We start from the raw sequence: 144,179 nt of genomic DNA, 5'->3' as shown, positions 1-144,179 counted from the left end.
GGTACCGAAGTTAAATCAGGAACAGATAAACCAGTTAAACAACCCCATAACTCCTAAGAAATAGAAGCAGTCATTAAAGGTCTCCCAACCAACAAGAGCCCAGGTCCAAACAGGTTTAGTGCAGAATTCTATCAAACCTTCATAGAAGACCTCATACCAATATTATCCAAACTATTCCACAAAATTGAAACAGATGGATCACTACCGAATACCTTCTACGAAGCCACAATTACACTTATACCTAAACCACACAAAGATCCAACAAAGAAAGAGAACTTCAGACCAATTTCCCTTATGAATATCGACGCAAAAATACTCAACAAAATTCTGGCAAACCGAATCCAAGAGCACATCAAAACAATCATCCACCATGACCAAGTAGGCTTCATCCCAGGCATGCAGGGATGGTTTAATATACGGAAAACCATCAACGTGATCCATTATATAAACAAACTGAAAGAACAAAACCACATGATCATTTCATTAGACGCTGAGAAAGCATTTGACAAAATTCAACACCCCTTCATGATAAAAGTCCTGGAAAGAATAGGAATTCAAGGCCCATACCTGAACATAGTAAAAGCCATATACAGCAAACCAGTTGCTAACATTAAACTAAATGGAGAGAAACTTGAAGCAATCCCACTAAAATCAGGGTCTAGACAAGGCTGCCCACTCTCTCCCTACTTATTCAATATAGTTCTTGAAGTTCTAGCCAGAGCAATCAGACAAAAAAAGGAGGTCAAGGGGATACAGACCGAAAAAGAAGAAGTCAAAATATCACTATTTGCAGATGATATGATAGTATATTTAAGTGATCCCAAAAGTTCCACCAGAGAACTACTAAAGCTGATAAACAACTTCAGCAAAGTGGCTGGGTATAAAATTAACTCAAATAAATCAGTTGCCTTCCTCTATACAAAAGAGAAACAAGCCGAGAAAGAAATTAGGGAAACGACACCCTTCATAATAGACCCAAATAATATAAAGTACCTCGGTGTGACTTTAACCAAGCAAGTAAAAGATCTGTACAATAAGAACTTCAAGACACTGAGGAAAGAAATTGAAGAAGACCTCAGAAGATGGAAAGATCTCCCATGCTCATGGATTGGCAGGATTAATATAGTAAAAATGGCCATTTTACCAAAAGCAATCTACAGATTCAATGCAATCCCCATCAAAATACCAATCCAATTCTTCAAAGAGTTAGACAGAACAATTTGCAAATTCATCTGGAATAACAAAAAACCCAGGATAGCTAAAGCTATCCTCAACAATAAGAGGACTTCAGGGGGAATCACTATCCCTGAACTCAAGCAGTATTACAGAGCAATAGTGATAAAAACTGCATGGTATTGGTACAGAGACAGACAGATAGACCAATGGAATAGAATTGAAGACCCAGAAATGAACCCACACACCTATGGTCACTTGATTTTTGACAAAGGAGCCAAAACCATCCAATGGAAAAAAGATAGCATTTTCAGCAAATGGTGCTGGTTCAACTGGAGGGCAACATGTAGAAGAATGCAGATCGATCCATGCTTATCACCCTGTACAAAGCTTAAGTCCAAGTGGATCAAGGACCTCCACATCAAACCAGACACACTCAAACTAATAGAAGAAAAACTAGGGAAGCATCTGGAACACATGGGCACTGGAAAAAATTTCCTGAACAAAACACCAATGGCTTATGCTCTAAGATCAAAAATCGACAAATGGGATCTCATAAAACTGCAAAGCTTCTGTAAGGCAAAGGACACTGTGGTTAGGACAAAACGACAACCAACAGATTGGGAAAAGATCTTTACCAATCCTATAACAGATAGAGGCCTTATATCCAAAATATACAAAGAACTCAAGAAGTTAGACCGCAGGGAAACAAATAACCATATTAAAAAATGGGGTTCAGAGCTGAACAAAGAATTCACAGCTGAGGAATGCCGAATGGCGGAGAAACACCTAAAGAAATGTTCAACATCTTTAGTCATAAGGGAAATGCAAATCAAAACAACCCTGAGATTTCACCTCACACCAGTGAGAATGGCTAAGATCAAAAACTCAGGTGACAGGAGATGCTGGCGAGGATGTGGAGAAAGAGGAACACTCCTCCATTGTTGGTGGGATTGCAGACTGGTAAAACCATTCTGGAAATCAGTCTGGAGGTTCCTCAGAAAATTGGACATTGAACTGCCTGAGGATCCAGCCATACCTCTCTTGGGCATATACCCAAAAGATGCCTCAACATATAAAAGAGACACGTGCTCCACTATGTTCATCGCAGCCTTATTTATAATAGCCAGAAACTGGAAAGAACCCAGATGCCCTTCAACAGAGGAATGGATACAGAAAATGTGGTACATCTACACAATGGAATATTACTCTGCTATCAAAAACAACGAGTTTATGAAATTCGTAGGCAAATGGTTGGAACTGGAAAATATCATCCTGAGTGAGCTAACCCACTCACAGAAAGACATACATGGTATGCACTCATTGATAAGTGGCTATTAGCCCAAATGCTTGAATTACCCTAGATCCCTAGAACAAAGGAAACTCAAGACGGATGATCAAAATGTGAATGCTTCACTCCTTCTTTAAATGAGGAAAAAGAATACCCTTGGCAGGGAAGGGAGAGGCAAAGATTAAAACAGAGACTGAAGGAACACCCATTCAGAGCCTGCCCCACAGGTGGCCCATACATATACAGCCACCCAATTAGACAAGATGGATAAAGCAAAGAAGTGCAGACCGACAGGAGCCGGATGTAGATCGCTCCTGAGAGACACAGCCAGAATACAGCAAATACAGAGGCGAATGCCAGCAGCAAACCACTGAACTGAGAATAGGTCCCCCGTTGAAGGAATCAGAGAAAGAACTGGAAGAGCTTGAAGGGGCTCGAGACCCCAAAAGTACAACAATGTCAAGCAACCAGAGCTTCCAGGGACTAAGCCACTACCTAAAGACTATACATGGACTGACCCTGGTCTCTGACCCCATAGGTAGCAATGAATATCCTAGTAAGAGCACCAGTGGAAGGGGAAGCCCTGGGTCCTGCTAAGACTGAACCCCCAGTGAACTAGACTATGGGGGGAGGGCGGCAATGGGGGGAGGGTTGGGAGGGGAACACCCATAAGGAAGGGGAGGGGGGAGGGTGATGTCTGTCCGGAAACCGGGAAAGGGAATAACACTTGAAATGTATATAAGAAATACTCAAGATAATAAAAAAAAAATAAAATAAAAAAATTAAAAAAAAAAAAAAGAACTTCAAGACACTGAGGAAAGAAATTGAAGAAGACCTCAGAAGATGGAAAGATCTCCCATGCTCATGGATTGGCAGGATTAATATAGTAAAAATGGCCATTTTACCAAAAGCAATCTACAGATTCAATGCAATCCCCATCAAAATACCAATCCAATTCTTCAAAGAGTTAGACAGAACAATTTGCAAATTCATCTGGAATAACAAAAAACCCAGGATAGCTAAAGCTATCCTCAACAATAAAAGGACTTCAGGGGGAATCACTATCCCGGATCTCAAGCAGTATTAAAGAGCAATAGTGATAAAAACTGCATGGTATTGGTACAGAGACAGACAGATAGACCAATGGAATAGAATTGAAGACCCAGAAATGAACCCACACACCTATGGTCACTTGATTTTTGACAAAGGAGCCAAAACCATCCAATGGAAAAAAGATAGCATTTTCAGCAAATGGTGCTGGTTCAACTGGAGGTCAACATATAGAAGAATGCAGATCGATCCATCCTTATCACCCTGTGCAAAGCTTAAGTCCAAGTGGATCAAGGACCTCCACATCAAACCAGACACACTCAAACTAATAGAAGAAAAACTAGGGAAGCATCTGGAACACATGGGCACTGGAAAAAATTTCCTGAACAAAACACCAATGGCTTATGCTCTAAGATCAAGAATCGACAAATGGGATCTCATAAAACTGCAAAGCTTCTGTAAGGCAAAGGACACTGTGATTAGGACAAAACGGCAACCAACAGATTGGGAAAAGATCTTTACCGATCCTACTACAGATAGAGGCCTTATATCCAAAATATACAAAGAACTCAAGAAGTTAGACCGCAGGGAAAAAAATAACCCTATTAAAAAATGGGGTTCAGAGCTAAACAAAGAATTCACAGCTGAGGAATGCCGAATGGCGGAGAAACACCTAAAGAAATGTTCAACATCTTTAGTCATAAGGGAAATGCAAATCAAAACAACCCTGAGATTTCACCTCACACCAGTGAGAATGGCTAAGATCAAAAACTCAGGGGACAGCAGATGCTGGCGAGGATGTGGAGAAAGAGGAACACTCCTCCATTGTTGGTGGGATTGCAGACTGGTAAAACCATTCTGGAAATCAGTCTGGAGGTTCCTCAGAAAATTGGACATTGAACTGCCTGAGGATCCAGCTATACCTCTTGTGGGCATATACCCAAAAGATGCCTCAACATATAAAAGAGACAGGTGCCGCACTATGTTCATCGCAGCCTTATTTATAATAGCCAGAAACTGGAAAGAACCCAGATGCCCTTCAACAGAGGAATGGATACAGAAAATGTGGTACATCTACACAATGGAATATTACTCAACTATCAAAAACAACGGCTTTATGAAATTCGTAGGCAAATGGTTGGAACTGGAAAATATCATCCTGAGTGAGCTAACCCAAACACAGAAAGACATACATGGTATGCACTCACTGATAAGTGGCTATTAGCCCAAATGCTTGAATTACCCTAGATGCCTAGAACAAATGAAACTCAAGACAGATGATCAAAATGTGAATGCTTCACTCCTTCTTTAAAAGGGGAACAAGAATACCCTTGGCAGGGAATAGAGAGGCAAAGATTAAAACAGACAGAGAAGGAACACCATTCAGAGCCTGCCCCACATGTGGCCCATACATATACAGCCATCCAATTAGACAAGATGAATGCAGCAAAGAAGTGCAGGCCGACAGGGCCGGATGTATATCGCTCCTGAGAGACACAGCCAGAATACAGCAAATACAGGGGCGAATGCCAGCAACAAACCACTGAACTGAGAACGGGACCCCTGTTAAAGGAATCAGAGAAAGAACTCGAAGAGCTTGAAGGAGCTCGATACCCCTTATGAACTACAATGCCAATCAACCAGAGCTTCCAGGGACTAAGCCACTACCTAAAGACTATACATGGACTGACCCTGGACTCTGACCTCATAGGTAGCAATGAATATTCTAGTAAGATCACCAGTGGAAGGGGAAGCCCTTGGTCCTGCTAAGACTGAACCCCCAGTGAACGTGAATGTTGGGGGGAGGGCAGTAATGGGGGGAGGGTGGGGAGGGGAACACCCATAAAGAAGGGGAGGGGGAGGGATTAAGGGGATGTTTGCCTGGAAACCGGGAAAGGGAATAACACTCGAAATGTAAATAAGAAACACTCAAGTTAATAAAAAAAAAAAAAGATAAGGAAGGACACTTCATATTCATCAAAGGAAAAATCCACCAAGATGAACTCTCAATCTTAAATATCTATGCCCCAAATACAAGGGCACCTACATACGTAAAAGAAACCTTACTAAAGCTCAAAACACACATTGCACCTCACACAATAATAGTGGGAGGTTTCAACACCCCACTCTCATCAATGGACAGATCATGGAAACAGAAATTAAACAGAGATATAGACAGACTAAGAGAAGTCATGAGCCAAATGGACTTAACGGATATTTATAGAACATTCTATCCTAAAGCAAAAGGATATACCTTCTTCTCAGCTCCTCATGGTACTTTCTCCAAAATTGACCATAGAATTGGTCAAAAAACGGGCCTCAACAGGTACAGAAAGATAGAAATAATCCCATGCGTGCTATCGGACCACCACAGCCTAAAACTGGTCTTCAATAACAATAAGGGAAGAATGCCCACATATACGTGGAAATTGAACAATGCTCTACTCAATGATAACCTGGTCAAGGAAGAAATAAAGAAAGAAATTAAAAACTTTTAAGAATTTAATGAAAATGAAGGTACAACATACCCAAACTTATGGGACACAATGAAAGCTGTGCTAAGAGGAAAACTCATAGGGCTGAGTGCCTGCAGAAAGAAACAGGAAAGAGCATATGTCAGCAGCTTGACAGCACACCTAAAAGCTCTAGAACAAAAAGAAGCAAATACACCCAGGAGGAGTAGAAGACAGGAAATAATCAAACTCAGAGCTGAAAACAACCAAGTAGAAACAAAAAGGACCATAGAAAGAATCAACAGAACCAAAAGTTGGTTCTTTGAGAAAATCAACAAGATAGATAAACCCTTAGCCAGACTAACGAGCAGACACAGAGAGTGCGTCCAAATAAACAAAATCAGAAATGAAAAGGGAGACATAACTACAGATTCAGAGGAAATTCAAAAAATCATCAGATCTTACTATAAAAACCTATATTCAACAAAACTTGAAAATCTTCAGGAAATGGACAATTTCCTAGACAGATACCAGGTACCGAAGTTAAATCAGGAACAGATAAACCAGTTAAATCACCCCATAACTCCTAAGGAAATAGAAGCAGTCATTAAAGGTCTCCGAACTAAAAAAAGCCCAGGTCCAGACGGGTTTAGTGCAGAAATCTATCAAACCTCCATAGAAGATCTCATACCAATATTATCCAAACTATTCCACAAAATTGAAACAGATGGATCACTACCGAATACCTTCTATGAAGCCACAATTGCTCTTATACATAAACCACACAAAGACACAACAAAGAAAGAGAACTTCAGACCAGTTTCCCTTATGAATATCGACGCAAAAATACTCAATAAAATTCTGGCAAACCGAATTCAAGAGCACATCAAAACAATCATCCACCATGATCAAGTAGGCTTCATCTCAGGCATGCAGGGATGGTTTAATATACGGAAAACCATCAACGTGATCCATTATATAAACAAACTGAAAGAACAGAACCACATGATCATTTCATTAGATGCTGAGAAAGCATTTGACAAAATTCAACAGCCGTTCATGATAAAAGTCCTGGAAAGAATAGGAATTCAAGGCCCATACCTAAACATAGTAAAAGCCATATACAGCAAACCAGTTGCTAACATTAAACTAAATGGAGAGAAACTTGAAGCAATCCCACTAAAATCAGGGACTAGACAAGGCTGCCCACTCTCTCCCTACCTACTCAATATAGTTCTTGAAGTTCTAGCCAGAGCAATCAGACAACAAAAGGAGATCAAGGGGATACACATCGGAAAAGAAGAGGTCAAAATATCACTATTTGCAGATGATATGATAGTATATTTAAGTGATCCCAAAAGTTCCACCAGAGAACTACTAAAGCTGATAAACAACTTCAGCAAAGTGGCTGGGTATAAAATTAACTCAAATAAATCAGTTGCCTTCCTCTATACAAAAGAGAAACAAGCCGAGAAAGAAATTAGGGAAACGACACCCTTCATAATAGACCCAAATAATATAAAGTACCTTGGTGTGACTTTAACCAAGCAAGTAAAAGATCTGTACAATAAGAACTTCAAGACACTGAGGAAAGAAGTTGAAGAAGACCTCAGAAGATGGAAAGATCTCCCATGCTCATGGATTGGCAGGATTAATATAGTAAAAATGGCCATTTTACCAAAAGCAATCTACAGATTCAATGCAATCCCCATCAAAATACCAATCCAATTCTTCAAAGAGTTAGACAGAACAATTTGCAAATTCATCTGGAATAACAAAAAACCCAGGATAGCTAAAGCTATCCTCAACAATAAAAGGACTTCAGGGGGAATCACTATCCCTGAACTCAAGCAGTATTACAGAGCAATTGTGATAAAAACTGCATGGTATTGGTACAGAGACAGACAGATAGACCAATGGAATAGAATTGAAGACCCAGAAATGAGCCCACACACCTATGGGGACTTGATTTTTGACAAAGGAGCCAAAACCATCCAATGGAAAAAAGATAGCATTTTCAGCAAATGGTGCTGGTTCAACTGGAGGTCAACATGTAGAAGAATGCAGATCGATCCATGCTTATCACCCTGTACAAAGCTTAAGTCCAAGTGGATCAAGGACCTCCACATCAAGCCAGACACACTCAAACTAATAGAAGAAAAACTAGGGAAGCATCTGGAACACATGGGCACTGGAAAAAATTTCCTGAACAAAACAACAATGGCTTATGCTCTAAGATCAAGAATCGACAAATGGGATCTCATAAAACTGCAAAGCTTCTGTAAGGCAAAGGACACTGTGGTTAGGACAAAACGGCAACCAACAGATTGGGAAAAGATCTTTACCCATCCTACTACAGATAGAGGCCTTATATCCAAAATATACAAAGAACTCAAGAAGTTAGACCGCAGGGAAAAAAATAACCCTATTAAAAAATGGGGTTCAGAGCTAAACAAAGAATTCACAGCTGAGGAATGCCGAATGGCGGAGAAACACCTAAAGAAATGTTCAACATCTTTAGTCATAAGGGAAATGCAAATCAAAACAACCCTGAGATTTCACCTCACACCAGTGAGAATGGCTAAGATCAAAAACTCAGGGGACAGCAGATGCTGGCGAGGATGTGGAGAAAGAGGAACACTCCTCCATTGTTGGTGGGATTGCAGACTGGTAAAACCATTCTGGAAATCAGTCTGGAGGTTCCTCAGAAAATTGGACATTGAACTGCCTGAGGATCCAGCTATACCTCTTGTGGGCATATACCCAAAAGATGCCTCAACATATAAAAGAGACAGGTGCCGCACTATGTTCATCGCAGCCTTATTTATAATAGCCAGAAACTGGAAAGAACCCAGATGCCCTTCAACAGAGGAATGGATACAGAAAATGTGGTACATCTACACAATGGAATATTACTCAACTATCAAAAACAACGACTTTATGAAATTCGTAGGCAAATGGTTGGAACTGGAAAATATCATCCTGAGTGAGCTAACCCAATCACAGAAAAACACACATGGTATGCATGCATTGATAAGTGGCTATTAGCCCAAATGCTTGAATTACCCTAGATCCCTAGAACCAACGAAACTCAAGACGGATGATCAAAATGTGAATGCTTCACTCCTTCTTTAAATGAGGAAAAAGAATACCCTTGGCAGGGAAGGGAGAGGCAAAGATTAAAACAGAGACTGAAGGAACACCCAATCAGAGCCTGCCCCACATGTGGCCCATACAGATACAGCCACCCAATTAGACAAGATGGATGAAGCAAAGAAGTGCAGACTGACAGGAGCTGGATGTAGATCGCTCCTGAGAGACACAGCCAGAATACAGCAAATACAGAGGCGAATGCCAGCAGCAAACCACTGAACTGAGAATAGGACCCCAGTTGAAGGAATCAGAGAAAGAACTGGAAGAGCTTGAAGGCGCTCGAGACCCCATATGTACAACAATGCCAAGCAACCAGAGCTTTCAGGGACTAAGCCACTACCTAAAGACTATACATGGGCTGACCCTGGACTCTGACCTCATAGGTAGCAATGAATATCCTAGTAAGAGCACCAGTGGAAGGGGAAGCCCTGGGTCCTGCTAAGACTGAACCCCCAGTGAACTGTGGGGGGGAGGGCGGCAATGGGGGAGGGTTGGGATGGGAACACCCATAAGGACGGGGAGGGGGGAGGGGGATGTTTGCCCGGAAACCGGGAAAGGGAATAACACTCGAAATGTACATAAGAAATACTCAAGTTAATAAAAAAAAAAGAAAGAAAGAACACACAACCCAATAACCTTTGATCCAATTGATAAGATATAATTGTCCACCTAAACATACAAGGCCCTGTACATGTCCATCCCTTAAGAACATTCATAACAACCTGTAAAGGTACAGCGTGGAATCTTAACATCAGCCTCCGTGTTCTCTCTCAGCAGTGGCTTCTCCCATCCCTTCTGTCTCTTTCTCCTTTCCGTTTCAGTCTCCTCCCTTTTCCTTAAACTTTTCTCCCTCCCTTCCTTCCTTCTTGTCTAATGATAGGCCTCATTCTACCTTGTACCTGCCTCAGCTGTGACATCATCCCACAGGGCAGACTGTGGGTTAAAGGTTTAATGGCTAGATTGGTTTCTGAGTACCTAATTCTGTAGCCTGCCGAGTATCTTTCTGCACCAAAGAGATTAGAATGTAGGCATAAGCCTCCATGCAAGTACCAGTTCAACTTCTCTAGGTTCAATTAGCTGTGTGGATATTGTCTTCATCAATGGGTCCTCATGCTGTCAGTGTTTGGAGAGCAACCCTATGTACTAGCATCAGCTTGGGTTGTTTGGGGTCTCCATGTGGCACAGTCGACTAATAAATTGACGAAATGCAACCCTGACCCTCCACTAGAAGCTTTGCCAGGTTACATTAAAAATGGCAAGTTTATATTCCATGTCTTCCATTACTAGGTATCCTCACTATCATCATCCTCATAGATTCCAGGAAATTTCCATTGCACTAAGCTTCCATGCCACCTCCTAAATGTCCCCCCAATTCCAGCTATCTCTCCTTGCACTTCATCACTCAATCCCTCCCCTCCACCTGATTCCTCTCACTGTCATTCCAATTTTCCCTCAGTTCAAGTGCAACATCTGTTCTATTTCCCCTTCTAAGAGAATTCCGTGTTTCTTCCAAAAGCCCCTCTTTATTAAACCTATCTGGGTCTGTAGACTGTAGATTGATTATGTTTTACTTAACAGCTAACATCACATAAAAGTGAATACATACATATTTGGCTTTCTATTCTAGGACACCTAACTCAGGATGGTTTTTCTTCTAGATGCATCCTTTTGCATGCAAATGTCATGATATCATGTTTTTACTGCTGAGTAATACGTCAATATGAAAAAGTACCACAATTATTTTATTCTCTGACTAGTTGTTTCCAGTTTCTGGCTTTTATGAATAAAGCCACAATGAAAATAGTGAGCAAATGTACTATAGTAAGATAGTGTCCTTTGGGTATAAGTCAAGGAGTTGTATAGCTGAGTCTTGAGGTAGATTATTTCTAAACTTTCGGAGGAACTACCATATTGGTTTTCACAGTGGCTATACATGATTGAACTCACCCAGAATGGAGGAAGGTACTTGCTCAATAGCCTCACCCGCATGCGCTGTAACTTGCATTATTGATCTGAGTCATTCTGACAGGTATAAAATGGAATCTCAGAGTTGTTTTGATTTGCATTTCCCTGATGACTAAGGATATTGAACATTCCTTTGTTTCTCGGACATATGATATTCCTCTGGCGAGAATTCTGTTTATATCTGTATCACATTTTTAATTGGATTATTTGGTTTGTTTCTGTCTAGGATCTTGAGTTCTTTATATGTTTTGGATATTAGTCCTTTATCAATGGAGGAATTGGTGAAACTATTTTTCTATTTTGTCCAATTGAGAGTGTCCTTTCTCTTGCAGAAACTTTCAAGTTTCATGAGGTCCCATTTATTAATGTTGGTATTACTACCTGTACTACCAGTGTTCTGTTCAGTAAGTTGTCTCCAGTGCCAATAAATTTAAAACTAGTCCTCAATTTCTAGTTTCTTAGGTTCAAAGTATCTGGTTTTATGTTGAGATCTTTGATCCAATTGAACTTGAGTTTTTACAGAGTGAGAGATGTGGATCTATTTGCATTCCTCTATCTGTAGACATCCAGTTTGACCAGCACCATTTCCATCAAATATTTATGATTAAAATTTTATTTATAGTTGAATGACATTCTACTTTGTACTGTAGAATGATAGGGTATTATCTATTCACTAGATGAAAATAAGTACTCAAATCTCTCTTTAGTAGGATATAGAGTCCTTTGAGTGTATACACTGTTGTGGTGTACTTTGGTCATATTGTAGTTCTGTTTTTAATTACTTTGAGAAACCTACACATTGGTTTTTATCGTGGCTTTAACAAACTATGCTTCCAAAAATAGTGTACAAAGATTTTCCTTTTCACATATTTATTATAGCATGTATTATTTTTCTTGCTATCCATTATGATTTGGGTAAGACAGGATCTCAACATAATTTTAAGTAACATTTTTCTGATAGTCAGTGATGTGGAATACCTTTAAGTGTACTAAGCACTTGTGTTTCTTCTTTTAATAGTTCCCAAAAGACAGCATATTCAACAAATGGTGATGGCTTAAATGGAGGTTGGCATGTAGACAATGCAAATTTATTTCATTGTACAAAGCTCAAGCCCAAGTGGATCTTGGACCTCCACATAAAACCAGATACACTGAATCTAATAGAAGGAAAAAGTGAGTAAGATCCTCAAACACATGGGTACAGGGGAAATTTTCCTGAACAAAACACCTATGCCTTATGCCCTAAGATCAATAATCGACGAATGGGACTTCATAAAATTGGACAGCTTCTGTAAGGCAAAGGACATGGTCAATAGGAAAAAACAGCAATCCAAAAGCCCAATCTTTACCAACTCTACATCTGATAGAGGGCTAATATGTAAAATATATAAAGAACTCAAGAAATTAGACTCCAGGAAACCAAATAACCCTATTGAAAAATGGGGTGCAGAGCTAAACAAAGCATTCTCAATTGAAGAATCTCCCAAGGCTGAGAAGCACTTAAAGAAATGTCCAACATTCTTAGTCATCAGGAAAATGCAAATTAAAACTACCCTGAGATTCCACCTCAAACCCAGAATGGTTAAGATCAAAACCTCAGGTGACAACAGATCCTGGTGAGGATGTGGAGAAAGAGGGACACTCATCTATTGTTGATGGGATTGCAAGCTGGTAAAATCACTCTGGAAATCACTCTAGCAGTTCTTCAGAAAATTGGACATCTCATTACCAAAGATGCTCCAATATATAACAAGGGCACATGTTCCTCTATGTTCATAACAGCCTTATTTATAATAGCCAAAAGCTGGAAAGATATCCCTCAACAGAGAAATGGATACAGAAAATGTGGTACATTTACACTATGGAGTTCTACTCAGCCACTAAAAGCAATGACTTCATGAAATTCACAGGCAAATGGATGAAACTAGAAAGTATTGTCCCATGTGAGGTAACACAGTCACAAAAGAGAACGCACATGGTGTGTCCTCACTGATAAGTGGATATTAGAAAAAAAGCTTGGAATACCCATGGTACAACTTACAGGTCATATGAAAGTCAAGAAAAAGGAAGTCCAAAGTGTGGAAGTCTCGGTCCTACTTAGAAGGCAGAACAAAATAATCATGGGAGGTAGAGGGTGGGAGGGTCTTGGAAGGAAGAGAGGGAAAAAAGGGGGCAGGATCAGGTGTGGGAGGAGAAGGGCAAGATGTACAGAGAGTCAGGAAATTGAACAGAGTTGTGTAGCAATGGGGATGGGAAACTGGGTGTAGCTGGCAGAAAGTCCCAGATACCAGGAAAGCAAGAGGCTTCCAGGACCCAATACAGAAGACATTAGCTAACAAAGCAGAGAGAGAACCTGTAGAGACTATATCCTGAGATTAGGCACAGTCCCTGATTGGAGGATGGGGTCACCTACCCTTCTCAAAATTTTAACCCAGAATTGTTCTTGTCTAAAGGAAATACAGAGACAAAGAGTAGAGCAGAGACTGGAGGAAAGACCATTCAGAAACTGCCTATGCAGTCACCAAACCCAGACACTATTGCTGATTCCAAGAAGTGCTTGCTGATAGGAGCCTCATAGGGATGTCTGCTGAGAGACTTGGCCAGAGCCTTACCAATACAGATTCGGATGCTTGCAGCCAACCATTGTACTGAGTAGGAGGAGCCCAATGGAGGAGTTAGGGGGAGGACTGAAGGAGCTGAAGGGGTTTGCAACCCCATAGGAAGAACAACAATATCAACCAACCAGACCCCCAAAACTCTCAGGGACTAAACCACCAACCAAAGAATACACACAGAGGGACACATGGCTCCAGCTGCATATGTAGCAGAGGATGACCTTGTCTGGCATCAAAGAGAGGGGAGAGCCTTGGTCTTGTCAAGGCTGGATGCCCCAGCATAGGGGAATGCTAGGCTGTTGGGGTGGGAGTGGGCATATGGGTTGGGGCGCACTCTTGTGGAGGCAGGGAGCAAGATGGATTGGATTGGGAAGGTTTCAGAGGGGAAACTGGGAAAGGGGATAACATTTGAAATGTAAATAAACAAAATATCTAATAAAAAAGAACAATAGTCCATTTAAAAAACTTTAAAATTTAGAACATTTAACTTCCAAACGTAAAATTTTGATTGCTTTGTAATATTACATGCTAATATTCTGTTAGATGTATACTAGAAAATATTTTCTTCTACTTTGCCAGCTGCCTCTTTACTCAATTGATGGTTTATTTTGATTTATAGAAGATTTTAATCTTTGTCAAGTATCAGGTGTCAACTGACCTCTTTTAATATGCAACTATATTCCTATTCAGAAAATATTTTTGTACATATGTTGTCTTAGGGTTCTCTAGAGTCTCAGAACTTATGGGTAGTTCTTACATAGTTAGAGAATTGGTTGATGACTTACAATCTGTAGTCCAACTCCCGAACAATGATCATCGATAGCTGTGATCGAAGTCCAAGGATCTAGCAGTGGCTCAGTCCAACAAGGCAAGAAGGCAGGTGAAAAAGGGACTCTTCCTTTTTCCAATGTCCTTATGTAAGTCTCCAGCAGAAGGTGTGTCCCAGATTAAAGGTATGTACCAACATGCCTGGATATGGGACTTGCTTTGTGCCAGGTGAACTTGAACTCAGAGATCTCCTTGTCTTAAGCTCCTGATATTTATAGCCACTTTGCCTCAAGATCTCCATGCCAAGATTCAGGTCAGAAACTTGTATCTCCCAGCCTCAAGATCAGGGTCAAAGGTGAGCCTTCCAATTCTGGATTGTAGTTCATTCCAGATACAGTCAGGTTGACAACCAGGAATCGCCACTACATTTGATGAAGTGTAATTCATACTTAATTTGAGTCCTTTAGAGATCATTTTCATGTGGGATAAGAGATTAAAATCTCATTTAGTTCTAGTACATATAGATACCTAGGTTCCTATATTAATTTGAAGTTGCTTTTTTGTCCAATGTGTACTTTTAGCATTTTTGTAGGAGAGAAATGGAGGAGAGTTTTATCAAATCATGTTGTGTATGTACAAAACTATCAATTAAAAAATAAAGATATTTTTAGCATTTTATTTGCTTTGCTATATTTTCTTTAGCTCTATTTTCAATTGTTTTGTAATTGTTTATATTACTTTGGACATCAAACGTAATATACCTTGAACATCTATCAATATCCATCTAATCTACATATGTGTATTAATTAGAGATGTACATATATTTTTATGTATAACTCTCAGAAAGTTTGTTTCTAAAATTTCAGATTCTCAATGAAGAGATAATGCTAACAGTCCTTAAATTATTCCACAAAATAGAAAGATAAGCAACTCTCTATTTACATTACTTTACAAGGCCACAGTTACTCTGATACCCAAACCAAATATTCAACAAAGAAAGAAAAATACAGACCAAATTTTCATATAAACACAGATGCAAAAATAATCAACAAAATACTTGCAAACTGAATCCAAGAAGATAACAAAACATCATCCACCATGACCAATTAGTCTCTTTTCTCCAGAGATGCAGGGATTATTTAACATATGTAAATCATTAAGTGAAACCCACAGAAAAAACAAACTGAAAACATAAGCCATATGGTGTTCTCATTAGATCCAGAAAGGGTCTTTGAGAAAAAAAATCTAACATCTTCACAATAAAAATTCTGAAGAGATTAAGGATACAAGGGACATGCTTCAATACAATAAAGGGAGTTTATGGCAAGCCCACAACCAACGTCAACTTAAATGGAGAGAAACTCAAAGTAATTCCACTGAAATAGAAACGACACAAGGTTGTCCCTCTCTTTATACCTATTCAGTACAATATTTGATGTCTTAGCTACAGCAATAAGATAACTGAAGGAAATCAAAGGAAGGAAAAGTGGAAAGGGAGTCAAAGTATTTTATTTGTAGCCGATGTGATAATGCACACAAATGGCTGTAATTATACCCCCACCAAACCCTAATACCTGATAAACACACTGAGCAAAGTGACTAAATACATTGAATTCTAACTCATAAAAATTAGTAGACCTCATATATACAAATTGCAAATGGTGTGAGAAAGAAATGAGAGAAACAATAGCCTCAACTAATATAAAATATTCCTGGGGTTTAATAAATATGTCCAGTTTTCTGAAGAACCATCAAACTGATTTCCAGAGCTTGCAATCTCATCAGCAGTGGAGGAGTGTTCCTCTTTTTCCACATCCTTGCCAGCATCTGCTGTCACCTGAGTTTTTGATCTTAGCCATTCTGATTGATGTGAGGTGGAATCTCAGGGTAGTTTTGATTTGCATTTCCCTGATGATTAAGGATATTGAACATTTCCTTAAGTGCTTCTCAGCCATGGGAGATTCCTCAGTTGAGAATTCTGTTTAGCTCTGTACCCCAATTTTAATAGGGTTGTTTGGTTCTTTGGAGTCTAGTTTCTTGAGTTCTTTATATATTTTGGATATTAGCCCTCTATCAGATGTAGTGTTAGTGAAGATCTTTTCCAAATCTATGGGTTGCTGTTTTGTCCTATTGACAGTGTCCTTTGACTTACAGAAGCTTTGCAAGTTTATGAGGTCCCTGATGACTAAGGATGTTGAACTAACAGGAGCCTGGTATAGCTGTCTCCTGAGAAGCTCTGCCAGACCTGGACCAATACAGATGCAGATAGATGTACACAGCCAAATATTAGACTGAGCATGGTGACTGCAGTGGAGAAGTTAGGGTGAGGACTGTAGGACCTGAAGGGTTTTACAACTCCATAGGAAGAACAACAAAATCCAACAGACCCCTGATCCTCCCAGGGACTAAAGAGTACACAGGGGGAGGGGAGAACACATGACTCCAGCTGAATATGTAACAGATGATTGCCTTAATCTGGCATCACTGGGAGGGGAGTCCCTTGGTCCTGTGGAAGCTCCATGACCCAGGGTAGTGGAATGCTATGGCACTGAGTCAGGAGTGGGTGGGCAGGTGGTGGAGCACCCTCATAGAGGCAGGGGGAGAGGGAGGAGATAGCGGCTTGAGGAGGGGAAGCTGGGAAGGGGGATAGTGTTTGAAATGTAAATAAATAAAATATACCAATAAAAATGAATAAAATAAAATAAAAATATCAAGATATTGAAGAAAGAAATTGAAGAATATCAGATTATGGAGACATCTTTAATGCTCATGGACAGGTAGGATTAACGTAGTAAAAATGACCATCTTACCTAAAGCAATCTACAGATTTAATGTAATTCCCACCAAAATTCCAAGGTAGTTGTTCACAGATCTTGAAAGTACAATTTTAATTTTATATGGACATACACACTCACACACGCACACACACACACACACACACACACACACACACACACACTAACTTCAAGACAAACAAACAAGCAAACCTCCAAACCTCCAAACAAACAAAACCAGGAATGTTAAAACAATCCTGAATAATAGAAGAAATGTTGGAGGTGGAGATGTGAATATCCAAGATTTTAAATTGTATGACAAAATTATAGTAATAAAAACAGCATGGCATTGGCAATTAAAAACAGACATGTTCACCAATGAAATAATATAGAAGACACAGACTTAAGTCTGCATACCAATAGACACTTGATTTTTGATAAAGTGGTAAATACTCAGTGGTAAAAGATGGTGCTAGTCAAACTGGATGTTTGCATGTAGAATACTAATATGTCCACATTTATCACCATTCACAAAACTCAACTCCAAATCCATCAAACACCTCAACAGAAAACCAAATATACTGAATGTGATAGAAGAGAGAGTGTGGAGACTCTTTGAAGTTTTGGCACAGGAAAACCATTAGCACAAACATGCAGATAAATAACAAATATAACCTTGTAACTGAGAAGCTTCTACTTGGCAAAGAACAGTGTCATTCTAACAAAGGGGAAGCCTACAGAATGGGAAAAGACTTTCACCAAGTACATATCCAATAAAGGACTAATATCCAAAAGATGTAAAGAACTCAAGAAACTAGGAATCAAGAAAATAAATGAACTAATTAAAATGGGGTATAGATTTCATCAGAGAATTCTCAATAGAAGAAACTCAAATTGCCAAGAAATACTCAAAGAAATGCTAACATCTTTATTCATCATGGAAATGCAAATAAAAATATTTTGAAATTTTCATCTTACACCCACCAGAATTACTAAAATATCAAACAAATGACAGCTCATGCTGCTGAGGATGTGGTATAAGAATACTCATACGTTGCTGGTGGAAAAAAACTTGTACAGCCACTATGGAAATCAATGTGGCAGCCTCTCAAGTAGATGGGAATAAATCTACCTCCAAATCTAATAATACCATTCCTGGGAATATATCCAAAGGATGCTTCATCCTACCAAAGAGGCACCTTTTAAACCATGTTCATTGCTATTCTCTTTACAATAGCCAGAAATTGGAAACAACCAAGATGCCCCTCAATAGAGGTAAAGAAAATGTGGTACATTTATACAATGAAATATTACTAAACCATTAAAATGATATGAAATTGCAGATAAATAGATGGAGCTAGGAAAAAAATCTCCTGAGTGAGGAATCCCAGACCCAGAGAGAAAAATATGGCGTGCATTTCTTTATGACCAAAGTACAACCTACAGACCAACAGATGGTAGGTAGAGAGTAAGGTACTGAGGGAACAGACAGCTATCTCTAGGAGAGGAGAAATACAATAGATATGTATGAATGAATGGGGGTAGGATGGAGGATCAAGTGGGGTGGGGGAGGGGGATGGGGTTGTGGGAGGCAATACAGGAGGAAACGGCTAAAAATGAGGAGCATTTACAGAGATAGTATCTCTAATCTAATACTTCCTAAAATATATCCATATATGAAGGCAATCTAAATGGATCCAACAAATAATGGGCAAGACAGAATGCCAACTGACCATCTCTTGTCATTACATGAAGTTTACAGTACCAGCATTGGGTTACATCTATTTGAGATTTTGGTCAAAGGGGTCCCATGGGCATCTCCAAACAAACACATCTGATCCTTATATAATAGGCTGCTCTCTACAAACTGAGAGCAAGACTCAATTGCTAAAGACAATACCTACACAGCTCATTGAACATAGAGATGCCAAGCTGTTGCCTTCCTAAACACTTCACCCTACACACAGTGGTGTGCTTCCTGGAAGATATGATAAGGCAATGGTGGCACAAAGTTTGTGGGAGTAACCAACCAATAACTAATTTGACTTAAGCCTATTCTACAAGATGTAACCCATGCCCAAAACAGCTTGGATGACCAAGAACATGAGACTAGATAGCTCAGGGAGGGACTTTGGATACATCCAAATAATACTTGTCAAGAAAAAAAAGGGAAACAGAAAAAGTAGTGATGAAATGACTACTAGCAATGTTCTGATATGGATCAGTGCTGTGTTTAGCCATCATCAAAGAAGCATACTTCTGCAAGAAATGGGGACAAATAAAAAGACCCACAGACATTACACATAGAGCAAGAGACCTTGGAATACTCAGCTTTAAATGGGATGTCTTTTTCAAATCCTTCCCTTTCAGGGAACCCTCAAAAGAGTGAGCAGAAACTGTAGGAGCCAGGAGGGATGGAGAACACCAAGGAAGCAAGACCTTCTAAATCAACATATGAACTCACAGAGACTGAAGCAGCATGCACTTGGCCTGCACAGGTGTGTACCAGTTCTCTATGTATGTATTATAGCTTTAGTATTTTTATGGTATTCCTTAGAATGCAAATGAGTGGGTTTCCAATTCTTGTATCTTTTCTTAGACTCTTACTTCTGTTGGCTAATCTTACCTAGTTTAGGTGTGATAGTATTTGTTTTATCTTATTTAATTAAATCTGATTAAATATTAATTTTTTAAAAAAGTGTTTGAATGAATGAAAACCTAGCCATTAGGCTAAAGGTTAACAACTGAATTGTCACTTAAACATGCTGAGAAAGAGTCAGTTTTCTCCAATAGAGTGACACTGGCTATATAAACCATTCCAGAATATGTTCAGCTGTCCACTTCTGGGTGGTGCCTGCATAACAGGCAGAGACTTGTCAGTAAACCAGATCCTAGTCTTCTCTTCTTCAGTCACACAATTATAGGGAACACCCCATAAGGCTATAGGCACATACTTGGCAGCAGATGGCATTGTAAAAGGAGCAGAGACCATAGGCATTTGAGCAACTTCTTCATGTAACTTGCTTGTGCCCTCAGGACCTGCTTGGGCCCAATCACATATGTACCACTTTCATTTGCTAATGGACATGCTGCTATGCATGTCCTACTTCATGACTTGGAGGGCCTGATAACACCCAGCTCATGATGGGCAGTTCAGGACACATGGGAACTTGGTATCTTATTGCCAAATGTTTGGTTTCCACTAAGGTTGAATAGCAGGCCAAGAGCTGATTTTCAAAGGGAGAATACATGTCTGCAGATGATGGAAGAGCTCTTCTCCAAAGTTCCAAGGTTCTCTTCTGTGATTCATCTACAGGGGCCTGCCCGAGGCTCCAAACAGCATCTCTGTCTGCCACAGACACCTCAAGAACCATCAGATCACATGGTCCAAACAGTAGAGCAGCCTGCACAGCAGCCTGGAGCTGTTGAAGAGCCTTCTCTTGTTCCAGTCCCAGTCACTTGGTAAATGGGCCTGAGTAACACACCCAAGTGAGAAACGTGCTGTCTAGAGAACCAAAATAGATCCACTAAACGTTATTCTTCTTTCTTGGTGGAGGGAGGGGCAAGGCGCAATAACTTATCTTTCACCTTTCATCTCTACATGACCACACCACTGGACTCCTAAGAATTTCACTGACGTAGATGGTCCTTGAATTTTGGTTGTATTTATTTCCCATCCTCTGATATGCATATGTGTTACCAAAGTGGTTGCTACTTCCTGATCACTTGGTTCAATCAGCATAATGTCATCAATGCAGTGCACCAATGTGATATTTTGTGGAAGAGACAAACGATCTAGATCCATTCTAACTAAATTATGGCATAGGGCCGGAGAATTAATATATACTTGAGGCAAAACTGTAAAGGCATACTGCTGGCTTTGCCAATAGAAAGCAAATTGCTTCTGGTGGTCCTTATGGACAGGTATGGAGAAGGAGGCATTTGCTAGATCAATAGCTGCATACCAGGTACCAGGAGGTGTGTAATTTGCTCAAGTAATGAAAGTACAATCAAGTACAGTAACTGCAATTGGAGTTACTACCTGATTTAGTTTTGGATAGTTGAATGTCATTCTCCATGTTCCCTCTATCTTTAGCATTGGTCAGATAGGAGAGTTAAAGGAAGATGTGGTGGGAAATGACCACGCCTGCAACCTTTAAGGCTTTTTTTTTTAAATTATTGGATTTTTAAAATTTACATTTCAGATGTTATCCCCTTTCCCAGTTTCCTGGCCATAAATCCCCTATCCCATCCCCTATGCCCCATCTTCTATGAGGGTGTTTCCCAACACATCCACCCACCCCCTTCCTGCTTTCCTGCCCTGACATTCTCCTACACTGGAGGTTCCAGTCTTGGCAAAACCAAGAGCTTCTCCCATTGGTGCCCAATAAAGCCATCCTCTGATACATATGCAACTGGAGCCATGGGTCTGTCCATGGTATACTCTTTGGATGGTGGTTTAGTCCCTGAGAGCTCTGGTTGGTGGATATTGTTGTTCTTATGGGGTTTCAAATTCCTTCCGCTCCTTCAATCCTTTCTCTTACTCCTCCAAGGGGGACTCCATTATCAATTCAATGGTTGGCCACGAGCATTCACCTCTGTATTTGTCAGACTCTGGGAAAGCCTCTTAGGAGACAGCTAGTTAGGTTCTGGTTAGTGTGCATTTCTTGGCATCAGCAATATTGTCTGAGTTTGGTGTCTGTATGTGTATGGGCTGGATCCTCCCTGGGGCAAGTGCTGGCTGGCCATTCCTTCAGTCTCTTTTCCAAACTTTGTCTCCGTATCTCCTCCTATGAATATTTTTGTTCCCCTTTCCAAGAAGGACTGAAGGTCTGCACTTTAGTCATCCTTCATCTTCAGCTTCATGTGGTCTGTGGATTGTATCTTGAGTAATTCGAGCTTTTGGGTTAATATCCACTTATCAGTGAGTGCATATTATGTGTGTTTGTGTGTGTGTGTGAGTGAGAGAGAGAGAGAGAGAGAGAGAGAGAGAGAGAGAGAGAGAGAGAGAGAGATTGGGCTATATCACTCAGGATGATATTTTCTAGGTCCATCCATTTGCCTATGAATTTCATGAAGTCATTGTTTTTAATAGCTATGTAATATTCTGTTGTGTAAATATACTACGTTTTCGGTATCCATTCATCTGGGTTCTTTCCAGCTTCTGGCTATTATGAATAAGGCTGCTATGAAAATATTGGAGTATGTGTCCTTGTTATATGTTGGAGCATCTTTAGGGTATATGCCCATCCTTCAAGTTCTTGATGTTAGCTGTAATTTCTGTAATTCTTCTAGGAATACAATACTGTTTTAGATTCACTATTTTCTTTGGCAGAGACAACTCTAAAGGCTTCTGTTTAGCCTTTTCAACCATAATATCCCTCACTCTACAGGTCAGGGAACCAATAGGAGAATTCTGCCAATTTCTAAGTATATCTATCCCAATTATACATTCTGGAACTTGGGAAATGGCCACAGCTTGTGTTCCTGGACCTGCTGGACCTAATGGACCTACTGTGAGTCAGACCGGTCAAAACTCCATTAATCACCTGTCTTCCATAAGCCCCTACTTTAACTGGAGGGCCACAATGTTTCTTGGAATCTCCTGAGATCAGTGTCAATTCAGATACCCCAACCTCCTTCCCCCATTTATTTATTTATTTATTTATTTATTTATTTATTTATTTATTTTTCTTTTTTTTAATTTTTTATTCTTTTTTTTATTAACTTGAGTATTTCTTATTTACATTTCGAGTGTTATTCCCTTTCCCGGTTTCCGGGCAAACATCCCCCTAATCCCTCCCCCTCCCCTTCTTTATGGGTGTTCCCCTCCCCATCCTCCCCCCATTGCCGCCCTCCCCCCAACAATCACGTTCACTGGGGGTTCAGTCTTAGCAGGACCAAGGGTAATCTTACTAGGATATTCATTGCTACCTATGAGGTCAGAGTCCAGGGTCAGTCCATGTATAGTCTTTAGGTAGTGGCTTAGTCCCTGGAAGCTCTGGTTGCTTGGCATTGTTGTTCATAAGGGGTCTCGAGCCCCTTTGAGCTCTTCCAGTTCTTTCTCTGATTCCTTCAACGGGGGTCCTATTCTCAGTTCGTGGTTTGCTGCTGGCATTCGCCTCTGTATTTGCTGTATTCTGGCTGTGTCTCTCAGGAGAGATCTACATCTGGCTCCTGTCGGCCTGCACTTCTTTGCTTCATCCATCTTGTCTAATTGGGTGGTTGCATATGTATGGGCCACATGTGGGGCAGGGTCTGAATGGGTGTTCCTTCTGTGTCTGTTTTAATCTTTGCCTCTCTATTCCCTGCCAAGGGTATTCTTGTTCCCCTTTTAAAGAAGGAGTGAAGCATTCACATTTTGATCATCCCTCTTTAGTTTCATGTGTTCTGTGCATCTAGGGGAATTCAAGCATTTGGGCTAATAGCCACTTATCAATGAGTGCATACCATGTGTTTTTTCTGTGATTGGGTTACCTCACTCAGGATGATATTTTCCAGTTCCAACCATTTGTCTATGAATTTCATAAAGGCATTGTTTTTGATAGCTGAATAATATTCCTTTGTGTAGATGTACCACTATTCTCTATCCATTCCAATGCTGAAGGTCATCTGGGTTCTTTCCAGCTTCTGGCTATTATAAATAAGGCTGCTATGAACATATTTTTACACTCCAGATTTTATTCCCCTCTCTGTCTACCTTCTGAATTTTCCACATTCCATACCTCTTCCCTTCTGCCCACCTCTGTATCCACCCATCTCCACGAGAATGTCCCCACCCCTCCAGACCTTTAAACTCTTGATGGTTAGGTGCATCTTCTCTGACTGAACCCAGACCTGGGAGTCATCTGCTGTATATATGTTGGGAGCCTCATTTCAGCTGGTGTATGCTGCCTGATTGGAGATCCAGTGTCTCAGAGATCTCTGGGGTTCAGGTTAATTGAGACTACTGATCCTCCTATATGATTGCCCCCTTCTTCAGCTTCCTCCAGCTTTTCCCTAATTCAATCAGAGGGGTCAATAGCTTCTGTTTATTGGTTGGGTGCACATATCTGCCCTTGACTTGTTTAGCTACTTGTTGGGTCTTTTGGAGGGCAGTCATAATAGGTCCCTTTTTGTGAGCTCCCCGTAGCCTCAGTAATGGTATCAGGTCTCCCCCCCGCCCCCGTCCTGCCCCAATTGAGCTGGATCCCACTTTGGGCCTGCCTCAGGCTCTTCTCCATTTCCATCCCTTCATTTCTTTCAGATAGGAAGAATTATGGGTCAGAGTTTTGACTCTGAGAAAGCAACTCCATCCCTCATTTGATACCTTGTCTTTCTGCTGGAGGTGGGCTCAACAAATTCCCTCTCTCCACTGTAGGAAATTTCATCCTCCCCTTTGAGACCTGAGAGTCTCTCACTTCCCAGGTCCTGGTATACTCTGGAGGGTCTTCCTAACTTCCTTCCTCCCGAGTTCACTTGTTTCCATTCTTTCTGCTGGACCTCAGGGTTTTAGTTCTTTGCTCCCACCCAATACCAGATTATGTTCCCCTCTCCCTCCACCCCCACCCACTGTCTCTTCCCTGTTCTTCCCTCCCTCCCTCCCAACCTCCCTACCCCTTGTGGTTGCTTTATTCTCCCTCCCAAGTGGGGCTAAGGCATCATCACTTGGGCCCTTCAGCTTCTTAAACTTTTTGAGTTCAGTGGACTGTATCTTGGGTTTTCTGTACTTTTTGTGGCTAATATCCACTTATTAGTGAGAACAAACTGTGCATGTCCTTTTAGGGCTGAGTTACTTCACTCAGGATAATATTTTCTAGTTCCATCATTTTGCCTGCAAAACTCATTATGTCCTCATTCTTTTTTTTTTCTTTTTTTTTTTTTTGGTTCTTTTTTTCGGAGCTGGGGACCGAACCCAGGGCCTTGTGCTTCCTAGGTAAGCGCTCTACCACTGAGCTAAATCCCCAGCCCTATGTCCTCATTCTTAATAGCTGACTAATATTCCATTGTGTAAATGAACCACATTTTTTGTATCCATTCTTCTGTCATGGGACATCTGGGTTATTTCCACCTTCTGGCTATCACAAATAAGGCTGCTCTGAACATAGTGGAACACATGTCCCTGTGGAATCTTTTGGGTATATTCCCAAGAGTGGTATTTCTGGGTCTGTAGTAGGTCTATTTCCAATTTTCTGAGGAACCTCCAAATTAATTTCCAGAGTGGTTGTACCAGTTGCAGTCCCACCAGCAATGGAGTAGTGTAATTCTTTCTCCACATCCTCACCTACATGTGTTGTCACCTGAAGTTTTGACCTTAGCCATTCTGACTAGTGTAAGGTAGAATCTCAGGATCATTTTGATTTGCATTTCTCTGATCACTAAGGACTCTGAACATTTCTTATGTGGTTCTCAGCCATTCAAGATTCCTCTGTTGTGAATTCTTGTTTTAGTTCTATACCCCATATTTTCTATTGGGTTGCTTGGTTGTTTTTGGTGGTTAGCTTCTTGAGTTCTTTATATATTTTGGATATTAGCCCTTTATCGGATATGGGGTTAGTGAAGATTTTTTTCCCACTCTGTAGGTTGCTGATTTGTCTTATTGACTATGCCCTTTGCCTTACAGAAGTTTTCCAGTTTCATGAGGTCTCATTAATTGATCCGTGATCTTAGAGCCTGAGACACTGGAGTTCTGTTTAGGAAATCTCTGCCTGTGCCAATGAGTTCAAGACTCTTTCCCACTTTCTCTTCTATTAGATTCAGTGTATCTGGTTTTATGTTGAGGCCCTTGGTTCACTTGGACTTGAGACTGGTGCATGGTGACAAATATGGGTTTATTTTCACTTTTTTACATACAGACATCCAGTTAGATCAGCATCATTTATTGAAGATGCTTTCTTTTTTCCATTGTATATTTTTGACTTCTTTGTCAAAGATCAAGTGTGTATAAGTGTGTGATTTTATTTCTATGTCTTCAATTCAATTCCATTGATCAATTGAGAGTCTTGAAGTTCTTATTATACAGATCATTTACTTGTTTGGCTAGATTGACCCCAAGATTTGAATTCCTGATTTCTCCAATACTTTTAACATGAAAAGGTGTTGAATTTTGTCAAATCCTTTTTCTGCATCTCAGATGATCATGCGAATTTTTTCCTTTGAGTTTGCTCATATGGTGGATTATGCTAATGGATTTTTATATATTGAACCAACCTTGTATCCCTGGGATGAAGCTTACTTGATTTTGGTGAATGATGGTTTTGTTGTGTTCTTGGATTCAATTTGCAATAATTTTATTGAGTATTTTTCATCCATATTCATCAGTGAGATTGGTCTGGAGTTCTAAGTTTTGGTAGGGTCCTTGTATGGTTTAGGTATTAGGGTACTTGTGGTTTCATAGAATGAATTAGGTAGCATTCCTTCTGTTTCTCTTTTATGGAATAGTTTGAGGAATATTGGTATCAGATCTTACTTGAAGGTCTGGTAGAATTCTGAACTAAATCCATCTAGCTCTGGGCTTTTTTTTGATTGGGAGGTTTTTAATTACTTCTATTTCCTTATGGGATATGGGCCTGTTTAGAAAGTTTACCTGCTCTTGATTTAACTTTGGTATGTGGTATATGCCTAGAAAAGCATCCATTTCATCTAGATTTTTCAATTTTGTTGAGTATAGGCTTTTGTAGTAGGATCTGATGAAGTTTTGAATTTCTTTCTTTTTTGTTGTTCTGTTTGCCTTTTCATTTCTGATTTTGTTAATTTGGATACTGCCTTTGGGCCCTTTAGTTAGTTTGGCTAGGGGCTTATCTACCTTGCTGATTCTCTCAATATTAATGGATTCAAATCACCTATAAAAAGCCATAAGCTAACAGATTGGATATGCAAATATGATCCAGCATTTTGCTGCATACAAGAAACACACCTCAATAACAAAGACAGACACCATCTCAGAGTAAAAGGGTTGAAAGAGGTCTTCTAAACAAATGACCCCAAGAAACAAGTTGGAGTTCCTGATGATCCTAATGTCCAATAAGATAGACTTTCAATCAAAATTTTCAAGTGTGATGAGGAAGGATACTTCATATTCATCAAAGGGAAAATCTACCAAGAGAAAGTCTCAATTCTGAAAATCTATGTCCCAAATGCAAGGGCACCACATTCATAAAAGAAACTCTACTAAAGCTCAAAACACACATTGAAACCCACACAATAATAATGGGAGACTTCAATACCCCACTCTCACCAACGGACTAGTCATTGAAACAGAAACTAAACAGAGAAATAGTGAAACTAAGAGAGGTTATGAGTAAAATGGATTTAACAGATATATAGAGAACATTTCACCCTAAAACAAAAGAATACACCTTCTTTTCATTACCTCATGGTACTTTCTCCAAAATCAACCATATATAAGAAGATTGATCTAATCCCATGCATCCTATCAGACCACCACGGCCTAAAGCTGGTTTTCAATAACAGCAAAAGCAACAGAATACTTACATACATGTGAAAACTGAACAACTCTCAATGATAATAAATATAGAAAGAAATTAAAGACTTCCTGGAATTTAATGAAAATGGTGACAAATCATACCCAAACTTATGGGACACAACAAAACCTGTGCTAAGAGGAAAATTCATAGCACCAAGTGTACTGGTAAAGAAATTGGAGAGATCTTACACTAGCAACTTAATAGTACACCTGAGAGATCTAGAACAAAAAGAAGCAAACACACCAAAGAGGAGTAGAGGTAGGAAAGAGTCAAACTCAGTGTTGAAATCAACTAAATAGAAACAAAGAGAACAATACAAAGAAGTAGCAAAACCAAAAGCTGGTTCTTTGAGACAACAAGGACTACACTTTCTATCTCCCCTCTAGGGGCCTATTTTATCTTGAGTTTGGTTATAGGTCTAGAAGAAACTATTGGTGGGCCTTGAGGAACATCAGTATTGTCTTGTCCATCATTTTCTTCAGAGAAGGTCACTGAAGAGTTTATCATACTCTGAGGGATTAATTTCCTCAGAGTGAAACGGGGTGGGGCTGAGGGTACTACGTCCTCAGGTGGGGTAAATCCTTGAGAAACAAAATTCAAAGTTGTCAACTTCAACAAGGTCACCACACACATCCCAATCCCAAGTTATAGGCTCCCATTCTTTGTTAATTAATGCCCTTACTTTAACTACTAACACCCTCTGAGATTGAGACGTGAATTTTTGCTGTAATTCAGCCAAACTTATAACGAGGGCTTCAGTTTTACTTTTTGGAACTCGAACACTATGGCTGCCGAAGAGAAAATTCTCTTCAAGGGAACATTTAGAAACCTTTAGACTGTTTATCTGCATCTGGAGTCATTCAATTTTATCATTCTTTTCCTTCATCAATTTTTCCAGAGATACTAAGAGCAACAAGCCAACAAAATCATTTTCTGACTTTTTCCCCAAACTTGTAGAAAGTTTTGTACGCTGAATCACCTGATTGATTGCCAATTATAATTGATGGGATTAAGATAATTGAAAGAATTAGTTTCTTTAAGTTTGAAATATAGTTTCCACCACAGGCCTTCAATATTCTCTGAGCTCCCAGGAGAGAGTATTTGGAGAGGTTTCAGTAGTTGAAGGTGCTGGTCCTTTATTAAAACCAACTCCAGATTATTAAAAGATTCATCCTTATATTTCTGCTCCTCTGAAACTATTTCCCAATATCAACTTCTGTATTGGTTAGGGTTCTCTAGAGTCACAGAACTTATGGGTAGTCTATATATAGTAAGGAAATTTGTTATGATGACTTACAATCTATAGTCCAACTCTCCAACAATGGTCAGCTGTGAATGGAAGTCCAAGGACCCAGTAGTTGCTCAGTTCCTCAAGGCAAGCAGGCAAAGAAGAGTGAATCTTCCTTCCAATGTCCCTGTATAGGTCTCCAGCATATTTGGCCCAGATTAAAGATATGTACCACCATGCCTGGATCTTGGACTTGCTTTGTCCCAGAGATCTCCTTGCTTTATTCTCCCAGGATTCATAGCCACTCTTCCTCAAGATTTCCATGCCAAGATCCAAGTCAGAAACTTGTATCTCTCAGCCTCTAGATCTGAATCACAGGTGACCTTCCAATTCTGGATTGTAGTTCATTCCAGATACAGCCAAGTTGACAACCGGAATAGCCATTACATGGTGATATTTACCTCTCTCCTTTGATAGTTATCTATATTATCATCTAGTACCATGAACACTAGTCCATGAGCAGGAACTAGATGGGCATCCGACAAATGCTCTGGTATTTTTGTCCCTCTATATTCTTGGGTGGGGTTAACTTCTCCTGGCTGCATTTTTCCTTCTAGTGCCTTTCATAGGGTTTAATTTGTAGGTGGATAATGCTAGAATATGGTTTTATTATGAAATGTTTTTTCTCCATTTTTGAGTTAAAGTTTTTCTTGCTATAGAAGACTGGACTGGCAACTATGGTTTCTTAGAGTTTATACAACATCTATCTAGTCCCACCTATCTTTTCACATCTACATTGAAAAGTGAGTTTTTATTCCATGGTTCTGCCTTTATATGTTGTTTGGTCTTCTTTCCTTGCAGTTTTTAACATTTTTGTCCACTATACATATATGTGCTTTGGAGAATTTCTTTTCCTTGTCCAGTCTATTTGTAGTTCTGTATGCTTCTTTTACTCTGATAGAGAACTTCTTCAGATTAGGAATTTTTTTATGATTTTGAAAACATTTTCTGTGCCTTTGACCTGGATTTATTCTCCTTCTTATTCCCATTTTTCATAGATTTGCTCTTTTCATGGTCTCAGATTTCCCGAATATTTTGTGCCTGGATTTTTTAGATTTAACCCATTCTTTGACCAAGGTATCCATTTGTTCTATCTTGTGTTCAATACCTGATACTCTTTCTTCCATCTCTTGTATTCTTTTTTTTTTTTTTTTTTTTTTTTTTGTTCAGAGCTGGGGACCGAACCCAGGGCCTTGTGCTTGCTAGGCAAGCGCTCTGCCACTGAGCTAAATCCCCAACCCCTTCTTGTATTCTTTTAGTGAGGCTTGCCACTGAGGGTCCTATTTGAGTTCTTGAACTTTTCATTTCTAGATTTCCCCCATCTTGCTTTTTTATTTTTTCTTAATTGAATCAATTTCCACTTTTATGCTTTGAACTATTTTCTTCATTCAATCAACTGTGTTTTCATATATTTCATTTATTCACATCTTCTTTAAGAACCTCCAACATATTCATTAAGGCTATTTTAAAGCCCTTATTTTGTGCTTTAGCTATACTGCATTTCTCAGAGCCTACTGTAGTGAGATTATTGGACTATAGTGAAGACACATTGCACTAGTGTTATTGTGTTTTTAAGCCTGTGTCTAGGTATCTGGGTTAGGGATGATTGTAATTCTGGAGATTGCTATCTCATCTTGTGGGCTCTTATTTCTTGGTCTTAGATTCTTTTGCCCTCTCTGATTCTATGGTGACTATGGATTGCCTTGTAGGGCATGCTTCTGAGATCCTACCAGTTGTGGTCACTGGGGGTCTGGTATAATGTTTCTGTGTATTGGAAACTGATACCAGGGAATGGGAATGGGCTAAACAGGGGTAGCTGAGAAAGTTGACAGGAGGGAGGACATCTGGGTGTGCCACTAGGATCTGTGTAGACTTGTGGGATTAGGGCAAAGAGGAAGAAGTGACACAGTATGTGTACTTCTACAAAGCTGGAGGTATGACTGGGGGATGGAATTGGAGGGGGAGGAGGGAGAATGAAGACTACCTATCTGATTCCTTGCCTGGAGTGACCTGCATGTTCCCATTTAGTGCTTGTGGGAATTGACAGCTGAGACAAAGGGGTAGTGGAAGAAGGCTGATGCCCTGGCAAGGACGTCAAAGTTGTTTTAATATGCATGTCCCTAATTGCCGGAGATGATGAACTTTTTTTTGGAGGTTATTTCTTGGTTATTCTCTTCTTTTAAGAACCCTCTCCCAGGTTGCAGACACATTTTTTGAATCTACTTATTTTTATTGTATTTTTGAGTTCTTTATAGACTGAATATTAATTTTGTCATGTATACTTGATAAAGATACTCTTCCATTTCTGTGCACTGCGTTCTCCATTTTCACCAAGAAGATTGTTTCTTCAGTAGCATTTTAGCTTTATTAAGTCCCACCTGTTGATTGTTGGCACTAATTCTTGAGCCAGTGGAGTCCAATTCAGAAAGGTCTTTTCCCACACACCAGTATCCTGTGGGGGTAATTTTCTATTTCTATTTTTCCAGTGCTTATTCCTTTGATCAATTTGGAGTTACTTTTTGTAGACGGTGAGAGATAAGGACCTAATTTTGTTCCTCTACAAATTGACAACCTGGTTCTCCAGTGTCTCATATATATGCATCTTTGTCAAGTATTAAGTGACTGAAGTTACTCATGTTTAGGTCTTCTATTTTTCTCCATTGTCTATGTCTTTGTTTGTTTATCACTACTATATTATTTTTATTTTTTTATTTTTATTTTTGTATTAACTTGAGTATTTCTTATATACATTTCGAGTGTTATTCCCTTTCCCAGTTTCCGGGCAAACATCCCCCTCCCTCCTCCCCTTCCTTATGGGTGTTCCCCTCCCAACCCTCCCCCCATTGCCGCCCTCTCCCCAACAATCTAGTTCACTGGGGGTTCAGTCTTAGCAGGACCCAGGGCTTCCCCTTCCACTGGTGCTCTTACTAGGATATTCATTGCTACCTATGAGGTCAGAGTCCAGGGTCAGTCCATTATAGTCTTTAGGTATTGGCTTAGTCCCTGGAAGCTCTGGTTGATTGGCATTGTTGTACATATGGGGTCTCGAGCCCCTTCAAGCTCTTCCAGTTCTTGCTCTGATTCCTTCAACCGGGGTCCTATTCTCAGTTCGTGGTTTGCTGCTGGCATTCACCTCTGTATTTGCTGTATTCTGGCTGTGTCTCTCAGGAGAGATCTACATCCGGCTCCTGTCGGCCTGCACTTCTTTGCTTCATCCATCTTGTCTAATTGGGTGGCTGTATATGTATGGCCCACATGTGGGGCAGGCTCTGAATGGGTATTCCTTCAGTCTCTGTTTTAATCTTTGCCTCTCTCTTCCCTGCCAAGGGTATTCTTGTTCCCCTTTTAAAGAAGGAGTGAAGCATTCACATTTTGATCATCTGTCTTGAGTTTCATTTGTTCTAGGCATCTAGATTAATTCAAGCATTTGTGCTAATAGCCACTTATCAATGAGTGCATACCATGTATGTCTTTCTGTGATTGGGTTACCTAACTCAGGATGATATTTTCCAGTTCCAACATTTGCCCACGAATTTCATAAAGTCATTGTTTTTGATAGCTGAGTAATATTCCATTGTGTAGATGTACCACATTTTCTGTATCCATTCCTCTGTTGAAGGGCATCTGGGTTCTTTCCAGTTTCTGGCTATTATAAATAAGACTGCGATGAACATAGTGGAGCACGTGTCTTTTTTATATGTTGGGGCATCTTTTGGGTACATGACCAAGAGAGGTATAGCTGGATCCTCAGGCAGTTCAATGTCCAATTTTCTGAGGGACCTCCAGACTGATTTCCAGAATGGTTGTACCAGTCTGCAATCCCACCAACAATGGAGGAGTGTTCCTCTTTCTCCGCATCCTCGCCAGCATTTACTGTCACCTGAGTTTTTGATCTTAGCCATTCTCACTGGTGTGAGATGAAATCTCAGGGTTGTTTTGATTTGCATTTCCCTTATGACTAAAGATGTTGAACATTTCTTTAGGTGTTTCTCCGCCATTCGGCATTCCTCAGCTGTGAATTCTTTGTTTAGCTCTGAACCCCATTTTTTAATAGGGTTATTTGTCTCCCTGTGGTCTAACTTCTTGACTTCTTTGTATATTTTGGATATACAGCCTCTATCTGTTGTAGGAATGGTAAAGATCTTTTCCCAATCTGTTGGTTGCCGTTTTGTCCTAACCACACTGTCCTTTGCCTTACAGAAGCTTTGCAGTTTTATGAGATCCCATTTGTCGATTCTTGATCCTAGAGCATAAGCCATTGTTGTTTTGTTCAGGAAATTTTTTCCAGTGCCCATGTGTTCCAGATGCATCCCTAGTTTTTCTTCTATTAGTTTGAGTGTGTCTGGTTTGATGTGGAGGTCCTTGATCCACTTGGACTTAAGCTTTGTACAGGGTGATAAGCATGGATCGATCTGCATTCTTCTACATGTTGACCTCCAGTTGAACCAGCACCATTTGCTGAAAATGCTATCTTTTTTCCATTGGATGGTTTTGGCTCCTTTGTCAATAATCAAGTCCCCATAGGTGTGTGGGTTCATTTCTGGGTCTTCAATTCTATTCCATTGGTCTATCTGTCTGTCTCTGTACCAATACCATGCAGTTTTTATCACTATTGCTCTGTAATACTGCTTGAGTTCAGGGATAGTGATTCCCCCTGAAGTCCTTTTATTGTTGAGGATAGTTTTAGCTATCCTAGGTTTTTTGTTATTCCAGATGAATTTGCAAATTGTTCTGTCTAACTCTTTGAAGAATTGGATTGGTATTTTGATGGGGATTGCATTGAATCTGTAGATCGCTTTTGGTAAAATGGCCATGTTTACTATACTAATCCTGCCAATCCATGAGCATGGGAGATCTTTCCATCTTCTGAGGTCTTCTTCAATTTCTTTCTTCAGTGTCTTGAAGTTCTTATTGTACAAATCTTTTACTTGCTTGGTTAAAGTCACACCGAGGTACTTTGTATTGTTTGGGTCTATTATGAAGGGTGTCGTTTCCCTAATTTCTTTCTTGGCTTGATCTCTTTTGTGTAGAGGAAGGCTACTGATTTATTTGAATTAATTTTATAACCAGCCACTTTACTGAAGTTGTTTATCAGCTTTAGTAGTTCTCTGGTGGAACTTTTGGGATCACTTAAATATACTATCATATCATCTGCAAATAGTGATATTTTGACTTCTTCTTTTCCGATCTGTATCCCATTGAACTCCTTTTGTTGTCTGATCGCTCTGGCTAGAACTTCAAGAACTATATTGAATAAGTAGGGAGAGAGTGGGCAGCCTTGTCTAGTCCCTGATTTTAGTGGGATTGCTTCAAGTTTCTCTCCATTTAGTTTAATGTTAGCAACTGGTTTGCTGTATATGGCTTTTACTATGTTTAGGTATGGGCCTTGAATTCCTATTCTTTCCAGGACTTTTATCATGAAGGTGTGTTAAATTTTGTCAAATGCTTTCTCAGCGTCTAATGAAATGATCATGTGGTTTTGTTCTTTCAGTTTGTTTATATAATGGATCACGTTGATGGTTTTCCATATATTAAACCATCCCTGCATGCTTTGGATGAAGCCTACTTGATCATAGTGGATGATTGTTTTGATGTGCCCTTGGATTCGGTTTGCCAGTATTTTATTGAGTATTTTTGCGTCAATGTTCATAAGGGAAATTGGTCTGAAGTTCTCTTTCATTCTTGGGTCTTTGTGTGGTTTAGGTATAAGAGTAATTGTGGCTTCATAGAAGGAATTCGGTAGTGCTCCATCTGTTTCAATTTTGTGGAATAATTTGGATAATATTGGTATGAGGTCTTCTATGGAGGTTTGATAGAATTCTGCACTAAACCCGTCTGGACCTGGGCTCTTTTTGGTTGGGAGACCTTTAATGACTTCTTCTATTTCCTTAGGAGTTATGGGGTTGTTTAACTGGTTTATCTGTTCCTGATTTAACTTCGGTACCTGGTATCTGTCTAGGAAATTGTCCATTTCCTGCAGATTTTCTAGTTATTTTATGTATAGCCTTTTGTAGTAGGATCTGATGATTTTTTGAATTTCTTCTTATTCTGTAGTTATTTCTCCCTTTTCATTTCTGATTTTGTTAATTTGGACACACTCTCTGTGTCCTCTCGTTAGTCTGGCTAAGGGTTTATCTATCTTGTTGATTTTCTCAAAGAACCAACTTTTTTTTTTCAATGTTTTTTTTTTTTATCCAAGCAAATGGTCTTTTATTTATTTTAATTTTTTTTTAATTTATTTAATACATAATAATAATTCTTTGGTTTCCCGGTAAACATCCCCCTCCCCCTCCCCTTCCTTATGGGTGTTCCCCTCTCAACCATCCCCCCATTGCCGCCCTCCCCCCAACAGTCTAGTTCACTGGGGGTTCAGTCTTAGCAGGACGCAGGGCTTCCCCTTCCACTGGTGCTCTTACTAGGATATTCATTGCTACCTATGAGGTCAGAGTCCAGGATCAGTCCATGCATAGTCTTTAGGTAGTGGCTTAGTCCCTGGAAGCTCTGGTTGCTTGGCATTGTTGTACATATGGGGTCTCGAGCCCCTTCAACCTCTTCCAGTTCTTTCTCTGATTCCTTCAACGGGGGTCCTATTCTCAGTTTAGTGGTTTGCTGCTGGCATTCGCCCCTGTATTTGCTGTATTCTGGCTGTGTCTCTCAGGAGCGATATACATCCGGCTCCTGTCGGTCTGCACTTCTTTGCTTCATCCATCTTGTCTAATTGGGTGGCTGTATATGTATGGGCCACATGTGGGGCAGGCTCTGAATGGGAGTTCATTCAGTCTCTGTTTTAATCTTTGCCTCTCTCTTCCCTGCCAAGGGTATTCTTGTTCCCCTTTTAGAGGAGGAGTGAAGCATTTACATTTTGATCATCTGTCTCGAGTTTCATTTGTTCTAGGCATCTAGGGTAATTCAAGCATTTGGGCTAATAGCCACTTATCAGTGAGTGCATACCATGTATGTCTTTCTGTGTTTGGGTTAGCTCACTCAGGATGATATTTTCCAGTTCCAACCATTTGCCTACGAATTTCATAAAGCCGTTGTTTTTGATAGCTGAGTAATATTCCATTGTGTAGATGTACCATATTTTCTGTATCCATTCCTCTGTTGAAGGGCATCTGGGTTCTTTCCAGCTTCTTGCTATTATAAATAAGGCTGCGATGAACATAGTGGAGCACGTGCCTTTTGTATATGTTGGGGCATCTTTTGGGTATATGCCCAAGAGAGGTATAGCTGGATCCTCAGGCAGTTCAATGTCCAATTTTCTGAGGAACCTCCAGACTGATTTCCAGAATGAAGAACCAACTTTTGGTTCTGTTGATTCTTTCTATGGTCCTTTTTTTTTATACTTATTGGATTTCAGCTCTGAGTTTGATTATTTCCTGCCTTGTATTCCTCCTGGATGTATTTGCTTCTTTTTGTTCTAGAGCTTTTACGTGTGCTGTCAAGCTATTGATATATGCTCTCTCCTGTTTCTTTCTGCAGGCACTCAGAGCTATGAGTTTTCCTCTTAGTACAGCTTTCATTGTGTCCCATAAGTTTGGGTATGTTGTACCTTCATTTTCATTAAATTCTAAGAAGTCTTTAATTTCTTTATTTACTTCTTCCTTGACCAGGGTATCATTGAGTAGAGCATTGTTCAACTTCCATATATATGTGGTCACTCTTACCTTATTGTTATTGAAGACCAGCTTTAGCCCATGGTGGTCTGATAGGACACATGGTATTATTTCTATCTTTCTCTATCTGTAGAGGCCTGTTTTTATGACCTATTATATGGTCAATTTTGGAGAAAGTCCCATGAGGTGGTGAAAAGAAGGTATATTATTTTGTTTTAGGATAGAATGTTCCATGAATAACTGTTAAGTCCATTTGGTTCATGACTTCTCTTAGTGTGATTATGTCTCTGTTTAATTGTTGTTTCCATGATCTGTCCATTGATGAGAGTGGGGTGTTGAAATCTCCTACTGTTATTGTGTGAGGTGCAATGTGTGTTTTGAGTTTTAGTAAGGTTTCTTTTACGTATGTAGGTGCTCTTGTATTTGGGGCATAGACATTTAGGATTGAGAGTTCATCTTGGTGGATTTTTCCTTTGCTGAATATGAAGTGTCCTTCCTTATCATTTTTGATGACTTTTAGTTGAAAATTGATTTTATTTGATATTAGAATGGCTACTCCAGCTTGCTTCTTCTGACCATTTGCTTGGAAAGTTGTTTTCCAGCCTTTCACTCTGAGGTAGTGTGTGTCTTTGTCTCTGAGGTGTGTTTCCTGTAGGCAGCTGAATGCAGGGTCCTGGTTGCGTATCCAGTTTGTTAATCTATGTCCTTTTATTGGGGAGTTGAGGCCATTGATGTTGAGAGATATTAAGGAATAGTGAATATTGGTTGCTGTTATATTCATATTTGGATGTGAGGTTATGTTTGTGTGCGTTTCTTCTCTTTGTTTTGTTGCCAAGACGATTAGTTTCTTGCTTCTTCTAGGGTATAGCTTGCCTCCTTATGTTGGGCTTTACCATTTATTATCCTTTGTAGTGCTGGATTTGTAGAAAGATATTGTGTAAATTTGGTTTTGTCATGGAATATCTTGATTTCTCCATCTATGTTAATCGAGAGTTTTGCAGGATACAGTAACCTGGGCTGGCATTTGTGTTCTCTTAGGGTCTGTATGACACCAGTCCAGGATCTTCTGGCCTTCTTAGTTTCTGGCGAAAAGTCTGGTGTGATTCTGATAGGTCTGCCTTTATATGTTACTTGACCTTTTTCCCTTACTGCTTTTAATATTCTTTCTTTATTTTGTGCACTTGGTGTTTTGACTATTATGTGACAGGAGGTGTTTCTTTTGTGGTCCAATCTATTTGGAGTTCTGTAGGCTTCTTGTATGCCTATGGGTATCTCTTTTTTTAGGTTAGAGAAGTTTTCTTCTATGATTTTGTTGAAGATATTTACTGGTCCTTTGAGCTGGGAGTCTTCACTCTCTTTTATACCTATTATCCTTAGGTTTGATCTTCTCATTGAGTCCTGGATTTCCTGTATGTTTTGGACCAGTAGCTTTTTCTGCTTTACATTATCTTTGACAGTTGAGTCGATGATTTCTATGGAATCTTCTGCTCCTGAGATTCTCTCTTCCATCTCTTGTATTCTGTTGGTGAAGCTCGTATCTACAGCTCCTTGTCTCTTCTTTTGGTTTTCTATATCCAGGGTTGTTTCCGTGTTTTCTTTCTTGATTACTTCTATTTCCATTTTTAATTCCTTCAAGTGTTTGATTGTGTTTTCCTGGAATTCTTTCAGGGATTTTTGTGACTCCTGTCTATGGGCTTCTACTTGTTTATTTATGATTTCCTGGAATTCTTTTAGGGATTTTTGCGATTCCTCTCTGTAGGCTTCTACTTGTTCTCTAAGGGAGTTCTTCACTTCTTTCTTGAAGTCCTCCAGGATCATGATCAAATATGATTTTGAAACTAGATCTTGCTTTTCTGGTGTGTTTGGATATTCCATGTTTGTTTTGATGGGAGAATTGGGCTCCGATGGTGCCATGTAGTCTTGGTTTCTGTTGCTTGGGTTCCTGCGCTTGCCTCTCGCCATCAGATTATCTCTAGTGTTACTTTGTTCTGCTATTTCTGACAGTGGCTAGACTGTCCTATAAGCCTGTGTGTCAGGAGTGCTGTAGACCTGTTTTCCTGTTTTCTTTCAGCCAGTTATGGGGACAGAGTGTTCTTCTTTCGGGCGTGTAGTTTTTCCTCTACAGGTCTTCAGCTGTTCCTGTGGGCCTGTGTCTTGAGTTCACCAGGCAGGTCACTTGCAGCAGAAAAGTTGGTCTTACCTGTGGTCCCGAGGCTCAAGTTTGCTCGTGGGGTGTTTTCCTCTGGCGTCAGAGATGTGTGCAGAGTGCCGTCTCTTCTGGTTTCCCAGGCGTGTCTGCCTCTCTAAAGGTTCAGCTCTCCCTCCCACAGGATTTGGGTGCAGAGAACTGTTTATCCGGTAGCTCCCTTCAGGTTATGGCGGTTTCTCAGGTGCAACGGTCCTGCTGCTCTTGGGCCCTCTTCTATGGGAACCCAGAGGCCGTATACAGTTTCCTCTTGGGCCGGGTATGTGGGCAGTGGTGGGCAGTGTTGGTGGTCTCTTCTGCTCTGCAGCCTCAGGCATGTCCACCTGACCAGGCGATGAGGTCTCTCTCCCACGGGGTCTGGGAGCAGAGAGCTGCTGCGGGCCGGGATCCGCGGGTGTGGGACTCCCGGCAAACACAGGAGGTGCCCGGTCCTAGAGGAATTCTGCCTCTGTGTGTCCCGAGTTCACCAGGCAGGTCTCTTGCAGCAGAAAAGTTGGTCTCACCTGTGGTCCCCAGGCTCAAGTTTCCTCGCGGGGTGCTGCCCACGAGCTCTCTGCGGCGGCAGCAACCAGGAAGATCCGAGCCACCGTTTCTGGGAGCTTCAGTGCACCAGGGATCCAGATGGCGTTTGGTGTTTTCCTCTGGCGTCAGAGATGTGTGCAGAGTGCAGTCTCTTCTGGTTTCCCAGGCGTGTCTGCCTCTCTGAAGGTTTAGCTCTCCCTCCCATGGGATTTGGGTGCAGAGAACTGTTTATCCAGTCTGTTTCCTTCAGGTTCCGGCGGTGTCTCAGACGCAGCGGTCCTGCCGCTCCTGGGCCCTCCCCCACGGGAACCCAGAGGCCTTATACAGTTTCCTCTTGGGCCAGGGATGTGGGCAGGGGTGGGCAGTGTTGGTGGTCTCTTCCGCTCTGCAGCCTCAGGAGTGCCCACCTGACCAGGCGGTGAGGTCTCTCTCCCACGGGGTCTGGGAGCAGAGAGCTGCTGCGGGCCGGGATCCGCGGGTGTGGGACTCCCGGTAAACACCACTACTATACTATTTTTATTTCTGTGATTCTGTAATATAGCTTAAGATCTGGAACTGTAATTCCTCCAGCATTGTTTTTGATGAGCAAAATAGTTTTGACTATCTGTAGTCTTTTGTGGTTTTCTGTAAATTTTAGATCCCCCCCCCCCATTTTGTGTTAATGAGATAGGGATTTTCATTGGGATTATTTTGCATTTGTCAAAAGCTTTTGGTAAAATGGTTAGTTTCACAACATTAATACTACCAACCCATATGTTTGTGATGTTTGTGCATTTTAATTTTGATTCTTTTTCCCCCCCAGTGGTTTAAAGTTTTCATTGTTGAAGTCCTTCACTTCAAAAATTAGGTTTACTCTGAGATATTTTATTTTCTTTCAGGTTATTATGAATGAGAATGTGTCCATCATTTCCTGTTTTGTATGTTTCTTGTTATATAGAAAGGATATTGCTTTGTGCAAGTTTGTTCTGCATTCTGCCACATTGCTGAATTTATCTTTTCTCTTTCTCTGGTAGACTGTTTGGATTTTTATGTCATTTGAAATGGGGTTTGTTTGACTTCTTCTTTCCCTACTTATATACCTTTACTTCTCTTGCTTTACTGCTTCAACCAAAATTTCAAACACAACATTGAAAAGAAGTGGGGATAGTGAACAGCTTCCTGACTTTGGTCAATCTGCTTGAAAAATTTTCTTGATGATTCAGCCTACCTGTATTCTTTCCAATTATACCTTTCATTATATTAAACTATATTTTCTCGAGTACTTCATTCTTAATGCTTTTATTATGGAGGCATGGTAGATTCTATCAAAACCTTTTATAGGAATCTATTGATGCGATTTTTGTCATTATGTCTACTTATTATCTCTCTTACATCTATTGTCTTATATATAGTGAAACCTGTATTGAGAATTTTGATTGTTTCAAAAACACAGAAATGTTATGTAACTATGTTTTTGTTTTAATCTCAGGTGTAGAATATGTGGCTGCTTTAAACTGTACACAGCACCTAACTTTGATTTGTCTTGAACTCTGCTGGGGCATGATTTTGCCACCTGAAAAAAGCTTACCTTTGGAATCCTAGGGATTCTCGACAGGGTATAAATATGCCAGAGTGTGAAAGCCTGAGGCGGTTATTGCCAGTGTGGTTACTCTTTGGAGATAAACTGATATCTAAGTTTGGACTTGCTCCAAGGAACTTGATGGCCTTAATTAGCAGGAAATAGTCCAATGAGTTTGACACTCCCTTTCCCCTCTAACCTTCTTCCTCACCGCCTAGTATCAGGGGGGTTGGAAGAGTAGAGAAGGGTGGTAGGTGGATTAATTAGGCCAATTAGTTAGCCAAAAGTAAGAATACAGAGCCGTCCCTACATTTCAAGCCTAAACTCATTTCTATCAGCCTTAGTTGGAGGGGTGAGGGTAGGGGTGATCACTCAGGAATGTATTCTTCTTAATTTCACTGAATTGTTTCTTTGTGTTTTCTTTAAACTTCTTGGATCCTTTGGTGAAGTTTATGTTTGTTATCTCAAAGTTTTGTGTCCCAGTGTTCAGCCAGGCAATTCTAATTAGAAAATATTTTACAGAATTAAATAGGTTTTAATAGGATTAATCTTTCATATTGTTGGTTATTTTTATTTTTGTGATGAAATCTGGGAATGTGGACTTCTTTTGTATGCATGGGTAAGTTCAGCCTCGAGGCTAGAAATGGCTTGTGTGTAATGAAGTTAGGTAGACGGAGGGGAATGGGCTGCTATAAAGGAAGTACTTCCTGGTCAAAGCCTATAGTGAGAGGGATGACTCTGTCTGGGTGGAAAGGTGGTAGTTTCTTTCTGCTGCCTGAAGATCAAGATGTAGAACTTTCAGCATCATGTCTGCCCCTACACTGAGATGTTTCCTGTCATGAAAATGCACTAAACTTCTAGAAATGTAAGCCAACCATAAATAAATGTTTTCCTTTAAAAAAGTTATTGTAGTCATGATATCTCTTTACAGCAATAAAACCCTAAGACCTAGAAGTATGTTGTGGTACAGGCAAGTGTTGACAAGAGTAGGACCAGGCACTGGATTTAAGGCCAAGGCTAGCTCTGTTGGGCTGGGGAGAAGACATGGATGGGGAGCATCATGGAGACTCACAGGGCTAGACTCCAAAATAGGAAGTGGGGGCTCTGACTAGGTGAAGAGGTTGGATGAAATGTCTTGTTTCCTAGATTACTAAATCCCTAAAGTGTCTATCAAAGGGCACAAATTTAGAAAAATTGAGAAAAGATTAAGTTCACATTTTACGGGCTGAGGAGATGGTTAATTTGATGGTTAATTTGATGTGCAAGCATGAGGATCCCCGGCATAGTCATGCATATCTGTAATTTTAGCACTGAAAGACAGGTGGGAAGCACTGGCTACATTATGAGTTCTAGGCAATCTATAAAGAATAGGACAGTGTCTCAAAACTACTAAATATAAAAACATAAGGGAAACCTAAAGAGGAAGAGATGGTGGGCACATGTCTATAATTTTGCACCTTTTGTTGTTTATGCTTTTTTTTTTTTTGGTCATAGTTTTTTTTTTTTTCCCAAACAGGGTTTTGCTATGTAGATCAGGCTGTCCTGGAACACATAGAGATCTGCCTGCCATCTCCAATATAAATATTTATATGATATACAAAGACGACAATGTGACTGGTAATTAAGAAAAGAAACAGACATTATAAATAGATGCTTTGTAAATAATCAGGAATACAGAACATTTTAACATGTACAAATCTCAGTAGAACTAATATAATCCAAATAGATAATAAGCAACAGCAATAAAAAATGAACATCAGAATAGAAAATAATTACATCTTTATCCATGAGGAAATGGCAGTTAAATCCAAGATGATACTTTAGAATTATTCAAAACACCTAAAATCAAAATGTCAGTGTCATCAAGGGAAGATTCAGAGATACTTGGTAGCTGTGAAATGTAAAATGGTATCATATTAATACTCAAGAAAACACTCCGGCAATTTAAAAAAATGACTAAATGGACACTTGTTATGTATTCTAATGCTCAGTTTGGAGTATTTCTTATTAAAGACATTAAAGTTGACATTGACACAAAACTTTGTACCAATAAGAGCTGAAAATTGAGAGTAGCCCAAATATGCTCCAAAGGATAAACATTAAATAGTCTGGCACACTCTATACAATTAAATATCATTTGTGAATAAAACAAGAGGAACCAATTCTACATTTACTGGTTGATGAATCAAAAGGCACTATGTATAATGTAGAGTCAATTTCAGAGGATTATATGACACATAATTCTATATTTTATTCCTGAAATAGAAAAACTATGGACGTGAAGAGATTAGCATTTTCAAGTAGTTAGATATAAGACTGTATGAATGAATAAAAAAGGCTAGTGTTAAAGATTTTCTTTCTGATAACACAAAATTCTCTATCTTAAATGTGGTCATACATTTAAAATAAAATGTCAAAAAATTATAAAGACACATACGTGGTAAATATGGGAATGTGTTGGTACAGAGACAGGCAGGTAGATCAATGGAATAGAATTGAAGACCCAAACATGAACCCACACACCTATGGTCACTTGATCTTTGATAAAGGAGCAAAAACTATCCAATGGAAAAAAGACAGCATTTTTAACACATGGTGCTAGTTTAACTGGAGGTCAGCACATAGAAGACTGCAAATTGACCCATTCTTATCTCCTTATACAAAGCTCAAGTCCAAGTGGATCAAATACCTCCACATAAAACCAGATACACTGAAACCAATGGAAGAGAAAGTGGGGAAGAGTCTGGAACACAGAGACATAGGGGAAATTTTCCTGAATAGAACACCAATGGCTTATGCTCTAAAATCAAGAATCAACAAATGGGACCTCAAGAAGTTAGACACCAGAGAATCAAATCATCCTATTAAAAAAGGGAGTACAGAGCTAAACACATTCTCAACTGAGGAATATCAAATTGCTGAGAAGCAGCTAAGGAAATGTTTTAAATCATTAATCAAATCAAAATAACCCTGAGATACCACCTCACACCAGTCAGAATGGCTAAGACAAAAACTCAGGTGACAACAGGTGCTGGTGAGGACGTGAAGAAATAGGAACACTCCTCCATTATTGGTGGGATTACAAGCTGCCACATCCACTCAGGAAATCAGTCTGGCAGCTCCTCTGAAAATTGGACATAGTACAACCTGAGGACCCAGCTATACCACTCCTGGGCATATATTCAAAAGATGTACCAACATATAACAAAGACACATGCTCCAATATGTTCATAGCAGCCTTTTTTATAGTAGCCAGAAGCTGGAAAGAACCCAGATGCCCTTCAACAGAGGAATGGATACAGAAAATGTGGTACATTTACACAATGGAGTACTACTCAGCTATCAAAAACAATGACTTTATGAAATTCATAGGCAAATGGATGGAACTGGAAAATATCATCCTGAGTGAGGTAATCCAATCACAGAAAAACACACACGGTATGCACCATTGATAAATGGATATTAGCCCAGAAATGTAGAATGCCAAAGAAAAAATTCACAGATCATATGAAGCTCAAGAAGAAGGAAGACCAAAATGTGGATTCTTCATTCCTTGTTAAAAGGGAGAACAAAATATTAACAGGAGGAAATACAGGGACAAAGTGGAGCAGGCACAGAAGAAATGGTCATCCAGAGACTGCCCCACCTGGGGAATCCATCCTATATGTAGCTACCAACCCAGTCACTAATGCTGATGCCAAGAAATGTTTGCTAACAGGAGCTAGATATAGGTGTCTCCTGAGAGGCTGTCAGAGCCTTACCAATACAGATGAGGATGCTTGCAGCTAACCATCAGACTGAGTACAGGGACCCAATGGAGGAGTTAGAGAAAGGCCTGAAGGAGCTGAAGGGGTTTGCAACCCCATAAGAAAAACAATATCAACAACCAGACTCTACCAGAGCTCCCAGTGACTAAACCACCAACCAGTGAGTACACATGGAGGGACCCATGGTTCTAGCTGCATATGTAGCATGGTCCAGCATCAATAGAAGGAAAAGCACTTGGTCCTGTGACGGCTCATTTTCCCAATGTAGGGTAATGCCAGGGCATTGAGGCTGGAGTGGGAGCATCTTCAGAGAAGCAGGGGGAGAGGGGAGAGGGTATGGGAGAGTGGGGAAAGGGGATAACATTAGAAATATAAATACATAAAATATCCAAGAAAAATAAAATTAAAAAAAGAAAAAAAATTATATTGTCATTGGTAATTTCCTAATTCTATCATATTTTATCATAGTTAAATAAAGTATTTCAACTAGGAAAAACAGGTGAAAAGTGAATGGAATTTCATACTATTTTGGGAACTTCCTACAATGTACATAATTGTTTCAAAGAAAAAAGTTTGAAATAAAGAAAGATGCAAACAACAAAATAAAAGCCATTTTCATCTTTTAATTAGTAAATTAGTAAATTCCCTCATCATTTAGGGATACATTCCAAGATCTCCATTACATAACTGAAAACAATGTATATCTGAACCGTGTGTGTGTGTGTGTGTGTGTGTGTGTGTGTACATATGTACACAAATTCAGCTTCTTCTACTTAAAGCCATGTAATGTAGCTGTAACTGTTAGTTTGAATTAAAATCAAAACTAGCATGAATGTTTTCTTCTTCCCAGCATCATGAAGAAACTTGCTCCTCCTAACTCCAGCAAATGATTTTTTTTCCTTCAACATTAAGTTATGAACGTTTACATGAGGTTTTATATGAAAGATTGACCTTATGGCTTTTCTTTAGCATATCTAAATTGCCAGTATTATTGCTCTTGTGGTTTTGAGCCACATTCAGTAAATAAAGAGTTTCTCAATCACAAGCATTGCACCTGACAAACGGGACAGTCATTAAAGATAGAATACATAGCTTGACTCGGTGACAAAAGGATGATTCACAGACAGGTGACACGCCCAACTAATGAATAGAAGCTTCTGACTCCTGTGGTTGAATTAGGGAAAAGCTGGAGGAAGCTGAGGAGGAGGGTGACCCTGTAGGAGGACCAGCAGTCTGGATCCCCGAGGTCTCTCAGACACTGGACCACCAACCAGGCAGCATACACCAGCTGATATGAGGCCCCCAACACATATATGTGGGATGATGTCATACAGGTGAGGCAGGTACAAGATAGGATGTGGCCTGTCATTGGACGAGAAGGAAGGATGGGCGGGAGAAAAGTTTGAGGGAAGAGGAGGAGACTGGAATGGAAAGGACGGGAGACTGGAGGAGACTGTGGAGGAGAAGCCACTGAGAGAACATGGAGGCTGATGTTAAGATTCCACGCTGTACCTTTACAGGTTGTTATGAATGTTCTTAAGGGATGGACATGTACAGGACTTTGTATGTTTAGGTACGTAATTATATCTTATCAATGGGATCAGAGGTCATTGGGTCATATGTTCTTTCTTGTGGCTATTTGACTTTGGGAGAATGTGTGGCAGCAGAGACACTGGGCCGCCATGGAGTTGGGATGTGTGTTTCTGGCAAGATATCTAGCAGATATCTTGGGGCACTGTAGTGCCAGACCTAGTGGGATAAAAGAAAGCCATTTTATTTTTATAATTTTACAACAACACATATATAGCAGAGGACTACTGGATCTGGATTCAGTCAGAGAAGATGCACCTAACCCTCAAGAGACTGGAGGCCCCAGGGAGTTTAGAGGTCTGGTGAGGTGGGCGGGGAAGGGAATAAAATTTGGAGAATAAAAATAAATAAATTAATTAAATTTTTTTAAAAAAGAATAAAGTAGAATAAAAATGCAAAAAAAAGATTTCATTAAATGATTCAAGTAAATCTTACCAATTGTGGAGTTCTGATATTTTTCATTTAATGTTTTTAGACCACAGTTGACTGTGTGTTTTCTTTTTTAAAAGAACAATTTAGTTTTATGTATAACCTAAATACTTGGAAGTATTCTCCAATGCAATACTGAAAATTAAAAAAAAAAAAAAAACCTCTTTCATCTGTTACTTTGTATCTGTCTTTGGCAGAATTGGCAAGGGATCATTTCAGACTTTAGGTTAGGAAGCAATATGCCATGCTTTCTTGGTTTACAATCCTTCCTTTGATCCTACTCAGATTTTCTGTCTTGCTTACTTCAAAGGATGAATGTTAACTAGCAGAATTTAAATACCTTCAAAATAATAATTTTCACTTTAGATCACTATATTGTAAACTCTATCTCTAAGGTTAATATTCTGAGAAGGGATAATTTTAGCAAGTCTATGTTCCTCTCTTAACTGCCTTCTCCACATTTGCTTTCATGGACTTTATGAATTATTCCTTATTTTATTTACTTCGCATAATACCATGGATACTTCATATCTGGACTTCTTGGTAGAGAGAAACTACAGGGAAAGGTATTTTTCATATGCCGTTATATCATGCTTTTTTTTAAGGGCTTAATCATGATTTGTATGCATTTTTTTCTAGTAATAACATCAATCACTAAATGTCTCCCTTGTTGACTGTAATTTCTCATAGATACTCTATTTCTCTATTAATCTAAATCATTTTCAAATATTGTTACTGAGTTTAGCATTCAACAACTTATAATTGCAGTCTGCAGCTTCACCATTTAAACAGTTTTCCTTAAATTACTTCTTGATATATTTTAAACTTTTTCTTACCATTTTTTCTTCTGGTTTCAGCCCCATTTCTTCTAAAAATATAAACTATGTTAGTATTCAACAAGGATTATTTTACAAACTAATTTGACCCTGGATATTATTCAGGTCAGTATTTCCTTCTTTTTAATCCTAGTAGGCATCTAGAAACCATCTTTTATCTACACAGAGATCTAAATTGAAACTTCATAATCATTTGCATGACAACAGAAAAAGATTCAGATTTTTATTTTGGATTTCAGTCTCTTCTTCAGATCTAGGTTTTAAAAAGATCATATTCCAATAAATAGGCTAAATATCTGCTCAAAACTAATTTTACTACTAATTACAAATTTCTCTAAATGAAAAATCAAAGACCCTAACTTTAATGAGTGGTTTTTATGTTACTAATCATATCTCCTTTTGTTTACAGACTTTACAATCTTATTTAGGAACATTGCTGTTCATCTCTATTATCCCATTTATTTATTGTGTATGTATATATACATATGGAAGTCAAGATTCCACTATGTGGATTCTACATATTGAACTCAGATAGTCAGGGTTGGCAGCAAGTGATTTACGTACTGAGCAATGTCATCAACCTTAACCTTTATTTTATAAAGAACAACATGGTAGCATATTTGCAAATAATCTTTCTCTCTTTCACTGGCAATTAAAAAGTCTAATCTCAGAGACCAGACATGATGAAATTATTATAAGCATATATGATAAATCTGTTAATATTAAAGTGGCCAGAATCAAATAAATACCCATTGATTTCGTGTTTGTTGCGGGTGGGGTGTAGGGAGGAAAATTTAAGCCACCAAAGATCTCAGATGATTTCAGGCAGGCTCCTATTTACAGAGGAGATTCCATAACAACAACAACAATAACAGCAGCAGCAGCAGCACATTTTTAAGCACTATAAGAAAAGTATTAATATAGTAAAACTTCAGTTTTAAGCCCTGATTCTAAATGATTTGCTAACCAATGCTGATTACTGTGGGCCATGGAATATGTCTCTCATAAGAAAAGTATTAATATAGTAAAACTTCAGTTTTAAGCCCTGATTCTAAATGATTTGCTGACCAATGCTGATTACTGTGGGCCATGGAATATGTCTCTCATAAAATTACTGCTAACAAAAGATGCTTTTAAAATAACAACATGTTTCAGACCAAGCATAGAGACTACTTGATGTACTTCAGGCTTTCTTTGATAAGGTAGCAAACACTACAATGGTGTTATCCTTTGGTTTTATTTTCTGGATTATAAAAAAGTCTATACATAATGTTTTTAGATAGTCTTCTTAACAACATCCTTTAAGAAAACTTATCAGATGGCTTATTACACTTCTTTTGATATCATCTTTCATTATTATATCACTGTCAACCTTGATTAACTGATTCAAATTTTCACAGTATAATAAGCAACTTTTATGCATCTTTTCTCAGTCCCTGAGAATCACAATCATCACAGAAGATGTTTATCCATTCATTGAAAATCTCTGGAAAGCAATGGTGTTCTTTCATTGGTAACAGGGCAAGGAACAGTGTCATAGAGGGTTAATCCATGTAAATTGGCTTCCACCCGTAAAGTAATTTTCTGGAACAGAAAAGAAAATTATATAAAGAAGTTTTCTCTTATGAGAGACTATCTTTTCACTATGTTCCACAGAATCCCTTATTTAGTCAGAGAAACAAATTGATCTTACAGGGAATAGGAAGTCACTGCCATAGGCACCATCCTGAGCACCCAGTGACATGGTAAAACTATGTTCTTGCCTCACTAAGTTTCCTAATTTTCTTTTGTAGGGTCTTTTCCCCCTAGTAAAGCTATGTGTTAGGGCTGGGTCTAGGTAAGTAAACAAAGATTGCAAAATTTCTTCAGATATGCTTTGCAACTCCATTATCAAGGCTGAAGCTTTACTTGCAACACACAACTTCCTCAAATCCAGGAACAATTTCACCAGAAGTTACTTTTCTTATATCCCTTTCTTTGGTGCCAGATTTTAAAATGCTAATTTTCAAAATGAACAGGGAATCTGTCAGTGAAATATTCTGTTATTCTGCATGAAGAAAGTTCTACTGAACAGAATTGAAACTATTTTATTACCTGAAAATCACGAATATAAGTCAGGAAAAATCCAAAGAAGGAAAATGACATAGACCATTCTGCTGCAGTAGTAACTATGTGAAGCACATAACCCTGTAGTTAAAGAGAAAACATAAAGGACACTTTGTTACATCCTATTCAAGTAATTTATGTTAGTTCTTAAATTAAGAAACATCAAATTGTTATAGACCAATCTTCCTTTTGAAAATCATCCCTTGATTTTTGAACATGTTTTGAGAACTGCAGTAGTTACTAGGAGTCTCTCCTAGTAGATAGTAGATATCTTTGTTTCACTTACAACAAATATAACTTCTACTAAATAACCAAGACAAAATAGAATGTACATTCTATAACCAAGGAGTTATAGAGCCACCCCGCCCCTCCACCACAAGATTCATAAATCAACATCTGTCATCCTTACTTACGAAAATGGGAGATGGCAAATTTAAGGTCAATCAGACCACTGAATGAAATGAAAAAAACAAATACTCCCACCCACTTACCTACACACACACACACACACACACACACACACACACACACACGCACGCACGCATGCACACAGCATGCATCTGAATAAAATTCATAAAATGACACCAGGAAGCTCAAGAATAATCATAAGAAACTTTCATAAAGGCTATTTGTTGATGTTAGGCCCCGGTTCTTTCCCCCAGCCCCATTCTCAAAGAATAAGAGTCAGACTCAAATATATTTACAAATGCCTTGGCCATACAGCTAGGGTCTACTCTGACTTGATCATAAATAAAGATAGCATGTTTACTTTAACCTATATTCTGCCACATGGGAGGTTACCTGTGCTCAGGTTACATTTGTCCATCTCTTCCTATTATCCCGGACCTATCTCCGTGCCTGACTCTATTCCACAATCCCACAATCCTAACTCTCTCCTGATGTCCCACCTCTGTTTCCTACCTAAGCCTCGGGCCATAGGCTTTTTAACTAACATGATATATCCATACAGTACACAGATATTCTCTGTACGGCTATTTTTAGAGTTTGTATACTAATTTACAACATTAATTCAGTAGGGTATGGAGAGATGGTTCAATAGTTAAGAGCATTTGCTGCTTTTCAAGAGGAACGAGGTCTATTCCCAGTTTCCATGTTGGGCAGTTGTTTCCACCTGTTAATATAGCTCCGAGGAATTCAACGCACTCTTCTGGCCTTTGCAGGCATCCACATCCATGTATACAGGATGCAGACACATGCAGTGATAATAAATTTAAAAAATAAATCTTTAAAATAATTACACACACACAAACACACACGCTCACTTATATATTTTATAGATCTTAAGGTCTTACTTTGTCCTCTGGGTTCCAGTGTAGTTTCTGTACTATATCAGCACCAAAGTCACTACTATACAAAATTGATGAGCAAGTCATCACTATAAAAAAAAAGTAAGTCAAGGAAGACTCTCAGAGACCTGAAGGTTAAAACTTGCACATTGCAACAATAACAAATCATTTTAAATGTTAACTTTAAAGGCTAGCTTTTATTACTATGGTCCAATCCTATTTCTTTAAAGAATTAATGTCATGGACAGTCCTAAAACTAAAGATCTATCCAGAGTAACCAGTAAATGTTTCTTTCTCCCAGCCCCATGCTCAAAGAGTAAGACTCAGACTCAAATAAATGCCTTGGCCATACAGCTAGGGTCTACTCTGACTTGATCATTACTAAAGATGACCTGTTATTTTAACCTACATTCTGCTACGTGGCTGCATGTCCTTTTCTCTTTACTCAAAAATTAGCAGCTCTACCATAAATTTCTACCGAATAATTTTTTGAAGTGAGCATAATAATTCGTCCTTGCTTTCTTTGAAGTATAACTACGCCAAACATTATGTTTTTTCCTAGCTCAGTTAGTTAATCTCAGACTGAATTTCATGTACCAATGAACAATGTCCTTAAATCGAGGGTGACTTTAAAGGGACTGGGGGAGCTGGAGCAATGCCTCAACAGTTAAGAACACAAGTTGCTCTTGCAGATGACCTACATTGGGTTCCTAGCATCCACATTCAATTCCATGGTATCTGATACCCTCTTCTGATAGCACTGGCTACCAGGTATGCACATGGTGCACTTACATAAGTGTAGATAAAATACACACACACATACATGCACACACATTACAACAAAGGATACTGCTAAGTGCACTTACTCCACACCAGATAACCAATAGTAGTCGGACCCAGAAGACTTGTTTGCTGTGAATTTTGGGCTGCATTTGGTAGGAAAGGATGGTCTGAACAAACATGTAAAATGAGCCCATACTAAAGGCAAGGACAGCTCCACATACATGAACAATAAATAGTGCTGATTTCTGAGAAGCAGAAAAAAGTCGGTCAATGAGAAAAACAAAGAACACATTGACAGTGTATCATTTAAAAGCATAAGCCAGATAATTCACTAGGGCTAAGTAGAGATTGCACAAATTACTTCCCCAAAGCATAAAAAGATTACAGTGATACCAGATGACTTCATTTGCCAACAATAAAAATGGTAACAAGTGTCCATATATTTTGTTTCATTTATTTAACATTTTTATTGGGATCTATTAGGTGTCAGGCAGGTTTTAAAGTCATTAATATGTAAATGAATGAAATAGACACTCAGTTCTCATAGTTTATAGTCTAGTGAAGATGTACAAAAATAATAATAAACCTCAGAAATAAGGGCATTCCATGGAAAAGTAGCAGTGGTAATACTAAATAGGAATAAGAAGGTTAACACGGAGAGATCTGGGATAGCAGGGAAGACAGTTTAAATGTAATTTAAGGTCTCCAGGGCACTATGTAGGTATTGATTATGCCACAGGGATCATTAATAGTTTGTACTGATCATTCCACAGAGACTATTATAAGCTATTATGTTGCCTTTGTTTACTTACATTTAATTTCCAACATTATATGTTACACTGATTAAAAGAGACAACCAGCAATCTCAATTTCTACAATCAATGTTTAAAACTAAACTTTAGTTGAATCACTGTTTTTGTTTGTCTTGTGTTTTCGTTGGTAGTGTTTGCATTTCTTTTTGGCCAGTACTTGGCACAGGGGGATCATAATGATTAAGAGAACAAAGGGAAGGCATGGTTCAGTTTTCAGCAATCTACAAATCCAGTTGATTTGCTATCTCTCAGTTAACTTCTACAGTTGATTCTCAATGTAGAGAAATCAGAGATTTTGATTTTTCAAAGGCATCCATTCCATTTCCCTTTTCAAAAAGAGAGAGAGAGAGAGAGAGAGAGAGAGAGAGAGAGAACTAATTGCTTGAATCTGATAAAACTAAATATAGGCATAGCCCAATTAATGTCAGTATATAGTTTACTCAGCAAAACATTTGTGGTAAAAAGTAAAAAAGAGTGGAGAGAACATATTAAAACTTGAAATAGAGGCATATAAAATGAAGTGGAAATGGGAAGAAAAAAAGGAGGGTAAGGACAGACAGAGATCACTCAAAGTTATATGAGGGGTCTTATGGAAACCTACTGCAGTAACAGGGGTGATACAAAGCCACAAGCAAAACTTCCAGTGGCAGGAATGAGTTACATCTAATTGAGCTGTAGGTCAAAAGGGCCCCACAAGAACCTCTAAGCAACTCAGGATCTTGCCAAAGCTATTGGTTGCTCTCTACAAAATGATGGTTAGGCCTTATTGCTGAAGACAACACTTACAAATCTCACCGAACACGGAGAAGCCATGCTGTTGCCTAACTAGAGCCATTTCCTCCACTTTCTAGTCTGCAAGTACTTAATTGTACAATGGTGATCTGCCTGTAAGATATGCTGGTCCAATAGTGGTACAGAAGTTGGAGGAGGAACCAACCACTAGCTGATTATGAGATGGAACCCATGCCTGAGTGGCCAAGACCCTGAGATTATATAGGTCATAGACCTAGGGGAAAACCAAGTACTATTTATTGTTCTACTAAAGGGACATAGCAATAAAATGACTTTTAATGACATTATGCTATGTTCATAGGCCAGGGTCTCACTCAGCTATAATCAGAGAACCTTCTTCCTGAAGAAGATGGGAACTATTATGCAGAGTAAGAAACCTTGGAACACAAAGTTCTAAATGGAATGCCTTCATCAAACTCCTTCCCTCAGGACTCAGGGAGTCAAGTGAAAGAGGAGGCAGAAAGAGAGTAAGAGTCAGGAGATGAAGAGCACTGAGGGAACAGTGCTTTCCAGACATAACAGAGCTGGCATGCGGATGAGCTCACAGAAACTGGCAGCATGCACAGGACCTGGCCAGGTTCAAGCCAGAGGAGGTTCTAGCACTGAGAGTGGAAATGGACATGAGGCCCCATCACTGACCACAAAGCTGTGTGAAGTGAACAACTTCTCACAAAGGAGAACATTTCCCAATGGAGTCTCTGCTGGGTATACAAAGCACATGTAAGGACAGGCAATAGATGAGCAACACAAATCAAACCCAATGGTAATTCTAGTGCTTGTTTTCATTCCACAATGCTTCGTTAGGGCATTTTTAACTTTATTGGTCCTACTTTTGTGTTAAAATGGTTTTTCTATGTTTAATGTGTGTGTGTGTGTGTGTGTGTGTGTGTGTGTGTGTGTATGCACGCGCACACGTGTGCACATTTGTTTTTTGTTTGTTGGTGGTTTTGTTTTATTCTGGTTCTTTTGCTCCTTTTTTAAAAAAAATATTCTTTGCCTGTTTGTTTTCTAAAGAGAGAAAGAAGTTGTGGAGTTAGGTAGTTGGAGTAGAAAGGACCTAGGAGATGATGGAGGGGAAGTTGTGATCAGAAAATTATTTTCAATTAAAAATAATATGCAATATACATGTGTAGCTATCAGTTTTATTCTTATAAATAAACAAGATATTAAAAAACAAATCTTCAGCTTATTTCTATATCTAGTTTCATAATTTTAGATACTAGGAAAAGAACTTAAGGTTACTGAACACCCTTAGGATGAATTACAGAAGCTCTGGACCAGCAGCACTATAGGCGAGCATGGAAGAGAACCAGCCCTACTGACACCTTTGCCTTTGACAGACTGTTTCTTCTTGAAGCTATCCAATTCATGAAATTCATTCTTCAAATGAAAACCCTAGAAAGGTAACCCGTATTTCCCTACTTACTAATACCTTCTGAATCTCCAGAAGGATAACTCTCACACAAGGGAAACATTTTTCTAAGTGGCACTGAGAACCCTTACTTCCCATTATTCCTTTTTTGGAAAATTACATATACATTGTACAATTGTATTCAGTGTACATTAAATTAAAGTTTCAAATACCATATGATTATAATTATTGGGCTTCCCCTTGAAAACAAGGACCATATAAGAGATCTTTCCCTCAACCTTTGTAGCACCTTCAATGTCTCTCAAAAAATTCCTAAGTAAATGAGAGCTTGTATGTACTAAGTAGTGTACAAAATAACAAAGAATCTAAATCTATCCCCTAAAAATTATCTGTGACACTTTTAATACTGAACTATAGAAATTGACTAGGGGAAGCAGAGTTCAATTTATAACACTCACTACTAACCAGCCCTGCACAACTTTAGTTCTCTCTCCATGGCACAAGGTTATTGTGCTTCTTGATGCTAGTGCCCAGCAAAACTTCACTTAGTTTTTGACAACTCTCATTTCATACTTCCAGCAAATGAAAATCAGTTAAATGATGATTTGTTGCTGTGTGAGCAAGGCTTTCTCCTTGACCAAACACTACTTAGGTTTCTCTGAGCTACTGCCAACTGGGCCTGATTTCTGGGATTCAAGGTTCATCTCTACAGAGAAGAAAGAAAAAATCCTGCCTAAATCAACCTAAGTATCTTAAATAACAGCCAATATAACTTCTTATCTCTCATGTTTTCCATTAGGAATTTTCCATCCCCTGAGCCTCTCTCTGCTTTTTGGTGATACATGTTTTTACCCTACTTTTTCAAAGTTGAGAACAATTTCTCTTCCCTACTAAAATAATCCTGTAGCAGGCATCCTTTTTTCTATAAAGATGGTCTTCAAGAAAGTCTTTCTAAGCCGTTCTTTAATAAATGTTACTTAATAATAATTTTCGAATAGGTTAAAAATGTTAAGGAAGAGGTAAGATCTTTGTATCTTTTCTGCTGTGTTAGCCAGCAGGATCAGGAAGACATTTGTGCCCTAAAGCATGGATGGTGGCCAGCCTTTATGTTTTTTAAAGACAAAGCTGGAAAAGGAAGAGATTCTCCCATCCTACCACACGTACAGGAATCCTTGATTACAAACAAGAACACGGGCTAAATGATTATGATTCATCAGGCATATTACACACAAAACAAAGTGTACATCTACAACCTATTATTTATTTTGTGTGTCAGTTCTGGCTGATCTTGAAGTAACCTCCAATTAAGTATATAATGACGCCTATAAGTTACTGTCCCGAGTACCCAAAAAACAGTGCTAATAACTTGTTTATTTAGATCACTAAATACGAGCTTTCCTAATAGAGAAAACGGCTGTTTCACAAGGTTCAACTGATAGAGCTGAGTTTTGTCAGCTGCAGAGACAAAGACAGCACATGACTGAGGACCTCAGATTTCCGTTTACTACAGATATCCAAACATGTCAGACCAATACTCACACTGGGTTAAAAGACAAACCTGGAAATTTGCCACAAGAGAAAGTCCTAAACAACTCAGTATCCCAAGTACAAGGCCAGCCTTGTTTAATTTGATGATAAGGTTCTCTTCAGGGTTCAGTGCATGAACTTGCTTGTAACGAACATAGATAGTAGCAATGCCTGGGACGAGAAAATTTGAAAAACAGCAAAGTAATGAGTAACCAAGGGACTAACGTGTCTGTGAAGTGTTCACAAAGGTCAGCTACCCAGAAACACAGAAACAGACAGTCTTTTTAACATTAACTTGAATGCAGAGAGAGAGAGAGAGAGAGAGAGAGAGAGAGAGAGAGAGAGAGAGAGAGAGAGGCACACCTATGAATTTTAAAGAATTTTTTTATAATCACACCATAGAACTACTTGAATCCCCCCATTTGTCTGAGTAAACCATTTACTTTCCATGGTCCTCATGTCTACAACTGCTTATTATAAAACTTAGAAAGTAATTTTGATCTTTTCTGAGGAAAGCTCTCATAATACTCTTATTATAATAAACCTACAATATTTTTAGGATCAGCATCAAAGTCATTAGTAGAACCTGGATGGGACACGCATAGGAAAAACCAACAAAATCGCTCCTCCTCATTCTCATACTGTTTTATGTTATCATAGTAGGCTCAAGCAAACACAGCAGTAATTACAAAAGAAACCAGATCCTGCTTTACATACTCATGTTTCAAGGAAGGACCAAATCAAACTTTCTCCTGAAGAGTTATTGCCAGACAACTTAGAAGTATAATAAACATGGCAGGTAAGTGTTTTATAGACATTTTTTTGATGAGTGTAAATAGAAAACATGTTTATAAATTATTTTTCCTAACTTCTAGTTTTTCAATGTTCTTTTATATGCATTTATTTATGAATTATTTGTGTATGTATATGTGTCAGAGAGAGGGGGGGAAGGGGGAGAAGGGAGAGGGGGGAGGGGAGAAAGGGGAGAGGGGAGAGAGGGGAGAGGGGAGAGAGGGGAGAGGGGAGAGAGGGGAGAGGGGAGAGAGGGGAGAGTATATAAGTCACTAACCGGCTTTTGACAACTCATTCTCTCCTTCCCCAAATGCGCTCTGGGGATTAAACTCAAGTTCTTTAGGCTCCTAAGCAAGTATTGTTACTTCTGGAGCCATCTTGATAGCTCTAGTTTCTCTTTTCATGCAAGCAAATAGTTTATATTGAATTGATGGATAAAATTATTTTAAGGGATCATATTATTTTTTATTAAATACTTTATTAAACTAACAAAAGTTAGGCTCATAATAGAGTATGGTAGGTTCTGTGGCATGAGATTATTAACCAAAAATGAAGACACAATTCCATTTCTACTCTTAAACTTTTAAACTGTTTATCATGAAAGAATTTAGCTGTGGTCAGTTTTTCCTTCAATTCTTGATATCACTAGTTGTTTAATTAATCTACCTAAGGCTCTAAGGAATATTTAGTTGCCCTTGCAACTTATGTTTAGCTAAGAAGTCTAATATTGCCATATACATATTTCTTCAAAGTGTATTTCTGTAACTTAGCATTTCTACCTGAGCTTCCCCCTAACCGGCCTCCTTTGCAAGGCAGCAATATAACCAAGAGTTTTCTTTCTTTTTCCTTTTCATTTTTTATTAACATAATTATAATCTATAATATAGTAATAATATATTATCAAGTATTACTAGAAAATAAGTAGTGATACAACATTTAAAGAATAAATCTGCAACTTGACTCTTCATTTTGTGTGCGAAAACCACTCCTACTTCCATTACCTACCTAAAACGGCAGCGATATTCAGCATTACTCCAAAGAGGCACCTTTCAGGAGGCATTGTCCCAGTGTCGCTGAAAGACACAGTATGCAGAGTTCTTACACTAGATACCCTCCATAACAAGAACTATTCTAAGATCCTTTAGCCTTTAAAAGCCCTGAACTTGACCCATATATATTAATATATACATATATTCATAAAGAGAACAGACCTTGAGTTTTAAATATTTGCCCATCCCTTTCTTGTCATATCAAATGTTTTTCATTTCCACACAGCAGAAATCAACACAAACCAACTTAAAACAGATTATACTCTATATGTTAATAGTATATTGTGTATTTACCCAAAATTAAGTCCATAAAAAAATCAGTGTATCAGCTTCATCACAGTATTCCTTAAGCAGCACTGCCCTCTTCATAGCTCTTCTCTCTCTGTACTCACTATGGACAGCCTGTTCTTCAATTAACATCTGTCCATTAATTGATCACTAAAAATACTTATCAAACACCATTCATTAGTTATTGTCTTATGGTTTCTATTGTTGTGAACAGACATTACCAAGGCAACTCTTACAAAGAAAAACATTTAATTGAGTTTGGCTTACAGTTCAGAGTTTTAGTCTGTTATCATCAATGGTAAGAGCTGAGAGTTCTACATCTGGATGGGCAGGTAGCAGGAAGAGTGACACTGACCTGGCTTGAGCTTCTGAAGCCTTAATGCCTACTCCCAGTGACACAATTCCTCTAACAAAACCACCAGTGCCACTCTCTATGAGTCTAAGGTGGCCATTTCCATTCAAACCACAACATTCCACTCCGTGTCTCCCATAAGCTTGTAGTGTATCATACTGAAAACTCATTTGGTCCAACCTTAAGTATCCCTATAGTCTATTTCAGTATCAAAATTGTTAAAAAGTCCAAAGGTCAAAGTCTCTTCTGAGATCTGTGCAATCTCTTAACTATAAAGAGATTTTTAACATGTAAAGTCAAAAAGTAGATCACATAATTCCAACATACAATGGCACAGGACATACCTTTCCAAAGGGAGGAAAGGAGCATAATGATACATAGCCTGAACCAAGACTGAAATCCAGCTGGGCAAACTTCAAACACTGCACCTCCAAGCCTGATGTGAAAGTGTTCTTCAGATCTGCTACTCCTTTTAGCTTTGTTGACTGCAACACATTTCTTTCTCTTGGGCAGGTTTTGCTCCATTAGCAGCTCTCCTTGGCAGATCTCCCATGGCTCTGGCATCTCTAACATCTTAGCATCTCCAAGGCAATCCAGTCTTCACCTTCATAGCTTCACACAATGGCCTCTCTGGGCCTCCATGCAGGGACAGCCCTGACATAGACCTGGCCTCAATGGGTTTCCTTAATCATGGAGGAAGATTCCATAGCTCCCTTCTTGTATCCTTGACTCTAAAGCTTGAACTACATGGCCAAAGCTGCCCAATTCTGGAGCTGGAATATTGTTCCACTTTTTCAAAAAATTTTCACCAGCTTCCTGGTTTTGATGGTTTCCTGTCCTGCCTAAGCTTGGCTGTCCTGGAAATGCCTCTGTAGATCTGCCAGCTTCTGCGTTCTGCTGGGATCAAAGGCATGCTTCACTCCATTCTGCCTTAAACTTTTCTTTAATTCCTTTCCACAAATTGGAAACTTAGCTGGGTGGGATCTTGCCAAGAGGTCACTACTCCCTGTATTACATTTAGCCTCAGGCTTTCCTTTCCTTTCCCTTTCCCTCCCTCCCCCGCCTCTCTCTTTCTTTCTATCAGACCCACCCCAGCAACTCCAGGAGAGTGGGTGGGTCCTGGAAATTCATCCTGATAAATCTTCAGGGGGTGGGAGATGATCCAGAGATAGACACTTATGTCAGTTTTCTTAGTCTATGCAGGACTACACAGTGAGTCCAGAAACGTCCATTTTAATTTCACTTGCATTTACAGAATTTGGACCGAGGAAATTTGAAACATTCGAAAGGACATTAATATTATATTCAAATATATAATTGGAAATAATCCTGCATATTAACATCACATTGTGTCACTTCATCAACATGTTACTGTCACAGTTATATTACCTGGACATGTAACTCTAGGCAGAATTACTACTTCTACATTTAAAGAAATAAGGGATCTGCCAGTGCCTGTTCTGATCTATACTTACCTTTCAAGATTAATAAGCAAAACGTTCAGCCATCACAAATGAGGGAGGAAGTTGAGTTTATTCTTTCCTAGTCTCCTCCTAGGTTTTCCCATCTTTTTTTTTTTTTTATTTGTTTATATACTTGAATGAAGGACTTAGGTCCTTCACACTCTCTGGTGCTCCTTTTCTCCTCAATTTGTACATTTTGTATTTTTTTCTTGCTTCCTTTCATTATAGATGTGTAGCCATTAATTACCAAGCAATGTAGTCCATATTAGGCTATCTAAACCTCTCATATGCCGATGCTATTAATCCATACTTCTTCGGTTTGGCTTGGGCAGATTTTTTTTGTTTGTTTGTTTTTTGACAGGGGCAGCAAGCAGGCACATTCTTCAACAAAATATCAGAAGAACAATCTGTAGGTCACATGTCACTGGAGTCAGGGCCACACAGTTCAAATCACTCTCAGCATTGCTGTCTTCCATGCCCCTACTAGGATGGCCCATTAAGGCCGACTTATAGGTCAACTGCTTTTCCAGTCCAAAGTCCCAAAGTATTCCATATCCCCCCAAACAAAAGCACAGTCCAGCCTATCACAGCAATACTCTAGATCCTGGTACCAACTTGTGTCTTGGGTTTCTACTGCTGTGAAGAGATAACATGACCATGGCAACTCTTATAAAAGAAAGCATTTATTTGGGACTTGTTTATAGGTTCAGAGGTTTAGTCTATCATCATATCGAGAAGGGGCTGAGAGTTCTATGTCTGGATCATCAGGCAACAGAGAGAGTAACGCTTGATCTGGCTTGAGCTTCTGAAATCTCAAAACCCATCCTTAGTGCTATAATTCCGTCAACAAAGCCACACCCACTCCAACAAGGCCACATCCAACAGTGCTACTCCCTGTGGACCCTCGAGGGCCACTTTCATTCAAACCACAGTTATTTCTTGAACAGGAATAGAATGGAATACAAATCTGACAAAACCTCCACATTCATGGAAGTTACATTTAGGATCCAGTTTGAATGTCCTCTCTTAATCTTGGGTTATTACTCTAGTAGACAGTGACTGGCAAAACTCTGTCCAGGTTTCTCAAAACAACTTATCACACCGAACGCAATGAATCTGTTTATATTCCTATCCTCCAGAGCACTATGGACTACTAAACAGATCCACATAGAAAACAAATCATTTAAAAACTGTAACCTTTGGATACATTCTCTTAAGTTCCTTAACCTATATTTGCTAATTGGAACAATTTATTTGATCCTAGTTTTGCTGAATCAATACAAGGATAAAATAAAATGTGAGGTGATGCCTTGAAAAGTGGAGACATCCATTGAGCATTACTGCATTTCCTTTTCCTCAAACTATCTACTAAGAAGATTAAAAAGACAAAGTTTCTAGTCTTTCCTTTTTCTTTGTTAGTGCTTCCTTTATCATAAAACACTGAAGTAAGTTAAAACAGTAAAAGGCTGGGCAGTTCCCAATCAGCTCACTGGTGGACCCTGGGAATGGTGGTGGTGTATCCAAGGTCCTAATCACTTAGCTTATCAGGTATATGAGCGAAGACAAGCCCCCTGGTCTATATGGCCTCCTGACCATGGAATTTAGGCTGGTCCATATAGCCTAAGTAAGTCTGTGTGAAGCCCCTGACCACCAGGGGTGGGGGATGGGTGGTTTTCTAGTCCATTTGTATAAAATGCAGGAGGCTTAGGGCTAATTCCTAGGGCCCCAGGTAAAAACCTAGTTCAAGGTGAGTCTGTATGAAGAGCCCTCAGGGGCAGAGAGACCAGGCCCTCCTGCTCCACCATGGCCATGCACCTTCTGATGACACTTGTAGTTGTCCCAGTGGCCTGTGGTGTGCAGAAGGGTTTCTCGCTCATATGTCACAGCACATGACATTTGGGGTTCATGCTCTGGTTGAAGCTGTAGTTGCAAAGGTTTGTCACCAGAGTGTATGTGACCGTGATCTTGAGGTTGGCCAGGTTGCCACAGGCATATGGACAGAGGGAGCACTTGTAGGGCTTTTTTTCTGTGTTGACCTGCTGGTGCCATTTCAGGTTATCCAGATGAGCAGAGGCATATGGACAGCGGGCACAACGGAAGGGTCTTTCACTACTGTGAGTCTTCGTGTGCGGGGCCAGGTGGTTTGGGTAAAATGGCAAAGGGGCATAGACTACAGGCAAAGCCTTTGTCATTAGGGCCCTGGGGTCTCCCACTGGCACCCCCTCCAGTCTCTCCTCACATACAGTGTTCACACATGGCAGTTCCTAACCTGTTGCCCTCACCCTTCTCCGGTTCTTGTCCATAGCCTGGGCAGGTAGAAGGAACAGTAGCTCTGACAGTGGTTCTGGTCCGGTTCTACACAAACCATCCCCTTCACCCCGCAGCTGCCCAGTCTGGCAGGGTCAGAGCACTTTCTGATCGCCGGGGCATTGTCCTCTCCTGCTCTGTGGGACAGGGAGGTTGGTTGGTCATGGAGCACAGCATCGAAAGTCACAAATTGGGCAGGGAGGAGTGGGAGGCCCTGTGTGGGTGGGCTGATACTGCCTTAGGTTGTCTAGGCTGGTGCAGGCAAAGGGCAGTGGGGATGGCGGTAGGACTTCTCACCAGTATAGGTGCGGGTGTTTCTTATCAGGTTGAAGAGTTGGGCTGAGGTGTAGGGGCAGAGGCCACAGTGGAATGGCTTCTCCCTGCTGTGCATCAGCCTGTGCTGCTTTAGCTGGCTCCAGTAGTGGGCTATGAAGGCACAGAGGTGGCATGAGACCAGTAGCCGTCAGGGCAGCGGAGGAAGGGGGCGCCCGGCCCTCCTGCCCCACAACATGGCCCCTCACCTGTTGGCCCCACACACAATTGAAAGACTGCGACTGGCCACACAACCCTGGATCCCTGGCTGGCTCAACTTCTCTCTCACCACTTAGTGCCTGGCTGCCCTCAGACATCACTAAGCCCATAGAGAAGTCCAGCTGGGTCTGGCCTCCTGAGAGTCTCCTTCAGAGTCTTTCTCAAAGCCCATGAACTGGTCTGTGTGGCCATTACCTTCCTCCTCTTACTCTTCCAACACCAGATCTTGGGCTAGTAGCAAAGCACTCTCCAACATCAGGCCCCAGGTCCTTCTTAGAAGGAATCTTCAGTATCTACTTTGACCCCCTCATATTTCAGGGGCTGCGAATGGCTTTACTTTTCCAGAGCATCGGGTATCTTGACTGGTTCCGGCCCAACTGCACCTACAGCTTAACACCACTTGGCGTCTCAACTGGGTAGGACTATTAATTGTACTTCTCTCTGGCCGCTGCAAAGCACATTCTAACATTATGAAAGCTAGACCTCAGGGAGGTTTCAAGGTCAGACTCAGCTTAAATCTGAGTCCTGTTTTTAAAGTGCTTGTGTCTTCAGCAATAGGGACTGACCTTCAAATTCTGTGAGGCAAACAAGAGCAAGGGCAGCAACAGTTTACACTCTTTGCAGAGTTGTTGGGATTCCCCTGATCAACAGGACAGAAGAAACTTCTCACGCCTAGTACTTAAGCTTTTGCTAGTTCCTCTATGCCTGGTGCAAGGAGAATTCTATCACCCCAAGTGTCAAATTTTCATTTAAACTACCTATTGGTATATACATAAAGTTGTATATATTCTATGTGAGTTCAGGTGAACATGAAATAGTATGAGTCCATATGGCTTGTTCAAACATCCTTTGTGTTTGGACTGCAGATGAGAGAGAAAATGCACCATTTTCTCAGGGACTGGGTTACTAAACTCAAAATAACCCTTTCCAGCTCGATCCATTTACCTGACCATTTATCTCACTACAGCCTAATAATACTCTCTAGTGCATCTGCATTATCCGTTATTCATTCCTCAACTGAAGGAGAGTAGGTTGGCTCACTTTCCTAGTTTCTGTGAATAGTCTAGTCAGTGAATATGGCTGAGAAAATACATATGGAAGAGGATGTCGAGGCCTTTGGGAAACAGTTCATAGAATGGTATAGCTGGGCCACATAGATGGATTTTAGCTTTGTAAGAATTCTAAACACAGATTTCCAGAGTACTGCATTCTCCTGTGATCCCTGCAATGTGGGTTCTCCTTTCCCCAGATCCCTGCTTGTATTTGCTGTCAGTTGATCTGGCTTGTATAAGATGAAATTTCGAAGGAGTTTTAATTTGCATTTCTCTAATTGCTAAGGATGTCAAGTACCTGTTGAAACATTTCTTAGTCACTTTATATTTCTTCTTTTGAATTCTGTTCAGATCCACACCTATTTTTAATTATATTATTCTTGGCTGTTTATTTTGTGAGTCCCTTACGTATTTTGGTTTTAATCCTCTATCAGATATCTCGCTGGCAAAGATTTTCTCCCATTGTGTGGTTTCCTCTTCACTGGACTTTCTGTTTCTTTTGCTGTCTAGAGCATCTTCTCATAGCCCAATGGCTGGCATCCCATCTGAAGCACCAGTATTTATAAATTGTTTTGACATAAAGTTTGCATTTCTTATATCCTTCTGGACTGTAACAGTTTAGATAGCACCTACAAATTGAAAGAAAAATCCTTTGGCAGAATATTTAGTTTAAGCTAATGATGTATCTTGAATATCAAAGGAATGAGCCTAAGAGAAATATGATACTACAATTTAAATATCTTGTGTCAGAGAAAGAGCTCAGGGTTATCACCATTAGAAAAAAAAAAAAAAAAAAAAAAAAAGCAGAAGAAGTGAAGTGTCCAGAGTGCCTGGAAAGACCACAGAAGACCAGCGGAGAACTGAAACACTCAAAAGGCACTTAGTAACTCCTACATTACAGAAAGCTCTGAAATGCAAGAAAGCAAATTGTCAGAAGGGGAAATAAAAATTCTGACAAACAGGCTCACATCGATCTTAAACATGCACCTTCTTCCAGAGATACAATGAATTGTCTGGTCCTTGAGCTATGCATTTCTCTAAAACAAGGATGGTCATTTGTCAAATTATTGCCAGAAGTAAAAGCTTGAAATCATAAAAAATTGGGGGTTTTATAAGCATCTCTTAGTGCACCCAATTGTGTATGACTTTTGTGTAATATCTGCATTATAGAAATCGCAGCCATGGTACCCCTTCTGAAGCGCACTTACTTGTCATAGTTTCATTGACAGTTTTAATGGCTCCACTAAACCTTCTGGCTTATCACTTTTTAACAGTTTGCCATTTTCTGTGTTAGAAAGGTTATCCATCAGTAAGTTAGTGAATGAGGAAGTGAAACAATTGCAGCAAACACAAAATAAAAGATACTATTTAGACAAGGGCAAAAGTAAAATAAAAAGCAATTGATTCAGTGTCTCTAGGATGGTGTTTCAAGGCCTCAGCCATATTCTAGATAGATTCATTTAGATGAAAACACAGGGGCAGCTGGGCTCTGTGACCGTGTCTTCACCACCTCTAAGCCTACTTAATTCCTCTAACTCCTCCTCTCTCTACTTAGTTCCTTTTTCATTATAAAAATGTTTTAAAACTTCAGTATCTTAGAACCCACTCATAGTTACTAGTTTTCTCATGTGCTCTTCATGAGTGCATAAACATACTTGGCAGTGTCAAATTAAAAATCTTACCTTGTGTTTTTTCAGCAATATCACATAGAGAAATATACCGAAATTTCAATATTGTTTGTTGCAATTGTTCAGTATAATATGTAAAGTTATAGAATGGGGCCTTTATTATCACATGATTTCTAATAGCCAGAGAGGAGGGGGGTATTACTCATGTTTACAACTGAAAATTACTAAGTAAAATATATTAACAGAGAGAAAAAGAACAGGAGGAAGAATCTTTTAAAATCATACATTAAACAAATGCTGGAAGGAAAGCCATTAAATCACCTTCAGAGGCAGGAACGAACTTCAGGAATGAAGAAGGGACTTTTACTTTATTTTCAAAGATTTGTTCAATTTAATGTATGACTATGTGTGTGTTCCTGTGTGGGCCTGAATAAGGCATCAATTGCCCTGGAACTGGAGTTACAGGGAATTAAGAGCCATTCTGTAAGTACAGGGAACCCAACATAGGCCCTATGCAACAGGAAGCATTCTTAATGACTGAGTCAGGACTAATGACTTCCTGTTTGTAAGCAGTACCATCTTGCCAAAAGTTTGTTGCAATAACCACTCCTACCTCTGTAGCTTAAAAAGATGACGATGGCTCAGCAGTTATAGCACTTGCCACTCTTACAAAGGACCTGGCTTAGTTCCCAGTACTCACTTAGCTGCTTACAACCCTCTAACTCCAGTTCCAGAGGCTTGGATGTTCTTATCCGGTCTCCAAGGAGACCAAGCATGCATGTGGTACATATACAGTACAGGCTAAAGACACTCAGAGGACTAAAGTTTAAAAGTGGTTATGAACACGGTACATGCTACTGATTACTCATAATCAAAATGTTGGTAGTTTTAAATTTTCAAAAATATAACTGTTGATATTTATTTTGTCAGAAATATCTAGCCAGTAGGTCATGAAGAATAAGAACACAGTCCCTAGAGTAGAATTTGCAGGTACAAATCTTGGTTCACCACTTACTGAGTTGTACCACTGAGCAAATCACATACTGTTTCAGGCCCTTACTCCTTCTGTGGTTTAGATACTGAAGGTATTGGAGGTTTAGCATATAGGGAAGCAGTATAGGTAGTTGTGGGCTTTTGAAGATGTAAGGCCTAGAAGAGGTCTTGAAGTTATTGGCTATGTACACTTAAAGGGAATTACAAACCTCTGGCCTCCCCCTTGCTTGCTTGTGCTCTCTGGTAACAAGGTGAGTGGTTTGTTCTCTATGTACTACTGCCATCATGTGTGCTCTGTCCCAGGCTCAAAGCAATAGGCCAATCAATCATGATCTAAATCCACTACAGGAGTGAGCCAGAAGAGTCAACATAAAAGGATAGAAGTTGATTATTTTAGATCTATATGACAGTAACAGAAAGATGACTACAGATACTCTTCTTAAGTGAGGATAGATTTCTCAACCTAACATGGATGATGCAAGGATTTGATTACCTAAAGCATGAAGAAAACTTAGAATATTACCTTGTTACATAATAAATCAATAAACATTTGCCAATACTACTATGTCTTCCTAACATTACTATTGTTTGCTGCACTTTTAATTTTACAAGGAAAGTCATTCTAATTCCAGGTTCTGAGGCAAGCTCAAGCACTCATTTACAAGACAAAAACACTAAGAGGTTAGACTCTCTTAACTAACTGACTGTTACTCTACAGTCCCCATATTTCTCTATCTCATAGAAAGAATCAACTGCGAGTTCTATTTTATGTTTCCTCTCCTATAATAGCAGTATAAAAACTTGAATTTTTAAATGGAAATTGAAATGCCAGATTCTCCATGGTCTGGGGAAAGTAGTTTGGTGGCAATAAGTAGCACTTACCTGGGCTTGTGTTCAGTCCCCAGTACTGAAGGTGGGGGTTACTTCTATATGAACAATATATTTCACTGACCTGATGTAAGGCAATGCAGGGTCAACATGGTGGAGTGTTATTGCAGTGATATATGAGAATATAAAGGTAGCAAATGTCCAAATTACAAGGGCCGACGGAAGGAAGCTAAGGCCTTGCTGAAACCACCACATTTCAGACAGGTCTTCTGAAGTAGAAAAAACAAATGAGAAACAGCAGTGGGTAAGTTTTTCCACTCTATGCTAGCCATCCGCTCCCCACACTTGTAATCTTACCCTCCAAGTATCCTCCCCATATCCCTGCTCCACTCTTCACGTTTTAGAACTAAGACTCACTTACTGGCCATGGCCAGAAACTTGCTTTCTTTCTTATCATTTCATACATAAACACACACACACACACACACACACACACACACACACACACACATGCATACGCACGCGCACGCACACGCACACACACACACACAATTTAAGCCATGTCTATATTACAATAATGAAAGTCAATGAGATATTATGATGTGTCATTCAGATAATAAAAATATCCTTATATTTCCAATACAGCTAGTTTTTGCCCCTAATATTCTCAGTCCACAATTTACCAGATCAGTGAGTGTGATCTTCTGTTTCCTAGTAGGGAAGGGAGCTACTATAATCTTTGTACTCTCTGGACTGGCAAGTACCTTATATGCTGATGAGCTGCCTGGGCAGTATAACATCTAGCCACCACTAATGGAAAGACTGAGGCATAAGGGGAGGATTGACATTTTCATGCCTTAACCAATCATGTCTCTGTAATGCAGTTTCTTTCAAAATTCAAAAGACACAATCAGATGATCAAAAGATGTGGTGGAGAATCCCTGTAATCCCTGGCATCAGTGCCAGCACGAGAGAGATCTGGATGGGGAGAGTGAGGCCTTTGAGCTACAGTAGACGAGTGGTGTATTCAGCAGCAGAGCCAGTTTCAGTGGTCAGAGTCTCAGGGCCACACCCTCTCACCCAGGCCCTCGTGGTAACAAGAAATGTGGTATTTGGAGCCAGGTTCTTTTTTTACTCTGTCTGACAAGATGATCCTAAAACCTTGAAATCCTGAGGTCAGCGACTCTTCCAACTCAGTCTCAGCCGGCCTGACTCTGCCCCTCCCCCCACCCCGTCTGTCTGTCTGTCTATCTTTCTTTCTCTCTGTGTCTGTCTCTGAAACAAAATCTCAAGCATTCCGGCTGGCCACCTTAACTGTTGGGGTTCCAAGTGTGTACCACACCATACTCTGGTTGATGTGGTTCCGGAGATAAAACGCAGGCTCCTGGTGTAATAGATAAGCTATCTACCAACTGAACCATATCAGCTGCTCAAGAAGATAGGGTCCACAGAGTTAGAGTTGTGACTATAGATGCTAGGGAGAAGGCAGAAAAGGATACAGGGCTCCAAAATACAAAAGTGCAGGACAACCATGGTAATGAGACCACAGGAGGGTTAACCCTGGTCACTGCTTAAGTTCCTTTATCCAGAACAATGACTGGCAGCACCGTACAAGACGACAAGCAGGACAGGCTGCTGGTAACTCAGGCCAAGCACAGTGGCTTCCACTGTGTGATCTATAGTAGCCTGAAAAGCAGCGGAAAGTTGATGATAGATAGATAGATAGATAGATAGATAGATAGATAGACAGACAGACAGAGAGATCGAGTTTGCAAAAGGCAACATTGACGGCAAAGGGGAAGTAGGGGAATATTTGCACGACATCTGGGTTCTCATGACTGACCTATTGCTGCTCTGCTACTTTGAGAAACTTTTTTCATTTCCTCACACAGAGAGAACTACTTGTTGGACCTGCCTGTGAGTAATATGTCCATGGATAGTACAAAAAGGAGCCATCTGGGCCTCAAGGTGCTCAGTGCACTGAAAGTGTCAAAAGAATACGACTGTACAGGAGCATGGGCTCAGCACCTGCAGGCACACCACAGAGCAGCATGCTGCCTGCCATGTATGTGGCTCTCATCACCCGCACAGCTCTTCTACACGTTGTTACTTTTTTATGTATATGGGTGTTAATGCTACATACATGTTTGTGGACCACATGTCCTGGCACCGTGGGAGGCCAGAAGAGGGTGTCAGATTCCCTGGAGCTGGAGTTACAGCTAAATGATTGCAAGCTGCCATATGGGTGCTGGGAACTGAACCTAAATCTCTTCCTCTGGAAGAGGTCAGCTCTCCAGCTCCATCCTCTATGCATTTTCCAAGTCTGGCTCTAGCTCAGTGTCCTTGCTGTTCCCAGCAGGAGCCTTCATCAACAAGGGCACCGATCACACTAAACAGTAGTATCTTGCTCGGTTTTCCTTCTTCGTTAAACCTTCAGTTTTAGGAGAACAAGAAACAGTTGTTTTCATCACTATTGTACTTCCGGTTCCAACATGAAGAGTTTTTTAAAAAACCCACCTAACTAGACGTCACAGGCTGCTTTCTCCTTAAACTCCAGAGTGAAGATGTTATGTAATAGCAAGTCAAGAATGTGAATAATAGATTTGTTTACTTTTTCTTCGGAAATTTAATTGTTAAGAATATAAATATTTTAAAATTAAAAGTAATGTTTCTAGTATTTCCCATCAACCATGGAAATACCAAATCAAATTCCTTGTATTTGAATATTGCTTCACAATCTTCTGCTTCTTTGTCTCAGGCTGACTTCCTCAAATAATGAAATCTCAGCCACTTTTAACTTGTTGTCTACTTCAATCATATGACAAGTTGCAATACAAGAATATTTACAGTGCTAAGTAAGTTTCTTTTCCTTTGTTCTAAAAAGTTACCAGTATAAGCGTGTTTCAAGTAATTTCCTGCCCCACTTATCATAATGTCCTAGGGTTTTCCCATTTCCTAACAGTCCTTAACATTTTCATTTATGTATCTATTTATTCTTCTTGGCAATTCCTTGCCGATGTCTGACAGGCACTTTCTCTATAGTAGGTTGCTGAAAGAATAATCCTGATGGGTACATTTCCTTAGTCAGCTCAACAATGCTACTTTAATTCCAATAATTCTTCTCTCAAGACTGTAGGAACTCAGAGCTATTATTTATTGGTTCTGTCAAGTCTTTCATGTGCTTTTTCTTAGAGCTTAACTCTTAGAAACCTGTAATGTGACAGCATCTATTCTGCAATACTTCCCCTCCCCCCACGCTCTCTCTCTTTCCTTCCTTTCTTGTTTAATCTTTATTTAGCAAAGAAGTAAAGACAATATAATAGAGCAAAGGCTATCATGTACACAAAAGGGACAAGTCTGACTCATCCTATGCATGCAAAAGTAATCCATGCATTATACTTGTATAGACCAATTCAAAGTTGACCATAAACTTCAATAAAATGACAAAGCTATGTTAACTATAAAAATCCAAACCAAGAAACACCTACATTTTTAAAGCCTAGACTGACCAAGAACTCCCTATACAGTCCAGAAGGATTTTGAACTCATGATCCTTTTGTCTCCATTGGTCAAGCACCAGGATTATAGGTATGAGCCATTACATCCGGTTTAATCGTACAAGGAACCCAACTTAGGTTTTCCTGCATGTAAGCACTCTACAAACTGAACTACCCTTCCAGATACCTTGAATGTGTTTTATGGCTTCCAACTATGAGCTTGTATTTGTATTCTAAAAACTAGCTTCTTAAACTCTGGGTCATGTAACTGAATGTGGGTTTATGAAAACTAACAGGAATAAAAGTAAGAGGAAATGATTTCTGGACATATAATCAGAAAATAATCCAAACTCAGCAGTGTAACAAATCCAGAAATACTTGAGGGTGTTTTCCTAGGCTTATTTTGCCCAACTTCTGTACAGCGTTGGCTCTGACCATACAAAGTACACTTTGCACCATGCACACCCACTCATCAATGAACACTGCCTGAAACATCTCATATCAGATTTAAAGCTATTGTGTTAGGAATCAGTTTTTAGTGTTAATTCAATGTTTTCTGTTCTTTAACTATAATGGTTTAATTAAGAATCAAAGTAGTATATCTTGATTCAACTGTTAGAGTATTTGATTAAACACACACACACACACAAACACACACCCCTCATTAAATGATTTCAGTTTGGTACTAGGAAAAAACTGTTAGGAAATGAAATAGTCTTAAATTAGCTTCTACCACTTTGTCTCACATATTTATGCAAAGCAGCATAAATAGGATAAAGTATAATCAACCCTGCGAAACATGGAGCAGGATGCCTTATGCCCCAGAGCAATGCTTCTCAACCTTCTTAATGCTGTGGCCCTTTAATACAATTCCTCATGTTGTGGTAAACCCCCAACCATAAAATGATTTTCATTGCTACTTCATAACTATAATTTTGCTATTGTTATGAATCATAATGTAATATTTATGTTTTCCAGTGGTCTTAGGTGACTCCTGTGAAAGAGTCCTTTTCACCCCAAAGGGGTTGAGACTCACACTGAGAACCAGTGCCCTAAAGTGTCAAATATTCAATGATTGAAACTTTAATGCATAACTAGAAAAGTACATTTATACATTTACATTTAGCGTTCAAATTTGCTATGATCTTTCATAAATGACAAAACTATATGTATGTCAAATAATTGTTTTATCTACATGGTAGAAAGAGAAAACTAACTTCCACAAGCCGTTCTCTGACCTCCACATGTGTACCATGATATATTTGAACAGGAACCTGCATGTGCATTCATATACACACAGACACACAGACACACACACACATGCACACACATATGTACACGCACAGAGAGAGAAGAGAGAGAGAGAGAGATTGAGAGAGAGAGAGAGAGAGAGAGAGAGAGAGAGAGAGAGATGACTGACTTTAGGATGAATTATTTCAAGAAGCTGTATCTGTTTTTGCCGAGCACTTTAACTCATTACTGACCTGGGTGAACTTCAGGTTAATTCCTTGGCTTCTAGTTTCTCAGAGCATGTAGACTGTGAGTCTGAACTTTGAATTAGTGATGGAAGACTTTAAATAGAGTCCGGTTCTTGATGGTATCTTTATTTTACCACCTGGATATATGGAGAAAATAGACATATTTAATGGATCTTGCTTTGCTGAGAGGGAGAGAATTTTCTGGCTCTCCATTCATAGACTGTGCTTAGTCTTGAGATCCTGGCATCATGAGAAAAGGTAGCTCAGAGGAAAGGAGGTACGTAATTAAGAGAAAATGTTTGCTTTTTAGCTTATGAAAATAGTACTTACTGAAAATGTGATACTTTTTGCCTAATCCATAAAAACACTGTCTCGAACCAGGAGATGGAGATATCCCTGTTCTAGTAGGAGGCAGAATTCTATTCCTGGTCCTTCACTGTTCCTTTTTGTTATAAGCCAAATGCTTCCAAAGAACAGCTAGGTTACTCCTCTTGCTTTAGTTCCTTGTCTGACTTTCCAGCCTTGAGGATTTCCCTCTCTTTGTTTTGGGAGGATATGGAAGGTTGAGATATGTTTTTACCATCTAGGCTGGCTTAGAATACACTACTGTCTAAGGTATCTAAAACTTAAAATCATCCTGTCTTACCTCCAAGTTCTTGGATTATGGCATGGGCCACCATGCCTGGCTGAAGAACTCCCCTTTCTTTCACAGAAAAATGTGTTTGGCATTTAAAAAGCTAATATGACCTATTCAGCATTTAGGTATTTGGGTAAAATGTATGCTTGGAATATTTTGCTCATCCCACTACTAGTAGGAGAGCCTCCTCCCCATTTTACTGTTAATTACTTTTAAATCCTTAATATCCAAAACATAGCAGAGGGCTGGAAGGATAGTTCAGTGCAACCCAGAGCCTATGTAAATAAAAGCCAGATGTCTAGGGGCTAGCAACTAGACAAAGTACAGTCATTTTCCTATCATAGAAAAGTTCCAGCAGACCTGCTAGACAGTTATTATAGAAGTTACAGAGACATCGAGGAAAGACCCTAATACACTGGTGATATATAATCAATAGTAGCCTTTAATATTGTCCAGTATTTTTAGATTACATTTATTTATATGTTTTATATGTATAGTGGGTGGGGAGATCAAGTGGAGGTTGGGGGTGTAAACCCAGGAATCAGTTTCCACTATGTGTGTCCCAAGGATTGAACTCAGGTCACCAGAGTTGCCAGTAAATATCGTACATGCTGAACTATCTCAAAACGCCAGCTTCATTTGTTAAACCATCTAAAAGAATAGTTGTTTCAGTGAGGTTTATTGAAATACTAAATGAGATAGTAGATGTGAAGTTCTTTCATAAGTGGTCAGTAAGTCTGGGCTCCTTTTCACAACGCGAAAGAAAACTACCTGTGTTCTGAGTCCCAAAATGTCAATCTTCAGAACTGTCCAAACCGGTTCCCTTTTAAATCCTGAAACCGATTCACAAAGAAAATATATTATCATTTCAATCTCAAGATTTTAAGCAGCACACAAATATTAGCCACTATCTGTGGCCTGAATGCAGCATTGTGAGCAAAATGTTTCCTTTAAGGACCTGATGCTTGAGATCTTTTATAATAGTGACCTACCAGCTATAATTTTTAGAAAGTTTTAATTGTAGGAAGTTAATTTTCTTATTGTTTGGCACAGCAGATACATTTCTCTAACACCTGAACTTTTTCTTTTCTTTATTAACTTGAGTATTTCTTATTTACATTTCGATTGTTATTCCCTTTCCCGGTTTTCAGGTCAACATTCCCCTAACCCCTCCACCTCCCCTTCTCTATGGGTGTTCCCCTCCCCATCCTCACCCCAACATTCACGTTCACTGGGGGTTCAGTCTTAGCAGGACCAAGGGCTTCCCCTTCCACTGGTGCTCTTACTAGGATATTCATTGCTACCTATGAGGTTGGAGCCTAGGGTCAGTCCATGTATAGTCTTTGGGTAGTGGCTTAGTCCCTGGAAGCTCTGGTTGGTTGGCATTGTTGTTCATATGGGGTCTTGAGCCCCTTCAAGCTCTTCCAGTCCTTTCTCTGATTCCTTCAACGGGGGTCCCGTTCTCAGTTCAGTGGTTTGCTGCTGGCATTAGCCTATGTATTTGCTGTATTCTGGCTGCTAACACCTGAATCTTTTCTTTTAATTCCATAATTATCCCTTTCTAATTATTGGGTTTCAGGCAAATTTCTGAGATACAGTATTCTCTTTGTAATAAATATAAAATATTATAACGATTCTTAAATTCCAGTCATAACTACCCATATACAGCTGTTTATGAATTTTTTTGAGATATGATATAGTTGTATATATTTAGGCTTTGAAGATTCTTACTGTTTAACCTTGCTTAGATGCAAGGCAGGGCTTAAAATAGTCTTCCAGAGCCAACTGAGAAACTAAGCAGACAGGAAGATATGGAAGACTGTCAACTGTCCAGCACCTTCCTCTCCAAAGACTAAAGTATGAGAGCAATTTCTGACCAAGCAGGTTATAAGTGTAATGGTTAACCATTTTATGGGTCAAAACATTCAAGAACCCTTTTAAAAAATGTTTGCATAGCAAATAAGAGGCCTTAAATTCAATTTCCAGAACCAAAAAGGGAAAGCTTTAAAATTACTTTTAAAAAAATATAAGAAAACTTTACACAACACTAAGAGTGTTTAACAAATCGTTTTTCATCTTTCACCCATCTTCTCTGCTTACTTTGAAGTTCTATGAGTCAGAAATCCAGTTACATTTCTTTTCACAAGCATTTAAAGGGCACAGGTAATAAAATTAACTTTTTAATGTTGTTTCTTCTGAGTAATAACAACCAAAGGATAATAAAAATGTAAACTCTGGATGTTCCAAGTGAACGAACAGGTGGCCCCAGGCTTTTCTCAGAGGCACACTGAAGCATCAGGCAGGCTACAGACAAAACATAACAATGACTATTTTCCCAAATCCTGATATGGCCTCTGACAAATGTAACGTTTTCCAATGGCTAATCTCATAGCATCTAGTTACACAGCCGAGAAATTAAAATTTAATACCGCAGCACAAATTTGTTGCATTTGGGTACTTCTTTATAAATTAAAACTGAGAAAGCTGGAGAACTTACTCCTGTCTCAGTGCTTTTCAAAGGAATGCTGCTGTTAGGATTTCCTTTCAACTAGGGACCACTCCCTTAAACACAATCAAGGGGTGTAGACTGAGCTCTGTGTAAACACAAGGTCACCACTGATCTCAGTGCTGAACTTCCCCAGCCCCCAACAAGTAGAAATAAGGGCACAGGGATGAGCAAGTGTATTAGGGCAAAGGTTTCCTTAGCTGATTCAACAAAAGCAACCTCCTGCACACACTCCCTAAGTCTTGTAGTACAAGAGCTTCACTGTGCCTGGCACCAGCTAAATATAAGAGACACCAAGCTTGGCACGAAGCACCGCTTGGGACAAGCTGGTGGTAGAGGTATCAAAGAGAGAAAAAGTTAGACGCGGAGACGTCAGTCTAGTTGTCAACTCCGGTGATCGGTGGGTTCCCGGAGCTTACCGGCGACTCAGATCCTGTGCATCAAGAAGCTCACGAAGCCAGGTGAGGCTGCCGCGGTTCGCGTGGTTCGCGCGCCGGTGGGACTAAGGGGACTCGCGTTGCGCCTTCGCTCTAAGCTTGTGAACCACCCTTCGATACAGCACCCAACGAGACAACACGCTGGGCACCAGGCCAGCTATTTCCTCCCTCCCACTCACCTTCTTTCCGGTCCGGGACCGGCCAGCTCCAGCCTCAAAGTGCAGAAGAGGCCCACAGTAGAAGTCTGGGCGGAGCCCCGGGGCGCGCTCCCGAGTAGCTCGGAGGCGCGCCGCAGCCTTTTCTGAGTCCCCCTCTTTACGGCAATCGTGAAAGTGTCGTGAACGTGCTGCCGCCTATCAGTCACTCAGTCGCCTGGAGTCGGAGTTGCTATTTCTAGGCTTGTGCTTGTTGGGTTCGGGGTAAGGCTGCGGGGGCCCGGCCTAGGGAATGGGCGGGGATGTCGCGGACGTGGCGGGGCGCTTTTCTCCCGGGAGGAGCGGAGCGAGGGCAGGAGGCTCTGGGCTGGACATAACTGGGTAGCTGCGGACTGACTAGCTGAAGGGGAACGCCGTCCTTGCTGGCGCTGGTTGGCCTCGCGCGCGGTGTTGTGGGGACGACGAGGGGCAACGCTGGCTGTCCCGAAGGCTCTGGAGTCGGAGGTGGAGGGGCGCCTGCGTGGTATGCGAGACGTGGTCGTGGGAGGGAGCACCCCAGGCTAACCCCCGGTGAGCCGAGGGCTGGGGCGCTGGCTTCGCGGAACCGACCTTGCCTGGCGGGTCCACACCCTCCTGGCCCGGTGTTGCCAAGTCCAGGAACCATGCAGCATCCTGTGCGGTCTTTGCTGTCCTTTTGGGAGGCGGTAGTGATGTTTCCTGGCTTGGGCCACGCTTCTTGTTGGGCAACTTTTCTAGAAATTTCAGCCCATATTGACAGGCTCAGAGATTGCCAGCTAGAGTTTTATTTCAGCCGCGTTCTTAGAAGGAGATCGCTGGGGTTTGCCTGTGTTCCCAGGAATGCTTGGCTGAACCTCAAGCTTTACATTTTACCGAGTTTGAGTTTTCCAGCTCGGTGCTTGGCATTTTGATACCAGTTTTTGCGGTGTTGTATCATTGCCGTTGAATATATGGCTTTGCTAAAACTCTTTAACTCACCAGGCAACCTCTATTACAGCAATACTCAAATCCCTTGTCAGTTTTCAACAAGTATAATTTGTAAGTTGTTAGAATATCTCCTTTCTACTCCAGAACTGTCAGGGATGTGTTGAGATATGTGTGTGCTGAATTGACTGGCTCAAACGCAAGGATACTGTATAAGACATTTGGAACATTACCAATTTAAAACTATTGGCATTGGATAAGATTTGAAGCTTTAAAAGCAGTTTGCCACATATTTATTCTATGCTGAGAGTAACTGAAGTCCCAGTACAGCTCGCCATTACAACGCAACCCTTGTAAGAAACGAATTAAGTAAATCTGACTGTCACATTACCAATTACACTTTACCGCATAGCACTTTCTTTTCTAAGCTACATGTTTTGATTTTGTTGTTGTTTGTTTGTGGTTTTTGTTGTTGGTTGGTTGGGTTGTTTTTTTCTTTTTCTTTTTCTTTTTTTCTAAACAGAGTTTCTTTATGTGTCCTGAGCTGTTCTGGTACTTGCTGTGTAGACCAGAACTCTGTCAACTCCGGGATCCACCTGCCTCTCTCTACCTCCTGAGTGCTGCGGTCAAAGGTGTGCACCACGACCTGGCCATATTTTGCTCTTTAAACTGCCTAGAAATGCTGGTGGTGTTCATTTTGAGGGCCATGCAGCACTGTTTTTAAAAAGAACATAAAAATGAATATGGCTCCAGGCTTTTGGTCCCCCCTCCAAAGTTATTTCCTCCTTTAAGGAACCCACAATTTCACACAGAAAACACCAGATCTAAGCTGTGTTACTCAGTGCAGTCTGCTTCTGAGTACAGAAAAAAACTCCACCTCCCCGCCCCCCGACGAACATATTTTAGGTATCATTTGTTAAATAATGCTGAACTTAATCCTGTGATCCTATTAATTGCCTTTCTTTTCTTGCTCCTGTTTTTCTTTCTCTTTTCCTCTATGGTCTCTTCCCTAATAATCTCCGCCATCAGTACTCTACTGTAGTAGTGGCAGAGGTCAGAAAGCTGTGTACAACTGGGGCCCACCGAAAAGCTTGCGAACATACTGCTGAATCAGTGCTGATAAAAACCTGGCACCCTTGTACATGGGTGGGGGCCGTGGGGGTGGGGCAGAAGGGAAGTTCTAGAACTTCACACAAGTTGGATATTGTGTAAGTTTATGGTCTGCTCAGCAGTTGAGTTTTCTGTTTCTGTTTTAAATGTGATATTTGTCAGATGCTCCCATCTCCCTCATACCCACCCCCACCCACCATCCGTGACAGAAATAAGGTGGGTCAGACACTGTTAACCTGTGTTCTTCATGGGAGACTTGAAAACTTAGAAATTGATGGATTTTAGTAAATGTATCCATTAACTATTGTTTCTTTGTCAAACATATATATCCATGCCTAATAGGAAAATGCTTTTGTCAGATAATGGCCCCTTTATGCCTCCAAAAAGTTTATTGGGTGGTACATACTATAACTTAGTTGAGGACAAGACCCACTCACCCGGACTCACACACCTGTTTGCATTTTTTAAGAGTGTAAAATGGGATCTCTTTCTAGGTCTAGAATAACCAAGTGCTCTTTTACATGTCACTGATGGTATGGGATTATTGTGGGGGAAAGAATGTTAACAGGAATGGGCCCATGGTCTTGGAACTTAAAGAACCCTGTTAGGGGTAAAGACAAAATCAAGTCCTACAAACAGAAAACCTTCAAAGTAAGATAAGGGCCACAGAAAAGTAGAACACTAGAGTCAGGTTGTAGCAGGAGGGAGGGTGTTTACCGAGTACAAGTGGAAAGGTTACCACACTGGTCAATAGTGTAAACTGAATTTCCACAGGCAGCCAGTTTTTTTTTTTTTCAGTTTAAAATAGCTTTCATAATTATGAAAGCCTGTTCTCAGTTAACAGGCTGTACTCTAAGATTGTAGGCTTTGTACAAGCTCATTGGTAAATTTCCATTCAGTCTAAGTAAAATCCCAGTGCTTAACCACAGCCTGTGAACCTCTGCATTCAGTGATGCTTCACACTTCATTTCCCTATCTGGTTTTACTTTTGTTCTGCCTTTGTAATTTCTTAGGTACCTGAATAAGGCACACTTTACTGTCTCATTCTCCACTTCTTGGACTATTCTTCATATTGCTCTTAAAATACCTAGTTCCCTCTTTTCTTCCGAGAGGGGTAGAAAAGTTCCTTTTTTGGTTCCATCCCTGTTTAAAATGTGTTCTTCCAACTCTTTTCTGTCTCAGCACTTTATTTTCTGTATAGTATCTGCCGTGCTGTGTGGTGTTACTGCTTGCCTCCTGGGATTTAGTACGTGCTGGGTGTGGGAGCTTGGCCATGCCTGTCTTGTATAGTAGGCACATTTGGAACTTAGAACTCTCCTCTCATAAACACTACCCTGACTGGTATGCTTCTAGGCTATCAGCAATAACTTGTACTTTGCTGGGTTATCTTTAACTTTTATCTTGTTTGATTTTAATTTCTTATGTAGTAAGGAAAGATATTTTGTGCATACCTTGTTAAACATAGGCCTGACTCCACACACAAAATTTCAACCAGTTGAGATAACTTTTGTTAATATTTGTAATATCTTCCAAATTTCCATTCTCACACTCTTTATTCTTCCTCTTCTAAGCTTCCGTTTGCTGCTGTCTGCTCCTTTGGCATGCATTAGCTTTTCAATTTGGTAAAATTCAGATACCCATGGTTTATTGTTGTTTTCCCTTGTCACTAGCTCCTCTCCTATGGGATTGCAGAAGGAAAGGTGGAGATGACCTGGAGCAGTGTCAGCAACTTCTCTGGCTGCTGACATGAGTTGAAAGTAAAGCAGTCATCAGTATGTCAGGGTGCTTGTGCCTGAATTCATGTTCACAGTGCTGTTACTAGTAGATGTACAGAGAGACAATGTTGCCAGATTGAAATGTTCAAAAACTCATTGATTTTAAAATGTATGGTTTGCATAATGGCTAGATCAGAAACAAATTTTCAACAATGTATTTTTTTCAATGAACAATAAAAGGTTAAAAGAAATTAGGTCAGGAGAGGAAAAACTTAAAAGGAAAGTATCAGTTCGTCAGCTAGTCCTATCAGTTTGTCAGCTAGTCCTGCCAAATGCTTAAATTTAAAACCATTAGGATCAGTTGCTTGTAGCTATTCAGTGCTAAAATAGGCTAGTACCCTCTGTGTACTGCCTTTAACAAAATAACAAACAATATGAGAATGAAACAGACTGAGACAACAAAATAAAAATGGAACCAGCTAAACTTTTATTTCTAGAGGAATTCCATAAGAGCTGACTACAGATTGCCAAATACAAAAAAGGTATCATCCACTTTAATTATAGAAAAATTGATTACTATAACCATATTTGATGACAGGTACCTATAATACTAGCACACAGGAGGCTGAGACTGGAGCATTAAAAGTTCCAGGTCAGCTTGGAACTAGCAAATTCTAGGCCAGCCTGGGCATGCACAGTGAAATCCTATCTTAGAATATGAGGGGAGAGGAGAGAATTAAACTCCTAAAGGTGTTTGTTAGTCTGTCTTTCAATCTAAAGTGATAATATAGTTGTTTGCTTTTAAACATTATTTAAACATTAGTGTAGCACAACACCTTAGTTGTTTAAATCTCTGATGATTTTTTTTTGGAAATTTGTTTAACTTTTTTTAAACCAAAGATAGAGATACGTGATTGGCAGAGATTTTAGACATATAAGTAAGTTTTTGGAGTGTGTGTGTGTGTGTGTGTGTGTGTGTGTGTGTGTGTGTGTGTAAAGAGAGAGAGAGAGAGAGAGAGAGAGAGAGAGAGAGAGAGAGAGAGAAGGGACCCTGCTCTCTATGTGACATTAACATTGTATTCAGTGCAAGGGAGTTCTTGCTGTCTGCCACAACTACTTTCAATTTTTTCCACCTTTTTGCCTTAGTCCCTTCCTTTATTATAAGGCTTTATGCCATATTTCCCCATTATAAGGCAGAACCTACTGTTCTCAGGACTACCCTGCCAAGGCTGAATAAACTGGTTCTTGTCAACAAAAAGGGAATGGGGAGGACAACTGACTAGTTCCATTGTTAAGATACATGAGATCCCAGATCACATTATAAATTACCATTGTGCACTATTTCTGGGAACTTCATATTGCTTTCTGATAGTTTTAAACCAGAAGACCACAGTATACCTCTTGGTGTGGTTGGTTTGTTGCCACTGTCATTGTAGTTCTGTCAAGATTGTCAAGATTATCCTTGCTTTGTTTTGTCCTTAATCTTGTACTATACTCCTCTTATTCGGTAATGATGGGTTCCTCATGCGATTCTTTATTCTTCTTCTCTTAATATTTAATCCCTTCAAGAACTCTCTGTCTTCTAGTTTTTATACTTTGCTTTAAGTGAAATTATATCTCTCACCTGAACTAGTCTTTTGATTTCACTGAAAACATCATCTCAAACTAAACACCATGTGTATTGCTGGGCATAATGGCATGCACCTGTGGTCCCATCTACTTTGGAGGCTGAGGCAAGAAAGCATGTGTGCAAGTATTCAAGGCCAACTGACCTAGATAAACATAACAAGATACTATCTTTTTCTTAATTGAAAAAATTTTTTCATACTATATACTTTTCGTACTCCCAACTTTCCCCCTCCCCCAACTCCTCCCAGATTATCTCCACTCACCCAACTCCAGGGTCTTTCTCTCTTTTTAAAAACACAAAAACTCACAAAACTCACACATACAAACAAAAAAATAAATAAAATCCATAAAACTACTAAATTAGAAACCAAAATATGCAAATACAAGGCCAATTTGACAAAACATGTCCAAACAAAGCTTAATAAGACAAAATGTCTACAAAAACACTATTCATTTTGTCTTGACCAATTACTCCTGGGTCTAGGTAGTTAATATATCCAGTGAGATGCATCAGAGAAAACTAATTTTTTCCTTTGCAAGCGGGTATCAGTTGCAGATAGCTTCTTGGCTATGGATGGCCGTCATGGCCACCTTTTAGTGCTGGGATCCTATCTGGCTTGAATCTGTGCAGGGCTGTATGTGCTGTCACAGTCACTGTGGATCCATACATGCATCAGTTCTGTTGTATCTGGAGGACATTGTTTTCATTGTACCCATCCCACTTAGGATGGAGTGCTCCAAATATCTTACACTCTGCATGTTGCTCAGTGTGGATTTTTGTATTAATTCGCATCTGCTGCAAAAAGAAGTTTCTTTGGTGATGGCTGAGCAAAGCACTGATCTATGAATATAGCAGAATGTCATTAGGAATCATTTTATTGATACGTTCGTGTAACACAGTGATTTTCAACCTTCCTGATGCTACAACTGTTTAATATAGTTTATCATGTTGTAGTGACCCCCAACCATAAAATTATTCTTGTTGCTATTTCCTAACTAATTTTGTTACTGTTGTGAATTATAATAAAATAAGTATGTGTGTTTTTTCCATAGTCTTCCGTGACCTCTGTAGAAGAGTCATTCAACCCCAAAGGGGTTGAGACCCACAGACCTAAACCACTGCTTTATTAGAAAAATAGTATTTTGTTTTTCCTGGTGCCCATGGCCTACCTAGTCTTAGGTTCTTGGCCACCTTAGCAATATCAAGCATCGCCTGGAATGGACCTTAGATTTAGTAAGAGAGTGGTTGGTTACTACTACAACACTTGTGCCACTGTTGCACCAGAATAATGAAATCCCACTTTAAAAACAGAGTAAAACAAAACCTCTTAGACTAAGGGTATATCCTGAACAGTGGAAGGATTGCTTATTAAATAGGAGGCTCTGAGTTTAATACCTAGCACTTCCAAAAGGAAGTTTGCGTGTATTCCTTCCCTTGCTGACCTTGTTCCTGGCTCCCCTGTCATCCCTCAACCCAAAAGATGACAAATTAGAAACTTTCCAGCTAGTTCTCTAGACATAAGTTGTCTAGCTGCTGACTGTTTTCTTCTCTTCCATCTCTTACATTCAATCTCTAAGAACTTTCTGTTGATTCTTCCTTTTAAAATAGAAATTACTGGTAGACCTGACTATCATTTTTATTAACATTTTTTTGCCCTTAATATAAGCACTTAAAATCATTCAGATCATGAGCTAATTTGTAATTGTTCTTTCTCTTTTGTCCATTATGATTAATAAATATAGAACTGTCCTATTAATATTGAAAGGACTCCTATAATTATTTTCTTATATGCTTAGTTATAATTATGTTGTCTCTAGCCTTCTAATTCAAGTGCAGCACTTCAAGGAATAAGTACGTAAAGGTCCTTATGGCTGACACCCAGTTCACTTTCCTTTGTTTTCTTACTACTGGACTTCATCATGTCACCTGTATATATAGTGATATATATATATATATATATATATATATATATATATATATACATATATATATATATTCACATGTGTATATAGTGCTGTTCTTGTAACTTTCTGGTAGTTTCACCTATAATACCATATGTATCCCTTTCCACCAGTAAAACTTTCATCTTTGGATTTAGCTTTAGTGGATTTATTATGTTTGTTTGACAATCGCTTAACAACTATGTGACTTGAAAAATGTTAATTAGTCTCTGTGCCTTAGTTTCTTTGTTCTGTAAAAATTAGGATGATTAGCATATATACTCCCACACTTCTAGAGTTGTTGTGAGGATGAAATTTACTAATTTATTAAGGGTTCTTAATTTGCAGGATATAGGTGTTTAATAAATATTATCTATGATCATTTAAAAAAGTGTAGTTTAAGGGGACAGTGTTGTAACTTAGTGGTAGAGCACTTTCTTACATGTACAAGTCCCTGGGTCTAATCCTCAGAAATACACACACACACACACGCACACACACATGTGCGCGCGCACACACACACATGTGCGCGCACACACACACGCACACACACATGCGCGCGCGCACACACACACATGCAAGCACACATGCGCACACACACACACACACACACGCAAGCACACGTGCAGATGCATGTAAAATCATTTTAGTTGTTATTCATTTGATATTAATATGCTAAGTTGTCACCTCCTTTTCCATACACGTGTATATGTGTGTGCATCTGTGTGTAACGTAACTAGCCTGTTTCCAGCATTTGATCTCATTGTTAACTAGAAGCAGTGTAAGTTGGAATGTGAGCTGCAGAATCAGATAATCTATAAGTATGGAAGTGTATGACTATTAGAGTCCCATAACTTCATTTAAAGGAAGTTTATATATTTCTTACTAAGGGCTAGAACTAAAGTTAGACCCCTACACTAGCTTCCTGTTTGGTGTTAGTTCTGTTTTGCTGACTTTTTAATGTTGATTTACTGGTTGTATATCTCACCCAATCCCAGGTAAATAGCCACAGAAGGCTACCAAACAAGATAAGTCATTGTCTCCAAGTAGAAGAAAACCAAGACCCATGAGTGGGCATCGGTCAACAAGGAAACGATGTGGAGATTCTCACCCAGAGTCCCCTGTGGGCTTCGGGCATATGAGTACTACAGGGTGTATATTAAATAAATTGTTTCAGTTACCGACACCACCACTGTCAAGACACCAATTAAAACGGCTAGAAGAACACAGGTATCAGAGTGCTGGACGGTCCCTTCTCGAGCCCTTAATGCAAGGATACTGGGAATGGCTAGTTGGAAGAGTACCCTCATGGATTGCCCCAAATCTCATCACCATCATTGGACTATCAATAAATATCTGTACAACTATTTTGTTAGTCTTCTACTGCCCTACAGCTACAGAGCAGGTAAGAGTAACAACAGTAATGTTTGTTATAGTCCAGAAACATTGTAATTGGGATTCTTAGATCATTTTATATAAAGACAAAATATTCTCTTGGATATTTGATAACTATTTTCAATATCCTATAACGACTTCAATGAATTGCATAAGCTATCCTTACTTTATATACTACTGTTGTTTAACAGTCATAAGAAGGGGGATCTGAGATGGCATGACTATAAGCAAGGCTTCTCAAAAGTGTTTTTTCAGCCAGGTGTGGTATCAGATGCCTGAGACACCACTAAGGAGGCTGAGACAGAAAGGTTCTGAGTTGGAAGCAAGTGGTGCTTCGTATTAAGTTTAAGACAAATCTGTCCTGACTATTTGTTCCATGTACATCTTACATAGTTTTTTTTTTCTTTTAATTCCTCTTTTATTGTGGAAACATGGTTAATACAGAGTGTGTAGATACATTTCTAATTTCTTCTTTTTGGAGACAGAGTTTTGCTCTGAAGGTCAGGTTGAGTGCAGATTTCATAACTTCCAATGTTGTGCTGAGATTACAAATACACCACCATGCCTGACTTGTTTTCTCAAATAGCTTGCTATATTTCAGTCAGGATACTTATAGAGCAAAACCCAATACGTTGTATAATGGCATCACGTGTCCTTTGAGCTGCTTCATGTGGGCTTATCTGAAACCTGGACTCCTGATTCCAAAGGATTTGCTCTAGGTTTATGTATCCTTATAAGGGAACAGCAAGGAGGTGGTTGATTGCAATGGAACGATTTTAATAATCCTAAACCACATCTAGAGAGAGTATCAGGGTTTAAGAGTGGCTCAAAACATTAGTAATGTATTAAACACTGCAGAATGCACTAGGTAACCCTGGTTTCCTCTGATATTTTTCTTGCAGTTTTCTTAAGTGATTTAGATTTACTTGAGTACAGAATAGAAAATGCTCTGATCACAGGGAAATTTTAAAAATTGCTGTGAGGAAGCATCAAGGTGAAAAATGACTTCAGCACTCTTTTAGTGCTCTTCATGGAAGGAATAATGTAGCTGCATGGTAGAAATACTTGTTAGACTCAGCTTAAGATACATTAAACTAAGTCACAGCTCTCTCTGCCATAAGTCTGTCATCTCTGGGATGGCAGTAAGATACCCAAGCCTAACCCTTTATTTAAGTCTTATTCGTAGTGTTGTGAAAATTAATGTGTCTAGAATGTCTAGCATAGAATGCTCAGTCGATAGACGCTGATTATTGTTTCATTTGGTCAAAGAGGTTAAGTATATAACTTCTTCCCCAAAACTCCCTCCCATTCCTGATTTTTTCTATCATATATACTATGATAGAACAAACATCTAAGTCCACCTTCAGTTTTTTATATTTTGTTTATCCATATTTTAAAAACAAAATTCTATAAATTTAGCCCCAAAAGAGATTCAGTTCATTGTATCTGATTCTTTTAGCTATTTTACCAGAAAGATCTGTGTACATGTGTTATGAACATTCTATACATTTTTATGCTAAAGACTTTTTTAAGCTTTTGTTTTTTTAACACTTTACATTATTATATAATTCCATCATTTTTCTTTTTCCTCCCTCCAAACTCTCTGCGTCTAGATACCAATCATACTAATAGAAATGAAGTTCACTGTTTGAATCGCTTTAACTGGCTTGGTTTTTGTTAGGAAAAGAAAAGTGGTAGATGCTTTAAATACAAAAAGGAAGTTAATCAAATTCTCCATATAGAAATGGTGACCTCATTTATAAGTGTGGTACCTAAATATCCCTTCGCTATGTTAGTTGCTAATGTGTTTAAATTTTATCAACTGGGTAGCTTAGCTTTTGTTTGTGTCTTTTGTTGTTGGTTTGGGGGTTTCATTGTTGTTTGTGACAGAATTTTGAATTTGAGATAGAATCTTCTATAACTATGATTATAAGCATGTGCTATCTGTCTACTAGACTTTTGTTTTATTGCTGTTATTTAGTTTTATATTTTATGGTCCAGAGAGGTAACTCAGGGGTTGAGAGATATTATTCTTGCAGTTAGGCTTTTAGAATTAAAATCTGGTGGCTTATAACCACCTGCATTTCCAGCTACAGGGGATCCAACTTTGTCCTCTGGCTTCCACGAGTACTTGCACTAACATGCATTTATCCACACATAGATGCATATACATACACATAATTAAAAATAATAAAATACTTTTACTGTGTCTGTGTTTAGCTTCTGTTTCCATGTTCTATCTACTGGTGAAAGTTGAAGTCTCCCACTATTGTTGTGTGTGAGGTTCAATGTGTGCTTTGAACTTTAATAATGTTTCTTCTATAGCTGTGTGTTGGTATATTGCCTGCATGTCTGTACAAAGGGGCCAGATCCTTTGGAACTAGAGTTACAGACAGTTGTGAGCTGCCATGTGGATACTGGGAGTTGATATTGAGTCCTCTGGAAGAGCAACCAGTGCTCTTAACCTCTGAGCCATCTCTCCAGCCCGTATTGCATGCCTTATACACACGAACACACTAAGGCTGAGTTGTCTCATTACTAGTGGGTTTTACTGAGTTGCAGATTTGCAGGAAGCTTGTAAAGTATCAGGAAAGGCAGTGGTGGCAGGCACACTAGGCAGCTGGTCACGTCGTATCTGCAGGCTGGAAGCAGAGAGAGATAGATGCTGTTGCTCTGCCGCCTTTCTTTATTTTCCCTCTCAGTGTGGGATCCCAGTGCTGGGATGGTGCCACCCATTATCCAGGGTGGATCTGGTCTACCCTCCTCAGTTAACCTTTTTGGAAACAGCCTCATAGATATACCCAGGAATGTATTTCTAGGGCGATTCTAAATCCAGTCACTTTGACAGTAAAGATTAACCATCACACCCACCTTTTCTTACTGTCCTTGCATTTCTACAAGATTTGGCAAACTGACTTTCTTACATTCCTATCAGAGTTAATAGTACCTGACAGGTACGTGTGCGCTTTCCTTTGCCAGGCTTTTAACTAATATGAGCCCACACTTGGAGTAGGGGGCTTATTTTGAAAACAAAACAAAAAAACTCCGAGAGTTATAAAATGATGGGAATGAGGAAAAAGTAATTAAATATTAGGTGTTTTTACAGATCTACAGAAAGGAAGGAAAAGAAAAACAAAGAAAACCTTAGTCTCTACTTTTTTTGTGCTTATAATTGTTATTCTGCTTTTTCCTGATGTGTACACACTAATAGTTGAAGTCATCTGTTTTCATAGTAACACTCTAGCTCATTGAAATCCTAAGTAGGCCCCAAGAAGGTCCTGTGTTTTATTTATCTTTACAAAGCAGAGCAATTTGGTAGCATATTTGTGGTGGTGGGAGTGTTCTTTGTATGGTTAACGTAGTATTTAGCTACTTGATTTGAGCATTTAAAAATAGAAGTAAAGAACTAATTTTTTTATCTGATTTTACTTAATTTAATGGCTACTGTGTTGGTGCAATAGTATCTAAAGGATGCTGAGTCCTTCAGGAAGAAGGAATAATAGATCTGAGTCCAAAAGAGGGTCTCCTTAGTCACAAAGAGTTCCTTGGCCATTTCAGTCTGCTTACATGCACATCATGTTACAAACAATGTATTGACTTCAGGATTTGTAACTCAGGCTTCAGAGAGGTATGTACTGTGTGGTCCTTTTTATAGCCTCAGTGTTAAGTCTGGAACACCAAGAAAATGTTTAAGGGGAGATCATTATTGTTTAAAAACTAAGTTATAAATAGATTTCTCGCAGAGAAAAAAATCTTTTTCCAGTATAGCATATACTGAATATTTTATAACTCTTAAATATTAATAGCATGTAACTGGACAACTACTATCTAAGAAAATCCTGTGATAATAACATTTTATTCATAGTCTAGACAGAGAAATACATAACATTTAAATCAGTATTAGTGGTTTATTTTTTAAGAAAAGACAAGGTATTCTTTAATGATGTATCTATAAGTAAGATTCAGGGCCTCTGCAAACCAGAGCATCCTTGTTCCGGTGTTTCTCTATGAACCCTTGTAAAAGCATATTAAAAACAAGTTTCTTGATAAAGAAAATGGGAAAAATATTTCTATTGTTGGCTATTCTCAAACATCCTCAGTATGCATTCACCATATTGGGCACCAGAAGTCCTGCAGTGAAAAAGTGAGAAATGTGTTTAATGTTGTTGAACGTAGTATTTCCCTGATGAAATGAAGGGAAACTGTACTAGTTCTTTTGTGGCTTTGATTGTTTAGGCAGCATCTCCAGTATGATTGATTACACACTCCCGTAATCCCAGGTATGATTACACACTCCCGTAATCCCAGGTATGATTACACACTCCCGTAATCCCAGGTATGATTACACACTCCCATAATCCCAGGTATGATTACACACTCCCGTAATCCCAGGTATGATTACACACTCCCGTAATCCCAGGTATGATTACACACTCCCGTAATCCCAGGTATGATTACACACTCCCGTAATCCCAGGTATGATTACACACTCCCGTAATCCCAGGTATGATTGATTACACACTCCCGTAATCCCAGGTATGATTACACACTCCCGTAATCCCAGGTATGATTACACACTCCTGTAATCCCAGGTATGATTACACACTCCTGTAATCCCAGGTATGATTGATTACACACTCCTGTAATCCCAGGTATGATTACACACTCCCGTAATCCCAGGTATGATTACACACTCCCGTAATCCCAGGTCCTGGAGTGGGAGGTAGAAGAGGAGAATCAGGAATTCTAGGCTAGCCTCTGCTACCTATAGTTTTGATTCCAGCAGCCTGGACTATATATCAGACCCTTATTCATATAATAAGGAAGTTTTGGGTCAGGTATTTATGTCTGTATTCCCAGAATCTGGAAGGCAGAGGCAAAGGGATTTGAAGGCCATATTTGTCTATATAGAGAGCTTGGGAATAGACTAGGCTATGTGGTTCCCTATTTTAAAACAACAAAAATGAAGACAGACTAAAGAAGCCCATGCTGGCCATGATAACTGTGTAGCCAATGTTGGCCTTGAATGTTTGATCCTCCTGCTTTCACCTCCCAGATGCTAGAATTATAAGTAGTCCTACCATGCAGGACTAGCATGCTGATTAAATACTGGGAAGAATTTAAAAGAGACAGTGTAGTCCCTCATGAAAGTTCTGAAAAATTTCTGCAAAGTACATCATCCTTTGATATTTGTAAAGTATTGATTCTACAACTTCCACACAGAAATCCAAGTCTGGAGATGCTTAAGTACCTTCTCTAAAATTGTGTAGCAGGCATATAATCCACGTACCCTTCCATGTTCTGTAAAGAACCTCTGGGTTACTTGCAATGCTGAATATAGTGTCCGTATTCTTAAGTAGCTATGTGTGGAATTATTTTAAAAAGAAAAATGTCTGTCTGTATTTGTTATAGATGCAGATTTTTATACTTTAGAAATTCGGCCGATTGAATCCCTGGTTAGGGAACTCAGAGATACAGGGGATCTATTATATTTAATGGGCACCCTTAAAAACAGGGAATTTAAATCTGCAACAATTGCAGTTACTTCAGGGGTCAGTCAATTCTTCATTATTTAGTGTTTCGGTCATCTCTTCCACACTTTCAACCAGGAATACTTGTAGAGAATGAGGAGAAAATTGGGCTGGCAAGATGGGCTCAGTGGGTAAAAGCAGTAGCTGCTTCGCCTGAAGACCTGAGTTAATTCCTGAACTCACATGGTGGAAGAAGAGAACCTCTGACCTCCACATGTTCTGTGCGTGCCTCAGGAGCATGCACACACACGTACACGCGTGTAAATGTGGTTGAAATGAAGAGTAAATATCTGTTGTTAGAAACACTTAGCCAGACCTGATAATGAGACTGTCTGAGTGCTGCTCTTGTCTTACTCCACAGGCACCTCTGTGGGCTTACATCGCCTGTGCTTGCGGCCTTTTCATTTACCAGTCACTGGATGCTATAGACGGGAAACAGGCCAGAAGAACTAACAGTAGCTCTCCTTTGGGAGAACTTTTTGATCATGGCTGTGACTCACTATCAACAGGTATTGTTGCTTTTTAATGCTGAGAATTATTAACTGATATAAACAGTTTGATAATCAGTGTTGTAATAAACAAATTTAGTTAGTTCTCAAGCAGATGATTTTTATATTAAATTTTAGTGAGTTTTTTGGAGACTTATAGTTCTGGTTAGTGCTTGTTCATTGTTGGCATTATTGGGAAACTTAATTACTTGGTTTGTTTTATTTTATTTATTTATTTATTTATTTATTTTTGTTTTTTGGGTTTTTTTTTCTTTTTTTCCAGTGCTTGGGGTTCACACTCAGGGCCTTGCATATGCTCACTAGGCAAGCCTGCTACCTCTACTGCCATCTCCGTTCCAGGACCTTTTCTTTTTAAAATATTAGAGTGTAATTGTCATTATCACAGATTCCATAGTCTTAGGTAAAAGCACAAAAGTGGATGACTGTTAGTCCATGCCCTTGTATGTAAATGGATTCTAAGTGTAGATAGTTAGGAGAACACTACACACTTGAGTTAAAATATGCAGTAAGGGCTGGGATAAAGACTGATATGATCAAGCCTGGAGAAGTGACAAGCAGCTCGAGGATTACAGCTAACAATAAATGCTGTGCTGTGTGTTGCTAACTTACTAAGGATAGATTTTAGGTGTTCCACCACAGTGGTGACACACAGATTAAATTTCTTAATTCACAATATGTACACACATCAAAACACCCTATTGTACAATTTTTTAAAAAGCTAGAAGAAAAAGTGCTGGCAGTGGTTTTTGTTAACAGAGTTGAAGTGTAGGTGATATATCTGTATTTATAGTATGTGGCAAATTTTTCAAATAATATTTGAGTGTGTTTTTAGAGAAAGAAATCATAAATGAAATTAGGTGAGCATTGTGATGTACACTAACAGTCCTGTCCCCGAGAAGCTACTGTAGAGACTGCATAAGTACAAGGTCAGCATGAGCTGTACGCAAGCAGTGGGCCAGCCCGAACTACTTAATAAGATCCTCTCCCAAATCACAAAGAAAGAATGAATTCCTAACTAGTATTCCTAACAGAAGTCTCTCCCTCCTTATTTTACCTTTATTCTTCAGTCGGAGTACCAGTTGGCATGGCATTTAAAATATTTTTTATTTGCATGTTTTATGTCTCGGGTCCAGATTTGCATATGAAAATCATTACTTTATTGTGTTCTGATGGTAGCCTGCTTGTTAAAGGAAGAAAAGCAGCTAAGTAAGTCGGATTAAGGAAAACTCCAACTTTCACTGAGTGAAAACTAGTTAGGTAACTTGAAAGACCATTAGAATTTAATGAGAAAGCTGTAAGATGCCAAGTATCTTATTTTTGAAAGTTGAAATGACAGTCATTTCACATTGTAGTTTGAGTTTCAAACCAATAGGAAGTCTTTTCCCTATATATGAGACATATACCTGCTAAGTAAGAAAAACAGTTTTCTACTCTTGAAGCTTGTCTATTTTTGTTTTTTGTTTTCTAGTCTATTTTTTTTTTGTTTGGTTTCTGACTCTCTGCTTAAGTGGCTTATGCTTTTCTTGGGAGGTGGTGTTTGCCTGTTTTGTGTTCTAAATCGTGTGTGTGTGTGTGTGTGTGTGTGTGTGTGTGTGTGTGTGTGTGTAGCCCTGTACGGCTGCTTTCAGATGCCAGAATTGAAAATCAGACCCCTGCCTCGAGGTTGTGACCACTGAACCATCTCTAAAGTCCCTGTTTGTATTTTATTTCATTTTTTGAGAAGTGACCTCCCCGTGTAACTAAGGCTGGCTTTGAACTCTCCCTGCCTCAGTTTCCTGAGTGCTGAGATAGGTGTGTGCTTGATAGCAGCTGCAGCACCCTGAGAACTTTTACTCCTCAGTACTACTCTCTAGGGAGAATTCTTAGAAGCACGTCAAAGTGTCTTACTGCTTTGAAGAACTTTGCTCCAGCTTAGTGATCTAAAAATCATGAAAATGTGAAATGAAATAAGACATTGAAATTATGGTGTAAAAATTGCGTAAATATCACGTAACTGAAAGGAGATCATCCTTGTCTCATCTGAAGTGATTTTCAGCTCTACTGATGCCATTCAGTTCTCATCGTCGTTTTTCTTCTGCAGTTTTTGTGGTTCTTGGAACGTGTATTGCAGTGCAACTTGGGACAAATCCTGACTGGATGTTTTTTTGTTGTTTTGCTGGGACATTCATGTTCTACTGTGCACACTGGCAAACATACGTTTCTGGAACATTGCGATTTGGAATGTAAGTAATACTTAATGGTGATTTTATTGCTGTTTTTAAATATGGAAAATATTGCTTATAGATAATAAGTATTAAGAATTGATCAAATCACTAAAGTAACTTAAGTTTTTAAAGTAAACTATTTAAAGTTATTTTCTCTTTGTCATCTCTCTTTTGTATTCCTTCGGGAACGAAGTACCAGAATCATCCAGTAAGCATTTCGAAAGGATAATAAAAAGCAATAGGCCTCACTCATCTTCACAAGTCTTTCCAAATTTACATTTTTATTCAACTGTCTCTTTTTACCTTAATTCCATGTCTTATTTTGACATGTAAAAATTATTTTCAGAAAAGAGTTTCTGAACTGGAGTTATAGATAGATCAGTGGTTAAGAGCATACCTGCTCTTACAGAATACCTGAGTTCAGTTCCTAGCACTTAACTGTAAGTCAGCTCCATCAGGTCTGAACCTCTTTTCTGGTAAATCATCACATGATTAAAAATAGAGTTTTGCTTTTTGTTTTCAGAAATGGGAGTGTTGTTGAAAGCAAGAAACAAGCCTTTTCTTTAAATACCGTGATTTAATTATATTTTAGTATTTTATACTGTTTATTTACAATTCTTCACAAGAAAAATCTTTTAACAATTTGTTTGATAGTACAATGTTTTTTCTGCCAACAAAATAGCTGAGAATTTACAAATGAAATACATACAAACATTTTGACCTGAATGGAGAGTTTCTACCTGCTGATCGGTACTTTTCATACTGATTAGTGTAAACTAATTTGAGAATGTGATTAAGGATGGCATTCGCCATCTAAGCTTTGTTTTTGTTTGTGTGTTTTGTGAGATTTATTTTTATTTGGTTTGTATGGATGTTCTGCCTGCATATATATCAGTGTATCACATGCATTCAGTGTATCACATGCATTCAGTGTATCACATGCATTCAGTGTCTTCAGAAACAGAAAGAGACATCGGGTCCCTTAGAACTGTAATTAAAGATAGTCGTGAGACACCTCGGGTGCCCCCACCATCTGGTTTTTAATTAATTATTATAGTATTTATTCTTTCCTTTTGGTTTGGGATAAATATAATTTTTTTAAAGAAAAGGCTATATTCAAGAAATGTCAATAAAAATTATCTGACCACAACACATTTTAACATAGTCCCTGAATCCCTAATCGTTATGTATGTATGTATGTATGTATGTATGTATGTATGTATGTATTTCCTTACTTGGATCACCAGCAAGAATTATTTTAATAGACCTCAAAAGGGCTTAAAACTACGTGGAAATTCACTTGCTTACCACATACTCCATTCACATAATTTTTGCTAAATTTTTAAAAATAGAACTTAGGGACCATTGAGATAACTAAACAAGTAAAGGCACAAACATGCAGTAAGAGTAAATTCTTCCACAACTTTTAAGTAGAACTTAATAAAATACATGGTTACTGATATTTTTGGTGTTAAATTTTTAGAAGAAATCTCTGAGTAATTTCAAAGCAAAAGATTTAGAGAGTATGTTTAAAGTCTTTTAAGGTCTGTTAGAAGGCAGTGGCATGAGTGTCCATGTTGAAATTTTGTCAGTGCCTTCTTCGGTCATATGTGAAGTGATCCATACTCAGGAAATGGCAGCCTTCTAATGTAAAGAAAGCAGTGATTGAATGTTTATAGTTGCTTTGTTTTCAATAATGTTTTCATGACCTTTGTCTTATAATATTTTCATATTCGTCTTCTACTTTAGGTAAAGCCACAAAATGTTAAAAATTCTAAGATCATTTGATTTTCATAATTCCGTTGTAAGTTTAAGTGCTGCTGGGTTCTCAGAAATGCCATGACGTTTAAGAACTGAAGGGAGGGGGAAAGAAGCATGAAAGAAAGAAACAAACAAAACAAAAGCAGTTGTAGACAGTAGTTGTAGGAACAGTTTAATATCACAGCTTTATATCTTTCAGTCTTAGGATTGCCTGTGATAAAGTTCTTACTTGGAAAACTGCAGTCCCATGTAGTTAGATCATAAGATGACTGTAAGGGAGTAGCAGGGATAAGACTGACACAGACTCAGAACATCTTTTGCTTTTTCTACTCTGACAAGAAATTTGCCTTTTGTCCTCATCTGCAAGGAACTTTTGTAAGACCTAAAGCTAGGAAATGACAAGAAATACCTTTAGAAAGGTCTAGCAATGTGACAGAGAGTAAACTAAGGTTATCTATAACAAAAGCAAAAGACCCCTTAGTAAAGGTCAGCATAATTAACCTGAGGTGCTGCAAAGCCTGTACTAATGCAGGGGCAATGTTCTTGTAGGCAGAGGGATGGGTGGGAGAAAAGACTTAGTGGGTAGACACTATAGGATACAGTCTTTGTCTAGGTGTAGGGAATGAATACAAGTGCAGACACTACACTGATATCTCCACAACTTCCCTTCACTAGGAGGTTGCATGGAAAGTTGGACAAAGGCACTTTAGGAGAAAAAAACCTATTTAAGTGGTGAATTCTATCCAGAAAAATGCCTGTAAAGAATGTTGTTATTATAAGTAGTATAAGACTAGTAGAAAACTTACAGAGGGCGTTTGGAAAGGGGGCTGAAGAACCAAAATGGGAGGATTTTCATTGGGATGGAAAGTCAGGAGATTCATGAATTTCAAGAATAAATGATGCTTGGAGCTGCCAGGATTCAAAATGAGAATAAAAACGTGTATTCTGAATTTGGCAGTGTGAATGATCCATATTATTTCTGTGTAGTGATGAGGTAAGGACTAGATTGTAGCAGGATAAGTAAGGTAACGTTTCGTTACAATCTCCATCACATTATTCATAAAATGCGAGAGGGCAGAGGACACACACACACACACACACACACACACACACACACACACACACATCGAGCATGCCATAGAAATCACTAGAAAATAGATTGAAATTACTGGGAAACAGGAAATAAGAGTGATTTGTGGAGCAAGATAGGTTGAGATCCAAGACTGTATATTCTTGGATAGCATATAACTGAGTGGTGGAAAGCTTGTCTAGTATACCTGAAGTTCCAGGTTCAATCCCTAATATTAAAATTAATTTATTTTAGTAATACTTGGTACTATCAAGGCCAAAGCAAATACAACACCTACATTTAAATCAGCTATCATAAGGAAAATTGTACATTTTGAAATAATCCTGAAATGCCTTCATGTGGTAGTAAAAATGAACTACTACAGCATGCATGGGAAAATACCATTAGTACTTTACACATAACTAGCTACTCATCAAAAAATAAAAAAGGGGGGCTGGAGAGATGGCTCAGCGGTTAAGAGCACTGACTGCTCTTCCAGAGGTCCTGAGTTCAATTCCCAGCAACCACATGGTGGCTCACAACCATCTGTAATGGGATCCGATGCCCTCTTCTGGTGTGTCTGAAGTACAGCTAGAGTGTACTCATATACCTAAAACAAAAAATAAAAAAGGAAAACAAAACAGTACCCTAGAGGATAGAGAATACATACATAAATCCACCCTGCTCCCTGGAACTACTAGAGTTCACAAGAGTTCACATGTTCTTCTCATGACCATATATAGTTAAGCGTAAGATAGATTAAATTCAGCCAACTTTGTATACATGAAAGAGAAAACATTCTTTTTGCCTAGCAGTGGTTTAAGTAAAGACATTTTTAGATATAGCTTCTTTCTAGATTTTCTTAGGGAAAATGAAAGCCATCTTCTCTTGAGAAATACTACTTTTGAACACTTTAATTTGAATTGTTTTAATGCCGTTTATTCATGGGTAAAAGGGGTCCTGAACATTTCTACTTTACATGTAATAAATTCAGATGTTTATCCTCTCAGTATTCTAATACAACAGAATGTCAAATAAGAAGCTTGGGGAGATGGACATGGTGGTGCACACCAGAACTTTGGTAGCTGAGGGAGGAATATTGGAAGCCCAGAGACAGCCTGGGCTACACAGGGAGAACCTTTCTCAGAAAGTAAAGAAAAAGACATTTTTGTTCTTCTTGGTCTCATTGTTTTTAGTTCCTATTTTAAGTTCATAGTATCTTGGACAAATGGAGGAAACATTTCATTCATAAAGACTAAAGAGATGGGTCAATAGTTGAAAGTGTGCACTGTTCTTTCAGAGGACCAAGCTTTGGTTCCCAGCACTCTCTCCTGGCAGCCACAGCCACCTCTTCTCCATCTCTGTGGAATCCAACACCTTGTGGCCTGTAAATGTAATAGACCATCCTCTGTGGCTAACACTTTCCGTTTAAATCCAGCTCTTTGAGGAGAGTATTCTTTGCCTGCACAGCTCTGAAGCTGATGGGCTGCAGCTTTCAGTACTTTGCAGTAGAGCTAAAACCTCCTTCCCCAGAAAACGTTAGTGACTCTGACATCTGCCAGACCCTTGTCACACCGTCCATGTAGACTGAGTCGATGCTGCTCCAGCCCTTTACTGCCTTGTTAGGAAGGATTGGAGAAAGATAGAAAGTCAGAGGACTCAATAGAAAAGCCGGTCTGTTGAAAGAAGAAATGTGTTATGAGTTGACATAGAAACACAGAAGTACAAAGTCTCTTCAAATGACCTGGAGTTGGGTAGTGCCAGATGCAGCAGACATGCTGAAAGGAATAGAATTCATTCTGTATCCTGAGACAGAGGAGTATTGTGTGCTGTGAGATATATTGTATTCCTCTTTCATTTATAACAGCATTGTTTTTTAAAAGAGAACTATTGTGATTTGAAACTCATTTGTAATCAATCATCTTTAAATGACTATGGTTGAAATTACATGAAAGTTCTTATTTCTGTTCATTAGTCTTAAACACTCTATATCTAGGTGGTTTGTTTTTTACATTGATATCATACAGGCATATATGTAGAATTAATTTTGTTTTTAGTTATCAAGATAAACTCTTATTGTATGGCCCTCACTACACTGGCTGGCCTAGAACTCATGACCAGGCTGGACTCAAAGTCTGAGATTTACATGCCCTTCTTCCTGATTTCTGGGATTAAAGGTGTATGCTATCATGCCCAGCAAAATCATTTTTAAATGAAATATGCTTATAAATAATTTAAGTTGAGATTAGCTTAAATGCCCAACAAAGGGAAGGGAGAACCTGTATAGACCATATCCAGAGGTTAGGGAAGGCCCCTGGTTGGAGGAATGGGGCCACCCACTCATCTCCAAATTTTTCACCCAGAATTACTCCTGTCTAAAGGAAATACAGGGACAAAGTATAGAGCAGAGACTGAAAGAAAGGCCATCCAGACACTGCCCTACCTGGGATCCATCCCACATACAGACACCAAACCCAGCACTATTGTGGATGCCAAAATGTGCTTGCTGACAGGAGCCTGATATAGCTGTCTCATGAGAGGCTCTGCCAGAGCCTGACAAATACAGATGCAGTTGCTTGCAGCCAACCATTGACCTGAGAATGGGGTCCCTAATGGAGGAGTTAGGGGAAGGACTGACTGAGCTGAAGGAGAAAGAACAATACCAACCAACCAGACCCACACCCCCACCCCAGAGATCCCAGGGACTAAACCACCAACCAAAACGTACACATGGAGAGACCCATGGCTCTAGCTGCATGCATATGTAGCAGAGGATGGCCTTATCTGGCATCAATGGGAGGAGAGGCCTTTGGTCCTGGGGAGGCCCAATGCCCCAGTGTAGGGGAATGCCAGGGTGGTGAGGTGGGAATGGGTGGGAAGTTCTGGGAGCATCCTCATAGAAGCAGGGGGAAGGGGGATGGGATGGGGGCTTGCAGAGAGTAACCGGGAAAGGGGGATAACATTTGAAATGTAAATAAATAAAATATCCAATTAAAAAATTTAAAATACATAGAAAAGGAAAACACTATATTTATGCCAAAAATTGGCCTTAAAAAAAAAATCTCCCACCCTATATAGGCAGAACCCTCGGGGTTTTCTGTTTGTTTGTTGTTGTTGTTGCTGTTGTTGTTGTTGTTGTTGTTGCTGTTGTTGCTGTTGCTGTTTGGAGATAGGGTCTCTCTCTAGTTCATGCTGTCCTAGACCTCACTGTGAGTAGGCAGACCTTAAACTCATGGCCATCCTTTTGGTTCAGCGTCCCAAGTGCTGGGATTACAGAAGTGCAGCACCACACTTAGTGGAACATTTGCTAAATTATTTTGAGCAGACAAAGACGTAAAAACTTCAGATTACGAGTTGGGGTTATAAGTTGAACTCAGGACATGCTTTTTATTTTCTATTGCTGAAATAAGGCCATTAACTAAAACAACTTTTGGAGAAAAGGGTTTATTTCATTTTATAGTTCAGTCCATTATGAAGGCAAGGCCAAGCAGGGACCTGGAGACAGAGGCTAAAGCAGAAGCAATTAGGGAGTGTTCTTACTGACTTGCCCTCCAGGACTGTTCAGCGTGCTTTCTTACACAGTTCAGGACTGCCTTACCAGGGGAGTATTCACCCTCCGGGCTGTACTACATCAATCACTAATGAAGTAAATGCTGCACAGTCTTGTCTAGACTGGCCAATCTGATGGAGGCCTTTTATCAGTTGAGTTTCCGTTTTCAGATGACACTAACTTGTTTCAAGTTAACAAAAAACTAAAAAACACAGGGCAGTACATTTTGATCTTCATGTTCCAGAATTTTTTGTTTGTGTGTTTGTTTGGTTTCTGGTTTGCATGCTAGGGATTGAACTCAGAGCCTTCTTGTGCTAGGTAAGTGCTCTTTTCCTGAGCTACATTGTCAGCCCTAATTGGGCTTTTATGTTAGATGGTCTCACCACCTATAAAGTTTGAGTATATTCATTTTATTATATTACTTGTAGTGAACTTAGAACTAAGTGGAATATTGCTTTCCACAGCATCTTTATTGCACTTTTCAGTCCGTATTACTAAGATTTTACATTCATTTTAACTACAAATGATAACCATAAAACATTTATTTCTATTAAATAAATTTACAACTATAAAGGAAGGCTACTGATTTGTTTGAGTTAATTTTATACCCAGCCACTTTGAAGTTGCTTATCAGCTGTAGAAGTTATCTGGTAGAATTTTTGGGGTCTCTTATATATACTATGATATCATCTGGAAATAGTGATCCAGCTTGCCTATTTGATTTTTTTTCTCCATCCAGAATAGGTCTTCATTATATTATTGTTTGTCACTTTTTATTTCCCACACGGACCTACCTAAATGTTTAGAGATAGAAGAGCTAGGAAAATTGGGTGCCAGTGGGGTGGAATGTAAGTCAGTTGGGGTAGTGCTTGCCTAAGCGTGCACAAAATTCTCGGTTCTATCTCCAACCTGGGCACCATTTCCAACCTAAGAAACAGGATTAATAGGGCATGGTTATAAGCTCTCTGGAAGGTAAGGGTTGGGATAAATACAGATTTTGAGACCAGCTGAGATAAGGATTTTGATTTTTTTTCTTTTCTAAGTGTTTTCCAAGGTGCTACAAGCACAGAATTACAACATTAGGTAGGTAAGGTAGGTAGATTAAGGCCACCTATGACACACAGAAGTTTCTAGGCTGCCTTAAGCTCTAAAGACTCTAGCTCTGAAATAACGAAGTAAATAAAGAAGCAAAGGGACTGAAGATGTACTACTAGCTCCATGGTAAACTGCTTCCTAACTTGCACAAGGAAGGACCATGGTTTGATTCCAAAATTGGGTGTAATAAATTATTCTGGGGAAAGATGAATAACTTACATATCACAAACTGTTATTTAAATTCCTTTATATCTCATTAAATAATGTCCTAGATTCAATTCAAATGTACTTTTTAGGTATCTCTATTTCAACTCAGAAATAAAATTGAAACTTTCAGAATTTAGGGGCTAGGAATGCAGCTATCTCCAAGAAGGTCTGCATGGTTTCTATTTCTAGAAGGACCTATGATGTAATGAAATTGCATAACAAGTAACATTTGCCACTCGTCAGTAATCCACTATATTCTTAGTACTAGTTACAAGTCATTTTAGTGTGTTAAAGTTCAATCTTTTAAACTACTAATGTGATTTGAATAAGAAATATTTGTGTATGTACAAGGATATCATAAGAGCACGTAAATTGTGTCATTTAGTCTGAATGTCTTTGTAAAAGGAATGCTTCCTTTGAAGTCTAGTTTTTGCTACCAGTTTTAATAGGGCTCATTAGAAAAATATCTGAGTAAAGTTATTTTGAAATGTTTGTTTCCTTATACATAGATTGGATGTTACAGAGTCCCAGATCCTAATTATATTATTCCAGCTTCTCTCAGGAACCGTGGGGCCTTGGTTCTGGAACTTCACGGTAACTGCTAGAATATTAATGCAGTCTAATGAACAATGGCGTGAATTCAATTAAGACAGCACCTTTGTCATGCACACAATAATTGAAGAAATGAAAATTCAAATGTTTTTGGTGGTATTTTACAGATAAATGTTATTAGAAAATAAATTATTTTAAAATAATAGGGCAATAAAAATCCACTATATATACATACATTATATATATATATATGTGTGTGTGTGTGTGTGTGTATGTGTATATATACATATATGTATATATATATAAAACATATACACACACATATATATATAAAACAAAACTTTTCAGAAAGCACTATTTCTGATGTGGATGACAATTTGGTATCCATTTATCTATAGGACTTAATGTTGTTGGCAATCTATGTGATATTTTTAAAAACAAGTACCTTTCCACCATTTTTATCTTTTATCATATTTATCTTTTCTTTCATATGTATGAAAGAAATATATATGCATTTGATTGATTATTTATACATATATTACTATTTGGAAACAGCAAGCAGAGTTTTGATTTTTACATAATTAAGTGACCTCCTTATTCATTTAGAAAACATTCTGCTTAGTTTCTTAACTTCTTAGCATGTTCTTTCACTACTGTAGTTCTGCTTGGATTAACAATCTTAGTGTAAATAAAACAAACAAAATAAGTCAAACTTAGGCTGGAAGCTAGACTTATATCGCCTCAATTCTGTTTCTTCTAATTTTTTTCCTTTCTTGTGATTTTGAAATTACTCTCAACCCTTTTGTTACTGTAGCCATCTTTTGAATGCCTTCCCTTTATCCTTCTTTCCCCCAATAGATCCATATTTCCTGAATACAGTGCTATCTGCTAATATACAGATTTTCCCCCTCCCATGTTAGAATTGTAGTTTTGACATTGTGATGTTTAGGGACTGTTTCCCTGGACAGGTAATCCAAAGTCCCTTAAACTGTAACAGGGAAGCTTGTTTACCAGCAGGACTAGAACTGACATTCATCTTATTTTGTCATTCAAGAATGTTGGAGCATATTTGTTCATGTGAAAACCTGACAACTCATTCCGACCATCCAGGCCCTTACCTTTCTTCCACTTTGTCAGCAGAGTACTTTCTGAAGAGCACATTACAGCATTCTAAACCCAGTTAGTCAGAGACAGCGAGGATACTCGTGGAGACAAAATAGCCTTGGGACGTGGAGAATTCTGAAACATTTATTATTAGGTTCCAGGAACAGAACAAAGGCATTTTCACTTGAATTTACACTGTGTTTGCATAACTATTTAGACCTCATTCTGCCCCTCTTCACCCTTCTCTTACCAAAGACCTTAGCTGTATGCTCATTGTAATTGTCTAGACAAATTGTTTTTGATAGCTCAATAATTATTGCTTATGGCTAATCAATAAAGCTAACAGTCAGAAAATAGGCAGCATTATTACTTCCATGTTATTATCTTTCCTTTTTAATGAAAACAAAGATAACAGACATTTGGCTCAGGATGTGGCTCAGTGGTTGAGTGTTTGCCTAGCATACCCAGAGCCATGAATGACCCCCAGCACCATTGTGATGTTTAGGGAATGTTTCCCTGTGGGCTATGCTAAAACATTTTTGGAAACCACTACATTTAAATGTGATTAAAAAATTTTAAGTACGCTCTATTTTCTCTAGATATGCTGTTTTCACATATGGTTATTAGGTTGTCTTACTTGATCATTCATTTAGTGATTAGTGATCTTATTAGCTGAAATTAAATCACTAGGTGCTGAAATTAAATCACTAGGTATGCTCATTTAGTTTTTTCCAAGTGGAGGAAGAATGCTTTAGAAGAATTGTTACTATTTTTTTCTAAATGAATTTACTAGCCTTGAAACCATCCTCTACTGTGTACTGTACACTAACAGTGTTTGCTAACATTGTACTACAGAACCGTCACCCAGAACTGGTAGAGAACATATACACATAGGACAAACATTTCTCAACTTAAAGTTAAAGGGGTTGGGGATTTAGCTCAGGCCCTGGGTTCGGTCCCCAGCTCCGAAAAAAAGAAAAAAGAAAAAAAAAAAGTTAAAGAGTTTCAGAATGGTAGGAGAACAACACTTCCATAATGTTCTGACCTCCTAGGGGCTGTAAAGATGGAAAGTGTTAAAAACACATAATGCACTAATGTCGCTATATGTGACATAGAATCTTTACTTTAAAGCCTTGGCACTTTCCAGCACGACACAGATTTCTTCAGTGGGACAGCAGTTCTTTAACTGCACACAGATGGTGCTAAATGAGCTGAGAAAAGCCTTGGTTCTTCTGTTTCTAAGGCTGCCCCTTAAGTCTGAGCTATCCCAATTCTCCTGCTTCAGAGGACTTTGGCTAAGTTTGTCTCTATTTACAGTCTTCAGTGGGCTTTCTCTTTTTAATTTTCTCAGAAAATCTGAGGATCCATGCTCAGTGTAGTAGGTAATCCTGTTTTTAACATTTCTGGTTATTTAAAATCTGAACAGATTTGTTTTCTATGTATACAGTGTTTGAATTAACAATCCTTTAGCTGTCATTGAGCTGTGTGGTTAACATTCTCTTGTTTCATTCAAAGCTGGTGCCACTTGCCCCTTATGGATGGCAGAAAGTACACTACCTCTGCTGACCTTTTCAGTCCCTTAGCACTGCATCTCACCCATAACATTTGACTGACACATACATTTACAAACAAATCTGTAGTTAGTAATATCCTAATCATTGAAAATGTTTCATATGAATATGAGTCCTTCAAGTTGATGATTTTTAAGGGAAAAGCTTGTTTTTGTTAGCATAAAATTATGAGTCAGATTGTACAAAGTAAAGTAGGTGTTGGGTTTTGTTTGTTTGTTTCTTTTTTCTACTGTGAACTTATACCCATTGCATATTCTCTGTTAAGCTAATAATAAGCCCAAGTTACAGAACAGTTACAGTTAGTATTCATCTTAATAGACATAGCCATACCTACACATTAGCTGCAAGCATTATCTTTAAAAGAACTTATAACAAACGTAGAAGAAAGGTGGATAAGATTATCTTCTCATGTTGGAGGGGAAGCTTTGTTAAGTTCCGGGAAAAGACGATGAGTATTGTTATCTCTTGTGGATGCCTTAGTATCCCTCATTACAAATGGAACTAGAACTCAAGCCAAATGCATTTGTGCATTTACTATCTCTCTGGAAGATGAGACTAAGACGAAACTTGGAAATTAGTCAGAGGCTGGGTTGTCACTTAGTGGTAGAGTGACACTTAGTGGTAGAGTGCTGATCCTCCCACATGAGGCCCTGAGTTCATCCTCAGCACTATGGTGAGGGTCAGGAAAGTTCCTCACAGTTTAGCAAATTTAATTAAGTAGCTTGGGTTATTCCACTTTATTACTTGTAATTTTATTACTTGTATGTCTTTCTCTGATATAATAACTGCCCTGATAGGGAATTTTCTAATCTGCCAACCTGTAGTATTTATTCAGTGGCTCCTGAGAATTTTATGTCAGCTAAAGAATTCACGGTTCCCTTATTTAGAGGTTAAAGTGACTCATATTCATGTAAGGACATTTTGTTCTCTTTATATCAGTGTCTGGCCATGTAACCCAAGCTGGCTGATCTTGAACTTGCAATTCTAATGCTTAAGCCTACAGAGTGCAGGTCAGTGCCACCATGCCTGGTTTGTTCTCCTGGCTATATCCTTAGAATTATGTTGTTAGGAACAAGTTGCTGTGGCTTAGCAGTTCAGAGCATTGACTGCTTTTCCCAAGTTCAATTCCCAACACTCACATTATGGCTTATGACTGTCTGTAACTCTAGTTTCAGAGAATCTGACACCCTCTTCTAGCCTCTGCAGACACCAGACACATAGACACACGTACAGGCACACAGACACACACTCTGTCCATAAACATATGCAGCCAAAACACCCATACTTATAACATAAAATAAGGACAAGATGTTGAAGAAATGATTGACCCATGATTTTGACCTTCCTTGGACTGCCATCTTCATAGTCATTCCATCCAGAATCTAGGAAAGTTTAGACTCCACAATCTATAGGTTTTTGCCTTTTGGTTTGTTTTTTTGTTTTGTTTTGTTTTTCCTTCCCATCCTTTTTTCCGATAGCCATCTGGTCAGTGTTTGTGTATCTGGCCTGTAGTAGTTTAGATATGGCCTGACAAGAGTTTACATTTTGTATTGTTCACAGTCCCTGAGAAAATTCTTGTCCGTTAACAATGTGTTAAAAGTAGGTAGAAATAGTAAATTGTTTTAAATCAATACAAATGAGGTATTGATTGTAATAAAGATGTCAACCCATCTTCAAAGATAAGAAAATTTTATTTTCCCTCTGAAGCTTTAGGCTGTAGCAAACTGATGCTACAGAAACTTGGCTTTTAATTTTAGATTAATATATCTTTGTTTTAGGTGCTCTTATGCTGTAGATCTCTATCTTCAAGGATGTTTTGTCTTAAGTGATGGTTATTGTCCTTGAGTTTGAAGACTAGTTATTAATTGTGGAAAATTATTACCTTCTGTCTCCATTTTCAAAATAATAGTGAAAAAAATTTAAGTGACCTAGAGAGGTAGCTAAGTAGTAAAGAACACTTGCTTCTCAATCTCAGGACCCATGTGACTGCACAGCCATTTAAAAAAAAACAAAACAAACAAACAAACAAAACACCGGCCTGTGATTCCGTATGTAACAGAATCTAAAGCCCTCTTCTGGCCTTTGCACACACACCTGTCTATAGGTGTGCATACATTGCCCAATCACACAGAAAAATATACAGAAATAGGACAAATCTTAAAAACAAAAACTGATTACAGAAATCTCACATTGCAACTTAGACAAATACCCTTCTAGATAGGGATCTTCATGATTGTCAATGAAGGTTGAGGCCCCTCTTGTCGAGCATTGCTGTACACAGTCCACACTGAGAGAGATTTGCTGGGAAGGTGGCATAGTCGTGTGCCGTGTAACTGGCTATCTCTTTAACACCATCAGTTGCTGTTGTTTATTGCTGTCATTTCTGCCACCTGCTTCCTTTAGTTCACAGCCCTTAGGATAGCTTTGCACTGGATTATGTTTAATTCTTCTGGGAGCAATGATGGCAGTTTTTATGAAGGGAGTTCACACATTTGTTCTAAATCCGTAAGCAAATAGGAAAAAAATACACCTATCTACTAACTGGTAAGTTTTCCTTGGCCCTCTCTCCCACATACAGGGGCAATATCTGAATAGTTTAGAAAGTCTTCCAGACTTTGTCTTAGACAACATACTTTGAAACCTTAAAGAGCTTTCCTGTTTCGTTTTACTCTCATCCACAGTACAAAGATTAAATGTGTGAGCTTTCTCCATTTTAATTTTGTAATTCTATACTTCTGGCCCTTCCCCTTCCAAAAGGCAACTTCATATGTCCAGCAAAATGTAAGATGTCTACCCTCCACCCAAGACAGAACCGGTCATCATTGACACACGTACCTGCTTAGTCCTCTGAGTCTGCTACTGAGTGTAACCCCCTATTGGCGTCACCTCTTACAGGTCAGCTCCACAGACTCTTTTTAGCTTACTTCAGTACAGCTTTTTTTTCCAATAAATGTGTATATCAAAATGATTACATTATTATTTGCTGTCAGATGTTCCTTTTTTAAAAAAAAACATTTACCAGCAAATAAAGGTCAGTAGTTTTTATTTTGAAAGGACTGGTTCCAAGCCAGTTACTTCTGTGAGTGAGAACTTACATATCCTCAGTTCATATGGACTACCTGCTTTAAGTATCAGTTGTGTAAATGGGACTCTGTTCTGCACAAACTGAACCTCCTTGCTGTTGATATTTGGCTTTTCTTAGATTTACTTTTTCATAGTTAATAAAGTATCCACCTTGTTAGAAAACACCATAAAAAAAGTGTAGCGTTGGTAATACCCTTAGTCCCCAGCTGCCTCACAGGCCCCACAGTGTCCTTCCCACAGAGGCAACACTTCCCTTAGTTTCTGATGTACTTCCAGAAATGCATTGTGCAGCTACTGGTACAAACAAAAGGAAACCAGTATTAGTCTTTATTAGTCTTTTTTTTTTTTTTTCTCTCTTCACAAAACATAGCCTGTGCTCATTCTGGAACTTGTTTTTCACTAATGTTTGGTACTTTCCCATTTCAGTACTCAGGGTGCTGCCCTGCCAACCTCAGAAAAGCTACACACTGGAGCTTAGCTAACCACTCACTCACTAAGGGATTTAATTCTTTTCTGTCATAACTACTGTATTGAATAACCTTGTAAAACGTGTACTGGTAGAATAAATTTCTTCCCTTACAGTGTTTGGATCTAAGAATAAAATGTCAGTCCCAAGCGTATACAAAGTGCTAGTCCGAGCTGCGGAAGGAAAGGAATACCCGAGTAGGCACTGTCCCTCAATCCTGTTGCCCATGTTCTTTTTTTTTTTTTTTTTTCCTTTTTCTTCAAACTTTCAGGCGTCTAATTTCTCTTGCCTGCTCCCCACGCCTCCATCCCTTTGCACTGCCTCTTCTTGACCATGAGGTCATTTTCAATAATCTCAAAGCTCGTCCTGAGCCGCTTTCAGTCATCTGTCCTTCATGTGAGGTAGTTAACCTAGTGAGAGGAAGGAAGAATCCAATTCAGAATTGGTTGACTTTTTTTTTTTTTCACAGCAGTAGCACAGTGGACAGTAAATGAATATATTTAGGGGACAATACGTTTATTTTCTTTCAGTTAAAGTTCATTTCTGTTGCTACTGCAGAGAGCCTACCGTGTAGCTATACAATGTAATTCTCTGCTTGATGCTCAAATTTTAATACATACATATACCTTTTCTTTTTGGTGGAAAAGGTTAAGTTACAGAAAATTTGCTTTGAAGAGAGGGGGTTTTTATTGCTCTGAAATTTACCAAATTGAATTTAAAAGGCTATGGATTTTATATAATTTTGTTGATATCAAAATTTTGATACCTCTTCTTCCCCCTTTTTGAAATACCTCCTCTTCCCTCCATATTTGGAGTTATCTTCTGTTGTGCATGATAGAGGAATGCTGCTTTGCTTGCAAGTGATTAACTGGAAATTGCGTTTTGAGTAATTCTGCTCTTTTGGCTTTTTGTACCTAATCAGAATTGATGTGACTGAAGTGCAAATCTTCATAATAATCATGCATTTGCTGGCAGTGATTGGAGGACCACCTTTTTGGCAATCTATGGTAATTCTGTTCACATCGTGTATTCTACGTAATGCATGTTATCTTCTGCTTGTGTTTCTAATATAGGGTAATCCAGTTTCAGGGTAATGTTCAAAATTATTTTACTGTTGTCTGAGAATGAAAGTTACTGCAAAGAATAGGAAGTTTCTTTTTAGAGCATGAGAATTATATTCTTTGGAGTTCTGTGTACATTAAGTGTGCTTTGAAGGCCATTGAGAATCTGAGTCTTTAATGACATCCTATTTTCCGTTCAAGGAAACAACAGGTAATGTGACAAGTAAGTTAAGTACTTACACAATTAAATCACTTTTTTTTCTTTTTTCTCCTTTATATGGCTTTATTAGGTCTCTATCATGTGCTTAATGCTGAATAATAAATTTAGGATTTAAGATTGTAAATTACCCTGGCACAGAAAAAACTACTGCCAAATTATGTCAGTGTTATGGAATTATTTTAAATGTCAGGACTTTTTCTTCCTGCCCTGAAATATATTACTCTGTGAATATTCCCCCTTTTAACCTGCTGTGAGCCTCTGAGAGGATATATGTGGTCTAGAGACACAAGCTCTGAAACCAACCTGCCTGTTTGATCCAGGCTCCATTGCTCCTTACTCTAACCTCTGCCCATTGATAGCTGCCCAGCTTAGTCTCCTCATCTGCAGGTGAGGCAACGACAGATCCTGCTGCACAATGAGTTCTGTGTGCCGGCTCTTAGGGCAGTGCCAGGCAGGTCAGAAGCCCCAGTGAGAGCCGATGCTCCTGGTGTGGTTGCTTTCTTTCCTGGTTTGGGCCTTGTTTTGCTTTGACTTATTCTTTGTGGGGATCAGATTGTCCTCATACAAATTATCCTTCTGCCTTAGCTTCCCAGCCGCTGGGATTAAGGAGAGCACCTCCATGTCACAGTTTGTTCAAGTATTGTTTAAGAGTCTTCATTTAAATATGTAAATTATAGTTAACTCACTCAAAAGTAAAAATAAATTTCATTTGGAAGATTAAAAAAAAAAAAAAAAAAGATTGGGCAGGGTAGTTAGTACTCCCTGCTTACCAGCTGGCTGCTGCACTACCACCGTTATTAGTTACTTGATGTGGTTGTACTAAAAATGGTTAGTAACCTAAAATTAATATAATTCTTAAAAGTCAGAGTAATTTCAAAATACAGACGAAACTTGCTGAGCCTTCCCCGTTACCCAATTCACTTCCTAATGGTAAATTAGGTACTTCCCTGCGTATTTATCGCCAAACATGGATTGCCTTTTGTTCGGAGATGGGCTTTCAGAGAAAGAGAAAAGGGAATAAGAATAATTTGCAATCAGCCAGGAAAGTTCTGCAACCATTCTTCAGTACACAGTAACATTGTGTGCCATAGATGTCACTGTAGACATCTCTTGGGTTTTGTGACTAAAATATAGAAAAAATTTATTACCTTATTTATCCTTTAAGAGATGAGCTGCTTTTATTCATGCTTTTAAAAAATGTTTAGCCTTTTAAGAAGGAAAAGTAGATTTGTTTTCTTAAAACTACATTATAGGGGTTGGGGATTTAGCTCAGTGGTAGAGTGCTTGCCTAGGAAGCGTAAGGCCCTGGGTTCGGTCCCCAGCTCCGAAAAAAAGAAAAGAAAAAAAAAAAAACTACATTATAAAACCTAAATTCTACGTAGCCTTCACTTGTCACCATAGATTATTAGTTTTATAGACTTTGTTTTACATAAAATTATTTCTCTAGATGCCTTAAAAATAAATAAAATTCCTAAATTTTTAAAGGCATTTTTAATATCCATAAAATGAGAATTCTGCTTGATGTTTTGAAAACAGTTTTAACACCTGGCTTATAGAACTAATCCTTAAATATTGTACTGCATTACATATATATATATATTTTAAATATCTATATTTTATATAGTTAAGTAAAATATGTTATACCCATATTTTATTTCTTAGGGTTACCTAGCAGTAAATTGATTCAGATATGCTTTTCCCTTTCTCAGTAGAGTTTGTACAAGTAAGCTATGTAATCAACTTTTTCCAAAGGCCAAAGAATCCCGGCACTTGGGAGGTAGAGGCAACAGTCCTCAACTGCACAGTGAACTAATTAACTGTGTCAGCCTGGGCTTCTTAGCCCAGCCTCACAGTAGCAACAAAATGTCAAAATTTTCTCCCATCTTTTCTTGTAGTGAAGATAATATTCATGTAGTAAAGATAATATTCATGCTCGAGGGTGGCTTTTCTCCTATTACCGTGTTTGATTGTGTATTTAAGGCAAAAATCTTACTATGGAGCTCACAATCCCCTTCCCTCAGCTCCCAGGTTCTGGGACTTAGATCAGTTTAGTACCTTGCCTGGTCTTATCAGAATATGTTTTAAAGTTGTGAAAGTGACTTAGTATATTTTGAAATCTAATTTCTAGACCATGCTGTCCAAATTCAGAATTAATATGGCTACTATGATTAGAATGTGTCAGGAAAAGAGATATCCTGACCTATTATTATCTCTATATTGTGATGTTCGCATCATTAAACTAAAAGAAAGAACCTGACTTCTTGTAATAACTGAAGACTTAGTGAAATTATTTTTTTTCTCAAAAAGCTCAAACTGCTAGGGAACAGAAGTGTTTCAAATTGTGGGTCATTTTGGATTTCACAATATATATATCAGCATGTACTTACTCCTAATCTGAAAAATCTGAAATCAGAAATGTTCTAAAATCTGAATTTGAGAATCAAATTTTGAGTTTTGCAGAATTTTTTATTTTAGGATTAGCAATATCTAAGCTCTTTTTTCTTTTAACTTGGCTTAAAAGTTTACTACTGAATAAATGAATATATATGTACATACACATATATATATATTCATTTATTCAGTAGTAAACTTTTAAGTGTGTAAATATATATCATTGTATTTGTCTGTTTTAACTAAAAGGCATTATTTTGGTGCTGGGGAGTAAAAATTTCAGGTTTGCTAGACAAGCACTTACCACTGAGCTGCAACCCAACCATAAAATGGAAAACTTCTAAAAGAAAGTGCTTTTACACTTGAATAATTTTTTTAAGTTATGGATGCTATAATTATGTTAACATTTTTAATTTTTTTCATAGAATTCATTTATAATTTACATGAGGCTAGAGAAATGGTTCAGTAATTAAGAGCATGTGCTGCTCTTGTAGGAACCCAAATTCAGTCCCCAGAATCCATAGCAGTGGCTGGTAACCACCTATAATTTCAGCTTCAGGGGTTCTGACATCCTCTTCTGGCCCCCGCAGGCACTGATCCACATGTACAAATCCACACATGCATGCATTATTAAAGTAAATTTAAAAATTCATTACTATGATTTATAAACAAGCATTTTTACATTCTTTGCAATAAAATATCTACTCTTAAAATCATTGTTTTATTTCCACAAAACCTATTCAATTACTATGTATCTTCAAAATCTAACAAAATAAATACATTGCATTTGGTAGAAGAGCTGAGAATTTAAAACTTTTTTCACTAACCTGTTTAAGACCAGTTGTAATACATTGATAGTATTTGAGTGCATGCATACACTGCCTGTCACAAGGCCAGATGATTTTCCCCCTGATAGTAGAAAAGACATGAGAACTTAAGGGAATGCTTGATCTTCCCAAGGTTGGAAGACTACTGAAACTGTAGCAGGCTTGAGGCAAGGGTGCGTTCACAGTTCCTTAGCTATTTGTGTAGAGCAAGTACAGTTTAGTAATGATAATGATGAGTGAGATGGTAGTTAGAACAGACACAGTGTGCACACCTCCCTTGATCCTGTGTGGGGGAAATGGAAACGCACTTGAAGTGGTTTGGTTTGGTTTGGTTTTTAAGTAGATCAGTGGTGCCAGTTTGCAGGGATCACCTGAGTCTTTCTTGTACTTTGCCTCACATTTCCCTGTGCACATTACCTTTTCCGTTTCAAAGTGTTTAAGGTGGAAGGAAGATAGTTCTTTGTATTGTCACAAAACACAGATTTAGTGCACAGAGAGAAAGGAGCAAGATCTGAATTCACTCAGAAATGCATACTGATCACTTATCATAGTCAGGGTGGGAGAGATGACTCAGATAGAAGAGACATTTGCCACTAAAGCCTGATAACCTAGTTCAGATGCTGGGATGCACATGATGAAACAGCTTCCACAAGTTATCCTCTGATTTCCACATGACTCCTGCCTCCCTCCCCCATATGTTCATAATTTAAAAAACCAATTCAATTAAACCCTGCACTTGAACTTGCATTTTAATGGATGTAGCTAATATGACAATTGATGATGAATGTTTAGGATACTTTGCTCCAGAGTCGTAAGTTTCTGGCTTACTCTGTGATCTAAGCCTTGTATTAATTTTCCTGTCTCTTCCAGTGTTTGTGTTTATTCTTTCTTCCAAAGGACACAGAAATTTATGATCCTAAAGCAGTGTCCCCAAGTTGTAAATACAAGTCATAGTGTTTGATCATGTTAGTTGTGGCATGAGTGACTGTTAAATACAGACTTCTGATACCCTGGTTCTAATATGGATACCCCCTGTAATCCAGTAATACTCTTAGGAGGCAAGTGTTGTATTTCTTGCTTTGCCAGAAACACTCATTGTCTCTGGAGGGGTAAAGGAGGCATTAGGAAAGGAGCAGATTATTGAGTTACAGACATGTGCATCAGATTTAGATAGGAGTGTCCCTAGTTTTCTGAACTAGAATATCTACAGTAGTTCATAGCCTCATTACTATTATCTCCTCTCTAGAAAACCTTGAATTTTGTAGGGCTGTAGGACAATGATATAAGAATTAGGAAAGAAGGAGGAGAGTTTGGGGTGTTGTACAAATTTCTCAAGTCTTAAGTGGAGCTATTCCGTTTAGATGATTAAACCCTGCTTAATGTGACTTGAGATTCAAATAGTGGGTTCCACTTTCTTTTTAGAGCTGCAGTTTTACAAGAGGGGATAGAGTTGTATAAACAAAGTGAGTTCTTGAGAATTTTAAAGAAATGGAGCATGCAGATATTTTAGATTTGTTTTCCCAATTTTATTGGAGTTTTATATTACAAAGAGAAACGTTTACTATCCTGTTTTGTTTTAAAATATAGGCAAATAACTGTTTTAAATAGTGTAAACTGACCTGTTTTAAATGTTTTTATTTTAAAACCACAGTACCTATCAAAGCCTTGCAAGCTTTTGTAATCTTGTTCTTATAATTACTTCTGTATATCTTAATTCATCTTACCTTTCGACAGATTTTAAAACAATAAAAGAAAAAGAATGGATATAAAAAAGAAGAAACTCTTTGGTGACCTCAAACATTTAATATGCTTTCCACTTTAAATTATGAATATTATGCTTGCAAGATTAAATGCATATTTATAAATGCACTCAGACAAATTCCTCACCTTGCTTTAGGTGAATCACATTTTTAGTGTACAGTCATTTAGCAATGTATTATTTACTGAAAGCTTAAACATATTACAGTTGGGGGTACACTTGCAAAGCTGCACCAGTTTAGGTCTACTCGACCTAAACGTTTTTGCTTTTACCTGTAAATGCCACTTCAATTGCCCTCAGCTTTCATTAGCAGGTTATATATCCCAGAGTTCAGAGTTGGAATTTTTCTGCATAGAACTTTTCTCTTTTTTCTTCTGTATTGTGCTGATTTCAAATATAATTTACAAATATCTTTATTACTTATGCTCTATGCTGTCTTAACAACTAGGAAGGTACTACATATTTAGAGGTGGAATTCAGAAAATATACAAAGAAATGTAAAGGCACCCCCTTAAAGGAAGGAAGGAAGGAAGCAAGGAAAGAAGGGAAGGAAGGAAGGAAGGAAGGAAGGAAGGAAGGAAGGAAGGAAGGAAGGAAGGAAGGAAAGAAAGAAGGAAGGAAGGAAGGAAGGAAGAAAACAAAACAGAATAGAACAATTCTACAAGACAGCTTCATTCACTGTTGCCAGAACTTAGATGCATTCACAGACCTTTACTCAACTTACAGTGCAAATTAATAACATTGGGTTTTTGTGTTAGGAGTGAGTCTCATCTTTTAAGACTTGTTATATATATATTTGTTATATAATTAGAAGAGAGAGGGATTTTCATTACATTAGTATTAACTATAAGGAATAGAGAATATTTGAAAGTATGAATGAGTACTTGATTGTACTATTTTTTTTTTAGTTGAATGTGTATATATTTTAATTGGTCTTTCTCTCTACCCATTAAAGATTCCAGTGCTGAATATCCAAATGAAACTTTTTCCTGCACTTTGTACTGTGGCAGGGACCATATTTTCCTGTACAAATTACTTCCGTGTAATCTTCACAGGTGGTGTTGGCAAAAATGGATCAACCATAGCAGTGAGTATACCTTAAGATTTCCAGAGATTTCTAAACCAAGACTTCTTACCATTACTTTGTTTTTCATTTAAAAGACAGATAATCATCCATCAACTAAGGATTTCTGTTAAGCCTTCAAAATATATATTTATGCCTTCTTTTATATGCTGAAACATGTACACATTTTGAGTATATGGGAGCAACACAAATGACTTTAGAAAGTACAGCATGCTATGTAAAAATAAGTAACACCTGCCAAGTGCAGACTGTTTGTACCTTAATAGTTCATGGAGCTGTTTTTCATTGCAGCCACTATGAAGTTTTGGGAAGTTTGGGTAAAAGTGTTTTGTGGTAGATCCATGTAGTGTTTGACAGCATTAAATGCTTTTAACTCTGCTCTGTACAGGGAACAAGTGTCCTTTCTCCTTTTCTGCACATTGGATCAGTGATCACATTAGCTGTTATGATCTATAAGAAGTCAGCAGTTCAGCTTTTTGAAAAGCATCCATGTCTTTATATACTGACATTTGGTTTTGTGTCAGCTAAAATCACTAATAAGCTTGTGGTAAGTGCCTCAGTTTTTATTTTTTTAATATTGATCTCATTTTGGTCTTGTGGACCTGGATTTCACTCTGTGGCTTCCTAAGTAGTTCAAATGTTTGCAATAAGAATCTCTCATGTCAATGCAGAAGCTTCTTTTACTCTCTCTCCTGACACTGCGTGTTGAGCAATCTCCATACCTTTTCAGTGTCCTGTCCACTCTTTAATTTGTTTATGTACATTCAGTTTATGTACATTCTTCGGTCTCATCGTGGACACACATTGAACCTCTTTGTACTAAAGTGTTTTCCACCAGCATATGTGGCATAGTTATTTCTTTTCTCATACAATTTTAATATTGTTTTACAAACTCGATAACTGTTGCTAAATCATTCTTGAAACTTGATAATGTGCACAATACTGATTTATAATGCTGCTGGCGGTTCTAGAGTGGAAGGATCTATTTCATGGATTTTCTTCTACTCTCAGGTTGCACACATGACGAAAAGTGAGATGCATTTGCATGACACAGCATTCATAGGTCCAGCACTTTTGTTTCTGGACCAGTATTTTAACAGCTTCATTGATGAATATATAGTACTTTGGATTGCCCTGGTATGTATTGTACTGTCTTATTTCAACATTTATAAGCTACTTGTTTTCTTGTTTGAGTAGGCCAGTCCTAAGAGATAATAGAATGGTAATAAAGACAAGGAACGCCAGAAACCACATTTGTAATGTGTTGAGAGTTCTTTATGATGTTAATGTTAGCCAACATGCATGTTATTCTTATAAGTCATACCTACATTAAGACTGAAAAATTCCAAATTTCTGGTTGTATGTAAAACAGAAGTTCAGACTATGGGAAGCCATAGTCATTTATACATTGTCTGTGCCTGCCGTGCTACAGGGCAGAGTTGAGCAATTGTGATAGGGAATGCAACTCAGAAAGCTTGAAATACTACGCTGAGTTTATAGCTTAGTAGTGAAGTGCTTGCCTAGAATGCATGAAGCCTTGTGCTTGATCCCCAGCACCGTATTTAAAACGTCAGGCATGATGGCAATGCCTGAGGGTCCAGCACTTGGGAAGTGGAAGTCAGGGGATCTTGAAGATCTTCCTTGGCTACATACTGACATTGAGGCTTGCCTAGGCTATAGAAGCCTCTGTCTCAAAAACTTAAATAATAAAAAGCCTGACATCATTACTGTCTTTGTAGGGAAGAATTTGTTAATCCTTAGTTAATAAAGGGGACACTGGGAAGCAACTGATTTACTCAACTGCATGAAAGCAAAAGGTGACTCTGGAGAGAAGTCAGAAGTCACCTTCTGTCCTTCTGGGAAGCTTGGGGTGACCTGTGCACATGCTGAGAATAACCAAAATCTCTTCTCTTTCCAGGTCTTCTCTTTCTTTGACTTGATTCGTTACTGTGTCAGTGTTTGCAACCAGATCGCATCTCACCTGCATATACATGTCTTCAGAATTAAAACCTCTACAGCTCACTCTAATCATCACTAAGGATGTATCTGGGTTCTACTAAGCTCATGTTTCCTGCAAGAAGAAATTTGAACATATTAAGGAGACCGGGGGTGGATAAGAACAAATATAATTTATAATAATCAATGTCATATAACTTTCATTCTTTGTCACTGGTAACACTCCCTAACTGTCCTGTTTAGAACGGGAATTTCAGGTCACATCCTGTAAACTGAATGTGATGTCAAACAGGGTTTGGCTCCAGAAAGCATGCAGGGAAAATACCGTGTGTTTGTGATTATTCAGAATATCACTATCAGGAGAGCACATCCCCAGTGATGGTGAATCTAATGTAAAATTTTTGCAGGCCAAAAGATGGTTGCTTTATGATTTTAACAAATCATCATCTTTTAGTAACACCTTGTTTATTGTCTTCTCAGACGTTCTTTTGTAAGGAGCTCAGCTTGTGGCACATACATCCTACTAGCTTGTGAGGTGAGAGCAGGGATAAAGACCTTAAACTTGGATGGAAAGGTTTCCTGTCTGTACATTGTTGAGGAAGTGATTTTATTATCGATCAAGAAATGGTGTTTCTCACGGGCTTGGGAAATCTCGCTAGCATGCAGATAATGTGGTAACTGTCAATCCATTTTATTTTTTTAAATAAATATATGATCTCAGAACCAGCCTTTTTCTCAGTTTTATTCAGGGGAAAATAAACTAAGTTTTCAATGTTGTTTTTTAAAAGTTAAACAAATTTTATTTCTGTTCTTTAGCATTAAGGAAATAATGGTGAACTGTGTTGTCATGATGTGCCTTTAATTACTCTGTGCTGCAGAAACCGTAAAACTCGTTTAAAAATGGAAAAATGTTCATATTTTCCAACCTGTGGGTCTTTATTTTGAAGTCATTACCCCATTATTTCAGTAATTATCCAGACGGGGTTGTCACTTTGCACTCTCCTTTTTGGTATTTAGACTACACTTTGATATAGGAGCCAGATTTTCTCTGCGAATTACACTTGTTTTCATTGTGTACAGATTTTCTGTTGCTTTAGTATAAAGAATAGTGAATCCCAGCACTCAGAGGTAGAAGTAGGAGGAGGATCAGAAGTTCAAGGTTATCCTTGACTAGAGTTTTAGGCCAGTCTGGGCTCTACAAGACTCAGAAGATCGGAGTGGTTGAGGACTTGGGATGTAAACATAATCTAAGACAAAAGGGGGTGAGGGGGAGGACAGGTAATCCTCCATTAATACAGTTACAGCTGTTGTTTTATTTGATTATTTCAGCAGATTTAACAGGTGTTTATACCTAGTGGAAATTGAGACCTCGATTGGCTACCAATTATCACACAGCATTGCTGTATTTGAGAATGGAATTTAAGCTGTCATGTGCATTCTAGCTATTGTTTTCTGTATCATACCAAAGCTATAAACTGAGGTACTAAAGACTAATTGAAATATACACATGTGTTCTAGATTTGTTTTCAGCATAGAGGGAATCAGAAAAGCACTGTGTGGTTCCTTTGGCCATAGATACTATCAGCATCATCAGGCCAATGGCCTCTTTGTAGAAAGCCATAGTTGGCCCTTGTTGTTGTATTCACATCATTCAACACTGTAGATAATTTTGGAAAACATATTCCCAAGGCTTTAACGGGGAAGGCATGCAGTATGGTCTGAACAGGTTCCTACAGTAGCTCAGGCTGGCCTTGAACTCTCAGTTCTCCTGCCTTAGCCTCCTGAATGCTAGGATTATAGACTGAGCTACCACGTGTTCAGGTTCAACTCTATAGCAAATCTGGTGTATATCAGGATTCTGGTTCTCAGTCTGAAACTGTTCAAGGTCTAAGTAGGTTAGCAACCATTTCTATAAACCATCTAAAAAGCTGCAGGGATTCCTAGAAGTTGCAGAAGTAGAAGTTAGGCATAGCTTGTGGACATCTACCACCTGCAGTAGGAGTTTGTGTTCTCCAAATCAGAGTGTATCCTTTAAGCTTCCCCTTTGTAGCTCTAATCCAACCCCCACATCATCTGCATTCTTTGTTTGGAATTCTGAAACTTGTGAAGGCCACAATAAAAAATAGGAAAAACACTTAAAAGAATTCTAAAATGACAAGATGTTTCTAAAAATGTTGGCTATCTCTTGCAGTGTCTAAAACAGAGGCAGAAAAAGGAGAGCCCAGGTAACTACTAAATACTTTTGATTGTAATGTGGGGAGAACTGGCAGCGCGGGAATCGTTCCACCATTAGCTGGAGAATGGAACTGAAGTTTTAATAAACACTTGATGTGATGTCCAAAACAGAAGGTAAAGGAGTGGCCCTGGCTATGTTATGGGCTGACCTGTTGATGGAAGTCTTGGAGTAGCCTTTAAGGACTTCTGTTGACCAGGAATTCTATTAGGCGGCCCGAGGCCACAGCTACCTCCCTTCTGAAGCGGTCTCTGCTCAGGATTCTGAGAAACACCCCTGGCTAGTACCAGCCGCTCTGCTGTGGCCATTCGATCAAGATTTCTTACTCTTCTTACTGGAAGTGGAGCTACAGACCCCCGATTTGTGATTCCACGTAGCCTAGCATGACCAGGTCATCTTTCACATCTAGTTCAGTTTTTTCTCCCATGCAGTGCCTCGTAGATCAACAAACAAGAAGGTTTCATCTTTATTCATATCCTCACATCAGACCCTATTTTGTACATGGGTCATTGGGCCACAGTGTTCTGTATTGAGGATTTTATAACAGAGGTTCATAGGAGACAGCAGTGCTAGCAACTTCTAATCAAGCACCCACAACAGCTGTACCCCTGTACTACTAACTCCCACAGTGTCCACTCTGCCAAAATTGCAGCTTTGAGTACAGTTCTATGAGTTTGGATGAGAACTTTCAAAGCCCTGACACCAAGGCTCCCAAATTCAGACACCACCTTGAAGTAAGACTGGGTTATCAGTTGGAAGAAAGCCACAGATTGATTCCAGGGCCGAGAGCCTCACTGATTCTGTCACAGTTGAAGGGCCAAAGTCCAGACTGGCCTGTAGTTCTAGCTGTAGTTGTAGACACTCCTGCTGACCACAGTTTTTACTTCACCGTCTTTCTCTTGATTTCTTCTGTTTTTTCTGTTCTTCATATTCAAGTATTTTCTTTTGGAAATAGCCTGTGGGTCCAAACAGGTGGTTAGAGGGATCTAATTTGTTAGACTGGCATTTATGAGCTTAGAGTGAATGCAGTTCTGAAATCGAATCTGAAATTACATGTCTATGATCCTAGGTATTGGGAACTCTGAGGCTACATAATGAGACTTTGTCTCAAACAAAACAAAACAAAAACCAGAAAGGCCCCACAATCTGACCTGAAAAGCTCCAGGATATCTAGGCCCTCACAGCATTCAAAGGGGGGCCTACAAACAGTAATTAGCTCCAGAACAAAAAGGAAAGCCCAGGCTGCTGAGCGATAAACAGACATCTCTACAACATACCAGCCCCTGAAAGCATTTCCTTAAGGTGACTGCTAATTAGCCTCACTAATGGAAGTTACAGCCATTGTATGTATGCTTAGATTTTTAAAACCTCCTGTAATAGGGATTTTTAAATGCCTCCCTACACGCACACGCACCGCATCCCATCCTCTTCTAGTCTGCCTGCCACTGTAGAGAAATACTTCTGGGATTTTTCTTAGGGAGACATTTGCTGATGATTTGGTGGGATCTATGCGTACCTGCAGGAGGATTCCTGCTCTTCTCTGCTTCCTGGATGAATAGGGAGAAAAGTTGTGTCTTCACAAACTTCTTCACAAATCGGCGCTTGGTCTTGGAGGTAACAGCCTTACAGAAGGAGCGTTCTTGGAAATGGCCTTGTCCACTGGCCTCCCGTTTTATATAGGAGGCATAGTGGCCCACAGTCTTGACAAAGAACTGTACAAAAGGGCCTGAAACATGCTCATTGATTTGTTCTGAAGCTACAGGAGACAAAAACAGAAAAAAATCCAAAAAATATCTTAGATCAATAGAAGGATGAAACTACCCAGATTCGCCCCTAATTCTGGTTTTCATTACCGTCCAGAAGTTCTCAGGAAAAGCATCACATCAGAGTAAACAACTGATTCTATAGGAGTGTGAGCCTGGGGTGGCTCATGCCTACAATCCTAAGAGTCTGAGGTGGATTGCTACAACTCTGAAGAACAGACCTCACAAAATGGGGTCGGGAGTCTAAGAACCTGGGTATGAATTTTCTATGATTCTTTAAAAAAACCAAAATCTCATATTCAGAATCTAGTCCCCTCACACGAGCTACTAAACAAGTTCATTTTACTAAACAAGTTGAGAATAACTTTCTCAAGCTGCCAGGAAAAGGCTAAAATCTTTAAAAGAGGAGCCTAGAACTTACTCTTTAACTCATTTATTCCTTGAGCAAGAGAGTCCAAGATGTCATCCTGAAGTTTCCGTGGTAGGATGTCTTTCTCATCACCAACCTAGGATAGAACAGAGCTAGATCAAAGTCAAGCAGATGGTCATGAGGTCAGGAAGAGGAGTAGAAGAATGTGGGAAGTATACAAGGCCATGCCCAAAGCACTGCTCCACAGAGGAAAGAAGCCATTCCTTTGCCTCCAGTTTTAACCCAAATCCTGAGTAAGGGGTCCCCATCAATGTATATTACTTGCTCAAAAGACACTGTCCCTGAGGCCTCCTCATAAGGGGAAGGCAGCACAAGTCTTTCTCAAAGTGTCTGTTGAGATCAGTGAGACATCATGATATTAAAAGGCTGTGTTGGTGGTCGGCCAGCAGAAGCACTGAATGCAGACTTACTGATAATAAGAAGGTTCCTTTACAAAGATTCACCAACAGGACCTGAAATAAACACAGAATGGCTTTATCGCTTCATGAATCTCAACTACCAACACCTTTTCTACTCATGGCTATACCTGAAGCCCAGGTAGTAGCAACATAAGCATTTTTTTTTCAGAGTTCTTTTTTTATTAGGTATTTTCTTTACTTACATTTCAAATGTTACCCCTTTCCTGATTTCCTATCTGGAGTCCCCCTATCCCTTCCCTCCTCCCCCTGCCTCTATAAGAGTGTTCCCCCACCTACCTACTCCCTCCCATCTTCTCTCCCTGGCTTTCCCCTATATGGGGGCATTGAGCCTTCATAGGGCCAAGGGCCTCTCCTCTCACTGATGCCCAATAAGGCTATCCTCTGCTACATATGGGGCTGGACCCAGGGGTCCCTCTTTAGTTAGTGGTTTAGTCTCTGGGAGCTCTGGGGGATCTGGTTGGTTGATATTGTTGTTCTTCCTATGGGGGTGCAAACCCCTTCAGCTCCTTCAGTCTTCTCTCTAACTCCATTAGGGACCCTATTCTCAGTTCAATGGTTGGCTGCAAGCAACTGCCTCTGTATTTGGATGAGCCTCTCAGGAGACAGCTCCATCAGGCTCCTGTCAGCATACAGTTCTTGGCATCCACGATATTGTCTGGGTTTGGTGACAGTATATGTAATGAATCCCTGGGTGCGGTCATCTCTGGACCCTCAGTCTCTGACCCTTCCCTCAGTATCTGCTCCACTCTTTGTATTTCCTCCTGTGAATATTTTGTTCTCCCTTCTAAGAAGGACTGAAGCATGCACTCTTTGGTCTTCCAACTTCTTGAGCTTCATGTAGTCTGTGGATTATATCTTGGGTATTCCGAGCTTTTAATTCATATTTCCTGCCTGGCATTTTCATCCCCCCTTTTCTAGAAACCCAGGTAGGAAGGTGTGTGTGTGTGTGTGTGTGTGTGTGTGTGTGTGTGTGTGTGTGTGTGTCACACACGTGAGTGTAAAGGGAGCTGAGGAAAGACCAAAAGTGGAAGTGAAGTAAATATAAAGAAGTTATAGTCATTCACTCAAAGCAATGATCGTGTCAGGCATGGTGCTGCACACTGTTAACCCTAGTACACTGAGATCCTGAGGCAAACAGGAAGACTAAGGTTGACTTAAGTTCCAAGCCTAAAATGGACTACACAGAGTGACCTTATGTTGTCATCAGTCATGATCATCATAAGTAAGTAAAGAAGGAAAACAACAAATCATTGGATTTATAGAAAATACTTGGTAATTCAGAGCATGCCCATGGCATGCAAACAACATTTACTTTGCATGTTTTATTTAATTGTAGCAATGATTCTGTAAAGCAGGCACTACCTCATTTTGCAAATGAGATAAACCTAGAGAAGTTCCTGTCAAATCCAAAGGAAACTCCAATTCCCAACTCCAAAAGACAGTCCAAATATCCAAACATGACCCAACCTGGACTATAGGAGGATTTTGACTGGTTAGATAAAAGCCAGCCTTCCTCAGAAAATAGTGAAACCTATTCCCATCCTTGGAAAGCAGTCATTTCCATTACTTCTAAGCAGACGGAATGTATGACTACCTGTGGTACCTATCATCCTATCCAAGTCCATGCTGGCCTTCAGGCTCCCTCAGTATCACAGGTATCTGTTTGACATTTCAACGTCCTCACTATCATAGTAGCCCTTCTCACCTCTGCTCTAAACTCCATCTACTCATCCTTCATATAACTCAGCCATTCTCTGCTCTTGCTATGTTCACTATTCTCCCCCCCTCTCATTCTTAGTATTCTATCTTGCTATGCTCTATTATCTATTACTTGCAATCTCCCTCCACTATTCTCTCCTGCCTCCCTAACCCTAGTTGTATCCAATCTGCTGGCTGTGTTCAGTCTCCTCCTTTCTGTCTCTGCTCGTGTACCTCTGGAAGTCCTCTCATATCTATAATAAAAACCTTAACCATGTCATGGAACAGTCATGTCAGCAATTTCTTGAGTGTGCCCCTCCCCATGGCATGAAATTCCCAGAGGTCATGCTGCTGAGAAATAGCAGATTGGTTTCCAGGCCTAAACTGTGGTCTTTGGGATCACGTCCCTCTTTCCAGCCCTCTTTCAACATGTCCTCAGCCTATCCTCTGGTCAGCTCAAGGACAGAGGAAGTCATGTTTCAATCTTTTGACATTACCAACCACCATATGTACAATTGCCTAGGGATCTATTAAAAGCTCTCTATTGGCTGATGGTGGAGGTAAGTGGTAGTGCATATGATTCACATACCATTGCCTGGATACAAATAGTTAAAAGCTGACAGCCTTGAAACTTCCATCTAGAAACTCAGGAAGGGAAGAACATGAGCCCAGGGTCAACAGGATGAGGACAGGAAACAAAGCAAAACAACTATGCATGTATAGGCCGCAAATGAGACAACACAAAACCAAGTTCCTGAACCATCATCACACAGCCTGAGAATCCTGCAGTTGCTGATTCCTCAGAGTATTGTTAGCTAATTGGACCACTTCCAACATTTAAATTACAATCTTTTAATTAGGATTAGATTTTGACATCTAAAAGCTCATAAACACAGACAGTATTCCTTGGTTCTGCTTTGAGACAGGATCTTATGTAAACTAGGGTGGTTTTGAACCCTGATCTTCCTACCTTCACCTCTTGAGTTCTGCAATTTTAAGCAAGAGATACCACCACCATCCTGTATTAATTTTAAAACTAACATTCCAAAGCAGCAACAATGACACTATCAAAATAATACCAACAGACGGGAGATTTGCTCACCAATGGACCAGAGTTCTCCAAAATCTGTGCTGTCATTTAATGTCTATTTGGAGTCCCTATTTTCAGTTTCTAACCTGAGCCTTGCTAATAGGATGAAGGATCCCTACATGTTCCTACTTCCAAATGTAAGGGAAGAGAAACTGGAAAATTTGCCAAAACACAATCTGCACTGTAATTATCCATCATCAGAGAAGAGCTGAACTAGTCCAGGCCCGAAGCCACATGTAGCCGTATGTTTGGATGCTTTGATGCAAGGAAAGCTGTTCTTTTGGGGGTGGGGAGAAATGTATGCGTAATATTCTTTGAGGTTGTTTCCAGAAGTCTTTTCAGTATTCTGGTCATGTGTTTGTGGAGTCAGTTCTTTTAGGGAGCTTATGTGGAAAATCAGAAAACCTTGCACCCTCCACACCCACCCCACAACATACACAGCATATGGACTTCTTCCTTTATCAGGCTTGCCCATTTCTCAGAGCAGCTGGAAAACAATAAAACAAACAAAAGCTCTTAACTAGCAGGAGCCTGAGCCTTACTGGCCCTGTTTGTCTTCCTGCCTAGCTATCAGGGGAGGAGCCCCAGCTCTGGGGGAGAGAAGTTACATAACTTCTGGGGTTGAGACATTTTACCTTTTATTGCTAAAGTGGGGCTGATACCCTGCTCTAGTTAGTCATGAAGCTAAGGGCTGTTCACAGGGCATGTGTACTCAGCACAAGAGCTGGAAAAACAAAACATCCGTTTTTCCCGGCCAATAACACCATCTATAGAATGGCCTTTCTCTGAGTTCCACTGCGGCCTTATCTAAGCATTAGGTTTGCTAGAACTCACCAACCTCTTTTGTTAAAGGGGAAATCCTCCCTCTAGGACTACCCCCCACACACACACACTTCTTTAGTGCTTGCATTAAGATACCTCAATAGGTAACCTGTCTCTGCACTGTGAGCCAATGGTTACCCAGGGCTGAGCTTCTCAATCTGTCCTGTATTCAGCTATAGTGATAAACTATCCTTAGATCAAGTTTCAAGTTGCTGGTCCAATAATGTTGGGCGTAAATGTATGTGATTACTGCCCATTTACACAATTGAACCCTCTTCTATGTCAGGGTGACTGCCAAGAAACAAGCAACAAATTCATAGGGATTTGAATTTATACACACACACACACACACACACACACACACACGCACACAGGCACACCATCATTACTCAACTGAGCTCTGAGCTACTCAGAAAGATGGTACTTGTTGCAAATATCTTCATTTTCAAAACTTAACAGTTTACAAAAGGGCTTGTTTCCAGGGAATTTGAATACTAGTGGGGTGTGCATTGTGTAAGCCAGCTGTCAACTGAAAGTTCACCCAAGTGACTGTTCGATAGAAATAACTGGCTAATAAGACAGTCTCATGATCTCACAATAAGCAACATCTTGCTTCCTAAGCCCAAAGAATAATCATTCAAGAGAAGAAGGCTAACTTTGATTGAAAATCGATGTGTGTTGGGTGCCAAGCTAGCAGCTTAGCCGTGTCATTTTCCCTAGCCTCTAGCAACTAAAGACACTTATTCCCATTTTACTGATAAAGGAAATTCAGGTTTAAAGAGATGCAGTGTGCCCCAAATCACACAGCTGCTGACAGTGGATCTGGGATACAGATCCAAACCCACCAATCTCTAAATCTTGCACTCTCTTTGAGACAGCTTACCTCTTCCATGGGACTGTCCATAACCTCCTGCTGGAATCGCATCTGTACCCCAACCATGAAGGGGGTAGGGCAGCAGACAGTGGCCAGAAGGCTCTCAGGGACCACCGGGATGTATGTGTGTGCCCAACTAAATGGGTAAAGCAGAGCAGCTGCAGCATGGATACACTGAGACAGGGTACTAGAACACAGAATAGAGGCTGGGTCAGCAAGGTTTCTGTTCTTATACACTGGCTCAGAGCCCCACACCTACAGTAGCTCCTGGCAATGTTCCTGTACCGGAAAAAATTCAAGTCTGGAAGCCATGCTGATCACAAAGCTTGTAGCTACTTGTTGCTAAGAGAAGGGTAGAAATCAGGATAGGCAAATCTCCACTAACCAGGGTGGGGCCCCCTTTAATCTCTATTCTCAGTTAGTTCTCTCAAGTCATTACTGGCTAAAAATAAAGGTGGCTCAGAAGAGGAGAGGGAGAAAGATGTGCCTGCATTTAAACTGGGGTATGATTGAGCCTCTACTCTGCAAAGGACTGCACTAACTAGAAGAATAACACTGGCCCTTCTTTGAAGAACTCACAACACAGTGAAGAAACAAGCCAGTTAACACCAGGCTGCGGTGAAGAGTCAGGGCCTCCATGCACAGCCATGTCCTCCCATGCCTCTCTGAAGCTATATGGAAGCTGCCAGGTTGGTCCTGAGTTAGCTTGGGAAACTCCTCCATTCCAGGAACTAATACTCAGAGGTTCTGGAAAGTCCCACAGAGGTGACGCCTCAAGATTTTGCTATGTGGATTCCTCTTGTCATTACTATCGCAGTCGCAATTCAGCCGCCTTCCTTACCCACACCATACCCAGTCTCAGTCTCTGGCTTTCCTCTTCTCCACTAGCTCTCATAGCTTTTCATTTCTCCAGCCAAATTACCCCACACCCAAGGCCAATAAAAACACAGATGCGGAAACCTTGGTATCAGACTAGCACTTCCTGAGTTAGAACGATCGAGTCTCTGAGTGCCTCCCTAACAAACTTGGCTGGCTAGAAGTCCCCTCCCAGCTCCAGCTTCCAGGGTCTGGAAATTCTGTGCGGGAAGAAAGTAGGAAGTTGTAATAGTTCCTGGAGAAAGTTTGTTCCTGAAACTTCCTAAATACTGATCAGAAGTACCTAGTTGGAAACTGAGACCCAGCTACCACAGAAACTTCCTCCACACAGGGCCCAGAGTAGAAAAACAATCCCCAAAATAAAAATGATACCCCTTCCCACAAGATTAGCCTATGATAGTTTCCTTCTTGGTTACTGTGATGTTACTATTTTTTAAAACACAGACCCTTGATCCCTGCCAAGCTTCCTTTCTTCTAGAATTCATGTCATTCCCTTGATCCTCTGTTGTTTTTCAACTTCCTTTTCTTCCTCTTCTCTAATGGACAGTACTAGGTCTCAGCTCAAAATTATTCCTTCTTGCTGAGGCTGCACAAACCTTCAATCCCAGCATTCAGTAGGTCGAGGCAGGCAAATCTCTGTGAGCTCTAAGCCAGCCAGAACTTCACAGTCAATCTCCTGATTTTATCAATTTCTCTTCTTTGCCTGTCACATGTCTCTCCACATCCTTTGTCAGACTCAAATCCTCTCCAAAGCAACAGCCAACACATGACAACCTCCTGCTTCTGCTACACACAGATATATGCTCAACTGAGAACTGCTGGAGAATAGCAGCTAGTCCTCACCAATCAAGAATTGATGGAGAATAGCAGCTAGTCCTCACCAATCTGCATCTGGTGGGGTTCTGGGTACCACTGTGCATTATCACTTTTAATCCTCACCACAACCCTATAAAGCACATCTGCATCATTTCTATCCTACAGAAAAAATAATGTCATCTTGACTTCAAAAAGTTAAGAAGCTGACCTAAGGGGAACCATAGCTAAAGGTGGAAGAACAAGATTTGAAAGTCATTCTACTCGCTTCAGTACATATAAGCTCAAAATCAATACATAAACCTTCATCTACTTAAGGGTAAATACAGTCTTCCTGCTATCTCCTTAGTGCTTGGCATCTGGCAAACAGCTGACATACAATAAATACTTGTCCAGTGAGTTTACAAATGGATAGATTAGCATATCCTCCATACAACTTCCTGTCTTCTTCTACATCCTTTTCCCTGCCTTAGCCTAATCTTGAAAGGGCAGAATCATGTCTGCATTCACCCTGGCTGGCCAAGCCTGTGTTATATCAGGAACACTCCATGTCCTCAGACCATACATAGTCAAGCAACAATCAAGTGCAAGTCTGGAGATGGCTGGACAAGTTGGACTAGCTATTTCTCTAGGCCTAAAATGCAATCCAGGAACTGGAAGCTGGAAAGTGGGCTGTAGAATCTGACTGCCTTCAAGAAGTCCCAGAATATTCCCTTGATCCCAGGGATGCAGCTTTAGTGTGGCCAGTCAGTGGCTGAGCTTACCTCAGACCCTCTGCCAAAAAGATGATCTTTCTTTCAAGTACTGCAGAGGCAAAGATCTGAATAATCTGCTCAAAATGGAGGCATTGCAGCAGAGCACTGAAGTCCACATGTTCAAGGTGGGAGTCTAGGGGCCGTGTCAATGAGATGAACTGTAGGAAAACCAGAGAGAAAGGGTTCGGCAATAAAAGAAATCACAGTCCCAGGCCAGGCCTAATTCATTCTTCTCACATGACAGATCTGATCCTAGCTCATCCACCAGGGACTTCCTTCTGCTATGAAGACAGCTGAGTAGAATCTTCACTATGGCTCAGGAGGTCCAGTCTGAGGCCCATGACCATCCATATGCTACACTGTGTGCAGGCTCTAAAGCAGAGCACTTCTCCTGCCTAAAGCTTGACCCGGCCTGAGCCTCTCATGCATCACTTTCCTTTCTTTGTTATTATCCTTCAGCTCCAGAGGCCCACATTGGTCATCCTATGACTTTGTCTTTTTCTCATGCTCTACATTGCTTTTTCTTTCTTTGTGACTGTCTAATCTTTAACTATATGTTCACTGGTGTGTTTACTCATTTCCACACTTCCTAGTGCACCTTCTCCATGAGACCTTTAGCTGTACAAGGTTAGAAGCCACATTCATTTGTTTACGACTCTTTACCCAGAAAATACATAGCTTGACATAGAGTATGGAAATATTCATTTTTTCCTTAAGGATTTTTCCAGCAACTGAAAATTTCTAGTGACTCCCTGATTCTACTGTGGGGTTAATCAGATTCAAAGGTACATGTGGAATTTCTGGTCTCAGAGATTCTGAATGGGATTCTACTTGCTTCCTTGAGCTCTTTAGTGACTTGGAACAACTGTATTTCATGAGATGGGTGTGAACTTAGGGGTGGGGATTAATGATAAGAAGTAAAACAGATGGAAACTGTGGGATAGAGATACAGGATATACACAAAGAATAGTTAGGTTAGTTAAGGTGTAGGAGCAACTGGACATTTGGAGACTAGGAACAAACTTAGCACCAAACATAAGCACAGATAAAATTTAGTAGACTGAACAGTAATAAGTAGGTGCTGGTGGGCATCAGGTTAGAAGGTGTAGTAAATTTGGTGAGTTTTTAGCTCTTCCAATAATTCTAATGCCTGGTTCAGCTTCCCTATACTTGAACCCGGTGAATGAAAGAATCAATGTGAGAGGAACCAGCTACGGAGAAGATTGCACACTTGTTAACCCACCTCCGTGCCTGAATCAGGAATGAAGCTCTTAAGGGTGACTGTCTTTCCAGGTGCAGGAAAGGCTGCCTCTCGGAGACCTTGCATGAATGGGTAGATGACAGCCATGGAGATCTGATGTCTCTTCTCTACTTCATCCAGTATCTGCAGGGGAAGGACCATAGGAAGAAAGGCTTAGAGGGATTCTACCCAGTACCCAAGAGTCTCACACTGGTCCTGTCTGCTCTCTAGTATTTTCTAGGTCTTTTTACCAACTGGCTTCCATCTCCTGAACAAAACCTACATTTCGAAGACTTCTCTTGATTTTCTCTCATACTCCACCCTTCTCCTAACACTGACATGAAACTACTAAGTCTAGCAAGTCATCTCCCATGTTGGCACTGGCTGGATTAAGAACCTAGAAGCCTAGCTTTCTGAGTATCACTGTCCCATTTCCTGTGGACTGTCATCAGGGTGAGGCTGCCATCAGCCCTCAGTGTAATTCACAGAAGTAAGATACACCCAAGCAGAAGCCACTGGAGTTCCTCTCCCACACCCAGCATTCTTAACGCCACCGAGATAGGTCAAGTTCAGTTTGAGAGACTGCCTTCATCATAGCCCCAGCAATACAAATTACCAATTTCACTTCTGACCTCATCAGAATGAGGGTAACTATGGGGATCCTTACTGTATAGTATTTGCCTTCAGACTTTTATGGTGCTTTCCCTTTTATGAAAAATTCCCACATGTTATACCTCATAACAACCAGGAAGATAAGAAGAAAAATGGACAATCATTCTTTCTTCAGGAGAAACAGCCTTCTAGATTTTCTTCAAATAGGGTTGAGCCCAGGTCCCTCCTGTCTCAGTTTTACCCAATATCCTTGATGCTGATTGCACTATCGGGAAGGCGCTCTAGCAAGTGCTCAAGTTGCAAGGCAAGCTGCCAGGCAGAGCCAGAGGGCTGAACAGGCCTGACTAACAGGCTCTAAGGAATCTTGTCCTAACCCTACCTTGGAGAACAAGCCGAAGCAGCCGATGCAGCTGATGATGCAGTATACTTTTGGAAGGCGAGGACCAGGACCAGCAGGCTGGGGAGGGACAAGAATTTCCTTCAGGGCTGCAGCCTCCACAAGGGTTTCTCCCACTTGAGACCAATGAGACCAAAGGTAGAGTACTGCAGACGGGACTGGTCAATGGGTTTGGATAGAGAAAGGTCTGTACAGAGGTTTTATTCATGGAACAGACCGGAGAAGGGTCAAAACAGTCACCAAAGTCAAAAGACAAAGCTTACAACTGCCACACTGTATAACCAGTTCAGACGTCTTTCAACAAATGAAAAGATAAAGATAGTGTGTCACATAAACAAGGTGGAGTATTATTCAGCTAATAAGAATGAAATTATGACAAGTGGATACAATTGGCAAAAGAAAATAGGCACAGAATGTATTTTCTATCTCATATGCAGGATTTGGATTTTAGAAAAATAAGACATAAACAAAAGACGTGAGGGGCTGGACATGTGCCCCAGTGGTTACAAGCACATATTGCTCACCAGAGAATTTGAATTCAGTTCTTAGCACCCACACTGGATGGCTCACAGCCATCTTTTACTCCAGTTCAGGGGATGTCCCTTCTTTGTCCTCATAAGGTACAAACACACATGCATATATCCCACCGACTCACACACACACACATATATACATATAATTATAAATAAAATAAGCTTTAAAAAGAGAGATAAGAGGGCTGGAGAGATGGCTCATTGGTTAAAAACATTTGCTGCTTTTGCAGATGACCCAGGTTTGGGTCCCAGCACCTGCACTGCAGTTCCCAACAATTTGCACCTAACTCCAGTTCCAGAGTATCTAGCTTCTTATTCTTTTTTTTCCATGGGCAACAGGTATGCACACAGTGCACTTACATACATGCAATCAAACACTCATACACTTTGAAAAATAAAGAAAAAGGATCAAAAACATGAAATTAGAGAGGTGTTTGGGAAGAGAAAATGAACTGGTGTGGAGGGAGTAGCAAATATGACTCAAGTACATGGATTACACATAAAAATGAGGCCTATTTCTTTATATGATGGGTATACACTGAGAAGAAGAGGAGGAAGAAGAGCGAGAGGAGGAGGAGAAAGAGGAAGGAGGTGGTAGTGGCAGCCTTCCGGGGTTAGAAACCCAAAGGCAAACACTGACTCATTGCCAACACGAGCTTAAGTTCAGTGAGAACAAAAACAAGTTTGTCTTAGCCACGAGGAAATGTCTAGAAAGGAAAGGGTTGTAAAGGTGTCCAGAGAGAGAATCCTTGTCCTGAAAGCCAAGAATTAAACCTCATCATTCACATCTCAGAGTGTCTGGGAGGCTCCATGGATCAACGCAAACAGGCCTGGGTACAAAAGACTACAAGAGGGTACAACTGGAGCCTCTCACTGTGTATAAAACTGCGGAGCTGGGCGAGCACTGGCCAGAGCCCAGTGGCAGCAGAGGGGAGGGTCAGCATGTCCTTGCTTTTGTGGGATTCCAGAAGGGACACATGCTGCCGTGTACTCTCCCTATAAGCACCACTCCCAACGAGCCTGAGCTTTTGAAACTGAGGCTTCGCCAAGCCCAGCCATGGAGCTGAACGGTCTGAGGGGAGGAAGGGGCGGTTCTGAGTAGCACCAACCAGGAGGCGCCTGCAGTATCCGATCTTCCTGCTCCCATCCACATTGGTCAGGACAAATGAGAAGGTCTCCCTAAAGAGAGAGAAGACCAATGGTGTGCATTTGCTCACTAGATTCTAAAACAAGATAGACGTCAGCTTTAGAGGAGTGGAGAGGAAGACAAGGGGGAGCCGCTGATTAATTATGGCGATAATCACAACAGTCACTAAGCACTCGATGGTATTCAAGCTCTAATTCATCGCCTCATTTGAGACTCAACTGAACCTTTTTGAAGAAGGTTAAATTATTATCACCACTTTAAAGACCTGGTAAGTAAGGCTCTGTGGTTACTTCTTATCTAAAACTTGAAGTCATGGTCTACTTCCAGTGTTCATGATGTAAGGACCTTTTCCATATTGTAGAGGCCAAAGTCTTTTTCTCCAGTCCAGAGTGAAAAAAAAAGAGTCTATTTCTTCTAGGAACAGGTAAGAGATTCTTAAAAGTCTTCAGATAGAGGTCAAGTCACAGCCTCAATCATTTGCCAAAGGATTTCAGTCAAAATATTTCCCCGGCAAAACCTCAGCATTCATACCAGGTGAGGGGACGACAGGAGCCACACATTTGCCCTTCCCTCCAAATCTGATACCCTTGCCTGCAGGCTGAGTAGTTACCTGGGATACTCTGTGAGCGGTGCCCACTCATTCCCATCAGGGAAGCAGAACAAAGGGATGGCTTTGAGCAGCCGTTCCTCCTCCTCCTGCTGACCTCGGAGCAGGTTCTCCCTCTATAAGGAAAAGACAGTGGAATTTAGGCAGAGAAGCAGAGGTCAGAAGCCTGTCAGCCTTCTTTCCCACCAGCATGGAGTACAGAGGTGCCTTTGGTTGGTACCACACTGTCTGAACTCTGGGTCTAGCTGGAAGCACCTCAAAGAGAAAACAATTTGTTCTGGGCCACATCAATGTAACCTTGGGTTGGAATTCTGTATCTTGAGGATTTACATATTCAAAAAGGAGGTTAGAAAGGTCAGCTGGACCAACCTTCAGAGAGAAACCACATCATAGAAAAGAAGCAACCTGTCCAGTTGCTACACCTGCTCACAAGAGAAGCTGGTGAGCAGGGCACATTTTGCCTCACCCAGTGCGTGATCAGACAAGAAGAGCTCTAATACTTTGGGAATCTGATCTTGGACTGTGTTTGAGTCTGGGGCCTGCTTGATTCTCTACCACATAACCAAGAAGGACATACCTTCTTAGGATTTCCAGCAGAAGCTGGGACTTTCTGTAGGAAAAGGTGCCCGAGGTGGAATTTGGAAGAACTAGAAGGTTCCCAAAGGGGCAAGAGCATGAGGCTTGTCTCCGTGCTCCAGAGGTTCAGTCAGTCCCTCACAAAACAGTCAGACCTAGATTCTCTGGGTGATAACAGAAAACTAGGGCTGGGCCACAAAGGAAACAAGAGCAGTGAGCTCAGAGCTAGAGTGCAGGCAGTGTGGTAAGACGTAGAAGTCCTCTATTACCCTTAAACACACCTCTGTCCTTCCTCCTCCACCCTCAGGCCCACCTCTCCCTCCATCCTTACCTTGGGAAACTGGTAGGTGATTGTGGGTTCATAATCATCCCCTAAATGCTTTTTCTTTAAAGAAACAACAAGAAGGTATTCAAAGAAGTGCTGGCCTCCAGCAAAGATAGGTGGAGAATGCTCCTGGATTCTTTCCGGTTCTGTGACAGCATCCCCGGGATTGTTCTGGGATTGTCCTAAAATGGAGATGCAAGGGCCCCGTGAGTATTCCTTCCATTCCTCCATTCGGTAGTGTGTGTGAAAATCTGGACAACAACCATGCCTCAAGGCTACAGGGCTAAGCCTGACCAGGCACCACCAGGCACCAGGCAGGAGCAGAGCCAAGTGGGCAGTTTCCATACCTGCCCTGGGAAACTGGAAAGCGTGGCGTGACAGAGGAAGAAAAGCAAACACTTGATGTAGGAACCGAGGAGCCATGCTGTGGAGGTTCTTGGAAGCATAGTGCCTGGCACTGTACATTCTGCCTGCTGTAGCAGTTCTGGATATTTCTGAGTCCTGACTAAATAATCAGAGTAGGCCCTTAGGGCATTCGTTTGTAACCATACTAAGACCTCCGAAACAGACATGACTAGCTCTGCAAACGGATAAGGTAATCCTCCTGGCTTGATCACATGGAGGCCATGTGGATTTGGTCACATAAAGAGAAAAGAGGATCACTAAGGAGGAATCAGCCCATAAAAGGATCATCCAAAAAAGGAAGTAGGCAATCCAGTTCTGACCTGCTCGAAGTCGTGGCAAGCGATTTCGGAGCAGCCTGAGGGTTCGGCCTACCCCTTGTCCTTCCATCATTCTGAGCTTTGGGGGCATGAATGTTCTTTCTCCTTCAGGCTGGCCACAGAAAGCCTGAGAAGGTGCCTTCTGCTTTGGTCTCCAATCACAGCTTTATTGAGCTGAACCATGTGCTGTCTCCCAAAGACAGAAAGCAGTTTCCATCCTGTGTACTCCGTAGTTGAGCAAGACGGATGTGAAAGGACCCACGAGGCAGCTTAGTGTGGGCACTGACAGAAGCAGCATCCTGGCACTGCAGTTCAGCTCTTGGCTCCTCCCAAGAGCCCCAGGGTGTGGTAAGAGAAAAGGTCATGAGCAAACATCTCAAGGCACAGCTGCTTCTGGGCTAAGGGCTTTGAATTCCAGAGCTTGCAGACCATGTGGTGAATTATTTACAACCCCAGGCAGTCGGACATGCCTTTTAAAACATCAGACCATGGACTCCAGTGCCTCGTGGGGCTCAGCATAGGTATTTTACATCCTTTATCCTTGACTGCTCACCATTACCTTCTCAAATAATCATCGGAAGCCGTAACGTCCCGCAAGGCCAACTGGTGAATTCTAAAACATCCAGGACCTCCAGGAACATGGAACTGAACACTTCTTGCAGCCAAGATGCCACTGCCTTGCCCTCTTTCAGATAAGTAGACTTGCCCAATCATTCTCTAAATGTCCTAATAATTTTTAGCAAGAGCCCTAGGATTCCTCGTCTCATGGTGAAGAGAACAAAGCCCACCTCTGAGAGGTCCAGATATTTACAGAATAGCTGTGAAGGTGATTCCTACCTTCCCCTGTCCCCCATAATCTGTCCTGATCTAAGGCACAGATCTCTCTCACTATTCCAGGGTCCCAGCAGGTTCCTTTCTCTCATTATCTTTACTAAAAGGAAGCAATGACTCCTCCCCAGCTTAGAGTAGGAGCCTGGTTACATCAGCAGGGGTAGGGGTACAGAGCAGACCTCTCCCACTCCTGCTCAGCTTTTCTTCTGGTCGGGCCAGGACAAGTTGAGCAGCAGACCCAGTACAGTGTCTAGAGGTTGAGGAACAGGAGGAAGGTAGTCACGGATAACCTGGGTTTCTCACAGGAAGTTCTGAATAAGGAAATGTGCAGGATAAGAGGAAAAAAGCCTTTGCCAGGAAGTAACTTAATGGGGAGGGAAGAAGCAAAAGGATCTGGTGCCTGTGTCTGCCACTCCTGAGAAGAATTAGCAGCCCTCTGGGAGGGAGTGTGTTGCTATGGTAAGAAGGAAGGCTGTCGTCCTGGTCCTAAGAGCACTGGAACTGTGGCACCAGTAAAATGCAAGACTCAGACACCGAAAATTGATTTGTGGGGGAAACGCCAATCATAGTACAGAGTCTGAGAATTGGAATCTTGAGAATGGGGAAGCAAGACAACCCAGGTAGTCCTCCTGTCTTACTTGTACTCTGTATATACATGTTGCATAATCTTTACCGGTTGCCTTAAGGAACAAGCATGTGCTTAGTACAGAAAGGAAAACCACCAAGGCACTAAGTCACTCAGAGACAATTGAAAATTAACAGGATCTGTACAAACTGAACGTCATAAAAATTCCAAGTCCAGGCTCTGTCCTTCTGACGTATTACACAGTAAGTATCTCACGGTAGGGAGGGGTGGGGAGTGGGGTAGGGTGGGTGGTGAGCAAATGGCTTGGAGGGCCAGAGTCATCTTCCTGGTCATCCGAGAACCTCAGGAAATGTCTTTTCCTCAGTCCTTGGGGCTGCCTTTTCATTCCATTTCCTCCTGCTTTATCAGGAGAAACAAGGGACCAACGAAGTCAGAAATCCCAGACCAAAGTAAAGTAACTAGGCCTTTGGGCTGCGGCTCAAGAAGTCCAACAAATGAGTGTCTTCTCCTCCTCCCCCTTTCAAAAGAGGTTATCACAGAAAAACACGAGGAGGACCAATATGCATCAAATTCCTGTTTAACAGAAGGCACCTCACTTGATCCCAGTGTCCTGGGATGGATTATTATCCTCAATCTTAATTGAGGGAGGAGCCACACTGCTAGGGAAGTCAGGAGTCTGGTTACACTTGGTCCTCCGCCAGGAAGCCCCTCCCACAACCACCTGAAGGAAAGAGAGGCGACTTCAGGGAACCTTGATCCGAAAAGCTGTTGTTTGTTCTTTGCTGAACTGCCAGCAACCCAGAATCACCATAACAGTCTTCCTACCAGTGTTTTAAACACACACACACACACACACACACACACACACACACACACACACACACACACACCCACCCCTCTAAGACAAAACTGCTGAAGGGGAAATCCCCAGGAAGCAGGAAGACAACAGGAAAGGTGAAAGAGTCACACCCATAGGATCTGACAGGTGCTATATGACCAGGCACATATAGACTGCCCGCTTCCCTGTTCACAAGGAAGGTCTCCCAGCTACCACTGCTGGCCATATGCTGCTATGGGGGCGAGGAGCAGACCAACTGAAATATGTTCTCTGAGCCCCAGGAAGCAGACCCCAGCCATTCAGCAACAGATTACCCAGGTCTAGGAAGCCCACGAAAACCAAGCCAGAACTCTGTAGCAAAGAGAGGACTTATCTCCTCCCTACATACTGCTCCAGCCATGGCAGCCCTCTCCCTGGCATGTAGGTGGAAGAGGCATGCTCAGAACAAGCAGACCGGAGAAGGAGGGTGGCAGCAGCGAGAAGGTACAAAGAGCAGATCAGTCACAAGTCCCTGCAGTTCTGAGAAGGAAGTACCGAGCTCAGCACTGAGGCCTCTTTTGAGAGAGGCCCACTGATGTCTTCTCTTTGCAAATGCAGGAAGGGGTGAACTCTCTGGGAATGACCCTTAGAAACCTTTTCTTTTCTTTTCAGAAGCATGGGCACTGTCTGAGCAAACTCAGGGGAGACAGCTCAGCCATAGCACTGGCCAGACAAACAGCAACAGATGTTTGTTGAATGAATGGACACATTAATGAATCCCAATTGCCCTTCAAGTGCTCCAGATACGGAGAAAGGAAACCGATGGATGACACATCTAATTTCATCCCTACCATCCACCCTGGACGGGGAAATAGATTCCCATTTTACAGGTCAGAACTCTCAAGGTCAGGATTGAGGAACCAGCTGAGCTGATCTACCTGGCTGCCCCAGGGAGGTCAGTGCTAAGTAAGGGTTTGGGGCCACCAGTTTCTGTGGCGTGGTTATCTGCAAGGCAGGGACAAGCTGATTCTCAGGAACTGAAAAAACTGCCTGCTAAGTAGGGAAGGGAAGCGCCTCCCGGAGGGCTTGACGGTCTTTAGCCATAAAGTGGCTGCACCACGAGCTTCCTGGATGGAAGGACACGTGGCCCTTGGGGCCCCACAGCCTTTGTAGGTTTCTGGCCACCAGGCTCCCCCTTGATCCAGCAGGTCTGTCCTCTTATTGACCTCTACCTGCTCCCTTGAGCTCACCTGCCTCCTGCCCAGCCCTCCCAGATCCCGCCCAAACTGCTCCACGTTCCTGACCCCAGTGCCGCCGCACCAAGCCTATGGTCCGGAGGTCCCCCACGCCCTCTTTCCCCCGCGCGCTGTGGCCCGCACTAACCCCGCTGGCCGCGCTTCAGTCTCAGGCTGGCTCGGAGGCGGCGGCCGAGCCCATCCATGGCCCCTCCACTGCCCGGCGCCAGCTCCCACGTCCGCGCCAGCCCCGCCCCCTAAATCCTTGACCTTCTTGGGGCCCTCCAACTTTCACTTTCATGAGGGAGGCGGTGGGGCGGGACGCGCACCTTCCGGGCTCCTGCCCAACCCCTGGCGCACCTGGGCTGGCCGTTCTTCTCGGGTCCCCACCCTACACCCCCTGCGCCTCTAGGCTCGGGGTGCCAGAGGGCGCCCGCGCGTCCATCCGGGAGGGGCGGTACCATCTCACTGTCACCCTCTGTGAAACTTCACTTTCTGAAACGCTCTGATAGGTGCCTAAAGAGAACCCTACCTCCAGGGCAAGGACTGGAAGACGCACCTTCAGGGTGTTTCCAAACTATCGGGAGGTGTAGAACTTTCAGACCACAAACCCTTCCAACCAACCCCTCCATGCCTGTCCTTGCAACTATTCAGAGGCACTGGCTGCTTCCAGATCTCTTTCCTTTGTCTTCTCTTCCCTAAAAAGGGGACTGGAGAGGTGGATTAAAGTAGTGACCCTGACTTCCATTTGATTTTGTTAGTCCTCAGATGAACATAATGAGGATAATTCATAATGTCAGAGAGTGGGATTAAAAACTTTCTATAAACTGTTATATGATATAAATGTAAAGGATTCCTATGGTCAGCCTTGTAATCACTTCCACCCTCCCTTCTAGCTCCAGAGAACAACGCAGCCATCCGCTTGTTCTTCTCTCCTCACCTCCACTGACTTCTAAACAGGCCCAGGTTTCAAACTACAGTTATTAATTACGGCACTGTGATAAGCACCAGCTGAGGTTTCTGGGATACATCCTTTGTTCCTCCCAGAGCAGAACAGGTATCTGTAAGGGACGGATGAGCAGAGTCAGCTTGAACCTTCTGTGTTTACCAAGGTAAATGAAAGCAAAAACTGACAATGATAACGGTGATCCTCAGTCCTCTTCAGTCTCTCCATGCCTCATAACCAGATGACTCTACAGTCCTCAGTTCCACAGTTCAGAAGGAATTGGACAACCAGCTCCTGCGTTAAACTGACCACTCTGAGAAGAGGTTCTATGAGTTGCCTTTTCTTCAGGTGCAAGAACTTCACACTTATTTTTAATTATATAGTTTAATTTTGTTTCCCATCCTCTGGATTCTTTCGTGAAATAACATGAGAGGACATAGCTGTCCCCAAGTGCCTTCTCTAATGAGATCCACAGCTTCTATATCTCTCATAAGAGAAGGAGCTGCTCAAGAAAACCTTGTGCACCTTGCTGACACTCCTGTACTCTTGTGTCTTAGTTAGTCCAATCTAATTTACAGTGTTCCCAAACAGAGCTTTCTTTCTTGAACAAACAAACAAACAAACAAACAAAAAAGCCGAGATGATTAAGAAGAATATATGTGTGCCCAGAAGACAAGGACAAGAAGATCAATGGAAACTGTTGGACAAACCTTAACATGGAAACAATCTCACATGTTCATTAATACAAAAATAGGTGAATTGTGGCATAAGTATACAATCGTGTATTTATGAAGCAGTAAAAGTAAATAAGCCCCCAATGCATGCAATAGCGTGCCCATATTTACAAGTATGAACAAGAGATACCAGACACAGAAGAGACATGCTTCGGTTTATATAGAGCTTGAAACAGACAAAGCTAACCCATAGGATGGGTAGTCAGGATGGTACACCTTTTAGCTGCGAATCATCATGAGACCTCTGGTGAGGGCTTGGGGTCAACCATGTCTATGCCTATGGTAAAGATATTCACCAGGCGGTCATTCTTTGGTCACCAGGCACCAAAGATTTAAGAGCTTTACATAGGTGTGTGAGACTTTTGCTTAGAGTAATGTCAGGTGGTCAGTTAATGACAGCACTGAAATGGAGGTGGAAACAGGCCAAGAATGAAATGAAAAATTATTGAAATGTGAGGAAGTTAAACCTACATTTCTGAGAAGTATGGATAACAGCAGAAGGAAAGTGCATTGTTCTAGAATTGAAGGGATATTTGTGTTTAGCATGGTGGGTTCTTTGAGAAAGACAAGAAAACATTTGTGGGTAGCTAGGAGTGGGATAGCTCAGAAAAGAGTGAGTGGAGGAAACAAGATTTGAGAGGAGATGAGGGTGGGTGAAAACAGGCTTCAGTGGAATTGGGGCTTAATTATATTTTTATTAGGAATGTATATTATTTATAAAATGAGTTTCATTTTGAAATTTCCCAACATAAACAAAATCTACTTTGTGTTCATCACCTTTTATTGTTTTTTGTCCCTCTCCCCCTTGTTATGAGCCACTCGCCCCATATATTCCTGTTTCTACTTTCATGGAATTTTTAAGGTAGGTTTTGCATTCAAGAAAAAAAATGCAGTATTTATCTTTCTACGTCTGGTTATTATATTTAATATGGTGATCTCCAGTGCATTCGTTTTCCTGAATATGTCATATTTTTTTCTCTTCTTCATGGTTGAATAATGCTTCAATGTGTTTATGCCACACTTTTTATCCATTCATACTATGGATGGGTACCTAGGCTGATTCCATAACTTGACTATTTTATACAGTCAAACAATGGGCATGGGTGTATAGATATCCCCCCGGCTTCTTGCCATGAGAAGTGGGAAAGAAGAACTTGGTGGACACTTTTGCCAGTAGGCAAACAAGAATTCCAGCCCAATTACCTAGAGCTTAAGGCAATCTCCCTCACAGCCATAATCCTGCAGGTATTCTAGGAGAAAAAAAATGGAGAGGGCATCTAAGTAACCTTTTGAGAAGTAGTTTAAGGATCAACAAGGTTCTCTCTCTTTCTCTGTGTCTGTCTGTCTGTCTGTGTCTCTCTCTCTCCCTCCCCGCTCTGTGTGTGTGTGTGTGTGTGTGTGTGTGTGTGTGTGTGTGTAAGACAATTACTCATTCAACTTTGAGGAGCCGATACACACAGGTGTGTTTTACCTGCCCCCTCCTCCTTTGGGAAGCAATACCCCAACCTGGGCATGCGTTGTTTCTTCTGAGCACTTCTCATTCTCATAACAATAATGCTTAAGCCTATATTAAAATTATCATTAAACAGATTTTTAACTCTGCTTCACTATACTGGCCAGTCTTGAAATTCTCTCCAATGTCAACGTCCTGAACTCCAATTTGACCAGAGTCAAGGTTCCTTCAAGTCTAGGAGAACTGAGAGTGGTGAGGGTGGCAATGTAGCGCTGTCACCACTGACATCCCTTTTATATACTGACTTCTGCTCCTTCAGGTATACACCCAAGAGTGGCTTAAGAAGATTATGTGGTGATTCTAGTTTTGGTTTCCTGAGGACTCTCCCCTGTGATTTCCATAGTGGTTGTAGTAGTTTACATTTCTATCAGAAGCGTTTTATTTTTCCTACACTCTTCTTTCTTTACTGTGTTGCCTTCTTGATGATGGTTTTGATTGAAGTGAGATGTAATCCCAGTATGGTTTTCATTAGAATTTCCTTTATGATTAAGAATGCTTGAATATTAAAAAATGTAGTCTTTGGTGATCTACATTTCTTCTTGTGAGAACTATCTAGGGTAGATGTGGCATAGCGATCCACACTGGCAAAAATATCAACACTTGAGAAGCAGAGTCAGGAGGATCAGAATTTCAAAGTCATTGCTACACAGGGAGTTAGAAGCCAGCCTGCGCTACATGAGACCCTGTCTCAAAAGATAATAAACAAGCACTAACAAAAGCTAGACCTTCACTCTATCTGAACTACACATCTTTAAAGACTAACCCTTGGTGACCCACTTCTATAAACCATGCTCTCCACATAAAGTTGAGCACCACATGTGTAAACATATGAGCCTGTTTAGAAAATTTCAGACTCAAAGCACAGCATTTTGCTCCAGATACTCAAAGGATAATGGTAGTCTCATAATACAAAACTCATTCAGTCCTAACTGTCCCTTCCCAGGGAGTCAGAGCTGTAGGCAACGGTGTTACCTCCTTTTTCCGTGTAGCCTTTCTGCTTCTCTGTGCTTTACGGAGGCGATATCATCTTTGCCCCAACTCCCATTCTCTTCTCTTTTTCTGTGATGTGGTCTGTGCTTTGTTATCCTGACTGGTCACGCAGAAGAAGCTTCTAATCAGTCATCTTACCCCCAAAGTCTAGAGTTTTGCTTTAATTGGAGGGAAAAATGAACTGAAAGGGAACAAAAGAAGTGAATATAGACATGTAAGTTCACAGACAGCGAAGTGAAAGCATGAGAAACCTTACTCTCCGTTAAGACAAGTTTTCTCCTCATCCTCTACTCTTCACCCACTCACCTCCAGTAAGGCTTTTAAGTGAAAGAAAGGCCTTTGTTTTATTTTTTTTTCCTGTGTGGGGAAGTGGGAGGGTCTTGCAAGCAAGCAAACACACACACACGCACGCACGCACTTCATTGAGGGGTGCAGTGGAACATGACAGAATGAACTTATGCATCCGAGATTCACAAACATGAACTTCAGCCCCACTTCTGCTCATAATGCATTCTTGGGTTAGGCATGCTCACTGCCTCATATTTCCTGAGATAATAAAACCACCGTGCAGGGCTGTTGTGAAAATTCGAAAGAACATACTTGAACGTGTATGCAATCCAGGTTCTTATTTTATTCACCTTTTAACCCTCAACTCATTGTAGTCTCAATACAGTTTAAAAATATAAGGTATGATACACTCCTGTCTCTGGAAAAGAAACCCCAAGAAGCACCTAATTCTGTCTCTGGAAGTTGTCATTAAGAGTCCATAGAGATCGAAACTATTTTTCGATGTGCAATTTGGCACATCTGTCCTGAGATGGACTGCTACCAGTTTTCCCTGTGCCACTTTGCTTAACTTGGTCATTGGCCTTGCCTTCAATTTTATACCATGATAGCTGAGAACAGCAATTATGTTTTACGTAGAATTTGCTGAGGACCTCAGTCTTTGCTTTGTGATAAGAGAAGCTGACGGAAAGCTGAACCTAAAGAGGAAGTACTGCAGCTGTTTGAGGGGTGCACGGATATCCCCCTCCCGAATGCTTCCTTTCTTACCTCTTGACCTAGTTGCACGTGGCAGGGATTAGCTGACCTATTACTGGAAATGCCCTTGACCAGTGTGCCACATATCACATATTCCAGAATGACTCACAGCCATGTTCATTCAGTTGAACATAGGAGTCTTTCTTCAACTTCATGCATAGACTCTCATCTGGTCCTTTAGCAAAGAAGTGAACAGAATCACGGAAGCAATGTGCCTTTCCCCAATAGTGGACTTGTCAGGGCTCGGTAATATCATCTTAACTTCTTTTTCCCCTCAACTTCCCCATCTTAACTTCTTAATGTCTTAAACTATTCCCTTCCCAATGAAATAAACAGAAGTTCAAGCTGAATAGCCCCTTTTAAATTCTTCTAAATTCTGCTCTGACAAATAAATTGAACAATACTCTACATTTCTGCCTAAACATGTTAAACAAGGATGCTTTTACATTGTGACAGAGCACAACTGAAAACAGTTTGTCTCAGACAAAGGCATCTGCCCATACTTGATAATGAACAACCTGTCAGGGTGGTCCTTCCTAGTTTTGGAGAAATCTCTTCTTGAATGAAGATCTCTTGTAGTTGGTTTACCCTCTGTTTATTCTCTGACCT

At 40.0% G+C, this 144,179-nt stretch overlaps 3 protein-coding genes, 1 long non-coding RNA gene and 1 pseudogene across 25 annotated transcripts; 2 read left to right on the top strand and 3 right to left on the bottom strand.

Annotated features, from left to right (window-relative positions):
- Nucleotides 1–48,738: 48,738 nt before the first annotated feature.
- Dram2 (DNA damage regulated autophagy modulator 2) lies at nt 48,739–76,303 on the bottom strand. Of its 9 annotated transcripts, none has more exons than XM_087627717.1 (10): nt 76,237–76,303; nt 73,886–73,947; nt 72,484–72,614; nt 67,627–67,771; nt 58,017–58,084; nt 56,251–56,390; nt 51,784–51,961; nt 50,940–51,022; nt 49,615–49,707; nt 48,739–49,104 (listed from the first exon to the last, which is right to left on the bottom strand). In XM_087627717.1, exons 4-10 carry the CDS (start codon nt 67,755–67,757, stop codon nt 48,994–48,996), a joined length of 804 nt encoding a protein of 267 aa, XP_087483843.1. In that variant the 5' UTR covers nt 67,758–67,771; nt 72,484–72,614; nt 73,886–73,947; nt 76,237–76,303; the 3' UTR covers nt 48,739–48,993.
- On the bottom strand, nt 61,817–63,254 carry LOC147996483 (zinc finger protein 513 pseudogene; annotated as a pseudogene).
- On the top strand, nt 75,797–117,671 carry Cept1 (choline/ethanolamine phosphotransferase 1). Of its 10 annotated transcripts, none has more exon segments than NM_001439794.1 (9): nt 75,858–76,081; nt 84,548–84,954; nt 90,837–90,984; nt 93,065–93,206; nt 108,570–108,654; nt 114,861–114,992; nt 115,378–115,536; nt 116,001–116,126; nt 116,908–117,671. In NM_001439794.1, coding segments are annotated over 8 exon segments (1,251 nt in total). In that variant the 5' UTR covers nt 75,858–76,081; nt 84,548–84,615; the 3' UTR covers nt 117,028–117,671.
- Nucleotides 117,672–119,620: 1,949 nt separating this feature from the next.
- Nucleotides 119,621–138,748, bottom strand: Dennd2d (DENN domain containing 2D). 5 transcript variants are annotated; one of them, XM_087624684.1, is made up of 12 exons: nt 134,881–138,748; nt 134,162–134,337; nt 133,258–133,370; nt 132,610–132,679; nt 130,950–131,027; nt 129,962–130,102; nt 128,728–128,876; nt 126,284–126,461; nt 121,782–121,823; nt 121,363–121,447; nt 120,695–120,934; nt 119,621–120,134 (listed from the first exon to the last, which is right to left on the bottom strand). In XM_087624684.1, the coding sequence occupies exons 1-12, from the start codon at nt 134,966–134,968 to the stop codon at nt 120,064–120,066; spliced, it is 1,431 nt and encodes a 476-aa protein (XP_087480810.1). In that variant the 5' UTR covers nt 134,969–138,748; the 3' UTR covers nt 119,621–120,063.
- On the top strand, nt 136,395–140,933 carry LOC100912312 (uncharacterized). Its single transcript, NR_131104.1, is given in 3 exon segments — nt 136,395–136,536; nt 137,784–138,001; nt 139,243–140,933. It is a non-coding gene; the product is annotated as an uncharacterized LOC100912312 (long non-coding RNA).
- Nucleotides 140,934–144,179: the final 3,246 nt, after the last annotated feature.

This window comes from Rattus norvegicus, chromosome 2, assembly GCF_021556685.1.
Source record: "Rattus norvegicus strain SHRSP/BbbUtx chromosome 2, alternate assembly SHRSP_T2T, whole genome shotgun sequence".
Lineage (NCBI taxonomy): Eukaryota > Metazoa > Chordata > Mammalia > Rodentia > Muridae > Rattus > Rattus norvegicus.
Note: the sequence above shows the minus strand (reverse complement) of the source record. Positions and strands in the feature narration are given on the sequence as shown.

Bases quoted from the DNA above. Each gene is read 5' to 3' on its own strand.
- Dennd2d (XM_087624684.1), bottom strand. From the start codon at position 134,968: ATGCCCCCAAAGCTCAGAATGATGGAAGGACAAGGGGTAGGCCGAACC. The intron at 131,028-132,609 runs GTTGGTGCTACT...GTCCCTCCCCAG, and splicing joins GATACTGCAGGCGCCTCCTG to CCTGCTGGTCCTGGTCCTCG. The intron at 121,824-126,283 runs GTAAGCTGTCTC...TGTTTATTTCAG, and splicing joins TGGACAGTCCCATGGAAGAG to GTCCTGTTGGTGAATCTTTG.
- Cept1 (NM_001439793.1), top strand. From the start codon at position 84,616: ATGAGTGGGCATCGGTCAACAAGGAAACGATGTGGAGATTCTCACCCA. The intron at 84,955-90,836 runs GTAAGAGTAACA...CTTACTCCACAG, and splicing joins GCCCTACAGCTACAGAGCAG to GCACCTCTGTGGGCTTACAT. The intron at 90,985-93,064 runs GTATTGTTGCTT...TTTCTTCTGCAG, and splicing joins CTGTGACTCACTATCAACAG to TTTTTGTGGTTCTTGGAACG.
- Dram2 (XM_087627717.1), bottom strand. From the start codon at position 67,757: ATGTGGTGGTTTCAGCAAGGCCTTAGCTTCCTTCCGTCGGCCCTTGTA. The intron at 51,962-56,250 runs GTTTGTCTTTTA...TCTGCTTCTCAG, and splicing joins CTCTTGTGGCAAATTTCCAG to AAATCAGCACTATTTATTGT. The intron at 51,023-51,783 runs GTATCCTTTGTT...TTTTTTTTATAG, and splicing joins TGGAGTAAGTGCACTTAGCA to TGATGACTTGCTCATCAATT.